Below are 119,527 nucleotides of genomic sequence, written 5' to 3'. Positions count from 1 at the left end.
CTGGAGCAGTGTTCCCATTGACTTGAGTCTCCAAAACACCAGATTTTGGAGCTGGTATACAACATCAGGACTCAACCAAACATATAGGGTGAAACTATTTTACCTTTGCTTCAATCATCTAAAAGTTTTTCACACCTAACCTAACAGCATTACTGTATGAATAAAATGCACAACACAAGCGATAAATTTTGCGTAAACTGTGCATTCAACACCAATTCTTTAGGCTTTCATTTTCGAGCCAGCGCTTGTTAAAACTCTGTTAATATTCCAATTTCTTCTTTTTCATAATTGGTTCACCAGCACTTTCTGAATAACTAAGACTAGACATCTGAATAGTTCCTTAGAAATAGCCTGTGAAGTGTGGACACATACCGGTAAAGCTTACGGATAGTTATGTTATACGAAATAGATGAATCAGAACACAAACCTACAATATTCATATAGAAGTATTCTGCCCTAATAAAAACCACCTTCATATGTATAGAAGTACTCTTAGAAAAAAATAACACATCAAAACATCAGACAGTTTGCTCAAAACATCAGACCTGTAATCTGTTTCTAGTTATGCTGCTCTGGTCTGGACTGGAGTAGCCTATGGAGTTTGTAATTCACTTCAGGTCGTGATCAGCTGTTGCTTGAAAAGCACGATTGTATAGCGCCACTTAAAGATCGCTTTCAACAGTGGATTTGATTACAAAATAAAGGATCAGGTTTCAGGATGTAGACCAGTGTTTCCCAAACTTTTTTTTAATAGCGCCCCCCTGGACAACGAACAGAGTATCAAACGCCCCCTTTGACAAAAAAAGTAAAATCAAAGTTATTTTCCATTCATCACAACTTAAAGTCCAACTCTAATGAGCCGGATGAGGTTGGTGCAATGTCATCAGCCTCTTGATGTCGCGTTCCAGTTTGGATAAGAACAATCTTAAGTCTCCCAGTCTAACTATGTCAAGACGGTTTCTTTTGTTATCCAGACGCGTTGTTAGTGAAAGCACGCTCCACCAAGTATGAGCTGGGAAAGGCAATGATAAAAACTTTGACCCGATTCCACACGTGAGCTCTAGGGTATTTCTCTTTGATTTGGTTCTGTAGCCAGAACGATTGATAATGATACGAGATATTGAACTTCGGTTTGAGTGCAAAATCGCTTTGCAATGTTATCAGTTCCTCCTCAAGAATTCCATGTTCGGAAATATCACAGAATGGGTCGACTATCCAGTCATGGATTTCTAACAGACATACATTCTGGAATCGAACTCCCATGCCTTTGTGTACTTCTTGAGGATGATTGCTGTACGTCTCTACATTAACATCAGAAATGCCTTTGTCACTCGTATCAAGTTGATGCAAGCTTGAGAATTGGAAAACTTCTCGTCTAGCTAAATCTCGTTGATACAACACGAGCTTATTTCGTTACCCTGAAGGGATAATTTTAATTCATTAAATTTGGAAAATATGCCTGACAAGTAGGCAATAACATTTCTCACAACCAGGACGTCATTTGCAAGGCCAGGGTCACAACTATTTAGAAATTCTACGATGGTTTCAAACAGGGAATAAAATCGTGCAAGGCAATTTCTCTTGGAAAGCCATCGTACTTCGGTGTGGAGTAGTAGCCTATATAGGCTACGCTCAAAAGCTTTATCATTCTCATTGCACAATCGTTTGAATAAGCGTGTATTCAGAGCGTGCGCTTTAGTTTTATTCACTGCTTTGATGACAGTCTTCAAAGATAAATTAAGACGAACGCTAGATCAAAATACTCTCGGATTGTAAGATCGAATTTGCGTAATCGCAGTGCTTCAAATTGTCATGCGTTACGTTGTGACCTCAACTAACTTGTATGGCACTGCGAAGCGACATTGCCAACATAATTGCCACAATATCTGCCACAGAGCTCTTATAGTCACCGTCTTCTTTTGTATGTCTTTGAAGCGAAACATGACAAAAAATGCTTTGCAATCCTCTTCTTGTAACTGCCCCGATTTACTCTCAGCGCCCCCCAATCGCCCACTTTATAGCCAGCGCCCCCTTCGTGGTCGCAAACGCCCCCAGGGGGGCGCTGGCGCCCACTTTGGGAACCACTGATGTAGACAGTGGGCACTCCAACGGTTACCTATTGCTTTCTGCTAGCGCCGTACTTTGTGGCCTAAGGAAATAAGCTCGAAAAAAAAACTTTTTCAGTGCAAAAATAAACATTCAATTAATCAAAGTGAGCATTGTTGGAATGGAAGAAAATTTTATAAGCTATTTACAGTATGTGTGTAAGTGAATTTTGTGTAAACTAATGTGCAATAGTTTCCTTCAAAATTCAAATTTTATGCAATGTTGATCGTCAAACAAGCACAAAAAGCACACTGGAACAAAAAACTTTTAGCAATCTCTCAGCACTACACCACAGAAATGTCGATTTTTATGTTAAATATGTAGGGACCCGTGATGAATATCCATTGTTTAAAACCTTGTGCAAAGTGTTTTTCTCCTATTTGCCTATAGGCTATTTGCGCTACTTAAAAAACTCACTTGTTGGCTCGTTGCGAACAAGGATAGTAACTGACAATTCGTTTTCCACCCAATAACACACCGTAGTTGGTAGGCTACCAGTAATTTTAGTCAATAGCGATTGATGGCTTTTTTCAATCGCTATTTTCAATCGCAATGGCTTTTTTCAATCGCTTTAACAAAGTCTCAGTTTTTGTTTTATGTATGCTTCGGCGTTTCGCATCCAAACAAAAATAAAATGACCATCCATCCATCCTTTCAATTTTCAAAATCCTTCACCTTTATGACGAAATCTTATCATTAGTTCACCCTTGTTGTAAACATATTGTTGAAATTTGTCGATTTTAAATTACGTAATTACTTGCCTTTTCTCTTAATCTGAAAGAGCTTTATATAACTAACCTCTGCAAAAACAAGTTTTACACATAATTCTCATTTTCAAATTCAAAACTCTATTCATTCTAAAAAATGCTAGTTCAAAAATTGGTGTTCTAAATTCTGCAATTCGAACTCACGAATAAAGAAATTCCTTATAACTCATTTTGTTACCTCGGTGTCATGTCATTGAAGCGTAGTTACGCCAGCAGCGGTTCTGCTATCATCAGGGGATAATCATTTAATTAAAACATAACTAAGAACCCCTGCCAGTAGGCTATGTCAAAAAGTTGCTTCCATCAAATTTTTACAATGTCTTCATGTTTAAAAATTTAAACAGCCAAACAACGAGATGCGATTCGTCATTAATCTCAACCTGTAGTGTAGGCCAGGGCTTCCCAAACTGGGGGTCGCGACCCTCCAAAGGGTCGCGAAAAGTATACCAATTTGCACAAGGTAGCCTATAGCCTACTACGTTACAGTGGCGTAGCCAAGGGGGGGGCTTTGGGGGTTACAACCCCCTCTTTTGGCACGCGTATGACGTCACGATGTTGAGAATAATGCTTTCAGTCTAAAAAAAAATTGCCTAATTTTAAACAAAATTGCATTAAAAGAGCGAGTTTTGCCAATACCAAACATCTCAGCCAGGAATTAGCAACAAGAAAACACAGAGACTAAGCTTTATTTCCGAAAAATGCCGAAGAAAACTTGATCTTATCCTTTTGCTATGCTACCGGACAGCATCATTTTACAGGAATATTCGTACTCACATTTTTGTTGAAAATGCTCTCAGAATGCACCAAATTCAAAGTAATTTTTCAAAATTTTCTGGGGGAGGCCCCCCAGTCCCCCCGCCTCTGGGTGGTCAAAACCCCCCCCCTTTCAAAATTCCTGGCTACGCTACTGACTACGTATTAATACTTCTGTGCAAGATGCTGTGACAGTTATTAACTTTATTAAGAGTCGCGCACTCAATAGGCTGCCTGTATTTTTGAAAATTTATAGGTGAAATGGAATCAGAGTTAAAAAATCTTTTACTGCGTCGTGAAGTGAGGTGGCTTTCAAAAGTCAAAGCTTTAAAATGGCTAGCCAATTAACGTTGAAAACCGAAATCGTGATTTTTCCAACAGAATAAAATTCAGTCTTGGTCCACCATTTTCGCAATGACATATAGCTTTTGAAATTATGCCAAATGTCAGATTTGCTTGAAAAACTGAACGAATTTAATTTGACCCTCCTAGGAGAAAACATCAATATTTTGCATTGAAATCTAAAATTTATGCGTTCATCAAAAAACTGAACATCTGGATACCAAAATTATTGATCTGAAATGTTCTCACTTCGCCTACCGCTCCAGCCTGAGCAACATTGAAACCACCTTGAGACCTGCATTAACAAACACTGATCCACGGCTGGACTTGCTTTGTGGCAGAAAGCAGACACACCCATCACACCGGATAAATGTGTTTGCTTTTGTTTCCAGTAGGCTGCCCATAGGCATCGTTGTGACGGTCAGAAATAAATAAAAAAAATAAAAACAAACTAAACTGAGTGCCGGTAAATTGTTTTTGGTTTTTGTTTGATCCAAGCTTTTCAATAAATATCACACATGCATATTTCGCACTGTTCGTCGTTTTAATGAAGGGGTCGCGAAATTTTTTAGGAGATTAAAAGGGGTCGTGAGCAAAGAAGTTTGGGAAGCCCTGGTGTAGGCTACACATAACGTTTCCCAACAATCAATAAGGTATATTGGATCAATTATCTGGAACAAATTCACAGCCTCTATTAGAAACAAAATCATGTCTCTAAAAAGCTTCAAAAAAATGAAAATCCTAATCTATCTCCAAGGTAGCTTTCTATCCAACGCATTTCAGGACTGCTCTCCATTCAGGATTCAGCGGCACTTTGTGAATGGAATAATTCCCCGGCAACAACAGTTGAACAATCGGAAAACTTCACTCTGTCAATCTCGGTAACCAGCCTTGTGTAAAGAACCTCTACAAGTATGCGCAACTACCAAGAATAACCAATCAAGGCTTTGTCAGTCCGAGGATAAAGATTTAAAACCAACCAAACAAACCATTCCAATACACACACTTAGAAACCCTAATTCTAAAAGTAATTTTGGTAGCCTAACAAGCCATCCATTATTTTTTTTCTTTTTGGCAGTAGCCTATGTTTATTTATTGTATTTATCAACACTAACAACACACCATTCAGTAATAGTATGATGACTTTCAAAGCATAGGTTAATAAAAATATACAGATCTACCGGCTTGTTGGTTCTTGTATTCTTTTGCAAAAATCTTTTTATCCAAGCATGACGAATCGCCATAACACGCCCGGAACTGACGTCACTACTCCATCAACCACTGCTTTCATTCGGCGATTGGCGGACCACCATACCATTGACGGAGCAAACAGCCAACCACATCATCTTTGGGTGTCCCATCTATTCCCCTCCCAACGGAATAACAGTCATCCGCACACTTGACGATCTGACGAAAAGTTGGGTCCAAGTCCTTCCTTTCGGCTGACCACAAACTTTCTGCTTCATACGAACGACGACGACGATATCATTGTTTAGTTTAAGATGCTGCATATCACTTGCGTGGCCTACATAAATTACCTTTTTAGGTGATATTTCAGTCACAAAGTTGTAGCCTATATATATAAAGGTAGGTTATATAAAAAAAAAATGGTGATTTTTGCTTTTTTGATGCATTTTTTTGTTTGCCTTTGAAAAGGACAACGGCCACATAGCAGGGTTGGAGGAATCACGTGGGCCTCGTGGGCCTGGGCCCACCTACTTTATTTTCTGGGTGGGCCTGGCCCACCCACTTTTGAAAGCCAATTTTCTTTGAAAAGGTAGCGAAAACGGCAAATTAGAGTTCCAAAAAAAGGCTCTTCACTCATTTGATACACACTAGTTTGATTACACAGGCCAACAAAAAATTTTGGGATAAAAGGTGAGAGTCATTTTAGAGTATTTCAGGGCCCCTGATTCCCAAATTGCACTTAGTTTTTTCGAATTTTCGAAACTACCAGGAATTGAATTTCGAACCAAGATTACGTTCTTCCGTAACAAGGATAAAATTTTAAGCAGCTACTTTATTGAAGAACACAACTTTGTATTATGTAATTATATAAATGGCCTTCGTACCTTGATGGGTGTTGCTCAGTATAGTAAGCCTACCACAATAAAGAATTGCGTTTGTTCATCGATGGCTTTGTTTTGCTTATTCGTCTAGTTTGTTAAGCAAAACAATGTAGCCTATGTATTCTGTTTGTACTTAGTAGCTTAGTTAGTAAGTCTGATATTGTTGAAGTCAACAAATATATTAAGGCAAAGCACTTGTTTATTCTACATCTTGTATCCTAAGGCTTGCTTCACGTCGTATTTTGATTGTTACTAGGCCAGTAAACGTTAAATAGCCGTTTGTTTGGGTTGTAATCAACGTGATTGGTTCCAAATAGCGTTTATACAATTGAGAAATGTGCCTGGGATTATTTTCAGTTTTGTCTATGTAATAAACGACACGACGTTAAATCTATAGGCTAGGGGCTCAAAATTGCAAAAAATGTTTTTGTGGTAGGCTATCTCAAAAACTAGAGCCAATTCGAAAAAACAAGTGCATTTTCGGAATCAGGGCCTCGAAATACCCTAAAATGACTCTCACATGACATGCCTTAAAAAAAAAGTTGTTTACCTGTGTTATCTTTGATAGCTCAATGATGAAATCTAATCTTCAAAGTTTTCTGTTGAGCTCACTGTTGATGGGCAGCACGTGTGGGTGTGGTTGCGTGTGATTGGTGGAGTAATCTATAAATCAATCTAATTGCTCTCTAATGTTAAAATAATGATATCATTACATATCATGCAATGCATGCACGATTGCATGTAGGCCTACTATATAATGCTGCAGATTACTTTTCCCAGGTTGGTATAATAACTGTGTATGTATTTTTGCCTTTTTATTTGTGTGTAAATCGCCATATTTTGTACAGCCCTATAGAGCAATTTTAACAATTTTGTAATTTGTTTGGCCAAATCGGTCCCAAAAACGGAAATTTTTCGCTGGTTGACACAAAAGGCAATCATGAAAACACAATGTATAAGCGATTGGAAGTATTAGGTATATGCAGCAATGTTATGGGGGGGTCTGAAGGGCGAAGCCCCCCAGAAGTTTGATTAACTTTGACTGCTACGCCTTTGGGCCCACCTACTTTTAAAATGGTTCCTCCATCCCTGCCACATAGTCAAATGTAAATCTCGTGATACCTTAACACAGGCCCGCAACCAGCAAATATTTTCGGGGGGGGGCATTTAATTTTTATCAAAGAACAAACATTAAAATGAAATATTGTGACATTTTTATGTTAATGTCCACGCCCATTGATAGAGTGTGTGGCACTACCATGCTACGGTTCAGTGGTCATAACTTATGTCAATCACGTTTTTGTTTAGTACAGCCATGGCCACCTAAAGATACGGCCTGATTTGTCACATTTTGCAGAAATTTCCAGGTTTATCTAACTTTGGGCAAACGTTTAAATAAATTTTTCTAAAAATTAGATTTTTACGCTTTCTTTATTCTTTTCCCCAGATGACACAATAGGTTTTAACATCCTCACATGTTGAAAAACAAAGAAAATTTGATTTTGTAGATTTTAGTCAGACTGTTAATTTTCAATAACAGTCTGATTTTGCGTTTTTCAACTTACTTTTTCTCATTTGCTACTGCTTCCTCAAGGCAACAAAAAAGTTTTTTGTCATTTGGAAACCGTAAAAAGTAAAAACATCTCAAAAAATATCAGTCAAGCACTAGCAGTAGCTGTAATCAAAATCTGCAAAATGTGACAAATCAGGCCGCATCTCCAGGTGGCCATGGTACAGCATTAAAGGAAACTAGCCTTTGTAACCTTTTCTCATTTAGCTATGATTACCCAAGGAAGAAAATTACAATATCACAGTAATGTGTTCAGTCGGTTACAAATAAAATACAACATCTGTAAGCTACGAACTGCATTGGCACGACTGGAGTCATAAATTAATCAATAACATATATTTACATCAACATAAACCATATCCCTGACACAAACAAACAGATACATATGAATAAACTCAACACGGTAATTACAAATTACAATCCTGAAACATTTTGTTGGCTCAGCAAGTTTTTATGTTTGTAGGCCCAAAGAAGTTGACATTGCAAATGCAAAATGACATTTTAATTTAGAGCATAATGTCTAACTTTCTATTTGATTTGGCAAGTTCGTTTAACACCAATTCCGCGCTTGGAATTTGAGTACGATGGATTTGCATGAGAGCTAGTCCAGAAAGCCTGTCCTGCCCCATAGTGCTTCTAAGGTAACTTTTCAAGCGTCGTAGACAGCTAAATGTTCTTTCTGCAGAAGTAATTGTGACTGGAAGTGTAGCCAAAATTATCAAGAGTTTGTAAATGTTTGGATAAAACTCCTTTTTGGGATTCTATTGCTGACACCGCATCAATCGCACTTGCTGGCCTTTCACTTTCAAGAATTCATTTAAAATCAGATTTATAAATGCTTTAAGCCCAACTGAGTAGCTTATTCACCACGCTATCGCAGCTGCTTTTGATCTCGAATCATTTAGTTGTTTTTAAACGCTTTTTATGGTGATGATGGATGCTGACATTATGTAGGCTATACGCTAACGAAACAGAGCCTCATTTATCGAACAAAATTGTTAGCATAGCTTCCAACCAGCGTAGCCTACTTTCGGTTTCGATAGTCTACACTCTACAGTACGTGCACGGACATTTTGCCGAAAGGACATTTTGACGAAAGACATTTTGCCGAAAGGACATTTTGCCGAAACTCATTTTGCCGACAGGACTAATTACCGAATTCTATAATTTCGCCAATTTGTCTAATCGGCATTTAGTCCTTTCGGCAATTAGTCTTTCGGCAAAATGAGTTTCGAAAAAATGTCTATTCGGCAAAATGTCCTTTCGGCAAAATGTCCTTTCGACAAAATGTCCGGGTACCCTACAGTATGGCTGTACGTGTACGACGTATAGTAGGGCCTACATTTCATACTGCATAAAACGCTTAAAATTTTTTCAAAAAATTTCGGGGGGGGCAAATGCCCTCAATGCCCCCCCCTGGTTGCGGGCTTGCCTTAACATAAGAAGGTGTTTGTTTCGGTAGATATTTGTCAGATCTTTCTTGAAGGACGTTTTAAAATTATTAAATTATTGTATAAACATATTACATTCACGGTAACCATCGGCGTAGCTAGTTGGAGGGCGTTCTAAAGTTTTATATCATTAGAATCAGAAAACAATTATCTTTCTAAAAATGTAAGAATTAAGCAGCTATCTTCTCTAAACCTAAATCTTAGGCAGTTGGCCCTACGGTGCAAGAAAGTCACTTCTGGTTGGCAGAGAAAAGAAAAAGGCGCCTTAGAGAAAAGAGACGCAAAAAAAGTGCCCCTTGGAAATAATCGGCACCATAAACTAAAATTTATTTTGTAAAATTTCAGATTGCACAATGCGAATGTAACCATTTCAGAGTTATATTAGACTTCCGGTGACACCACCGAGTATCGAACACGGGCCGGTTGAGTGAGGGAGCACTTCACTAACCGCTAAGCCAACCTATGCACAATGCGAATGTAACCGTTTTAGAGTTATATTAGACTTCCGGTGACACCACCAAGTATCGAACACGGGGCCGGTTGAGTGAGGGACCACTTTACCAACCGCTAAGCCAACCTATGCACAATGCGAATGTAACTTTTTTAAAGTTATATTAGACTTTCGATGACCCCACCGAGTATCGAACACGGGGCGGTTGAGTGAAAGACCACTTCACCAACTGCTTAGCCAACCTATGCACAATGCGAATGTAACCATTTCAGAGTTATATTAGACTTCCGGTGACACCACCGAGTATCGAACACGAGCCGGTTGAGTGAGGGACCACTTCACTAACCGCTAAGCCAATCTAAGCGCAATTCGAATGTAACCATTTTAGAGTTATATTGGACTTCCGGTGACACCACCGAGTATCCAACACGAGCCGGTTGAGTGAGGAACCACTTCACTAACCGCTAAGCCAACCAATGCACAATGCGAATGTAACCTTTTTAGAGTTATATTAGACTTCCGGTGACACCACCGAGTATCGAACACGGGCCGGTTGAGTGAGGGACCACTTCACTAACCGCTAAGCCAACCTATGCACAATGCGAATGTAACCATTTCAGAGTTATATTAGACTTCCGGTGACAGCACCGAGCATCGAACACGAGCCTGTTGATTGAGGGACCACTTCACTAACCGCTAAGCCAACCTATGCACAATGCGAATGTAACCTTTTTAGAGTTATATTAGACTTCCGGTGACAGCACCGAGTATCGAACACGAGCCGGTTGAGTGAGGAACCACTTCACTAACCGCTAAGCCAACCTATGCACAATGCGAATGTAGATATTTCAGAATTATATTAGACTTCCGGTGACACCACCGAGTATCGAACACAAGCCGGTTGAGTGAGGGACCACTTCACTAACCGCTAAGCCAACCTATGCACAATGCGAATGCAGCTATTTCAGAGATATATTAGACTTCCGGTGACAGCACCGAGTATCGAACACGAGCCGGTTGAGTGAGGGACCACTTCACTAACCGCTAAGCCAACCTATGCACAATGCGAATGTAACCTTTTCAGAGATATATTAGACTTCCGGTGACAGCACCGAGTATCGAACACGAGCCGGTTGAGTGAGGGACCACTTCACTAACCGCTAAGCCAATCTATGCACAATGCGAATGTAACCATTTCAGAGTTATATTAGACTTCCGGTGACACCACCGATTATCGAACACGGGCCGGTTGAGTGAGGGACCACTTCACTAACCGCTAAGCCAACCTATGCACAATGCGAATGTAAACTTTTTAGAGTTATATTAGACTTCCGGTGACAGTACCGAGTATCGAACACGAGCCGGTTGAGTGAGGGATGAAATCTAATCTTCAAACTTTTCTGTTGAGCTCACTGTTGATGGGCAGCACGTGTGGGTGTGGTTGCGTGTGATTGGTGGAGTAATCTATAAATCAATCTAATTGCTCTCTAATGGTAAGAAGTTCTTTTATTTTGCATCATCAGCACATGCGAAAAAACAAAACAATACAAGATTACAATGTGAGCTAGGTTGTTTGCTGATGACGATGGGAGTGACAGAAGGACCGAACTGGTCATCGAGTCTGCCACACCCGAGTGGTGTCATGGCTTATTTAAAATGGAACGGTGTCGAAGTTGAACGCAAATATTGATTGATTGATATATTGATTGATTGATTGATTGATAGATATATATTATATACAACATAAAAAAACAATACACATACGAAATTTAAAATAATGATATCATTACATATCATGCAATGCATGCACGATTGCATGTAGGCCTACTGTATAATGCTGCAAATTACTTTTCCCCGGTTGGTATAATAACTGTGTATGTATTTTTGCCTTTTTATTTGTGTGTAAATCGCCATATTTTGTACAGCCCTATAGAACAATTTTAACAATTTTGTAATTTGTTTGGCCAAATCGGTCCCAAAAACGGAAATTTTTCGCTGGTTGACACAAAAGGCAATCATGAAAACACAATGTATAAGCGATTGGAAGTATTAGGTATATGCAGCAATGTTATGGGGGGGTCTGAAGGGCGAAGCCCCCCAGAAGTTTGATTAACTTTGACTGCTACGCCTTTGGGCCCACCTACTTTTAAAATGGTTCCTCCATCCCTGCCACATAGTCAAATGTAAATCTCGTGATACCTTAACACAGGCCCGCAACCAGCAAATATTTTCGGGGGGGGCATTTAATTTTTATCAAAGAACAAACATTAAAATGAAATATTGTGACATTTTTATGTTAATGTCCACGCCCATTGATAGAGTGTGTGGCACTACCATGCTACGGTTCAGTGGTCATAACTTATGTCAATCACGTTTTTGTTTAGTACAGCCATGGCCACCTAAAGATACGGCCTGATTTGTCACATTTTGCAGAAATTTCCAGGTTTATCTAACTTTGGGCAAACGTTTAAATAAATTTTTCTAAAAATTAGATTTTTACGCTTTCTTTATTCTTTTCCCCAGATGACACAATAGGTTTTAACATCCTCACATGTTGAAAAACAAAGAAAATTTGATTTTGTAGATTTTAGTCAGACTGTTAATTTTCAATAACAGTCTGATTTTGCGTTTTTCAACTTACTTTTTCTCATTTGCTACTGCTTCCTCAAGGCAACAAAAAAGTTTTTTGTCATTTGGAAACCGTAAAAAGTAAAAACATCTCAAAAAATATCAGTCAAGCACTAGCAGTAGCTGTAATCAAAATCTGCAAAATGTGACAAATCAGGCCGCATCTCCAGGTGGCCATGGTACAGCATTAAAGGAAACTAGCCTTTGTAACCTTTTCTCATTTAGCTATGATTACCCAAGGAAGAAAATTACAATATCACAGTAATGTGTTCAGTCGGTTACAAATAAAATACAACATCTGTAAGCTACGAACTGCATTGGCACGACTGGAGTCATAAATTAATCAATAACATATATTTACATCAACATAAACCATATCCCTGACACAAACAAACAGATACATATGAATAAACTCAACACGGTAATTACAAATTACAATCCTGAAACATTTTGTTGGCTCAGCAAGTTTTTATGTTTGTAGGCCCAAAGAAGTTGACATTGCAAATGCAAAATGACATTTTAATTTAGAGCATAATGTCTAACTTTCTATTTGATTTGGCAAGTTCGTTTAACACCAATTCCGCGCTTGGAATTTGAGTACGATGGATTTGCATGAGAGCTAGTCCAGAAAGCCTGTCCTGCCCCATAGTGCTTCTAAGGTAACTTTTCAAGCGTCGTAGACAGCTAAATGTTCTTTCTGCAGAAGTAATTGTGACTGGAAGTGTAGCCAAAATTATCAAGAGTTTGTAAATGTTTGGATAAAACTCCTTTTTGGGATTCTATTGCTGACACCGCATCAATCGCACTTGCTGGCCTTTCACTTTCAAGAATTCATTTAAAATCAGATTTATAAATGCTTTAAGCCCAACTGAGTAGCTTATTCACCACGCTATCGCAGCTGCTTTTGATCTCGAATCATTTAGTTGTTTTTAAACGCTTTTTATGGTGATGATGGATGCTGACATTATGTAGGCTATACGCTAACGAAACAGAGCCTCATTTATCGAACAAAATTGTTAGCATAGCTTCCAACCAGCGTAGCCTACTTTCGGTTTCGATAGTCTACACTCTACAGTACGTGCACGGACATTTTGCCGAAAGGACATTTTGACGAAAGACATTTTGCCGAAAGGACATTTTGCCGAAACTCATTTTGCCGACAGGACTAATTACCGAATTCTATAATTTCGCCAATTTGTCTAATCGGCATTTAGTCCTTTCGGCAATTAGTCTTTCGGCAAAATGAGTTTCGAAAAAATGTCTATTCGGCAAAATGTCCTTTCGGCAAAATGTCCTTTCGACAAAATGTCCGGGTACCCTACAGTATGGCTGTACGTGTACGACGTATAGTAGGGCCTACATTTCATACTGCATAAAACGCTTAAAATTTTTTCAAAAAATTTCGGGGGGGGCAAATGCCCTCAATGCCCCCCCCTGGTTGCGGGCTTGCCTTAACATAAGAAGGTGTTTGTTTCGGTAGATATTTGTCAGATCTTTCTTGAAGGACGTTTTAAAATTATTAAATTATTGTATAAACATATTACATTCACGGTAACCATCGGCGTAGCTAGTTGGAGGGCGTTCTAAAGTTTTATATCATTAGAATCAGAAAACAATTATCTTTCTAAAAATGTAAGAATTAAGCAGCTATCTTCTCTAAACCTAAATCTTAGGCAGTTGGCCCTACGGTGCAAGAAAGTCACTTCTGGTTGGCAGAGAAAAGAAAAAGGCGCCTTAGAGAAAAGAGACGCAAAAAAAGTGCCCCTTGGAAATAATCGGCACCATAAACTAAAATTTATTTTGTAAAATTTCAGATTGCACAATGCGAATGTAACCATTTCAGAGTTATATTAGACTTCCGGTGACACCACCGAGTATCGAACACGGGCCGGTTGAGTGAGGGAGCACTTCACTAACCGCTAAGCCAACCTATGCACAATGCGAATGTAACCGTTTTAGAGTTATATTAGACTTCCGGTGACACCACCAAGTATCGAACACGGGGCCGGTTGAGTGAGGGAGCACTTTACCAACCGCTAAGCCAACCTATGCACAATGCGAATGTAACTTTTTTAAAGTTATATTAGACTTTCGATGACCCCACCGAGTATCGAACACGGGGCGGTTGAGTGAAAGACCACTTCACCAACTGCTTAGCCAACCTATGCACAATGCGAATGTAACCATTTCAGAGTTATATTAGACTTCCGGTGACACCACCGAGTATCGAACACGAGCCGGTTGAGTGAGGGACCACTTCACTAACCGCTAAGCCAATCTAAGCGCAATTCGAATGTAACCATTTTAGAGTTATATTGGACTTCCGGTGACACCACCGAGTATCCAACACGAGCCGGTTGAGTGAGGAACCACTTCACTAACCGCTAAGCCAACCAATGCACAATGCGAATGTAACCTTTTTAGAGTTATATTAGACTTCCGGTGACACCACCGAGTATCGAACACGGGCCGGTTGAGTGAGGGACCACTTCACTAACCGCTAAGCCAACCTATGCACAATGCGAATGTAACCATTTCAGAGTTATATTAGACTTCCGGTGACAGCACCGAGCATCGAACACGAGCCTGTTGATTGAGGGACCACTTCACTAACCGCTAAGCCAACCTATGCACAATGCGAATGTAACCTTTTTAGAGTTATATTAGACTTCCGGTGACAGCACCGAGTATCGAACACGAGCCGGTTGAGTGAGGAACCACTTCACTAACCGCTAAGCCAACCTATGCACAATGCGAATGTAGATATTTCAGAATTATATTAGACTTCCGGTGACACCACCGAGTATCGAACACAAGCCGGTTGAGTGAGGGACCACTTCACTAACCGCTAAGCCAACCTATGCACAATGCGAATGCAGCTATTTCAGAGATATATTAGACTTCCGGTGACAGCACCGAGTATCGAACACGAGCCGGTTGAGTGAGGGACCACTTCACTAACCGCTAAGCCAACCTATGCACAATGCGAATGTAACCTTTTCAGAGATATATTAGACTTCCGGTGACAGCACCGAGTATCGAACACGAGCCGGTTGAGTGAGGGACCACTTCACTAACCGCTAAGCCAATCTATGCACAATGCGAATGTAACCATTTCAGAGTTATATTAGACTTCCGGTGACACCACCGATTATCGAACACGGGCCGGTTGAGTGAGGGACCACTTCACTAACCGCTAAGCCAACCTATGCACAATGCGAATGTAAACTTTTTAGAGTTATATTAGACTTCCGGTGACAGTACCGAGTATCGAACACGAGCCGGTTGAGTGAGGGATGAAATCTAATCTTCAAACTTTTCTGTTGAGCTCACTGTTGATGGGCAGCACGTGTGGGTGTGGTTGCGTGTGATTGGTGGAGTAATCTATAAATCAATCTAATTGCTCTCTAATGGTAAGAAGTTCTTTTATTTTGCATCATCAGCACATGCGAAAAAACAAAACAATACAAGATTACAATGTGAGCTAGGTTGTTTGCTGATGACGATGGGAGTGACAGAAGGACCGAACTGGTCATCGAGTCTGCCACACCCGAGTGGTGTCATGGCTTATTTAAAATGGAACGGTGTCGAAGTTGAACGCAAATATTGATTGATTGATATATTGATTGATTGATTGATTGATAGATATATATTATATACAACATAAAAAAACAATACACATACGAAATTTAAAATAATGATATCATTACATATCATGCAATGCATGCACGATTGCATGTAGGCCTACTGTATAATGCTGCAAATTACTTTTCCCCGGTTGGTATAATAACTGTGTATGTATTTTTGCCTTTTTATTTGTGTGTAAATCGCCATATTTTGTACAGCCCTATAGAACAATTTTAACAATTTTGTAATTTGTTTGGCCAAATCGGTCCCAAAAACGGAAATTTTTCGCTGGTTGACACAAAAGGCAATCATGAAAACACAATGTATAAGCGATTGGAAGTATTAGGTATATGCAGCAATGTTATGGGGGGGTCTGAAGGGCGAAGCCCCCCAGAAGTTTGATTAACTTTGACTGCTACGCCTTTGGGCCCACCTACTTTTAAAATGGTTCCTCCATCCCTGCCACATAGTCAAATGTAAATCTCGTGATACCTTAACATAAGAAGGTGTTTGTTTCGGTAGATATTTGTCAGATCTTTCTTGAAGGACGTTTCAAAATTATTAAATTATTGTATAAACATATTACATTCACGGTAACCATCGGCGTAGCTAGTTGGAGGGCGTTCTAAAGTTTTATATCATTAGAATCAGAAAACAATTATCTTTCTAAAAATGTAAGAATTAAGCAGCTATCTTCTCTAAACCTAAATCTTAGGCAGTTGGCCCTACGGTGCAAGAAAGTCACTTCTGGTTGGCAGAGAAAAGAAAAAGGCGCCTTAGAGAAAAGAGACGCAAAAAAAGTGCCCCTTGGAAATAATCGGCACCATAAACTAAAATTTATTTTGTAAAATTTCAGATTGCACAATGCGAATGTAACCATTTCAGAGTTATATTAGACTTCCGGTGACACCACCGAGTATCGAACACGGGCCGGTTGAGTGAGGGAGCACTTCACTAACTGCTAAGTCAACCTATGCACAATGCGAATGTAACCTTTTTAGAGTTATATTGGACTTCCGGTGACAGCACCGAAAATCGAACACGGGCCGGTTGAGTGAGGGACCACTTCACTAACCGTTAAGCCAACCTATGCACAATGCGAATGTAACCATTTCAGAGTTATATTAGACTTCCGGTGACAGCACCGAGTATCGAACACGGGCCGGTTGAGTGAGGGACCACTTCACTAACCGCTAAGCCAATCTATGCACAATGCGAATGTAACCATTTCAGAGTTATATTAGACTTCCGGTGACACCACCGAGTATCGAACACGGGCCGGTTGAGTGAGGGACCACTCCTGTGATTCAGGCCTTCAATCAACGTAAAATGACTTGTTTAAAACCAGTTGTGAACAAACAAGCTTTCTTCAATTTTGAGACTCCTCAAAAGCATGTGAACTCATGTGAAACGATTTCCGCTAGGTAATCTAGCCGGCGTGGAGTAATCAGCATTTTTTACATGGATTCAACGTGTCCAGGCCTTGAATCAATGTGAAAAGGCTCATTGAATGTGAATAGCCAGTTTGAACAGACTTTTCTCGAAACTGCTTGTAAGCAGACCTGCTTTTCGCTGAGAAAACAGAATCATAAGGATGATTTATTGAAGCCAAACTATTTCTGAAATAGATAACAGAAGCTTCAGGGAATTCACCAAATCATACAAGCTGTATACGACCAATAACGCTGTTCCAACGTTAAGCAACAAAAAGTTGCGTCGTGCTTACCGTACTGAAAACGCGCCGCGTCGATCAGCGCTTGCGGGGGCAAAGTGGTTGATATAAGCATTGAAATGAAAGAGAAATAAATTGCCAGCGATAATGCTACGATACACATAGCAGCATACAAACTGGTATGGTAACCTAGTGGCAAGGGCGGACTGGAACTTCAAATTGGCCCTGCACTTAAAAGAAAAACCGGGCCAAATAATTTTATCGGCCAACATTGCGAAAGCAACGGCCCACAATTGTGATTAAGCGGCAAATTTTGGCCAATAAGCACCCATTTCAGTATTTTACTAATTGGATGTCATTTTACTCATTGGTGGCATCCAGTTTAGATTAGGTGCTCCGACACAACTGATAGGATTAAGTTTTTCTATGTGACTTTCAGGGTCTGAAAGACACATATGAACAATTTTACATATAATAATTAGTAGTATGTACATTTTATTTCTTTCAGGCTAATACTTTACTGCAAGTAAAATTTCATATTCTACTTTGAAAACAATACCTCCCTTCTGAGACTATGGGGTTCAAATGTTGTGTGCCTGGTTGCAAGGCTGGTTACTTCTCTACTATGAAAGTTGATACCACTAAAACAACATTATTTGGATTTACCAAAGATGCAGCATTACGAGAAAGTTGGGTTAAAGCTATTCCTCGTAAGGATTGGATTGTGTCAGATACACATAAAGTGTGTGCAAAACATTTTCACGAAGAGGATTTTATACAGGTTTCTTCAGATATTCGCAAGAATAGACGTCTTGCCAGAGACACGCAAGAGTTAAAGCGCTTACGCATAGAATCCACTGCTGTTCCAAAAGTATTTCCAGAATTGCCAGGATACCTTTCGAAACAATCTTCTTCAGCCCGTGCTACTTTTGCTAGTACTGCGTCAGCAAGGCGATATGTGGAAAATGAAAGAATCCAGCAGCAAAATCAGCGCTTGCTTCAGCAAGACGTTTTTGATAACTTTGCATCACTTACAGCCAAACTGAAAGATGCGCATCTTCATCTACCTTCTGGATTTGTAACTGTTTTTAAAGAAACCACAGTTGTCTTTCATTATGTAAAATATGCTGAGGATTTTGCAAGTGCCCCCCAGCTGCTTGGATCTGTTATAGTGACTGAGAGCTTGAAAGTTACTGCATTTGTTTCTTTGGCTGTATAGTGCCACCACATTTGTATAAGCATTTGCTGCATTCTCAATCATTGAAAACTACCTCTGAATTGGCGAATATTCTAGCTTTCTGCAAATCTATTATGGATGAACAAGATTCTAAAAATACCAGCAATCGTATAAATTTTGTCAGCATTGCTGTATCTGCATTACAAAACTATCTATCAGCGGAGACACTGCCTGACTGCGGAGATGATGGCCATTTAGATGCATCACTAATTCTGTTTATATGTGAACAGCTTAACCTGCTTCAGGTGGCCATGCCTGCTTCTAGTTGCAAAACAAGGACGCCGTTACTCCAGCAACTTAATAACTGTGTCTTACTTGTGGCAGCTGACGAGCACTTCTTTGTACAAGATATTAAAGAAGTTTTTTATTTTGCCTTCTATAAGACGACTTCAACAGCTCTCTGTTTCAAACACTGTGAATGGTGGACAAATTGATGTGCAGTACATAAAGCAACGCACTGCTTCCCTACGGAACGAAGAGCGAATTGTCACTTTGATGATAGATGAAGTTTATACAGCGCAAAGAATAGAGTACAGTAATGGAGCCTTTGTTGGACTTACTGAAGATGGGACTCCTGCAAAGACGGTTCTCACATTTATGGTGCAGTCAACATGTGGAAAATATAAGGATGTCATCTGCTTGATACCTGTCAACAAATTGGACACTAAGTTGCAGCGCTTCTGGTTCAACAAGATAATGGTGGCACTGCATGACATTTTGGTCGTGATAGCTATATCTGTTGACAATCATGTTTGTAATAGGTATGTAAATTAATTAGGCCTACTGTATATATATAATAGTTAATTATATAATAGGTACATTAGCTTTGTTGGTTGAACTACAATGCATGTGATAATATGTGATAAATAAAATAAATGAATTCTGTAGAGATAGTAAACACTATGTAGAAACACTCATGCAATGGCAATCTGACAAAGAGACCCAAATCACAGAAAAGCTTGAAAGCAATCAATTACATTTAGTTGCCGCTGACGTCAAAGCTCTTTATCCTAACGTCAAAAGATCATTAATTAAAGAGGCACTGAAATATGCTTTAGATCAACACACCACATATCCTCGAATTGCAATAGAAACACTCACAGATTTGACGTTGTATTGTCTTGACAATGTTATCACGCAAAACGGTGAGAGTTTCTATAAGCAACCAGAGGGTATAATAACAGGTGACAACCATTCTGTATCAATCGCCAACATTGCCATGCACTACGTCATCAAAACAGCTTCCAACACATTGAAACAAGCAGAAATATTCAAACGCTTTATAGATGACATAATGTGGATATCATTTGGCCAAAAGACCACAGAATTGATAAAACGCAGCTTAATTACAGCATTTCAAAATCACGACTTGGAACTTACTTTCAGAGAAATCAACACCTCCCAAACTGATAAAAATGTTGAGTTCCTAGATGTTAACCACCGCACTTGCAAAACGTCGAACTTTAAATTTGTGACCACCAACTACACCAAAGAAACAGCTATTGATCGCTTGTACCTCAATGGGAAATCACATCACCCCACATCTACATTCAAGGCAATCATACATGGAGAAGCATTACGACTCAGGAGATTGAATGAAACACAACACGACTACACTGCAGCACTTGAACATCTTAAAAACAAGGCTTTGAAATCAAATTTTCCCCAAAAACTTATCAAAGAAAAAATTCAACTTGCTGAAAAATGGACAGAACGGATACCTAAACCCACAGAAAAAAATGCAACCAAAGCCCACAGAGTAATCTGGCCTACATCTTTTCCTAATTTACTCAAGACCACCAACGCAGAGAAAAAACTACAGCCCAATCAAATGATGACATATAAAAAGCCAAGCACGCTGGGAAATTTACTCACAAAATACAAAAAAATTGCCCTGAATACAGTAACACCAACCAATGGCTACTCCAAACCATGCGGCAAATGTGCACTGTGTGGTAACCATGGAGCGCATAAGCCTATGGTAAAAGAATGCACCTCTATTAAATGTAAACTCAACAAAACATACAGTCTCAAACAAAAATTAACTTGCCAAAATTACGGGATATACATTGCAACGTGCACCATATGTCACGAACACTATGTAGGACAAACCATGACAAAATTTTCCACACGTTGGGCCACACATAGATCTATTTAAAACAGTTTTAATTACTTTGATAAATCCGGTGACAAAGCAGCATTATTGAAACATTATGCGAAACTCCACAATATTGAACTCAAAAAGAAACCAGCTCTGGCAGACTGCTTTGTCGTTACTTTCGCCGAACAACCCAGCAAACATTATTTAGACATCGCTGAAGATAAATGGTTACATACAATCAAAGCCACCATAAACATACAGAAACTGATTCGACCAACCACTTAAATCCCATGTCATCAGCAACCTCCGACCCCTGTGGTGTAGATTCTTCAACTATGCCCATTTAAACGTATTCTTTTTTGACGCTTTGTCTATGTAAGCTTATGGCAATGGACTGAAATTAAATTGCGTTTTTCTTTGTATTCGTCTTGTTGAACTGTTGTAATTTACTAGATGGATGCCCATTTACACTTATTCTTTATTGACGCTTTATCGATATAAACTTACGGCAATGGACTGAAACTAAATTGCGTTTTTCTTTGTATTCGCCTTCTTAAACTGTTGTAATTTACTAGACGGATGATCAGGTTAATGTATTTCTTGAATTTTGTATCAGAATATTGTTGGAAATCGTGGGAGAACACCAGTTAAGATTTAGGCTTGCAGGTTTTGATTTTAATATTATGTAACCATCTATTTAAAATATAATTTTTATGCGTGTTGATAACATCGGAGTTTGCTTTATTTGTTCGTTTTACGTATTTTTCAAATTTTCTTCTTTTTTTACATGTGCTAGCTGAAGATGCTATTACTATAGCGAAATCGATTCTTAACTTAATAAATTACACTAAGAGGTTAGATTGTTGTGCAAATGCCAGCATTTGATGAATGCAAATTAGCAGTACCATGTGAAGTAGACTAGACCAGTGGACAACATTAAAATATTATCAAATATCCTTTATGGTATGAACTTTTGAACGGGTAATTCCATCTTTGATTTAGATTTTTTTTTAAATTTGACATTAAATATGTGCCATAATTGTTTGATTTTTTGAACAAGGAAAAAAAATTAAGATTTCTATTGTATGGTTTTTGCGGATGCTAAATTGTTGCGGCAGTTTTATCTTTTCTACAACTTCCTCAATTGTTATGTACCGTATAGTAGCCTATAGTACCATTGTACCAATATAACCGTAATAGTTGTGCTTTGCTGCTATTCTATATTATTTGTTTGAACAATCTGTCATGGGTTGTATTAGACTGTCACAATTTACTAGTGCTGTTGATAAAGTACCGTTACTAAATGGAAAATGGTAGGAGGGTGCACATTTTAAAGATACATGTAATGTAACATCTAACCATCAATGGTTGGATGCATCCGTCGTCACATGGTGTATACCTTGACTGGTAAGAAACAGTGGTTGTGGAGCACTAATTGCAATTCATTTGTTTTAGGAAGATGTTCATGGACTTGTGTGGAGGCAAACTTTCACACAGTATTGTCCACCCAACAAAGTCGGAAGAACGCCTCTTTCTACTTTTTGATTTTACCCACAATTTCAAAAACATATTCAACAATTTTGTCAACAAAAATCGCATGCATATTCCTACTGCTGGTCATGAGAACATTCTTGGAGAAATCTGCACACCACTGTTTGATCACGTAAAAAGATTGTATTCTATAGAAGAGCACAAAACATTAAAGATTGCTCACACACTGAAAAAAGCATCTTTAAATCTAAGCAATCTTGCAAAGATGCGCCTGCCACACTGTCAAGTAACCGTAAAATTCGCAAATTGACTGGAAATGGTTCTGTTAGAAAAGAATCTTTGTAATGCCTTTTGTTGTTTTCTGTTTTATTTTTGTATGTTGGAAGAATTTTTGGTTGTAGCGCCTGTTTTGAAAGTTATAAGCTTTCGATTTCTTGCAGTAAGTTGTCTACTGCTGGTCTACTTATGCTGTTTATTGACAAGAGGTTCAACCTCTGATGTTTCTACATACTTTGCTTTGTCGTGTCTTACCCTTACCCAGTGGCTCCGAGAGGGGGGGGAAGTCGGGCCAGTTTCCCCCCTAGCAAAACATTGTAAAGGAAAAACGAGTAGTTTTTTGTTTTTGCACTTTTGAGGGGGGCCTATTTTTAGTACTAAAGTAAAAATGCACCAACTAAATAATCAACAAATTCTTAAATGAAGTGCGTAGTTCCAAGTATTTCTCAATCATTGTAAATGTCACTCTCGATGCTTCTCATCAAGAACAAATCATTTTCGTGTTAAGATAGGCGGTGTTGAACAGCTTCAAGACGTAAAATCTGAAGCTGAAATCATTTCTGTATCACTGAACGGTTTCGATTGTATTGATAGTTTCAACTTGAAAACTGGCGATGTTTTAGCTAAGCGGGAACTATTTTTGTTTGACAACTGAACCTTAACTTCAAAATCTGCGTTGGCCAGGCATAGGATGTTGTATCCAACATAAGTTATCTGGGAAAGTTAAAGGTATCAGTCCAAGCACGATTAAAGAAAGTAAATCCTGTGTATTTTTTGTTTATGGATCATCATCATCATCAGCCATTATCTCCGCCTGCAGCAGATTGCGCATCAACATGAGTTATTTGCTTCCAAGAGTGGCGATTTTGAGCCAGCTCGCCCAGTGTCGCCAAGTTGAGTCCGGTCCATGATTGGATGTTGTCTTGCCGTCGTTTTGGTTGTCTGCCACGTTTTCTTTTTCCTTCCACTTTTCCTTCTGTGCAAACTTTGCTGATTCCGAATTATGATCTTTTAGTGTGGCCGAACAGTTTTAAAACTTTTGATTTTATTAACTTATTGCTGCAATTGGATGTAACTTTGCCATAGTTAAAAGATTTTCTGTTTTCGTGTGGTCAAGTAGCCTTTTGTTGGTCATGCTTCTCATGATGTGATTTTGGATGGCAGTGAGTTTTTTCTTTATTAGAGTTTTTTGTTTATGGATGTTGTTGCTTAGGCTAAATCTAGTTGGAATTCACAATGTTGCCTACAGACAGCGTTGTTCAAATGTCTTATCATTTTTGGAGTAATTGATTTATCTGTAAGCTTGTGGCATCTTTAAAGTTATAGCCCAGTCAGAGGAAAAATTCTGAAAAATCTAAAGAAAGCTGTCCTATCATCTTGCAAAGAAAATTGACTTCGAGAATGTAATCAAGGCGTGGTGCAGTCAAACCCAATGCTTTGCATTACCCTTTTGCACTTGGAGCTCCAAAGACGTTTCTTAAATGCATCAAGTTGGAACCAACAAGAGCTTGATCGTAAGCTGAGTCAATGCTAAAGTAGCCTACAACTAGCAGTTATGAATTTGTGACTACTTTGCATTATGTGGATTACGGTCCTAATCAAGATTCACTGATGCATTTAATGGAATTAAAGGAAGTTGTAATCTAAGTAAGAGAAAGCTGAGAAGAGTAGGCTACTACTCGCAAGCTAAAGTTGCAGTGGCAATTATAAAATTAAAAGAAAATGACTTTGTTTTCCTGAGGACAGAACGCTTTTATAAGTCCACTTAACTAGCTGAATCATTCGAAGGAAATGTATTCTACCCTACATTGCAAAGAATTCGATAGTTGTTGAAATTGACAAATGTATCAACAAACTTAAACATATCGTCGATGAGTTTGAAGTTCCATGAAAATTTCATGGTAGCCTATGTCGTGAAGTTGCGGGCATGTGGGACAGATTTAAACCATTTGTAGGCTACAACAATGACATTTTTCAAGACATTTTGGATGAGTTGTTACTTTTGACGGAAAGCCACACAGCAAACTTCAGCTGCAAACCAGAACGAACCACCTCATAATCTCTACACAAGGAATCGTTGATTGCAACTTTCGAAAGGTTTTTCTAAATAGTTTTGTTATGATTTTTTTGTGTTACGGTAGCTACCTCCAACGGTTGTGCTTTGAGAACGTGGTTTTAGCAATTACTGAAATTTGGAAAGAATTGTTTGCGCTCCAGTAGGCCTATGACTCAAAACCGATTGAAAAGCCTAACTATACGAGCCTAACTATACTCGTAGCCTACATGTTGTGCATCAATTCAGACGTCGCAAAATTTTATCATTTGATGCTGTGATCCGTAACTTTGCATTGCAAAAAGTCCAGAAAGAGTTGAATTAAATCAGGGATGTCCAAAGTCCGGCCTACGGGCCAACTCCGGCCCACGAGACGTTTTTGTATGGCCCGCGCCTGTTGTTGTACAATGTGTTATTTTTGGCCTGCAGACACACAAAAATCAAATAAATTCAACTTGCAGTTTTCAGAAAAATTATTGTGGCTGTTGGCCCGCGAACACTTATTATCAAGTCTGGCTCGCGTGGAAAAAAGTTTGGACACTCCTGAATTAAATGCCTGATTGAATTATTTTCGTTGCCTGTCGGCCTATTGTGTGTTTACAAAGTTTCCTAGACAAAATAGTTTGCCTCAATGGCATTTTTGCTGCAAGTGTAATCCAGTGATTATATATTGATGATTTTTACATTGAACGAAGTTCTTTTCGTGCTGAGGAAAGTAGGCTAATTTCAGCTTAACACGAACATGCAATGCAATATTTGCTAAAAAATATTATGGGGCCCATTTTTCGTGTTGTTTCCCGACCAGTGCTGACTTCTCTCGGAGGTCCTGCCCTTACCCGGTATTTTTTGAACATTTTTTTGTCTAAATGTTCCCCGATAAACTTTAAAAAAAAGTCAGAAGATATCAGCTTCTTGCATGAACCGTTTTTACGTGGTAAAACATTTATCGCAAAAGGAGGGCCAGTATGCGCGCCGGGTGGGTATGTATTAACCTCCGACGAACCTTTTATGTTTTACCAATTTACAACGTCCAGGTTGCTATTATTATGCGTTTAATATACTTTTGTGTTGCTTTGTGAAGCACCATAGAGCTACCATAAATGCTGTGTTTTTCACTGTGTAGATCTGGTTGCAATACTGCATGACATCATTGACTTAGGATCTATGCTATGATATCCATTTGTTTAGTCACAGTTATTGTCCTGTACTATGCTTTGTGCTGGCATGATTTACCTATACCAGTATCAAGTTATTCATGCCTTTTGTTTTTGGTGTATAAAACGTCTTAGTTTTTGTTTACCATATTGTCACTTGTCAGGTTTGGTAGTTTATCAAGCATGAATCTTGCTTTGTTGGGTTTAATGTTGTTAAGAAACTGACCTTTTTACGATCTTCTTACGTTGATTTAACGTTTAGTGACATTGAATTGATGGGAAATATGACGATTAGCTGTTAGGTTTGTATAGCGTACACTTCTGAAACATAGATCAAGCTTTACTGCAAGCTATACATGGATTTCATTGCACATATGAAATTTTACGTTGAAATTACGAAAATAAACGTTTAATTAACGTTGATATAAGTCTAATTTGTATTCACCTGGTGACCATTATGCTCAAAACCAGGTGTAGAAGAAAGAATTGCTTTGGTTTTACTCAAATACTATTTTGACTAAGTAGGACTACCAATGACAGGGCAAAAAAAGCTTTCGCGTCCGCGTACTCTATTGGTCTGTGGGACCACTTCACTAACCGCTAAGCCAACCTATGCACAATGCGAATGTAACCGTTTTAGAGTTATATTAGACTTCCGGTGACACCACCGAGTATCGAACACGGGGCCGGTTGAGTGAGGGACCACTTTACCAACCGCTAAGCCAACCTATGCACAATGCGAATGTAACTTTTTTAAAGTTATATTAGACTTTCGGTGACACCACCGAGTATCGAACACGGGGCGGTTGAGTGAAAGACCACTTCACCAACTGCTTAGCCAACCTATGCACAATGCGAATGTAACCATTTCAGAGTTATATTAGACTTCCGGTGACACCACCGAGTATCGAACACGAGCCGGTTGAGTGAGGGACCACTTCACTAACCGCTAAGCGCAATTCGAATGTAACCATTTTAGAGTTATATTGGACTTCCGGTGACACCACCGAGTATCGAACACGAGCCGGTTGAGTGAGGAACCACTTCACTAACCGCTAAGCCAACCTATGCACAATGCGAATGTAACCATTTCAGAGTTATATTAGACTTCCGGTGACAGCACCGAGCATCGAACACGAGCCTGTTGATTGAGGGACCACTTCACTAACCGCTAAGCCAACCTATGCACAATGCGAATGTAACCTTTTTAGAGTTATATTAGACTTCCGGTGACAGCACCGAGTATCGAACACGGGCCGGTTGAGTGAGGGACCACTTCACTAACCGCTAAGCCAACCTATGCACAATGCGAATGTAACCATTTCAGAGTTATATTAGACTTCCGGTGACACCACCGAGCATCGAACACGAGCCTGTTGATTGAGGGACCACTTCACTAACCGCTAAGCCAACCTATGCACAATGCGAATGTAACCTTTTTAGAGTTATATTAGACTTCCGGTGACAGCACCGAGTATCGAACACGAGCCGGTTGAGTGAGGAACCACTTCACTAACCGCTAAGCCAACCTATGCACAATGCGAATGTAGATATTTCAGAATTATATTAGACTTCCGGTGACACCACCGAGTATCGAACACGAGCCGGTTGAGTGAGGGACCACTTCACTAACCGCTAAGCCAACCTATGCACAATGCGAATGTAACCATTTCAGAGTTATATTAGACTTCCGGTGACACCACCGAGTATCGAACACAAGCCGGTTGAGTGAGGGACCACTTCACTAACCGCTAAGCCAACCTATGCACAATGCGAATGCAGCTATTTCAGAGATATATTAGACTTCCGGTGACAGCACCGAGTATCGAACACGAGCCGGTTGAGTGAGGGACCACTTCACTAACCGCTAAGCCAACCTATGCACAATGCGAATGTAACCTTTTTAGAGTTATATTAGACTTCCGTCGACAGCACCGAGTATCGAACACGAGCCGGTTGAGTGAGGGAGCACTTCACTAACCGCTAAGTCAACCTATGCACAATGCGAATGTAACCTTTTCAGAGATATATTAGACTTCCGGTGACACCACCGAGTATCGAACACGGGCCTGTTGAGTGAGGGACCACTTCACTAACCGTTAAGCCAACCTATGCACAATGCGAATGTAACCTTTTCAGAGTTATATTAGACTTCCGGTGACAGCACCGAGTATCGAACACGAGCCGGTTGAGTGAGGGACCACTTCACTAATCGCTAAGCCAATCTATGCACAATGCGAATGTAACCATTTCAGAGTTATATTAGACTTCCGGTGACACCACCGATTACACTGTGCTGCGTTTAAAAATTTTTTCGCAAAGGTCAAAGATGTTTTAAGTGTTTCTGAATCAATTTTTTGCGCTGAACTCAAAAATGCAAACAGTTTTTTTCAATCAGGTCAAGTTTTTTTCAATCAGGTCAAGTTTGTTTTTTATCACATGTTTAATTATGCTAGCTTTGGTCATTATTGTGCACATAGAAACTAATTTCTGTGGTAGCTTAATTGGTCATGCATGTTGTCAATTTTCGCAAGATGGTATTTTTATTTGAATACAAGGTTTTGCAATGACAGCCATATTAAATACTACAAAAATATAATGACACAGTTGAAATAAAGGCACTTACAACTAACCAAGAAAGCTTCCTAACACATATTTTTGTTCAACGGCGATCAACCTCACAGTAGAAGTTAATATGTTACACTATAGACACGTAAACACTTAACATCACAAATGTGTTTTAAATGCGAAATACTTGCCAACATCAATGTGTGCAAGAAAAACGAAGTGTTCAAAATAGCTTAACACAGAAAGCGTTGTGCGGCACATGATGATATTCCGACGATAAATACAATAACAATATAAATACAAATGATTTATGCTGACAAAAAGTGTCGCTTCAAAGATTTTCTTCTATGTGTGGAATTGGGAAGATTTCTTTTTAAGCACCAACAGTAATCTGCAAGCATGTTTACGTCCCAGTATCCTTGGTACCTTTCTTTTATCTGGCGAAGGTCTTGGTAGAATCTCTCTCCCTATTCTTCGCTGTAGTCACCACAGTTGTCAGGAAAGTCCAAATGCGAACTCAGAAAGTGCATTTTCACAGACATCCGGGCTCCAAGGGATTGAAAGCTTTCAAGCAGCTCTTTAATCTGTGCTTCGTAATCAGGGCTTCTATGCTTTCTAATCAGGGCTTCTATACTTCTATTCTTGGGTGAGATTTAAATCTCGTGTTAGGTCATTCAGCTCAAGCTGTGTAAGAGGCTTCGGTTCGCTTGTACTTTGCTTTGCATCTCATGTGTCTTGTTCACTTGCTTCGCTCTCTGCAGATGAAGAACACTCCATTTCACTTATTTTTCCAGGTGGTTCTGGAACAGGAATACCAGGGCCATGTGATACTGGTTTCATGGCTGAAGGAACATCAGGGTACTTCACATGTTGTTTGTTCTTCCGGTTTATTCCTGAAATGAAACTGTTACTCTTCAATCAAACAATAAATGAAAATGCCTCCATACAGTACAAGCATCAGCGTACCTTGTAAGTTGGTCATGCAAAAATAACAATCAGTGACATGGTCTTTTCCTTCTCTCCATACCATAGCTAGGAATACCAGAAGGAAAGCTCTTTATTTTCTTTAGGCTCCATAATCTCAAGCTTTCAACGCATGCTCTACAACATATGTGCGGAGCAAATGCCTTGTCCTGATCGCCTAGTTTTACTCCAAAATACACATCATATGCTTTCTCAACAAACTGCATAATTTTTGCTTGGCGACTATGCAGGGTGACCTTACCACATATACAATTATACATGTATAATTGTATATACTGTATAACAGAACCTGTCTGGATCATTTTTGCACTTTCTCATTGTACTGTAAAAACAAAACTTATCATTATTACACAAACGTGTCAAATATACTGACGTGGTAAAGTATTGAGTGCACATAAGTTTTTACACAGCTAATTTCCAAATAAAATAACTATCATCTTAACTGCACACTAACGCAGCCTGTAAAAACCAGTTCAGATGTTTAACTTTTCAAGCATCAGGTGCATTCGTTATGTTCTTCTCATTGTGATGTCACTGAAGTTTCATCAAAACTAAATTCATTTGCTAAATCATTTTTATGACATCACAAATCTCAATCGCAAGCCGCTGAAAGCTGCAGTTGTCGAAAATTTCAAATGCAATTTGCCAAAAAACTAGACCTGATGGAAGAAAACGGATAACAGTTTTGGATTCAGCATCAAAAAGTACACTAAGAACCGTCAATACTTTAGTAACCTTAAAATTAACGCAGCACAGTGTTATCGAACACGGGCCGGTTGAGTGAGGGACCACTTCACTAACCGCTAAGCCAACCTATGCACAATGCGAATGTAAACTTTTTAGAGTTATATTAGACTTCCGGTGACAGTACCGAGTATCGAACACGAGCCGGTTGAGTGAGGGATGAAATCTAATCTTCAAACTTTTCTGTTGAGCTTACTGTTGATGGGCAGCACGTGTGGGTGTGGTTGCGTGTGATTGGTGGAGTAATCTATAAATCAATCTAATTGCTCTCTAATGTTAAAATAATGATATCATTACATATCATGCAATGCATTCACGATTGCATGTAGGCCTACTGTATAATGCTGCAGATTACTTTTCCCAGGTTGGTATAATAACTGTGTATGTATTTTTGCCTTTTTATTTGTGTGTAAATCGCCATATTTTGTACAGCCCTATAGAGCAATTTTAACAATTTTGTAATTTGTTTGGCCAAATCGGTCCCAAAAACGGAAATTTTTCGCTGGTTGACACAAAAGGCAATCATGAAAACACAATGTATAAGCGATTGGAAGTATTAGGTATATGCAGCAATGTTATGGGGGGGTCTGAAGGGCGAAGCCCCCCAGAAGTTTGATTAACTTTGACTGCTACGCCTTTGGGCCCACCTACTTTTAAAATGGTTCCTCCATCCCTGCCACATAGTCAAATGTAAATCTCGTGATACCTTAACATAAGAAGGTGTTTGTTTCGGTAGATATTTGTCAGATCTTTCTTGAAGGACGTTTCAAAATTATTAAATTATTGTATAAACATATTACATTCACGGTAACCATCGGCGTAGCTAGTTGGAGGGCGTTCTAAAGTTTTATATCATTAGAATCAGAAAACAATTATCTTTCTAAAAATGTAAGAATTAAGCAGCTATCTTCTCTAAACCTAAATCTTGGGCAGTTGGCCCTACGGTGCAAGAAAGTCACTTCTGGTTGGCAGAGAAAAGAAAAAGGCGCCTTAGAGAAAAGAGACGCAAAAAAAGTGCCCCTTGGAAATAATCGGCACCATAAACTAAAATTTATTTTGTAAAATTTCAGATTGCACAATGCGAATGTAACCATTTCAGAGTTATATTAGACTTCCGGTGACACCACCGAGTATCGAACACGGGCCGGTTGAGTGAGGGAGCACTTCACTAACCGCTAAGTCAACCTATGCACAATGCGAATATAACCTTTTTATAGTTATATTGGACTTCCGGTGACACCACCGAGTATCGAACACGAGCCGGTTGAGTGAGGGACCACTTCACTAACCGTTAAGCCAACCTATGCACAATGCGAATGTAACCATTTCAGAGTTATATTAGACTTCTGGTGACACCACCGATTATCGAACACGAGCCGGTTGAGTGAGGGACCACTTCACTAACCGCTAAACCAACCAATGCGCAATGCGAATGTAACCTTTTCAGAGTTATATTAGACTTCCGGTGACAGCACCGAGTATCGAACACGGGCCGGTTGAGTGAGGGACCACTTCACTAACCGCTAAGCCAATCTATGCACAATGCGAATGTAACCATTTCAGAGTTATATTAGACTTCTGGTGACACCACCGATTATCGAACACGAGCCGGTTGAGTGAGGGACCACTTCACTAACCGCTAAACCAACCAATGCGCAATGCGAATGTAACCTTTTCAGAGATATATTAGACTTCCGGTGACACCACTGAGTATCGAACACGGGCCGGTTGAGTGAGGGACCACTTCACTAACCGCTAAGTCAATTTATGCACAATGCGAATGTAACCGTTTTAGAGTTATATTAGACTTCCGGTGACACCACCGAGTATCGAACACGAGGCGGTTGAGTGAGGGACCACTTTACTAACCGCTAAACCAACCTATGCACAATGCAAATGTAACTTTTTTAGATTTATATTAGACTTCCGGTGACATCACCGAGTATCGAACACGAGCTGGTTGAGTGAGGGACCACTTCACTAACCGCTAAGCCAACCTATGTACAATGCGAATGTAACCTTTTTAGAGTTATATTAGACTTCCGGTGACACCACCGAGTATCGAACACGGGCGGTTGAGTGAGGGATCACTTCACTAACCGCTTAGCCAACCTATGCACAATGCGAATGTAACTATTTTAGTGTTATATTGGACTTCCGGTGACACCACCGAGTATCGAACAGGAGCCGGTTGAGTGAGGGACCACTTCACTAACCGCTAAGCTAACCTATGCACAAATGCCCATGATGAAATGAGAGACAAGTTGTCTTAAGCCTGGTTATAGCCTACTGGCATGGGAAGCACACAGGCTGTTCGAAACAAATTGTGTCGTCAAAATGAGATTCTTTACAGCAAAGTTACAATAGAGCGAAGTTTCTTTCGAAACGAAATCAAGAAAAATGGAATTGTTTGTCGAAATCCAACGCAATATTTCTAAATTTCTGCTTATTTTGAATAAGCCTGGTTCAATCAGGATGAGCAAAATGCAATTTATCTCTATCGTCATGATTTTAAATGCCCAGCTTTTTGTAGGCCTAGGTTTTTAGAAAACTGTTAAAAAGCTAGTAAAAATAAAATAAAATAAAAAACTTTAAAGCTTTTCGGCCACACTGAAAGAGCAAATTAGGCCTACGCAGTCAGTAAAACCTGCAGGGAAGGTAAAGCTAACGGAGAGATAAAAAGAGGCAGACCACTAAGGCGATAGCATGACAGCATCCAGGCGTGGACCGAACTCAATTTGACGACACTGGGCGAGAAAGCCAAAACCGTGACTCACGGAAACAATCCAAGTTGATACGCAATCTGCTTCAAGCGGAGATAGCGATTGTCGATTGAATATATAGAAAACTCAAGCAGAAGTTTCATTGATTGGTTCTGACTTTTGTAGGTTGTTAGAAAACTCAAGCAGATGAAATCTCATTGATTGGTTTTGACTTTTGTAGGTTGTTAGAGAACTCAAGCAGATGAAGATGAAGTCTCGTTGATTGGTTCGGCCCATCGAGGAAAATGATGAACTCCGAAAACAGCTCTGCCATAAGTGTTGATGGACAAATTGATGACAAACAATCCAATTAAATTCATCATCCATCCCGTTTTCACCTAATTACACACAATGTGTTTACTTTCCCAAAGAAGTTGTTTTCAATTGTCTGAGCACTTGAGTAGCCTATTATTTGGCTTGTTGGAGAACAGTCTATGGAATTTGTTAAGTTGTTAATCCTTTGCAATAATATCAACAACAAAATTGGCTATTTGAAATTTAAAAAAATTACATAATTATCGACCTACAATATAAAAGAGAACGATCGAAAGCAAGCGACTGTCTCTTTGGCACGACACACAATGATATGAAATAGATCAAAATTGGCTTTCTTGCTTTCCAGCTCACCCAGGCTACAGTAAATCTTCTAGCACATTGCATAAACTTAAATAGGCTACGATGAAAATGCCAATAGGCTACTTAAAATTATGTTTACCATTTGCCTCTGACTCAAAAGGGAAAAAAGTAAGAACTCCATCATATCCTGAATACCACCCTAATAAAGTTTATTATTATGATTGCGGTGGGATGGCGCAACGGATAAGGCGTTGGTTTTCCAATTATGCAAACCTGGTTCGACTCCCGGCTTCAGCTGGTTGTTGAAAACACCGCTCACCTCTACCCAGAGTGTAATAAATTGGGTGGGCGTAGTTGCTGAAGTAAAGGCGGCCGATAGAAAGGAACTGGCCACCCTACTCTCCTTAGTGCCGAAGGCTTAGTACAATGAGAACCCTATCTTCTCATACCCGACACTTGAGTCAAGTATGGGACTCCCTTTACATTATGATGTTACAATATGTAACCGAACATTTGGGGCTCCTATGTACATTAGTCTTACCATGTCTTTTACTGTGAAGAACTTTGTGGCGTAAGCGATTGTGTTTATAGGAGATGCCACGGGAAGCATAAAAGACTGGGTTGTGCTGAGAAACATGGGAAGGCAGAAGTAATATGGGTGAACCCGCATTCTCACCGACTGAAAAAGAAAGCAAGACAAATAAAATTAAGAATAACTTTCTGGCAAGATAGGCCTATTGCTCTGAGGCCCTTCTTCGTGAAATCATCCAGGCCATGCCACCATTTGTCAACCATAAAACCATAAAATATTAACCATCAAACCAACCATAAAACTAAGTCCTTTAGCAACAGTGAACAACAGAGGAGTAAGTAAAACTTGAATTACCAGTATGCTGCAAAGCTAATAGCCTACATTTGGTGTTTCAAGATACTTGCTTTTCGTGATATTTAAATGTAAGAACTGCATTAAAAACGAATGAATACTCCTTATAAACAAAGCAGTTGCGTTTTTGCTTGTTTTGATGTGATAATCTCAAATACACATTATTTTCTTTTTACCATTGGTAAGAGAATGTTAAAACCTTTCATATGATACTTAACTGGAAAAATTCCAAGAATACCCATTTTCGTTATAATCGGTCAACGTTGCGTCACGGATGAGTGATTACATAAATGCAGACTTAGAAAGGTGTGAAGTAACCACTCAACCGTGACGAAAGTCACTTGAAATTTGCATATGAAGCACTAGCATCAAGTTGATCAAGTTCCTACGTTAAAAACTACTTATGTGGTAATTACCAATTTTAAAAATTCTCTTCAATTTTTTTTTTAATTTTATGCTTGAGTGATCACATAAATTGACCATTTTCAAAGGGTCATAAAATAAAAAGTACTAACCCAATTTTTTCTCAAATTAGTTTTGTTTTGCTCAAAAAACTAAGCTCTATACAACAGTGTAAAATTTCATGAATATCTGTAACTATTGGTGAAAAATTCCAAAATTTCCGAATGATTTCACAAAGAATAATCCTTTGATTATTTTATAAGTTATTATAGACTACTGCGAGTTAAATTCCACAATTTGTATACCAAGTTACAAATTGAAGATAAATCTTGTGCGTTATTGTATTAATTTATCGTGAGAATATTTATTCTTTGTCACAATATACATTATAGGTGTCACAAATATTGTAAGTTAACCATTTGAAGCATCAGCAGTCAGCACTAAAGGCAAAATGATTTATGATTATCAATAAAAAATCAACCAGGTTTGGTAACTACAAAAATTTATTGGTAGAGCTTTCGCCGTCGTAAAGTCGGCTTCATCAGTGCTCTTATTCTAATACAATCAAAAGAGTACTGATGAAGCCGCCTTTACGGCGGCAAAAGCTCTACCAATAAATTTTTGTAGTTACCAAACCTGGTTGATTTTTTATTGATTATTAGGCTATACGTTTGGTTGAATCCTCTCACATGGATCCTACATTTATTTATGATTAGCAATTCCCATAACACCGAGAAGCCAGAACTGAGGTTAAGAGTCTGCAGAAACCTTTTATTACTATGATTTATGATTGACAGACTAAAATACAAATTACTGCATAGTCTGAATTTTAATCTTGTTTTTCCAAAGAGTAAGGAAGACTTTTTTTTGTTAAAATGATGGAAGTAAAATTTATATTTTTCTTACACTGAAAAACTAAATTTAATATCACACCTTCAAGCCCCAATTTTGAACACGCCAATGATTTGGAAATACCATTGCAAAATATTTTAGTCGCAGTCATTAAAAATAGGCATTGCCCATTTTAGAGACTTTCTGGACTTCTGGAATACCGGAAGTGCTATTCACACGACACTGCATACAATATGTCATCGTCATTTGTAACCAGACTTGGACAAATACTGTTAGATAACTCTAGTTGTCTAATTCGATAAATTAGAGCGAAATGTCGATAATTCTAATTCTAGTCTAATTCGGTAAAAACTTGTTTGCTCTAATTATAGTTTTTATCCAATCTCCAGTTTTGCTAAAATTTTAGTTTGTTTAGTTGTATTTTTTGACAAATGAAAGTTTACTGCGCTCTTATGAACGTAATACCAAGAAAATGCAATAAAACGATCAAGATCAAAGAGTCATTCCATCCCTTGAGCAACAAAGTCATGAAAAATTAGATTAATTCATCAATTCACTGACAATTTCATTTGTAACATTTTTTTTACCACTGACCAACTGTGCTATGACTGGCATCAAGAACGTTGAGATTGCCATTCCTGTAGTGGTCTCGGTAAGGAGAGAGGTTAGAGAACATATCATAATACAAACCACCCAGGATGGCAAGTTGGATAGAAACAAGACCTTCGATGCTATCAAAGTGGACAACCCTGATTCCTACAAGTAAAAATAAATAAATTATTAAAGTATTTAGTTGATTTAATTAATGGTCTTCTTATTTATTGAAAGCCCATTAAATCGTGACCCTTGAAGAAATTATTTGACTCTGCCTTATTTTTACTATAATTGCATGTAGGCTACTATGGCTGTGTCTGTGGCAGGACACTTGAAGGCATGCCTGAAGGTAGACACGAAGATTGGCTTCCTTGCCTTCCCGTCCACTTAATCTGAATCTTCAACCACCGGGTGTAAGCTTGGATACGACAAACAAAAAACAATAGGCTACTATGTGCTTAAACTTTTTGACATTTTGTAATCACCAGAGTTTTTTCTCAAATAGAGCAATTGTGGTAGCAAGGGTTAGCAGGTTAGGGTTAGGGTTTAGGGTTAGCAGGTGTCGGTTAGGGTTAGCAGGTGTCGGCAGCAGTGGCCTAGTGGTTAGCGCGTTGGGCTCGCAGTCGAGAGCCTGCATGTTCGACTCCAGCTACCCGCACTTGCTGTTGTTTCTCTAGGCAAGAAACTTTACGATAATTGCCTCTACCCAGTGATCGATTTCGAGTAATGGGTAGTACCAAATTTAAGTCATAAGTAGAGTAGACAGCCGGAAACAGACATTGCCGTCGGCTGCAGCGTGGGTCAGGTGTACGTCGGAAGGCGTATACCGATGCATAGCGCCCAAGTCCGCTTTCCCGCAATGCAGGATAAAGATAACAAACAAACAAACAAACAAGGCCGTTGTAGGGCATTTTTGCCATCAATGCTCGCAAAAGAAATATTTTATTTACTTCAACTTGTTTACTGTTTATGACACCATACCGTTGCTGCGACCGCCAGAAGAAGACCGCCTCCAGCAATGAAAATAACTTCCCATGGAAAACCATCTTGTAGCTCTTGGTATGTCAATAGCTTTCTCTGTGATGCTTGACGTCCATTTCCTGCTTAGAAAACGTTTGTTAATAAGAAAAAACTTGTTTTCAACCTTATTTACGGTAAAAGTAACAAAAATATGTTATTTTTTGGTGTTTACCATCGATGGATCTATTCATAAAAAGCCTCTCTGTATTTACTGGTAAAAAGTACTAAAACTATGGATTTCGCTAAATTTGACAAGAAAAGTGAAAGTTTTGGTTTCTATTTGACAGAGGTGGCCATCCGCTAGTTTGAAAGTAACGCGCCATAGCTTCCGCTACTCCGGCCAAAAGTAGCGCGTTCTCCCGCTGCTCCTACATGTCGCTTTTGTCTTGAACTGACACTGGAAAGCTCTATACAATTGCCACGTGCATTGTGAAGTTAAAATGACCTTAAAAACGGCAGTGTTTCCAGTAAAAATCTCTAAAAACGATTCAGATTTTTGAACTTTAATTTGGAAAGTAGCTGGTAGCAAAAGTACAACTGAAACAAATGCAGAAAAGGGTACTCTCGCTGGTGCTGTCGTTCCTCTAACAAAAATGTGATGCTGATCTCGTTATCGCTACCAAAAACGTAGCACGCAACTGCTCAGTGCAATTTGACTCATGAATTATTTAAAACCAATTATCGCAATCGTTAAAACTTACCGTAACCAAAAATCACTGGTTTGTTTTTGGGGATCACAAAAACTAAGAGCCCAGTCACCAAGGCGACTGTCCCGTCAGTGACGTAACCTTTACGAAACAATTGTCCCCACCCTGGCATGAACCCGGGGCTTCGGGTGAACCATAGGAAAGTGGTAGAAATGAAGAGGGTCAAAACCCAACATTGGCCCCAGCTGAAACAAATATAAGGTTTGAGGCTTTAATGTCTAACTTGCGGTCAACAAAAGTCCATAGTAAAGGGTCCGTGAAAAGTTTTAACTGAACACATTAATTCTTTTATCAGTTTTAATAAAAAGAGAGTTTCATTATAAACTGATCAAAGGCAAACGAAATCAAAGAACCCAGCAGAAACATGGCTGCGAAGGGTTCGATCTCTTACAAAGCACAGTCCGGACGAACTGTGACACTTTGCTGAAAATCGCCAGTCATGGAGACTTTTTATTGACGCCAATTGGCGTGCAACAAATTGTTACTGTTATTCATTGTAGTAGAATTGTAACAAAATTGAAGAGCTATGTTTAATGTCAATTGTGATATCATACTATTCATCTGAGCAGGGCAAAGGGAAGTTATTACCACCCACAGTTGGACTAATGGAGTCTTGGGTTAATGCTTCAAAACCGTCAAAACATGCAGAACTGATGACGCTTCAGGCACTACTAAAGTTGTCTCGACTGAAAAGATAATATCCCTTCAACAATCAATAAAAATCTCGAATGCCATTTTTTTTTTCATTTAAAGTTGAAGCAAGTAAACTTAACGGTCAAATTTCATCACATTCTATTCTTGAAACAAAACCGAATGTGACATAATTTATCTGCAATGGAAAACCAAGCTACATTCCTATGTTGACCAGCTCAACAGTAGAGTGATTTAGTCCTCAGCTACTTGGTTCGATTCTAGGTCTGGTCATAGCAAATCCTTTAAGAACGGCACCGATTGTGTTTTCTGTTGCATCATAACGTAAGGGGAACAAGTATAGGAATTAAAATGTGTTCTGGTAATTAATATGATCTAAATTGAAAACATAACAGTCGCTAAAAGCAGGCCGGTGTACGGTCGTTTGGTCGACAGACATTTGGTCGACAGGACGTTTGGTCGACAAGACATTTGGTCGACAGGACGTTAGTTCGACAGAACGATTCATTTTAGGGTTAGGGTTAGAGTTAGGGTTAGGTTAGGGTGAAGGTTAGTTAACTAACCTTAACCCTAAAATAAATCGTTCTGTCGACCTAACGTCCTGTCGACCAAACGTCCTGTCGACCAAATGACTGGGTACCAAGCAGGCCACCCTAGCAGCTGTAGTAGCGCCGCAGCAACCTAAACAAGAATATTATTTTTGCTACTTACTCCATTGGCCCCAGTTTGTCGTATTCAGTTTGTAACAGTTTTCTCACCAAGTCATCATCGATAGTGTCTTTGTTTTTACTTCTGCAAGGAATGTTTTGCTGAGAAGCTCTATTTTTTTTCGTTTTTTTGTGTTAGCTGTCCAGGCTTTAACCTGGTATTTGAAGACTTAGATTAAGTAAACGAAAAGGCAAGGAAGCCAATCTTCGTGTCCAGTAGGCTATGCATTTACGTGTCATGCCAAATACACAGCCACATGCTCTTTAGCGGTGTCGAACCGACGGCCTTTCGAAGGTCGAGCCGGGGCTCTTACCACTCGCCTAGACAGCGGACAGATTATGCTGATGATAGTCGTATACCCAGCTAAAAAATCATTCTTTTCTGAATTGATTCAACGCTTGCGTACAATTTAAGAAAGAGATAGTTTACAAGCTGAATACAGTCCATTTCACAGATTCCCGGTTAGGTTTATTAATTGTTATATACATTCAATCAATTGAACTGGTTGATTGATTGAATCTTTATCCTCGGACTGGGAAAGCTTCTTGCAGAGCTTAATCCTGACAGTTTCGCATACTTGTAGAGGCTTTGAATCACTGGCGAAGGCTCGGTTACCGAGATTGACAGAGTGGAGTTTTCAATCATTGTTGAAGTGTTGTTGCTGGAGAATTATCAAATCTTGATTTATAAAAGGTGAAGTATGTTAGTTTTGTAGCAATACGAGAAGTTTCAAGTATGTGAGTTTTCATTGTCTAGAAGAAGAGTCGGCCAAGAAGAAGAGTCTTGGAAGAAATTTCCTTTAAAAAAAACTGTGTGATAAATGGGCCCTTTATTTCCAAATTCCGTGGGCTGATTCACTTTGCTATTCCACCTCTAAACGACCGAAAGGCTATTACTTAAAAATACAAACAAACACAACCTAGTAGAGAATTGAATTCACAACCTTTGTGTGCAAGCCTAATGGTCCTGCTTTACCTTCTTAGCCAACTCATTGCACACGTTGCTTTAAAGCAGATGGGACATAGTTTGGTCACTGGCCATAACTGGAATGGAAATTTCTTCTTTTTTACATAAAGACAACCTAGTGATTGCATTCAGCTGGTTTTTGTTAATTTATTCAACTTACATCCTGCATAGCCTGCTCAGTTATTTCAATCATGGTATAATTTGCCACTGAAAACAAGACTTTACACAAAAACATGAGCCAGACGTCAGATTAAAATAAAGCGTTGATTGAATAGATTTTACAACGCGGTAAACCTCACTCTCAGTCATGAAAGTGAATCAGACTACTTTAATATCAAAGCTCAAACAACTTAACTGCGGCCATTCCCACACAACTACAGTCCGATCTAAAAATGAAGTCGCTTCGCTCACACAAACACACCACAAACAATGTGTCGGTGGGTAAAGCGCTGTTCGATAACAATGAGCAAAAAACAAGGATTGCATCGGGAATTATAAAATAATCAGCATCACACAATGCATAAGCAGGGGCGGATCTACTGGGTGGGCCTGATTGGTACAGGCCCACCCAGATTGACAGTGGGCCCACCCGAAATCAGATTCTTGAAAAATAAACATATTAATGTTTAACACTATAACAACCAAGTGGTACTGAATTGTCTGTGGCATCACTTCACAGCATTTGTAAGAGATATTCGGTAACACTAAGTTGTTGTATGATGGCCAACCGTGGCATTATTGGTGAAACCCACCAAGATATTTACTAGGAATTAAATTACGCTCTGAATCCGCCACTGTGCATAAGTAACCCTATTATTATTATATATTATTATTATATAACGACATTATTATTATTATTATATAACGACATTAGTATTCTTAAATTGTACGTTAGGCCTATATAAAAGTGTGTAGTATGTGCATGTGTAAGTAGGAGTAGCCTATGTGTAGTCCCACAAGCTTGAACGTTACTTCTATCAGGTTTGCTAATCAGTGGAATTCATGATAATAATTACTCTACTGTGGTTGGTTAGGTGAATTTACAGAAATCCAAAATGAAGCCAAATTATCCAAAGGCACGAAAATGCAGAAATGAGAAAAGATCCTGGTGCGCAATAAAAGAACCATGTGCCAAAGGAGATCTTCTCGCTTGCAGGGAATAACCTGAAATACATGATTGAGGCATTCACTTCAACCCGTTATTAAAGTTTAGACAAAATAAACGGTTGAAATATTAATTTTTAAAATGTTTTATTTTTTGTCTATCTTCTATATCCTTGGATCTTCTTCTTTGTATGTATGAGATATTTTTTTCTAAATCTCAGAGTTTTTAAATTTTGAACTTTGTTAAATGTCGATTTTCTAAAGTTTAAATTTTTCAAACATGTCTACGAAAGAAGACAATCTAAAAAAAGGTTTAAATAATTTTATAGGAAAACCTTGACAGTTTTATTCTCGTTTTTTATTGAACAAACTCCTGAATCTGGATTCTTCTTTTTACTAAAAAAAACAACTTATTGAATATCAAAAAGTTTCTTTTTTTGTGTGCTATATCTGTAAGATGGCGCATAAAATGTATTATCGTATCCATCGCAAACAGTTGCTCACAGCGCTTTACAAAGCAGACAGTTTCAGTGCATTTGTGTAGAAGCACATCGTATTGTTCAGTAGGTATAGATTTTCAGCAGTCTTGTAAAAAAGGAAAAGCTCGACTTATTATTATTTCCATCACTCTGCTCATGATTATGATCGTCATACTCACGTTTGTATGAGATCATTTGCAATTATATTGGGTGCGCTCCCAGATAGGGTAGAGACGCCCCCGATACTGCAAGCGTATGGAATGCACAAGTTTACGGCGGTTCGGAGACTTTTGATATCCTTTCCAAAAATAGAAAATACTGTAAAGTTGGTTTCTACTTAGGGCATCTGCATTTAACGTCACGACAATTGGAATCCAAGCTGTTGGAGTTCTATCAAATATTTAGCCTTTATAATGACCAAATATAGTCCTAGTGCTATAGATTGAAAGCTTAAAACTTCTTTAATACCGTAATAGTTGTTACAACTTAAATGTCTCACAATGCGATAGGCTTTGTATATCATTTAAAGAAGATTCAAAATTGTAAGTTGAAAGTTTTTCACCAAAGTAATGGTGATCACAATTCAACGTATTTCCTCCATTCATATGCTACAAGCAAATTTAGATAATTTACCGATAAGCAATCTTCATTATCATCTTTGTGAATAACAGACAAGCTTTCTTCATCGTGGGAAAGTTCGATTTTATCTTCATGTTTATCATATTTTAGTTTTTGTCGGTCACTTGGTCCATTTTCGTTTAAAGCGTGCAACTGCAATAAAACAGATTCGTAATTTACTTTAAAACATAATTTTTCATCATTATCGTGATTGAGTTGCAGTAGAAAGTTCCAGGGACAATCGAGGACGTTGAGTGCATAATTTGGGATCGGTACTTAGTGGCATACGCAGGGGGCCGTTGGGTCATAGGCTACTTCTTACAAAATTTATTTTAAATAAGTAAGCAGGCTGTAAGATATTGAAGTGTTCTTTCTTGTCAAAAAAATGTCACATTGAATCGAATGCTTTCCCCTTTCGTTATCAAATCAAATCTATTGCAGGTATAGCAAAGAGGTCCTAAAAAATAATAGGACCTTCATCAATCAGAGAGGAAAGAGCATGCTTTTCTAAAAAGTAGGAATTATTTCTAAGATAAAATAAATTGGAGGCAAACAAAACTAGGTTATAACAAAAAAACAGCTTTCAAGGTTTTAGGATAAAATTATTATTTGCCGTCTTCAAAAATTATTCACTCCGGGAACGATCTGTCCGGCTACGTCATTATGACTGCCGAGACGGATGAGTTTGTGAAAAGATCCACCCACTGGGCGGTTCGTAACATCACTTAACTGAAAATAAAGGAAAAAACAAAATTTGAAGTGTTTCCTTTTATTTATTTTTCCTGCTGATTGTGTTCATTGTATGAACCTGGAATGAGCTAGCTACCTGGAATGAGCTTTCAAGGAGGCATTCTCAGTCCGAGGATAAAGACGTTTTCAACCAATTGATAATTTTCATCAAAAACAGATATCGATTGTGCGTTTGTCAAATTTAAATCATTTTTACAATGAAACTATTTCAATCCACAACCTCATTGGATTCTTCTGTCTGTGATTTTTTGGATTTCGCTACAGCGATTTGTTCCCGTACTTGCTCCAGAAGGCTACCGGCAATGGGTAGCAGCATTGCTAAGACGGCAAGATTCGCGATAAACATCGACAAGAGATGCGCTGTCAGCATGAAGCCAATCAGCAATCTGAAAATGATAAAGTTGTAAGAGCAGATGTCTTGACGCTAATACATTCTGTCCCAACAGCTCGACTGGTTAAGCGCCTTACTTTACGAAAAAAAAAAAAATTACTTTACGAGCGAAGAAGCTGCATGATCAAGCGGAGCTGGTTCGATTCTCGCTAAAGATAGTGTGCGCTAAAGCAACGCATTTTAAGCACTGCTCTCCATTCAGAAGCACCTGGTAGATGGAATAATTCACAGACGACAATACTTCAACAACAATCGGAAACGTCACTCTGCCAAACTCGGTAACCGACCTGCATCAGTGATCAAAGCCTCAACAAGTATACGAAACTGCCAAGAATAAGCTCTGAAAGAACCTTTCTCGGTTCGAGGATAAAGACTCCCACACTCCATCAATCATTGCGATTAGCTCAGTTTTGCATGCATCATCTTTTTAAGTCACTCTATCGGTTTCAGATGTTGATCAGACACGGGATCCCGATGTAAACCTAACCTGATGCAGATCTGTGACAAATGAAGTGCCTGTTGGATGTGCACTATAAATGAAAAGGGTTCGTTTAGGGTTCTTTTAGGGTTCTTTTTTTGAGAAAAACCCTAGGCTTACGGTTCTTTTAACAAAAAAGGTTCTTTATTGCAAAAAGAACCCTTTGCTTGCCAAAAGAACTCTAAGCCTAGGGTTCTTTTTCGAAACTTGTTTCGAAAAGAACCCTGCAGAAAGGTTCTTTTCGAAAAGATTTTTTTTGGAACCTTTCTGTGAGAATCTTTTAACAACAGTCAACTATGCAGAAAAGTATAACTTATACAGCTTGCACTTGATTTTCTTTGCAAAACATGTGCCCATTTTGTAGAAAAAAGCTTAGTGGTGGGGGTGAGGAGCCCGGGGATGAAGGGTGAGATATCCCTTAGTCTAAATCAGTGTTTCTCAACCTTTTTTGGCACAACGCCCCCTTCATGAACTGGCAAAATTTTACCGCCCCCCAACAATAACGATTAATTACGAAAAGCGAATATAAAACAATAAATACTATTAATACGGTACTACAAAAAGTGCTCAATGCCAAGTAAAAAGCCAAGCAAAGCGAATTACATCAAATATAGGCTATTAAGCTATTAAAAGCTATTAAGCTAATTAAATATAGGCTATTAAAGGGTAGAATTATATTTCTATTAGAATATAAGGACCTTCTGATGATACCCCTGTTAGGGTGAAACAGGCTGTAAGGGTTTCAGTTGTACACTGCACACATGCAGGCACATACATCTTCAGACGCACACACACACACACACACACACACACACACACACACACACACACACACACACACACACACACACACACACACACACACACACACACACACACACACACACACACACACACACACACACACACACACATGATACTTTCCTGGTTGCAACTAACCTTTTTGGTTCCGTGCCAATTGTTAGAAGGATTTTCAGCGCTATTCGAGCATGCAGCTTGGTGGATTGAACAGCAAGGGCCAGCATTAAGCTTCCAAAGACCAGCCACAGTCCGGAGAAAAAAAATGTGTTTGTGATCTGATTAATGTCCAGAATTCCAGTGACTCCAAATAAAACTACGGGAATCATTCCTGAAAGTAATTTTACTTTACTGAGTTTATATGGTCAAACCAGGGATGGGTCAAACTTTATGAAGACCATGTAAAAACCAACCAAAGGCATTTTAGAGGCTACGCCTTTGTCCAAAAAGCGCAACAACGTTTACAAAGGAGAAGTTTAGAAGTGGCAACTCTTTTCAGATTAGAATGTTGTTGTAACTCGTGATAATGATAATAATTATTATCGTTATTATTATTATTAAATAAACCTGTAACTCCCATAGGTAATGAATCCGTCATCCAATAGGTCACCACTAAGAGAATGATGAAACCACAAGTTGATTGCTGTAAAGAATAATGAAAAAAACTGAATTTTTTTGCTCTTCACAATGTCAACAATACTTTGAAATTCTTATATCTCAAGTTTAAGTATATCACATTGATATGTCTTTTGTTTCTTCAGTAAGCTGGAAGCGGGACAGGTTAACTTTTAATAAACTGCATCTTGGTAACTTAACCCAGACAGCAAATCAGTTCCTTTTTACATTGGTTTAGCGTCTGCAGACGTTGAATCAATGTAAAAACGAATGATTTTCTGTCTGGGAATGGTTTTTCTTAGAAGTTTTGTCTCAAAATTGCTCAGTATACCATCATGTGGCCGACGCAATCCTATGATGATATCAATGCACATTGTCAACAATACTCAATGATTGCTTGTTGTGAAATCAAAAGAAGGAGAATAGCTACAAGAATAAGAAATGGTGGCTTTGGGCCACATGTTCTTCACAAAACCATGCTTTGACGAAACTAGTGAAAAAGATCGGAAAGTTTTAAGTTTTTTGTTGTTTTTAAAGAAACAACAAAAAACTTAAACCTGAACCCGCGTCGCCATTCTTGCGTAGACAGTAAGAATGCGGAGTAGAACAAAAATACTCGATTTTGACTAAGCCCAGACGAGTGCAAACTGTTTGATTCCGCTACTTTGCCATGATAGGCATCAAACTGACTACACATTGCAGCCATATTGAGATTAACCAAACGTTGTCGGACGTTGAAACGATGTAGAAATGGTAGTTTTTACTGGCTTACAAAACCTAGTATTTGAAGAGTTGTTTAATGAAGATAGTCAATAATACAAACCTATTTAACTAATCGTGCAGTCCAAAACACACTGTTACAAAGTTGCATGCAGCATACTTTGCAGTAGGTCATTTTGTTATAACAAATTGCATTTATTGAAATATAGAAAAATAATTTACTTTTCCTGGAAAGTAGATTGGCAGGAACAACAAGAGCAGTGGAGTGAACACCAAGATGAAGGTAGAAGTGCTTGGAATTAAAACAGTGCGTTTGGTCATTTTGCTTTTTAGCAGCTCAGTGTTTCTAATTTTGATATAGAACCAACTTATTCAGAATCTTTATCAAACAACAAATAAAACAAACCGTTAGCAAAGTTTCAAACCGAAGATGTTGATGACCATGGCTACCTATAGAGATACGGATTTGAGCCTGATTTGTCACATTTTGCAGAAGTTTCCAGATTTTGCCAACTTTGGGCAACTATTTAGGCTAAATGAACTTTTCTAAAAGTTATATTTTATCAGTTTTATATCGCCTTCTTTACTGTTTTCCCCAGATGACACAATAGGTTTTAACATCATCAGATGTTGATAAACAAAGACAATCTGATTTCAAAGATTTTAGTCAGACTGTCAATTTTTCAATAACAATCTGATTAAGCGTTTTTCAACTTACTTTTTCTCATTTGCTACTGCTTCCCCAAAGCAACAAAAAGCTTTTATATCATTAAGAGACAGCAAAAAGTAAAAAAAAAATCTCAGAAAGCTGTAATCAAAATCTGCAAAATGTGACAAATCAGGCCGCATCTCCAGGTGGCCATGTTGATAACAAATTTTATTTTACAATTGTGAATGTGTTTTCCAACTATTCATTCTGGATATGGAATGCATCGGGAACGCTAAGGTTGGAAAACATCCGATGACTGACGCAAACACGCGATGTACAGGACGATGACACGACTTTGTTTCTTGTCGCGACAACATTGTGACGTCATTGGATAGACTTCAAATACGTGTAGGCTACCAATACAGTCATCTTCTAACTTACAATCAATGGCAAGTTAATCTACAACTTATGTTGCTACTGACTATTCCTTGTTGGCATGAATCACCAGCCAATAAATTTCAAATTACATAAATTACATTAACATAATTTTCAAATTACAAATTACAATAAATTTCAAATTACATATATTCGTGCGAACGCTGTTGCACTTCCAAACAAAACGAGCTCTCTAATTTTTGCGCACTGTAAACTGCCTTGCTTGAAAGCACATTTTAACCGGTTTCCAGTACAAAAAAAATTGAAAGTTTTTTTTTCAGCGGCTTTCAACTTTGAAAGTAAACTCTACTTTTGTCGGTGACATGCCCGAATCTGACAATCAGCCTGCACTTATGTCATTGTTGGTTTCGTCAACTTGACTAAATGACTAACAGCTAATTATCGCAGCGGTTTGAAAACGAACTCCGACCTATAATTTTTACTACAAACAAGAGAATGATTGTGTGTTTGCATGTTTGCAATGCGTTAATCTGCAATTAAGATAGTTCTATACTCAGTTGCTCAACTTCAGGGGTGAGAAGATAAGATTCGCTTCACAATAAGCCTTTGGCACTAACGAAAGTAGGGTGGCCAGTTTCTTTCTCTCGGCAGCCTTTCCTTCAGCACGTATACCCACCCAAGTTGCTGTTATATGTTTTGGGTTAATCTGCAATAAGTACGTTAGATTACGTTAAACATCTTAAAAAAAATGCATTATTTTAATGGTAGCCTAATTATTATCTAAAGCAAAACAGTCGACTGTGTTGTCGACATGCTATTGATATGTTGTCAAGACAATTTTCATGGGAAATAAAACTTAAATTTAAGAGACATTACTTTTTTATTAAACATTTTGTTATTTTTCGAGTTGCGTAAGTATTGCAAAAGTAGAGGTAAGGTTAAGATTGCATTTGGTAACTTTAGAGTACTTCACGTACCAGTTCCAGTGGTATATTGTTACTCTAGAGCAGATATAAGTATTCTGTGGTGATAAAACCATTTACAAATCGTGTGGATATCTTTTATCTCTTGCTGATGCTGCGTTTACACCTTATATGTAACCAGGGCCGTTGAGAGAATACTTTGGGCCGGTACCAATGAGATACTTGGGTTCTAAACGAAGACATTTATAAGAAAAGCGCACTGCATTCAAATAATACGCTGTGGTTTCTTCAAGTTGCCGTGGGCTTTGGAAAGGTTCTAGGCCTCTAAAATTATCCTGGTCTGGGTCCAAAAGTACCTTCTGGACCCTTTCAATGTTACTGTGTACCACTAGCTGGCATTATTAGTAGGATCTGTTTCATTTCTCTCTACAAGGGGTTCAAAAAAGTGTCCAATTAGACAAACTGGTATAAACTGTAAAGTTAATTTATGGAAGCCGCTATTCTATTCTTCATTATTTAGAAAAGTACTGTGCACCAGTTTGGTGCCGCCGTGCTTTCTGCCACAGCATCGACACTGCCATCACTGGCCCTTTTGATTCTGAATCCGAACCACCTTCTCCGCCCTCATCTCTCTACCTTCCAATAAGCACCCCTGCCGATTAAACCGAAGACATTTACGACCTGTTTTAGCCTGATGCTGCGAGTTCGCTGCGGTAATAGCGGATTGTACTAGCTTTCGGAACACAGTTCCCTAGTCATGTGCTATGACGAATGATGTTGAAGTCAGTGAGTCGTTGTTTTATGCGGCTGTATTGTTTGGCTTGAGGCTGCTGTTGGTTTGGTTGGTTTTGAATCTTTATCCGCGGACTGACAAAGCCTTGATTGGTTATCTCTTGTAGCTTCACACACTTGTAGAGGCTCTTGACACAGGGCCGGTTACCGAGATTGCCAGGGTGAAGTTTTCCAATTGTTGAAATTTTGTTGCCGTGAAATTATTCCATTCACTAGGTGCCGCTAAATGAAGAGCAGTCCTGAAATGCGTTGCTCAAACGCACACCCCGAGAGTCGAACTTGCGCCGCGTGATCTTGAGCCGGGCGCGTAACCACTGAGCTAACGAGGCGGATATGAGTGTTGATTTTGTTGAGTGCTAAACAGACAGAAGAAACAGACACTCAACAAACAGCAGCCTCAAGCCAAACAAACAAAAGAGCCGCAAAGAGACAGCGACTCACTTACTTCAACTAAGCGAGTAAGCAACCCTCATGCTGCTAAAAGCAAAACTCAATCCATTGCAAAACCGGCGGCAACTTTACAAAAGGTACCATTAAAAAATCCCCTTTGAGCAACAAAAAAAAAAGGCGTATAATAGCGAAATTAACTCATCGGTTTGCCACTGCCTGATTTGGCGTAGAGGGTTAGGGCGGTGGTAGGCCTAGTCATTGCATTGACGTGGGTTTGATTCCCACCGCTGCTATGCTCTTTTTTCTTCCGTAATTACCAAACAAAGTTCGAAGGGGATTTTTTAATGGTACCTTTTGAAAACTTGCAAACCGGCGACGTTCTGTTGTGTCAGCCTCTCTATGTTTGCTTAAAGATACTGACAAACTAAACATTTCTTTCTCTTCTTGTAGGCTACTGTAAATGAGGTGCAGCTTATCATCAGCGATTGCATAATCGTCAACCTACCTAACGGAGCGGAAAGTCTGCGTGTCTTGGATGATGAAACCAAACTGGCTGCTCTCTAGCAGCCTTCCAGTGTAGTCCGGGGACAATATCATTTTAGAATGGTAAAACTATGCACCCACGTCCCACAGCCCAAGAAGCTCGAACAAGAACAACAAATGAAAAACTTGTTATTTTGTGAGCACACGACTTGGAAAGTGTGCCGATAAATGCAATGCACAAGCATCGTAGCAATCATGCAATACTGTAGGGTTAGACCAGTGGTGTCCAAACTGCGTCCGCGGTCCAGGTTTTATTGGCCCACGGCAAATTTGAAAATGGCCCGCACAAGAGCCTTGAGCTCAATTCTGTTGCGCTTCTCAATTTCAACTATAGGTGGAGCCAGCTATGGAACAGTGCTTTGTAACTGTTACCTCTACAAAACAAAATTAGGCAAAGAAAATTTTTAGTGCGAGTCACCAGAAATGGCAGCACCCAAGAAACTAAATGTATCAACTCATGATTGCAGCAGTGTTGAAGATTTTATGATATTCAAAGCCATTAGGCTGCAACGTGAAACATTAAAATTTATCAAATAAGCTGCTGTTGTGCAACATCATCAAGTTATCTAAAGATAGCATTAGCCTACTAGATGTAGCGTTTATTGTTTTTACAGAATAATTGTTCTAAATTTATCAACAGCAATATTTTGATTAGTTATTTCTGTAGTATCCAGGCTTACACCCAGGGGCGTTGACAGGGGGGTCTAGGTGGTACTTTTGGACCCGGGCCCGGAATATTTAAGGGGCCCGGATTTAAAAAATTCTCCGCGACTTCAAACATTATCAAGATCTTAATATAATCAGATCTAAAGGAAGTGCCATCAGAGGTTAAAACAGCCGTCAGATGGAAAAGTACCGGGCCCCTTTCTGGGTACCGGCCCACTTCAGCTTTCTAGTGGTAAAATAGGCACCTGCCACCAAACAGTAAAATAAGAATTTAGTCTAGTATAGTGATTTCCCTAACCACGAATATTACTCGAAGCACGAATTTCAAAATAAACAGGCTAATATTTGTTCAAACTCAAAAACTGAAATGGCACAAGTAAGAAGATTACTATCCCTATTTCTGCACTAAAAATTAGACCAAAACTGCTTTTCAGATTGCAGCAATCAGCAAATGTTTGACCTAGGCCCAAACTCCTTTCTCAAATCAAATTGAAAACTTTTTGACAGTCTGCAGTGCTGTAAATTCTCTTCTGGTGAGCTTAGAATGACCAGTGAAACATCAATGAAATCGGGAAGTAAGACTCTAGCGCCATGTGACAAATAAAAGTTCAAAAAAGCAACCGAAAGATAGAGATAGTAAGTTTTGCGGTTCAAGAAATTTTAAGATTGCGCAAGATTTGTTAAATGACGATGCTTAAACGACATCAATAAAAGTTTGTACACAACCTTTATATTCATAACTTTGTCGATAAAGGGGGCCCGAAAATAAATTGGTACCGGGCCCGAGAAATCCTGTCAACGGCCCTGCTTACACTTGTTTGATTTGTTGACAATAGATCATTTTAGAAATTGCGATAATTCGTACTGTTCCTGTAAATAGGCTATTAGTCGAGGCTTTGTCGAGAATCTTTCGATCTAATCTGAGCTTTCTGTTTTAAACTTCTTAAAGCTTTAATTTAGCAGTTGGTCTGTCAATACTGGGGGATTCTACAATCAAGTGAATGATCGAGGAATGCCCGGAAATCTGACCCTGATGAAACGTATTTGATAGAAAAAACTTATCATGCGAAAAAAGACTTAACATCGTCCACCGCCTCCGAAAGCAATAGATTGGCAATACGTACTTCAATCTTCGTTTCTCGGCCGCTGAAACAAGGTATTTATTGAGACAATTAGTGCGATTGAACGTTTGATATCACATGCACGTTGAACTTTCAACAGAAACGTTATGGGTTCCATGTATGTTGCAGCTTGCAGAAACCTATCTTGCTGGGTCGTCGTCAGACCACTCGGCATGACCATGTCGTCAGACCATGACCATGAGCAATGAGCATAGCCATGTCGTCAAACCATGCGACAACTCAGGAAATACATTTCAGCTACTGCCAAGTCAGCAAATGAGATTTTTTAGCTCATGTCGGATTTGCTTGGTCATTGCTTCTAAACTGAATTTGCTGACTTGTTACATTTCAAGTTTCGGCATGCTCAGTTATTACTTTCTAAATTTCATCATCACTAACTTCAGCCACTTCTTCAAATATTGCTAGCTCAGTTGTCACTTGCCCAGTTGTCGCTTGCTGCTCAGTTCATAACTGCTGACTTGTAGGAGACTCATCTTGCTGTGAATCAGGTCTGTAAGTGGCTTATCAGCCAAATAAATGGTTTGTCGAGATATAAAAGAGTGAACAACTGATCAATTTATCGCATTGACCAATATTATACGAAAGAGAATAACACGTTTTTAGGGGTGAAAATATGTTTGAAGCTTTGTCATTTGCTGGTAAATGTGATCGCATTTTCTAAAAGCCAAGTAGCCTACAAGATCAGTGTGAAACTCACTAATTTATTATAAGATTTCGCGTTAGTTTGTTGCATACAAAGTTTAATTGGAGTGAGGACTACACTCCAAACACACTCGATCAACTAACTCTTTAATTTTGATAGCATATTATGAAATTTAATCAGATTGCTATAAACTCGTCGTCTTGTGAGCCTCTGGGGCCGAGGTCTATCTTTTTTCCACCCCAGATTCACGATGCTCCCGGACTAAACTGGAAGGCTACTGGAGAGCAGCCACTTTTTTACATCATCTAAGTCAGTGTAGTAACACCATATTGCTCTGCATCAGCACAGTGTGCTGAGCGCATATTCAAAGTAAATACAACTGCCATAAGGTGTTGCGACCAGGGAATGGAAGATAGATTTTGGGATGGAAGATGGAAAATGTCAAGGAGTGAAAAATCTTGATGATGGGATGGAAGACAATCTTCCATCATCAACTTTCTAACGCTTTATCAAGACATGCAAAATATTACGTTGCTTGCTGAAATAATTCGAACGGTACGTTCAAACAATAATTCAAACCGTACGTAATTCTTAGGAAAATATTGCTGTTAAATTTTTAGCTTCAATTAATTTAGCCTATGGTTTTTAGGTTTATTTGTGGCATATTCAACGAGATCACAAAATGTGAAGATGAAATGGAAGAGATTTCTGAGATGGAATGGAAGATTTCTAAGATGGAATGGAAGAAAATCTCAGGATGGAAAAAACGTCTTCCATTTCATTCCCTGGTTGCGACCGTGCCATATGTTAAACTGAATGTCCTGCTTTGCTATCATACACGTTATAACGCCGCGTTTTGTCGCTTCTTTCTTTTTCTGGACCTCTGCTATGTTTGGCACATAGGTACTGTTTTTCGTTGTGATGATCAGAAATAAAAACAAACTGAAACTGAGCCATTATTTTTCATGATCATGACTTCGTTTGTTCTTTGCCGAAGTGAAAGCGTATAGAATTTGGCAGAAGTGTTGAAAAGAAAACACATTAAACTCTTAGGCTACATTAAATTAAAACCAAAATGTAAGAACAAATTATACCGGTGTAACCTACCTGTATCGACATTTAGTTTTCATTCCCTGAGCTGTCGAAACAAGCGAATTTTACTGCATCGTAAACCAATTCTACTCGGCAGCAGTGGCCGAGTGGTTAGCGTGTTGGGCTCGCAGTCGAGAGCCTGCATGTTCGACTCCAGCCACCCGCACTTACTGTTGTTTCTCTGGGCAAGAAACTTTACGATGATTGCCTCTACCCAGTGATCGATTTCGAGTAATGGGTAGTACCAAATTTAAGTCATTAGTAGAGTAGACAACCGGAAACAGACATTGCAGTCGGCTGCAGCGGGGGTCAGGTGTACGTCGAAACAGTAGCGTAACCAGGAATTTTGAAAGGGGGGGTTTTGACCACTCAGCGGCGGGGGATCTGGGGGGCCTCCCCCACAAAATTTTGAAAAATTACTTTGAATTTGGTGCATTCTGAGAGCATTTTCAACAAAAATGTGGGTACAAATATTCCTGTAAAATGGTGCTGTCTGGCAGCATAGCAAAAGGATAAGATCTTTTTTTTAATCGGCATTTTTTGGAAATAAAGCTAAGTCTCTGTGTTTTCTTGTTGCTAATTCCTGGCTGAGATGTTTGAATGTTTGGTATTGGCAAAACTCGCTCTTTTAATGCAATTTTGTTTAAAACTAGGCAATTTTTTAATAGACTGAAAGCATCATTCTCAATATCGTGACGTCACACGCGTGCCAAAGGGGGGGGTTGTAACCCCCAAAACCCCCCCTTGGCTACGCCACTGCGTCGGAAGGCGTACACCGATGCATAGCGCTCAAGTCCGCTTTTCCGCAATGCAGGATAAAGATATGAAAAACAAACAATTTCCAGATGTCATATCAATGTGCAAGGGACGGATATCTAAATGTCGCACTCGGTTGCAGACGTCGGGTAAGGGAACGTTCAAATATTACGTAACGCTTTTTTTCCGAATTTTTGACCCCCCGCCCTCCCCCATGTAACGCTTTTTCACTACGAATTCAGCACAAAAAACTACCATTCCGTACTCGAAAGCGTTACGTAACGTTTTGCTTGAACCCCCTCCCCCCCCGATGTGACGCTAACGTAACGCTTTGCATAAACCCCCCCCCTCCCCCTCGAAGGCGTTACGTAATATTTGAACGTTCCCTAAAGGAAAGCGTTTTCACTGCGCTGGGTCTATTACCCCACTAAGGGTGAGAAGGCTAGGAAATTGCATTTAATCAACGGCTTTAGACGTTGAAGCAATGTTACCAGGGATTTGCCAGTTGAGGTTGGAAGAAACCCTGACAACAAACCAGCCGTTTGTAATATTAAGCAATCCATGCAAAAAAACGGCTGGTTCACCGTCTGAGAATCGGCTATCCTAATATACACATCAACTTTGCGATTACAAACGTTGTAGTTACGTATTGTGCCGACGAGAAATGAGAGGAGTTTTCTATTCGTCTGTCATATGACGCATTCGCTGCAAACGATTTTCCATTTATTTGTTTGAATTTATACTCGCAAACCACAATCAATCCTGGCCGGTAAATCAGTCTTGTAACATTGATTCAACGTTTGCAGACGTAGAATCAATGTCAAAAGAACACTTTACTGACAGATAGGTTGCTGGTCCTCCCGAATACATAAATTAGAGTTAGTAAGCGAATTGAAAGACCAACGGCAGTAAAACAACCACACTTTAAAATTCCATGTTCTTTCGCATTTGTTTCCAAACGAAAACAGAAAGGAATTTTTAACATTAGAGACGGTCATATTTAGAGACGGTCATATTAACGTTCACTGCGATCAAAAGTAAACAATTGGACATATTTAACTTTCTAAGTCAAAATCGCATTAGATTTGTCCAAATATAGAATAGGTCGACACTGGACCTGACCACTGGCACAAGTAGAAGTTTGTGCCAGCGAGCATAAACTTCTACTGATGACATAAAATACAAAAGGAGAGAAACATTTTTTACTACATTCAATTTTCCAGTAGGTTGGTTTCTCTTTTCAAAATAAAAAAGTGAGTTAAGATTTCCCTTTCAGCCACCCCCCTCCATGAACCCAATAATATGCTTCTTTTAATCTGAACGTTTTCCTACATGAATTGATAAGTCCACTTAAAATCCTAGTTACAAGTGTCTCAGTTTCCAGCACATCTAGACGCACTGTTGCACACAACAATAACCGCACAAGCAGCGTGCAAGGCTCAAACGTGTACTAATATCGTCGCTAGATGGAGCTCTTGCTTTTTTAAAGCTGCAAAAATATTTTTTACTTCAAATAAAATCAATAACAGCGGCTAGCCTAGATCGATTCCAGATGTCGTTGTAGAATCTTCCCAAAGGATGGGGTGACTCACTTCATCACAGCCGGGATAGTAAACAAGTAGAAAAGAATGCAAAGCCTCCTTACAACAGACCTGCACAACGGTCAACGGGTGACATGCGACTGGCGAGATGATTCAATTACATTTCACAAATAATTATTGACTTATTGATTCGATTTTAAAGAAGTACGGATTAACTTTTAAATGCAACAACGAGATAGTGCTGCTCCTTCGGCGGTTACTTGTAGGACGATTCGTTTCATGTTTTTCTATTCAAATGATGTATCTATCTGTATTTTTTAGTAACATTATAACAACGTTAAATATGGTAGCTTGCGTTCTTCTGGTGACTATAGGCTACAAGGTTACCTCGTGATGTTAAGGATGATGCCTCGCTTTTATTACCGACGTTTCGACCTATATAAAGTCAGTCGTGCTGACGGACGAAACGTCGGTAATAAAAGCGAGGCATCATCCGTAACATCAGGAGGTAACCTAGTAGACTATAGTCACCAGAAGAACGCAAGTTACCATATTTAACAAATGCCTGGTGAACAGTTTCACTCCGTCTTTATTATAACAACGTTTATATGCGGTTTGCGAAATATAGTTTTCCTTGTAGCGGTCATTGTACCATTTTAAGTTGTGCTGGCCTTACAACAACAACAGTGTCTCGGCTGTATATTATTTCAAATAAAAAAGCTTTCAATTTTTTTTTTCAAAATTGGTTCAATTAAGTAATTGGAAGGATATTCACCAGATACCTCCCCCAAAGCACGAAATGTTAAAGAGCAAGCGCGATCCAAAGCCTTTCTGTCGAACAATTAGGAATCGTTATCCCGTGTACGCCTTGTCGACATCAACGGACACAAAACTAACGTAATAAAGCAAAAAATAAACTCAAGCGCTCATGCACCGCTCCAGAGATGGCGCTTCACGTTGTGACATAACAAAGCGAATCATCCCACACTGTCGTGGAGAGGTTCCCCTGACAACCGATCCACACATTAAAGCGAAGGATGCGATGGATCTTGAAGAGAGATTTCGCGATTTGCACCATCTGGGTGTAAGTCGCGCAGAGATGTTTTACGTTGATACAACATCACTTTGAGGTTGAACCAATTAAACAACACATTGTCGATAAAAATATTTTGACGCTCATATAAACTACGTGCACTAAACATATCGTAGATCATCGTTTCAACACGTCACACGATGAAGACACCAAAAAGCAACCAAACGAGTTCATTGTGACGTAACAAATATTGCGACGAAATTATCTAATTCGCTTTGATATATACAAAAGCGACCGTCACGTCACAGAACAACATAGCAATCATCATTTTACGTTTGTTCAACGCTGACGGCGTTGGCAGCGTTTCCAAGCGGAATTTTGATGATGCAAGTCTTCCATATTACTTCATAGTGACGCTTGAATGACGTAATCAAAAGCCAATGACGCATCAGCGATGTTTCTCATGATAATGCGATCTGTCTACAAAATCAGTCTACACAGGTTCAACATGACGTCGTTCGCTTCTGACGCAATCGACGTGACGTCAACGATACGTCATAGCAATAAAAAAGGCTAATTTTTTGATGAAGCTTTGAAATCAGACAAACACTTTCGCCTGGGCGTCCGCTCCGGCGCTCGCGAGGTAGCCAGCGCTGGGATGGAACGCCACTGAATAAATCGACTCATCAAACTTTTTGCGATGTGCGGTCAGCTCTTGGATGCAGGTTTTGGTGTCGAGATTCCACAGACGGATCGAGCAGTCGTGACCTAGAATCGAGAATTATGTCAGGAGTAGTTGGACGCCTGGAAAGTGGGCATGTCATTATGAGATCAACATAAATGCTTATGACGCAACACTGAAGCAGACAAGAACGTAACAATGGAATGTCATGCAGGGTTGATCGGTTTAGGCCGGGGCGGTTTAAACCGCCCGGTTAAAACCTGGTTTAAACCGGACAGTTTTGACCACCTATTACTGGTCAAAACCTCTTTAGTGTATGAATCAAGTTGCTTTTCAATTGAATTAAAAATATTACCCTCCATGTTTAGTAATGATGTTCAACTATATTTTGTTTTGATCAACAATAACCTAAATGCTGCATTTGAAACAAAAAATATTCAATTTCTCTGTTTATTTTTCATAGTTCAATCAGTTGGTTATTTTAATTATTAAGAAAATTCAAATTCTAAAAATAAGTTTCTGATGAACCAAAAAATGCTTGGTAGAACGATGAACAATTTGCACAGCCAACTGAAGTACAAGAATTTATTCCAACAATTTTTCTTTTATGAAAAACATTTGCCATCAATTTTGCCATAAAATTTGCGCAACATTTGCCCTCCCGTTGCGTAGCACATAAGACGTAGCACGACATGTAATTAAGGTAGTAGTCTTAACGCTGTTTGATGTCTTGCTTTTGGCGGCGCTGAAACAAGAGAAAAATCCAAGATAGATATAATCTTTCGTACGAAGTTTAAGAGTATGAAAAAGAAGGCAAAGAGGGTTGTTGCAAGAGCTATGAAGAATGGTGCTGAGGAGGAACTTAATAAAATGGGGGAAAGCCAAAACAAAGTATTCAGACTCATAAAGCAAATGAAAAAGGATGGGAAAGATATTGTAGGGGGAAGATGTATAAGGAGTGGAGATGGGAAGTTGCATTTCAGCCCGGAAAGCAGAGGAGAAGTGTGGAAGGAACATATGGAAAATGTTATGAATAAGGAGAATGTATGGGATCATATGACAGAGGTTGATCTGGTGGAGGGTCCAGTGGGAAAGGTTACTCGTGATGAAGTGGTGGAGGCAATGGGGCAAATGAAACTGCATAAAGCAGCCGGTCCATCAGAAGTGAGCGTAGAGATGATAAAAGCAAGTGGAGAGTTGGGAATTGAAGTAATGCTACAACATAGCCAAAGGGTATTAGATGGAGAGGGAATGCCGGAGGAGTGGAAGCATAGTACTGTTGTTCCACTGTTCAAGAGAAAAGGCGATGTGAGAAGTTGCAGTGCATATAGAGGTGTAAAACTACTAGAGCATGGAATGAAAATTGTGGAGCGAATACTAGAAAAGAGGTTGAGAACATTGGTGAAATTAAATGATATGCAGTTTGGACTTATGCCAGGAAAAGGTACAGTGGATGCTCTGTTTATACTGAGAAGAATGCAGGAGGAATACCGAGAGAAGCAGAGAAAACTATATAGGCTATGTGTTTCGTCGACTTAGAAAAGGCATTTGACAGAGTACCAAGGAAAGTGATGGAGTGGGCAATGAGGAAAAGAGGTATACCGGAGGTATTAGTGAGAGCTGTGATGTCTATGTATGAGGATGCAAGAACAAAAGTGAGAGTAGGATCAAATTATTCAAACGAGTTTTTTGTGAAGGTTGGTGTACACCAAGGATCAGTTTTGTCACCTCTGATATTTGCTATTGTGGTTGACGTTGTAACTGAAGGAGTGAGGGAGGGCTTATTGAGTGAAATTTTGTATGCAGACGACCTGGTCTTGACAAGTAATAGTATGGAGGGACTGGAGAGAAAGTTTGAGAAATGGAAAGAAGCATTTGGATTTGGAATTAGATTTGGATTTGGAACAAAAAATATTCAATTTCTCTGTTTATTTTTAATATTTCAATCAGTTGGTTATTTTAATTATTGAGAAAATTCAAATTCTAAAAATAAGTTTCTGATGAACCAAAAAATGCTTGGTAGAACGATGAACCATTTGCACAGCTAACTGAAGTACAAGAATTTATTCCAACAATTTTTTTTTAAGAAAAACATTTGCCAGCAATTTTGCAATAAAATTTGCGCAACATTTGCCCTCCCGTTGCGTAGCACATAAGACGTAGCACGACATGTAATTAAGGTAATAGTCTTAACGCTGTTTCATGTCTTGTTTTTGGCGGCGCTGAAACAAGAGAAAAGCCAGCTATTTCGAGGCCTGCATATCAAACTGGTCACAACTCACAACTGCTTTTATATTTTCTAAATAGCCCATAGTCCAGGTAGCCGACCATTCACTACATAAAAATATTATTCTGGGTTTTGACCGGTTTAAACCTAGTTTTCATCGGTTAAAACCAGGTTTAAACCGCTTAGTGGTCAAAACCAGTTTTGACCACTTAGAGATCAACCCTGAATGCACGACGACAGTCACTTACTTCCAGAGAGCAGATACAATCCATTCGGATCCACGGCCAGACATGTGACCGAGTCGAGGTGGGCAACCATGGTGTGGACCAGCTTGCCTGCGACAAACATTACCAGTTATCACGGTTGGTTATTTTACATCGATTCAACGTCAGATGTTGAACCAATTTGCCAATTAGATCTATGAAATGCTAAAGTTGTTATGAGGCATAAGTTTCCTTGATGTAACTTCTATTCAAAAAGTGACAAAAAGCAAACACGTAAATAACGTCGTAGCAACGTAAACAAGAGGTCGACTGTGGTACGCGGAAGACAACTGCTTCGGTTTGCTATGCTTTGCCAGTAGCAAATATTTCAATAATAACTTTTCACTTAATGTTTAATTAAAATCGCTAAAAAGATGATTATTTTACGTAGAAACAACGTGAATGCTCACCTGCCGCATTATCAAAGAATTTGATGTGGCCATCATCATGAGCGGACATGGTGATGGGCATTGTGGGATGGGTTACCACGCAGTTGATACGGCCTGGAAACATGAACGCTCAGATGGTGATGTAATAATCCAGACAGAAAATAAGTCGTTTTTTGCATTGATTCTGTAGACGATGAATCAATTTAAAAAACGACTGATCTGCTGTCCGGGAAAGATTACCGCGGACTTGCACAAGAAGATTTCGAATTTTGTCAGAGCAAAACAAATCAGTAGGTTTCAAAGAAACTGAATTATTCATAAAACGTTGCATCTACAACAAAAACTTTATTATCAGGCACCGCATATACAAAGGAGAAACCACAAATCTACATCAGCAATTTATTGTTGTGGCAAGCAGAAAGTATAATAAAGGAATTATATAATCACATTTCCGGCCCAAGTTCTTTTCGCAATATGTGCATACTGTAGTTGTTGGGTGCAGCCTGAGAAGTGTAAGCCTTTGTCCACCAAACAAATGAAGAGGGCAGAAAGTTTTGCCGAAAACGTTCGAAATTATGTATCTATTTCATTTCTGTATTAATTTTGAATTATGCAATTCAATGTTATTAAGTTGTTATCGATTGTCTGTCTATGGTTTTTAAAAAGTACCTCTCTACCAAAGCTATACTAAACAAAGAAATGATCGCCAATCACAACTACTATAGGGAGCTTCAAGGGACATCCCAAGGTATTTGGATATAATTAAGAAAAACTTCCAGCTGTCATTGCTGAAATATGATCACAACAATAGCAGGCCTTCTAGAGACTGATCGTCGATTCCGTTGAAACAGATTCTGATGGTTAACAAACCCAATAAAATATATAATAATTGCTCTGGAGCGGTGTCGAACCCACGTCCTTTCGATCCTCGCGCAGACGTTCTCACCACTCGGCTACGCAGCCGACGTGGTATTCAAACACAAACAACAGACTCACCTCCATCCCCTTCAGTGAGGGTAGTTGCCACCTTGCCTGTCTCCAAGTCGTACAGTTCGACCCTTCCATCGCTCGTGGACACCACCACCTGGTTGCTGTCACAACGAACGAACTCACCGCACGTGGGCGCATGTTCACCTGGTAACAAACACACAAGTTCATCGTTACAAGCGAACAAAGCCAGAGCCGGAGGGTTCGATTCCACAATCAGGTATTTCTTTATCACGAGATTCTAGTAAGCCAAGAAGTGTTCATATGTGAGAAAGTGCCATACACTGCGGAATGACCTTCCTTGGGTGAACAGCATTCCAAGGTGGGGGGATTATCTTAGGATCCCCAAAGAAGCAAAAGAAAACGATATACATGAAATTTAACATGTTTAATTGTTTATGTATGAGAAAAATACTGGCATGCCAAGATTAACCGATTACTTATTGTCTACTGACAATGCATCGACGAACCCTTCTATGTCCAAACGTACTTGAAACCAAGTTCCAATGCACAATGTGAACACTGAACACTCGCTGAATACTATACAGCAAGAACAAAGCTTTATTTACATCATGATCCGTTGCAAGCAAGCAATCGTCATCATACCATGACGTTTGACCAAGCCCTTACCTTCTATCAGTATGGCCTGCAGTAAGGGATCAGGTGAAGTAGGATTCCAAAGACGCACGGACATGTCCGATGAGGTAGAGAGAAGTTGTCGTCGCGCCCCCGAGTAGGACAACGACCACACCGCGTCTGTATGCCCGATCAAGGTCTCCCCGGTCAACGATGAATCTGTTGATACAAATAAATACAATAACACAACCGGTACCAAACGATGCCAAGTAAAGCGAATTAAATCAAATATAGTTATTACTTTCTAAAACCTCCACAACCTGTTTCACCCTAAAAGGGGATCATCAGAAGGCCCTTATTCAAATAAAACAAGAATAAGATTCTATTTGAATAAAGGCCGTCTGATGATCCTCCCTTTAAGGTGAAACAGGTTGTAGACTAGAGATTTTAGAAAGTAATTATTATATTCAATGTTCATACGAATAAATAATGATCTGCAAATGGGGACGACATGTTTCGACCTTAAGGTCTCCTCAGTGCAGTAAACGCACACTAACAAATATATAAATCAAAGATAAAACGATATATCATATGATAATACAAAATATATCATGGATTTTAATTTTCCGTCAATAACGTTTCGAGAACACGAAAGGGAAAAAAGTAGCCGCATACTGATAAAATAAAACAAATTAATAAATATGAGGCAAGAAAATTATGAAACAATAGAAGCTATCTTTAAATGGACAGGCTTTGTGAAAAAGCCGCATCAACTCTGTCACGAATAGCCACCCACCGTATGCGTCGTAAGCATCTCTCTCAACACTGGGTATTCCCCAGCATCTGATGGTGGCATCCAGACCTCCACTGAAGCATGTGGAGCCTTCAGTGTCTATGGCCAGGCACAGTGCAGGCCCCCTGCAATAAGATAGCAACCGATTACAACAACTGGAGCCACTGAACTGTGTAAACTTGTTCAGGGATAAACAATACGAACTTTTTCGGCTAAACAGCAATTATCCCAGGCTAAGTATCTAAACAAAATATTTCATACATATCGGTATGCGGCGTAAATTGTAGGCAACTCTTTATTGGTCTTAAAAAATTAATGTACATTGCAGTGAAATCTCATATATAGTTTCACGGTAGAATCAAGCATGCTCGTCGTCGTCGTCTGAGCTTCTGGGGCCGAGGGTCTATCCTTTTACCACCCCAGTCATGTCATGAGCAACACGGTAGCCACCCAAGTCCTTGTAATGTCTGTCACGATCAGAGTTAAGCGGAAAGCGTGAAGATCATAAATATTTGATGAGGACACAGCAGTGGCACAATACTTGACAGCGCAAATGGATACAAACCTGCCTTGTCACAAACCACTTCCACATTCAAGAAAACCAATACAACGTTTGATATTATTGTACTATTATTGTTCATAGGCCATTCAACCGATACCAACACGCATCATGGAAACACACATTCTGCAATAGTGGCAACCAGCTACATGACCAGGTAGTAAGATCTTGAAGATCGACAACATGTTGGCTCCACAACCAAAGTACACGGCTGTGTCTTAGGACACCGAATGACGTAGTTAGTTCACGGTTTTACGTCTTTTGTTCCACGTACTGCGAGGGTTGGACGTCAGCAAGTTTCAATCCGGCTTGATGGCGGCTTTCCACTTACTTCCACTTTGAACATTGGCGGAGGTCGCTCCCCACGTTATCGCACCACTTTTTCTTTGGTCGTTCAATTGGACTACGCCTTTCTACTTCCAGCAGCTGAACGTTCTTAGGCCATGAGTCCTCTTCCATTCGTTGCAGGTGGCCGTACCAATAGAATCTCCACCATCATACGACCACTTCTACATGGTGGATGCCAAGCCTTCTTCTCATTTCTTCACTTGATACTCCATCCACCAGTCGCTTTGAGCATATTCACCTCGCCATAGCGTTGTCATTATGGCTCAAACGCTGATGTCCTCCGCAGTGACTGGCCACATTTCATTGGCATAAAGCATTACGCTTGATGCAAACGAAGATTGCTTCTTTAGTCGTTCACTTAGTGTAAATTTTCAACCATGAGAAACAATGCAGACTTCATGAAAAACTAGAATAAGAGATGATGTACTTACACGTGTCCCCTGAAGCAGTATATGGGCTCAACATCGAGAGATTGCGTCTTTTTGCTCGGAAGAGGTTTGTTAAGGTTCCACAACTTCATGGTGTGATCCTCGGATGCGGTGATGAGTGCGGAGTCATTTGGGAGGAACTTGACTGCTCTGACTCCATCAAAATGGCTACGCAGGGTGTACTTGGGACTCCACGTCTTACGGAAGGCTTCTTTGTTGCCGCTTATCTAGGGAGTGGAAAAGAACAGCCAGATAGTAAGCATTTTTCCTTGCACTTACCAGATATTAAACAATGGCGAAGTCTTAAGGTGAATTTTGCTGTGCAGATACGTTCACGAGTAAATTAAGCTCTTCCTGTGGAGCTTTTGGGCAAAAGTATTCAAAAAGAATTGATTTTTATCGAGAAAGCAAAATTGAAGATTGAATAAATGCGTCACCGTAAGAAAATCACTCATATGCACTGGAAGGGGCGTTAGGAGGAGTGGCCAAGCAGCAGGGATATCAACCATTGCTGGTGGTGTTGAAAAAGTCAACGTGCGCCTAGGACGTCCATCAATGACTATGACGACACAGTTGGGAACGGCATTACAGCTGGCATGGTGGAACATTAAGCTGTGGGTGGCAGCAAGATCGGTAATCGAATCACAGAAGGCAACAACGCAGTTGACTCTATTGCTTTGCGGAGCTCTCAGAAAACGCACAATACAATAAACTACAGTAAAAGAGAAAAGGCGCAACAAGGTTGGGGAGACGTTTGCAAATATACAATGAGACGCTGAAACTATTGAAATTAAATAAAATTACATGAAAAACATGTGATCTTTGTTTTTTACGATAACGACATTATGATGAAATCGTAAATGAAACGAGAATAAGGGGGAGTTGGAAATTGAATGAGGCTGTTCACCAGGCATTTAGTTAAACAACATAAGTACTAGGGTGGCCAAAAAAAATGGAAATTTTTTATTTTTGTTTGCACACCCTCTCATTTGAGGAGGATTCATGAAAAAATGACACTGTAAAAATTTGAAGTGAATCCGACAAGAGGAAGTGCTCTCCCACCGACCTCTAAATTTGCTTTCTTTGGCATAATTCATCAAAATTCCTTGAATATGTGACGTAATTCTTTTTTGACTTATCTACATTGCAGTTGCAGCATTTTTGTGTTAACCATTGTTTTACTCTGAATTTATGATATAATAAGTGTTTCCACATGCAGAAAAACAGAAATAATGCACAAAATAGATCACATTAACAAGCGTTTGGAATGAAATTACATGCACTGAACTTTAGCGAAAACCGTATAAAAGTACGTTCACCAGTCACAATCGCAACGCTTCAGGTGACAACACATTGCCCAGAAAAAGCAAAAGAAATGTTTGTAAAGAGTCAAGCCATTGATTTTATTTAATGGAGCTGTTGGCATGTTGGCGTTTACTTGCACTTGTTGGAAGCAGCTTTCTGTGGTGCTCGATCACCTGATAGAGGAGCTGGCGCTGTTGTTCATTTTCCGTAAGGACTTCATTGAAGTCAGCAGCTAATTTGACTGCCCAGTGCCCGCTCTGCACAATCATTGACGACTTTGAGATCATGGCATGCAAGAACTAGCAGCCTTCGATTAAATGCCTGCTGCATGACAGTGATAGCTCCAGTGTGGATTCCCGTATTGCTTGATGCCGTGTCAAAACAAAGTGCAGCTAAGTGCTCTGCTACAACTCGTGTATGAATTCCACTACTTTTTGGCCCATTAGTGATCCCGTTCCAACAGGCAGCTTCGGAATGCCAAGCAGTATCTCAACATGCATAACAGAAACTACAATGGCCAAAGATTTGCACTTTGTGCCATTGGCATTAGTCAAATATTTACCATGAAAATGAACAACAAGTGGAACTGTAACTGTTGGTTTAAATTTTTGCAGCACTGCAGCTGCCAGGCTTTCACATGAGGTGTTTCGAGCATTCATGACAGAGGAATGTGACATTGTCAATTCATTTATATCAATTCCAGCTGCAGCAAGAGCAGGAGTGACGATCATCATTGCTTGACGACTTGATGTTATAGTTCTGTTCAGTGCTGCATTAAACAGTGGATTATCGATAATGCAGCGTTTTGGTAATGGCTGCTCCTACTGGGTTTTGTTTTGGTGTTATTTGGATTTACGGTGTAAACAGTGGGTCACTGGAAGAATCTTCATCATATGCTAATCATTTTCAGATGAGAAAGCAGCAGCACTTGATGGTACTGGATCAATGCGATTTCCGTTGCGTCTCTGTTCATCATCTTTGCGCTTTCTATACTTTGCAGCAGCTTGCCGATGCATTGGGTCCTCTGTTGTCATCAGTATCTGTCATGCACCACCTTGGTCTATCAAAAACTGGCAATCTTCTGGTATTGTTATGCGGCATTCCCAGTTAGCATGTGCAATATCAAATAATGCACTTAAGCTCTGGGTGAAGTCAGCTTCTGAGGTCAGCTGGGAAGCTGAATTTCGCCTCCCTTTGTGCTTTGATTCTCTTATATGCTCTTGACGGATGCGTTTTAGTTTGGTAACAACGTGAGTCTTTGCAGTGGTAGCGATATTAGCTTTCACTCACAAGAACTGTACTGCAAGCAAGTGGCAGTGTAACCTTATTGATCTTCATCTCGTAGAACCACACCCCATACAGGCAGCTGACATAGCCCCTCAAGGGAGTCAACACTAGAGAGTGGGTGTCCATTTGTTGACTCTCTTGAGGGCCATGTCAGCTGCCTGTATGGGGTGTGGTTCTTCGCCGTCTACTACGAGATGAAGGTCAATAAGATTACACTGTCACTTGCATGCAGTACAATTGCAGATGAAGTAATATTAACTACTACCATCTATGCCACTTTTTGGTTTGCAGCACCTTCATCAATATCTGCCCCTACAAATGACCTAGCAATGTTACAGCTCACAGAGGATTAGAAAGAGGTTGACAATGCAATTTCTCAAGTGGCAAAAAAAAGTTGAGGTTGCGCTTGTGGTACATCAGTGAGGATCTTGCTGCACTGCCTTTATTCAGTGATAATAACACAGATGATGAAAAGAAGGCAATCGTTAATGCTCTTAAGAAAGACCCATTTCCCGAAGATGTTCGTCGTGTTGCCCCAAACAAAATTGTCAAGTTTTAACGTCTCTCTTTGGCACAGTTTGTAACATAGCGTTCACTTAACCTTTTCGAGTCACTGCTTCTGTTGACACATGGCGTGATCGTGATGATTATAAAGAAGCATGCAAAGTTTGGCGTCATCTCAAAGCCGTCAATGATTGTGCAGAGCGGGCAGTCAAATTAGCTACTGACTTCAATGAAGTCCATACAAAAAATGAACAACAGCGCCAGCTCCTCTATCAAGTGGTCAAGCACCACAGAAAGCTGCTTCCAACAAGTGCAATAAAGTCAACCAATGGCTTGACTCTTTACAAACATTTCTCTTGCAATTTCTGGGCAATGTGTTGTCACATGAAGTGTTGCGATCGTGACTGGTGAACGTACTTTTATGCGGTTTTAGCTAAAGTTTAGTGCATTTTATTTCATACCAAACGCTTGTTAATGTGATCTATTTTGTGTATTATTTCTGTTTTTCTGCATGTGGAAACACTTATTGTATATATCATAAATTCAGAGTAAAACAATGGTTTACACAAAAATGCTGCAACTGCAATGTAAATAAGTCAAAAAAGAATTACGTCACATATTCAAGGAATTTTGACGAATTATGCCAAAGAAAGCAAACTTTGAGGTCGGTGGGAGAGCACTTCCTCTTGTCGGATTCACTTCAAATTTTCACAGTGTCATTTTTTCATGAATCCTCCTCAAATGAGAGGGTGTGCAAACAAAAATAAAAAATTTCCATTTTTTTTGGCCACCCTAATAAGTACAACTGGTGCAAATTAAGCTAAATTATTACGAGATCTATAAAGTGACAATCTGCGTTTATTCCGACGAAGTCTGATTGACGAAACGTCGGAAGCAAATTGTCACTTTATACATTTTGTCAATGTGATAGTTTCTCTTAATTTGTAGGCTACCAGTAGAACACATCATGTTATTTAATTAGAATAAAGAGTAATTTGCTGAAAAGCAGTATATTGCTTGCATCGGTATGCAGAAGGTTATTATGTGACACATCTTGTAGTTACCTCAAACGCTAAGGGGTCTGCTTCGTTGGCTACGGTAAGTCCGGCAAGAGCTCCAAGTCCTAGTGCTGACTCAATGGCTTCGTTCCCCATATGGGTCCCTCCCACAGTGAAGGGAAGGGCATCTGCAAGATAGACAAATCAAAAGATCGAATTAATAGCGATGGTTTTTTCGTTTTAACGCCACAAATGACGTTAGCGCCTGAGTTTGGCAAGGAGGAACCAACTGTAACAATCGATAATTTTTCGGTGAACTGTATGACCATTGACCAATCAATACAATGATAGTCTCTGCAAGGACCAACTGGGTAAACTAAGCTGCTTTGACATCATTATGCGCTGAAGCTTGTAAGCACATGTCTTCAACAAACAGAGTGGTATATAAAAACAAACATTATTGTTGCAAAAAGTAGCTCACCTTCTTGGGGTAGGTGGATATTCACTTCTTCTTCAGCTTTCGGTATCTCGCTCCCACGCAAAGTGTCCAACATGCTCTGCAAGCCTTTCTTGTCCGGGCCTGCAGCATTATCACAATAAAGGTGATCAACCTGGTGAAATGCTTTCACGCAACATCTGAACCAAGCGGGGTTTCTGTTGCACTTTTGTCCAAGTGATGCCATATTAAGACCATTGAATATAATATTTTATTAATGCACAAGCTGTAGCACCGCAGACAGTGAACACAAGGTTCACAAAAGCGAAGGCGATTTAAATTAGGGCTGTGGTGCTAGAGTCGGCCAGCTATAAACGTAGGAGTCAAAGTATATTTTTCGATCGACTTCACAATTTTGGTTCAAATTCAAACATCAATGTTGTTTGATAAAGATGCACCAATCACCATCAATATGGCGGCGGCACCGTATTGCAGCCCATTGAAACAAATCCTAAGTGAATCTATTTCATCAAACAACTGCGATTGAAAGATTTGGTTTCGGTCGACTCCACGACCGGATGGCGTAGAGAAATGTCATCTAACAAAGTAGCCATTCGTTGGCGTCTAACACAGGCAACACAAAAACAAAAGACGTTGAATCGTAGAGATAGAATACAAGCGAGTCAAAAAATATAGAGCCCAAAATTTAGACACTAAATTCATGTTCTGTAAACGTTTCGTAAACTATACTGTTTTCATCTTCAGTCTACTACGAGCTTCCTTACGTTTGAGTCCTTTTCGCTTCGTCTGTCGCTTCTCCAACCTGAACTGCTCCTTCATTGCGTTCAACTTGTTCTGGTCAACCGACCAATCGGTCAGCTTCGAGTCATCTGCGAATAGTATGATGAAACAATGATCTTTGTGTAAATGATTTGACTGCTTATGAACGAGGTAAGGTTATACCACGTCGGCGATTCCATTGGTATTGTGGAAGTTTATAACGTTTTTTACCCTAAGAAATCGAATTATGCGTATGGCCTTCATTCCTTTTTACCAAAGTTGTATTTTTTTTTATTCTTTTTTCAGTTAATATTGGCTTCTGTCGTATTTACAACAACCATGGTATTGAGTTTGCGGTGAAAGTGAATAAGCGGCGAAGCTTCGTGATCGCGCAAACCAATGCTCCAAAGGTTGCCGGTTCAATAGAGAATTTCAGTTGGACAATTCCCTAAAATTATTAGAAATCGAGTAAATATCTCAGGTGTAAACTATTGAAACAAACCTATTTCTTGGACTTCAGGATTCAAAAATGCGAATTCAGCAAGCGCCATTTCAGTATCGTTCAAGTCGTCCACAGCAGCAAAGCCGTCCTAGAACACACAACAAAATAAAACTATGGCCTTAAAACATAAGGGTCAGGTTACTGCGCGGTGCAATAGAAAGCAAAATTACTGAGCTGAAAATAAAACACCAGCGTTATCTTAAGATATATCTGTACGGAAGAAAAATACCATCTCAATGAAAGTTGTACATCGGACAAAATCTACAATAATAAACAGAACGAGAATACGTAAGAAGCGAATGACTCAAATACTGGATGAATTGCAGAGAAAAGCAAAGCTTGCTTCACCAGTTTTAGAGCATGCGTTCATCGCCAACTACGGCGTCATCCGTTTAAATTTGTCGTTTGGTTTCCTCCACCCGATTGCACCTCCAAAACTGGGAAGATAATAAGTTACGGTATCTGGAAAAGATTCAAGATGTGGAGAAGCGTGGCTCAATCACCTTATCGGCTCTTGACATCCTCTGTTGGTCACCCGAGTCGACAGCATCCTCATGGATGGCTTCATCATCATCATCTTCTCCACTCTGGAGGAAGTTGAACTCCTTAAAGACATCGTTTTCTGTGGGTTCCCCCTTACCCCGAGATAAGAATTCCGTGGACCTGAACAACCCGTTATAGATGAGCACGGCACCTTGGTCGGTAAAGTTGTTTTTAAATTTGCGTTAACAATCCAACGCAAGCCAACACTACGAAGTTTGTGAGCACCAAGGTGGTTGAACTCGGAGCCATTTTCTTGTTAAGACATCAGCTCGCCCATTTATAACCGCCTACTTGAAGCAAGCAAAGTAGCCATAAAATTACCACACAAAATAAAAGATTCTATAACCAGCAATCAGATCCAAAGTGCAATGAACACTTCGTCATTCAGCAGCTACGCAATGGTTTCAAGTGGACTCACATGAAACAAGTAGCATAAGCCAAAACCAGCACTAACAGTTAACTTAATTATTAACCATTGCAGCACAAACTAACACAGATACGTGTTATCATTGTGCTGTCCAAGTTCCACTGATTACATAAATCTAACGTCTTGCGGAGTGGAATCAATGTAACGCAACGTATCAATACAAATTCCTTAGATCGCAATAAAAACAGACCTCACAAACCCGATTGTCTGCCACGCAAATCCTCTCCACGTATGGCAAGTTCAATTTTCAAGATCGGTGGTTACAAAAGGTTATGATGAATACGTTACTCGGGAGCTACATGCGGCTATGCTGGCAAACGTAGCAGACAAATACCAGAACAATGAGACACCAAACTTTGCTAGCAAGCACTCAATTAAAACGAACATTTTACGCGGTGCTACTGACCTACTGTACCAAAATATGTTTCTAACTCAAATCTAATTTATGTTGACATTTAGAAGCCAGAAAGGGCCGCACTCAGCATGTTATCCTCAACAACTTCGAACTTGTAGCGGTAGAACATCAATAAGCGTAGGCGTAACATCAATAAAAGTATAATGTTGCACTTTATAACTGAAAAAAGAGAAATAATTACAAAACAAGAGTCTAACAAATCATCGTCAGCCATCACACCTTGATCCATAAACCGCAATTAAAACAGCAGTGAGATGGTAAATGTAACATGCGCAAGATAATCATAGGCTGGTCTTGCTCGCAGCAAGTGCTGTTGTTTTGTGAAGATGGCGGTTACCCGGCTAGCATAATTCGTTCTTTGAACATTGATTCAAAGATAGCAAATCGACGGTTAGTGACATCATACAAACTACAAACCGTCCATTTTCACATTAATTCAACGTTTTCAGACGTCTTTAAATCCATGTAAAAATTGAATAAAGCTCGGATGTGGTGAGTTAAATTATTTGTTGATTTTGGTTGAAATATGGACTTGGTCTGGTGCAATGGACAAGAATAATAAGGTAACCAACAAGTCAGCTTGTCAGCATCTAACCTACAGATCGATGACTGGCTGGCTTCAATCTTTCACGTCTGCAGAGTGCAGACGTTGGATCAATGTAACACACAACTAGTTTGCTTACTGGGACAAAATAAAGCCTTCCATTAAAATACAAGACCATCACATGCTAGCTGCAGTGCCCCTCAACCCTGTACCACCAGACCAAATATAGCAAGTTAATGCAAACTTAGAAACACCCACTTATGCTCCTCTTGCTCTGTTACTCCTCCATTGATGACTTTATTATCGTTGTCGGTTGCTTTGTTGAGGTCATAGTTGTTACCAAGCAACGCCCTGACGCGTTGTGACCTGACATCCAGAATGGTGTCGCTATAGCCAACTTCCTGAAGGTACCTGGGTGGCAAATGGAAGATCAGTACACAGGTTAAATGACGGTTGAAGAATGTAAAGTTTCATTTGCATACAGAAAAGCTGCCTCAAAACAGAAACAGTTCTTTAAAAAATCGTCTTCTATTTGATGGAAATTATGATCACGGCAACAAATTGCAGATAGTGAAAGACAATGAATGACAACGCAGCAGCTACAAACATGTCAATTTCCTAGGTAAATTTACTGTAATAAACAATTACTGCACATTCCCAAAATTTTGTCTACATACATTCCTAAAATTATTGTGAAATACAAGTCATGCTGCTCGATAGACACATGTAGAACATGTGGCTATGATGAGCTGCGCAACTCACTGTCGGAGAAGTTGGCGACCGTGTCTCCAGGACATGTTTGCATTGGCCGGAGGAAGATCGCTGTTCTTTGACTCATCTGTCAACGCACGACAAGTTTGTTAAAGATTGTTACTATGACTGAAACAGCTCGTCGTGCTTAATTATTGTACTTCAAGCATCTGAGTGATACGCAAACAATAGCAACAAACACGAGATTATGAATAAACAATAAACATAGGTTCCATTATGAGTTCAAATGAGACATGCAAATGTGATAAATAATCTCAACACATCTTTGCAGTAGGTTTTCATTGGATTCAATTATGTAATTGGTATCACATTGGAAATAAAAACCTCGTTAAAGAATGAACTTGAAAGTTTTGAGCATGGTTGGCTGCATCAAGGAAATACCGAAGGCAATAGAAACCAATGTCGGAGAGAAGTATTTAAAGCAACATCAGAATGGCTTCTAGCTCAGCCAGCAAATCAGCCCTTGTGAACATTGATTCAAGGTCTGACAAGGACTGACTTGCTGTCTGAAAATTTATCACTCACCGTTTGAATCTAGGGGCTTTGGTTCGACGTTTAAGTCAGTTCCGAACTTTAACTTGTGAACTTTAGCTCTGTAACAAGCAGTTGGTAGGTTTATTAATAGAGAACAACATACCCATTGAAGCCACTGTTTCTAGTCACCGAAAGAAACTACCTGGCCTTTTACCTCTCAAGAGTCGTTGAAAATCTTAACGGCTGGCAAGAGACGTTTGTGAATAGACTTTTAGACAAATTGAAATGTCAAGCGTCCCAGAATTAACAACTGTACCTTTCTTGCTTCAGTGCAAATTCAAGCATCTTGATTCTACGAATTAAGTCTCGTTTCAAATTCTCTTGGCCTTTTCGTTCTCCTTGTAGGAAAGCGATGCGTGCCTGCAAAGAAAATATCACGTATTTATGATCGTTTCATCAGTCTACAATATATGAATGCATGCTCGTACTTTGTTGAGGCAGACCGGATAGTGACTGCGACAGTAATTGAAACAATTTGTTTGATAGCACATTTCCACGAAACGCTCATCTCATCTCTAAATAAAAGGTCCAATGAATTGACTAAAAATATGATATTCTGCAAACTAGGATGAGTCACTTTCAATATCCATACAGCGGCTTACTGTCGGAGTGGTTATGTCAATGAATTCATTCAAATTTCAGTGGGGTACCTGGATCAGGCCATGCAATATGATCACATTTCCGAGAGTAAAATGACTTCAAAATAAACCCAAATCAAAACGTAAACCTTAAAGATGCCATGCAGCACAATGTGTAATAAACATTAATCTAGGCATTGCATTAATCAGATTTGCACTCAAATGAGTGCTCCACAAAACCATTAGCATGGCCAACCAAAATTCTGGAATAGTCTATAATAGATGATATTGGTTTAAACAAGCCATTGCAGATTTTTATTTGTGTTTATACTTTTTTGTATTGGTTTTTTAAATTTTTAGATGATAATTTTACTTTTCAAACTGTAAACTACTTGGACATGTGTGGTCAGTTGTGACATTCTAACTGCATGGACAATGACATGCTTTCCACGACTAGTAGTTATGTACTGAAGTCTAAATATACGTTGCATTGGAGGTTTACAAGACATAAATACTTTTTCAGCCAATTTATTAGACAAAATAAATTTCAAATACTACTCAATAAATGCATGCCTACTAGCATGGAACGGCCCTGGCTAATCAAGTAGGACCCAACCTCAAAACGCTGCCACATCATATGAAGCTGAATTTATGACTGTTATGAAATGAGTAGCCTAGTCTATTCACTTCATCATCATCATCAGTCGTTATCTCCGCCTGCAGCAGATTGCGCATCAACATGGCTTAGTTGCTTCCAAGAGTGGCGATTTTGAGCCAATTCGCCCAGTGTCATCAAGTTGAGTCCGGTCCATGATTGAATGTTGTCTTGCCATCGTTTTGGTTGTCTGCCACGTTTTCTTTTTCCTTGTGTGCAAACTTTGCTGATTCCGAGTTGTGATCTTTTAGTGTGGCCGAACAGTTTTAAAACTTTTGATTTTATTATTGCTGCAATTGGATGTAGTTTTGTCATACTTAGAAGCTCTTCTATTTTCGTGTTCACTTCACATATTCACTTCACACATTGCAATAAAACAAGGTATGCAAAATGATAAATTCAAAATAGAAAGCACGAGTTCAAAGTTATATAATGATAGTGCAACAAAGCTTTTGAAAAGAATGGAAAAAAAGATTTAATTTGATTGCCAAAAACTTCATTCGTACTTGTAGTTCAGCTCGTTCGACATCCCACTGTGCTCTTTCCATTTCAAAACGTGACCATTCGTGTTGTATGAAGTGCAGAATGCCTGGCATGGAATAGATCACCTTGTTCTCACCCTGTCAACAAAGCATACAGCAATTCAGTATCTTTGTTATCAACTTATCAATAAAGCCATTCTCCTATTACACCTTCATGACAAGAATAGGGTGCTACAACACTCAATTTTTGTTTCATGAATTACATTAATCTTGTTTTGTATACAATAACAATAATCGTGTTTTTATTTGCGCCCATTACAATAACTTGCAGTACACTGCAATCAAAGATGCAATACAACAGACGACAGGAAGCAGCGAAGTGACATATCGTCTCTAATAAGCTGAACTAACGTAACTCCAAAAATGCAGTTTTGAGAAAATTGAATTTTAAAGTTCACGCTGTGTTTGCTGTGCATTCATTTACGATAGTTCATCGTTCTGTATCATCAAAACTAAAGTAGATAGAGTTACGATGCTTTAACAAAATAAACTGTAGTCTATAAAGATACCAAATCAATCAAAAACGCAATTTTGAAAAATTTGGACTTACGATAGTTCAGCTTGTTAGAGACGATATAGTCTTCGAGTCAGCTGTTCCCTTTATTTTGGCTTATATAGCTTAAGAACATTTAGGCCAGTGATGTTACTTAGTTGTTTGTGGTAAAAAAAAAACTCTCTACCAGAACTCTAGGCCTATGGTATCACTTAATTACACTGGTCAACAAAAAAAGAATTTTTTTTTCTTGCATGGGCTTTGAGAACTGATTTAGGGTAACTTTGGGGTGCTGAATCTGAATCGGACTTTAGATTTATCCTATCACGTCAGGTTTGTGAGATATGATAACAGCAAATTGCTACTTTTGTCAAAAGTGGAAGATTTGGCATTGCGTTTACTACCAACATATGCAGTGCAATAACGAAAGGTTAGTGTTAGACAGGCCAAAACAGCTTAAACAAGGTTTCTGAACAAGCATTCCCATAGGCCTGTTTAAATCTTTGTGGTTTCATGCAAAACATTGACGGGGGTGGGGGTTAGTTATACTTTTAGCCTCCCTTTTAGCTTGTTACTACTGCATGGTTAATAATGTTGCCTAGAAAACAAATTTGTATCAAAAATATAGTTGGTGGGTGTATTTCAGCTACTTATGTACTACATGGCCTGGATATCTGGATATAGCACAATGTGTATGTGCAATAGACGCAACGTCAAATCTTCCACTTTTGACAAAAGTAACAATTTTCTGTTATTATATCTCACAAACCTGACGTGATAGGATAAATCTGAGGTCAGATTCGGATTCAGCACCCCAAAATCACCCTAAATCCATTGAAAAACTCCATGCAAGAAAAGTTGTGTTGACCAGTGTTATCATTGTCACCCAAAAAGCAAGTTTCGTGTTCTGATGTTTGCACAAAAACATATATAAGGTTTACAAAAACACAATTAGGTGAAATAAATACCACTTACCCTGTCATCACTAGGGTTGTTATTTTGGAGGTCCATTCTGTCCATAGCGCAAAAGTGATTATGAAAATTCCAATGCTAACACAATCTGGTTCATGCACTACTAAGCATTAACAAGTGCAAACACTTAAACTGTTACAAAATAAATAAAAACAAAAATTAAGAAACGTTGAAAGCACAGCAATCAGGGTTGAGAAAAACCCGGGTTTTTTTAAAAAAGCCCAACCCGCCCGGGTTTTTCTAAAAAAACCCGGGGTTTTTTGTTTTTTTTTAAAAAAGATGCAAAAAAGGTAGATTCATGCTTATTTTACCTCAAAACTACTTTTTACAAATGAAGTGCCTTTCACTCACAGTACATGCTTGCATAACTCAATAAAATAATGCACTAGGGCTGTTGTTGCTTGAATGTTGCATCATCCATTAATTTTAAGATCAAGTTGGGTGTTGCCTCATCCACTGATTTCTATACCAAGTTGATGCTACCGTGGTAGAATCACATTATTGCATCGTTTGCTTTAGATTTGAAGGCAAGGAGCATTTATGCCATCATGTTTAAATATTTTTTATCATTTATATTATACGAGTAATGGATGAGCAATTGAGCGATTGCTGGCCATTTAGGCAAATGCTCTGAAACAGACACGCGTTAGAATCCAGAATCTGTCATTGGTAAATAGCCTCCTAAATTGCATTTCACTTCATATATACAGACTACAGTAGAGTAGTACTTTCACCAGTTTAACTATAAGGTCTTCTTGCATAAATGAGTTTTAGTATAGTATACACAAAGTGGCATTACTTGATTTTTGTGTACCGTACAATATCCACAGCGTTTTCAATTTATTCTTGGAAATTTACTTCACAATCACATCCTTAAGTCCTAATTTAAAGTTTGTTTTAAGTGCCTTGTAGTGTTTTTGTTCATTTTTTTAATTTTCTAATAAAAACTGGACAAATATGATGCTCTGGGTTTTTTTATGGGGTTTTTTGGGTTTTTTTAAGTGGGCTTTTTTAAAAAAACCCACCTGGGTTTTTTTGGGTCGGGTAAAATACCGACAACCCTGACAGCAATAATTATGTTAATGAATAACAGACAGAATTCTTTAAAGCATCTTCATTGTATGAGCCTCTGGGGTGGAGGGTTATCATTTTACCACCTCTGATTCACGAAATGGTCCGTTTAGAGAAATGCCAATTCAGAGACACCTTTTTTCGGAGAAAAGTGATTTAGTGATTTCTTGAAAATGCAGCGGCTGCTTCTGTTTATTTAGACTTAGAGCAGTGGTTCTTAACCAGGGCCAGGGTTCGATCAAACCCTTGGGGTTTGACGAAGCTGTTTCAGGGGTTCGCGCTAACGTTCTCTGAAACATTAACACATGGCCTACTGAATGGTATATCAGCGAATATTTTTGGAAAATATTGTCCAGCCGAAACTTGATTGCGGCTTACATGATGGTAAATAAATATCTGTGTGTTTGACGCATGATGTAATGATGCCATCTGCATGTAACACAAAATGCAAAAAAAAACGTAACATTGTAAAAACAATCGGTACGGTAAGAAAAACATCACTTTCTCAAAACATGAATTTCCTCACATTTGCTTTTTACATGGAACGACAGGAGCAGAGCTCTTATTTTTGAGGAAATTTTCTTAGTCCAAGGAAATTTAGTTCTATTTTCAATTTTTTTTCAACAACAGCAGAGATAAACAGTTCATATTTGGATGACATTATCGAGCTGCAAGAAAGCGAGATGCGAAAAAGAAACTTCAACACAAGAAGTCTTGAAACGTTATGATGCCAACAAACGGAAAGTTATCTTACTATTACAAAGGTTGCCCTTGAAATTCTCATGCCATTCATAACTACTTGTTTATGCAAGCATGCGTTTTCTATGCTGGTGGATGTCAAAGCAAAAAAAAGAAACTGGCTTGCATGCAAAAATGTCATGAGAATTGCTGTTTCCGAGACAAGGCCTCAAATCTCACTATTGGTCACAGAAAAACAACAACAGAGGTCTCATTGATACAGTAATGTACTACAATTAAATGTGGTAGATTTTAGTTTTTGTGATTCAGAGAAAATTTGGGGTACAACAAAAGCTTGCAGAATAGCGCAAGGGTTCGACAGGTTAGAAAAGGTTAAGAACCACTGACTTAGAGGATCTGCACTTTGCAGGGATCATTTGGGTACGTTATTGTTTCAGTGAGGTAGATGTAAATTAGCTGATATGTTGCACGTATAGGCTATAACAAAGGTGGGCAAACTTTTTATCTCGAGGGCCGCATTCAGAATCTGAATTTGTTTGAGGGTCGCGGTATGTATTAAGATTATAATCCCAAAACATTAAGTCCAAAATAGTCAAACCACAAGCTTTTATTTGTTTTTATAGTGACGAAAGAAACGGAGATTTTATATACAGTACACGTGTTACATAAAAGATATAAAAAATGTTTGTCTCAATTATTTATGTGAATATTATACAACCTCCACATCAAGATAACACTTTGCCAGACGCATTTGAGCGAATTAAACAGAATACATCTGTGAGCGAATTAACATAATCAGAAAAACTGTCGCAATCGTCGCTTTTCTCTCTACCAACACCAAAAGTCTTGGCCTTGATCCAAGACTAAAACGAAAAAGGAAGTTTTATGATGCGACAGGCTGAAGTCAGAAATTTCGATTGTGACGTAATCGGCTGTTTAGCAATGGCTGCTTTAACACTAATACAGTAATAAACATACATTCATGCAAGATCACAATGTGGCTGGGGAAACAAACTACTGTACTACAGTACAATGCGACAAAAAGACTACAATTTATCTTTATCAAGATGAAATAAGTATATAAAGAAAAGGTTTAATTAAGTCTTTGTAGAAATCAAAATTTTCAAGCGATTTTAGGATTATTTTTTCTATATAATTGCTTCAGGCTTTCGCGGGCCACACCATTGTTATTGCCCACCTCTGGGCTATAACAATACCTAGCAGGAATTATTTTGTAGGTTAGGCCTACACAATTAACCAAACCTAAAATTGATAATGTCACAGTGGTGGATAGTGCTAGTAATGTTGAGGGGGATGTGATTTCGTACATCTGACAAAGTAAAGCAGTTGCTTACAAGGTTGTTTACTATAAAAAAGTTCACTAACCTAAAGTGAGTAAGGTTAATGTATTATGTTTAAAGCAGTGTTTCCCAACCCTTTTTTGAGCCATTACCCAAATAAACGTAACAATTATAGCATATATATTACCCTTAATATTTTACTTCGTAAAAGAACTCAACCATTATACTAATAGTTATATATATATTATATATATACCGTTTTATTCATTACTTTTCAGAAAGTTTTTAGAAACAATCACTGCAAAAAAATAAATATCGTTTTTACTTTAGTGTGTTTTACCCCAATTCCGCAGGAAAACCGCAGACTGGCAATCGTGGTAACTTGCCCAGTGTAAAAAATAGCCTAAAAATACAAAATGCATTGCGACGTCACAAACAAAAGCCTTTGCAGCCTTTTGTATGAGCTGCCACTGGTGGCAACCATTGTTTGTAACTGCAGCTCGCACTTCAGGTGAAAAAGTTTTTGCAGTGATTGCTCGTAATGGAGAACAACGATTATTTTTCAGCATGATAGTGGTGCCGCGTTACCCCCTAAAATATTGCATATTACTCCCCGGGGGTAATTTACCCCAGGTTGGAAATCAATGGTTTAAAGAGAGCAATTGCAGGATTTGCCAATGTGTCAACCATGGTAATGATTCATGCGTAACAATTTTGGATATGCAATTTTGAATCACATCTTTGCATGCACGTCTTAAACAACTACAGTTTCACCACCTTTTCCTGGTTGGTTACTGTATTTTATTTCCACAATATCGTTTTTCTGCATTGCAATAAAAAAATAAACTGAATTAAAATTTATTTTTGAACTCTTAAATTAAAATGTTTGCTCATATAAAACTGGCATGCGTCCTAAATCACAGTCTTTATCGAAACTTTTCAAATTTGTAAGCAGAAACACTGCACTGCAAAAAATTTACGTTTTAATGAGGACTGGAGAGGCTATAATTTGTGGATTAGCCTTTATTATAAGCTAATTCCTTTGAATAAACAGATGCAGCTAAGAGATTTTAAAAATCTCAGAAAAGTGCTATCTTCCGAATAGTAGCAGACTGCCAGATCCAAGATGTTTTCGGACTACACTGAAAGGTTGCTTGAGAGCAGCCAGACATAGGTTTCATCATCCATGATGCACAGACCATCCACTATGTTAGGTGGCTTGAAGATGGTACACTCATTAATGATGTGGTTTGTTTCTCAGCACCACATTCACATAAAAAAGAGGCCATTCCCCATTGGTGCATGATTGAGTGGAAAAGTCTGACGCCCTTACTAAGATGGTTGAGTATCAGGTCGATGGGGCAGGTGTTTGAATCAGGGATGAACGAATGGAGTCTGGTGGTACTTGTATCAATAATGATAAAGCATTATTGATACAGCAGTACTTACTAGTACTTAACAGTACATTAATCAACTCAAATAATTTTATTTTTAAAATATTACAAATATTCAAGGTTTTACAGACATGATTTTTTTAACAGACAAAATTTTTCTTAAAAATTTAAATAAGATATGTTCTGATAGTTTGTCAGTAGTATATATCTTGCTTTTGCACGTACAATTAAAAAAATTAATCAAATTTAGCCTATAAATGCCTTTAGTTAACTTAAATATAACTTAAAAATTAGAGATGTACCGATATATCGGTATCGGCATCGGTGATATCGGCCATTTTTTGAGTATCGGTATCGGCATCGGCAAAATTTGGCCGATACTGTGGCCGATACTAAACATGTAAAAAAAGGCGTTTGCTGCGGATTTTTGCAGAAGCAAAGATATTACATAGATTTTTTAAAGTAGTAACTAACACCACATTGATATAGAAAAATAACAACCTGTTCAAATTTTTGATACCTCACACTCCCATGACTTCATGTGCGTACCTCTTGGCATTGTTTGCTTACAGTGATTCCTTCACTCAAACAAAACGTTTTGTTTCAGCAGTTTTGCGTTGTTCGATTCTTAAGTTGTGAAGGAGACTCAATTTCTCCAATATTTATCATGCTTTTCTATGTGTTTCTTTTTATTTCTCAGCAGAGGATAAAACCAGGCCAAGACTACCCAGGTAGCAAAAATGTATACTTTTGCATCGTTTTTACGTTGCTAAACGTTTAAAAAACCATGTAACTTGGTTGTTTTTAGTAAGCTGGTTTTATCAGTTTGTGATTTAATATCCACATTTCGTTGTAATAAACTCACCAAGCTTAAACAATGTCATGGCAGAGTAAGTAGGCTTAAAATGATAGCAATGGGACTACCAATCCTCACTAAACTAATCAATAAATGGTCTTGTTGCGCCTAAGATGACAACCTCATTGTGAAGAAAGGAGCGTTCTTCCCGGCTATCAGCACAAGGCTGAGCACTCACTAGTACAGCGAGCTGTTGCGATTCGCTAACCATAACGGTGTAGCTTCCACGCTAGCCATTTAGACCATTAAATCAACTATATGTTTCTCGGCAGCCGTTTTGTAGCAAGAATTGACATCGACAAGAATTGAAATGGCTAGTGTACGCCCGGACAGCAGAATAACTAAGTGTTATGATTTAATTTAGGGTGCTTTAAACAGAACATTTTTGCACGTAAAGCATTAAATTACCACTTTGGGCCCATAATTTGCTTGCAAAGCACTCGCTTACCTTTCTGGGCCCTTTTGCTAGATTATGGGCCCCCAGGACTAAAGAATAACAACTTTAATGCTTGAAATCAGTCGTTTAGAATGGTTTTAGCCAAACATTTTTGCGCGTAAACTATAAAACCAAAATTTTGGGCCCTCCCAACAAACACAGGCTTGGGCCGTCAAGGGTACGCCGTACCCTCCGTACCCCCTCTCATAGGCCTTGGTCATTTTAGGCGCAACAAGACCATTTTGATTAGTTTAGTGAGGATTCGTAGTTTCATTGCTTTCATTTTGAGCATACTTATTCTGCCATGACATTGTTTAAGCTTGGTGAGTTTATTACAACGAAAGGTGGAAATTTAATCAGAAACTGATAGAAACAGCTTACTAAAAACAACCAAGTTACACGGGTTTTTTAAACGTTTAGCAACGTAAAAACGATGCAAAAGTATACATTTTTGCTACCTGGGTAGTCTTGGCCTGGTAAAAGCTTTTCAACCGAACGACAAGCGCCATTAGGTTGCACATTACTTGTCGAATAGTTTTTGTACGACTACACAAATCACTTGGTTTACATTTTACATCTTATTATCAATTATGATAGCCTATTTGGAGAGTTTGCGCAAACACTTTATTAATTTTTCAGAAACCCCAATTATGATGTAATGTTTCTTCCCTTATACCCCAGTCCTCAATTATGGTGGCCTTTCATTACTAAAACCTACTATTATGACACAACAATGCAGTTGAGATTGGATTCTTGAATCTTTAATAAGTTATGCCAATTGAAAGCTTTTTTCAATAGTTTTATGCAAATAAGGTAAAACTTAGCATTTGATATGATTCCTTGCAAATACCAAAATTGCTTCTTTTTGTAACACCAAAGTATCGGCCAAAATATCGGTATCAGTATCGGTATCGGCCTAAAAAAGGGATATCGATATCGGGATCGGCCAAAATATTGGTATCGGTACATCTCTATTAAAAATGGATGCAACCTAGTTCGTACCCTGAACAGTTCGGACCCTCAGTTCGTACCCTAAAAAGATCGAAAGAAAAAATTAAAAAAAGCGGAAGTAGCTGATCGCAGTTTCGGCAAACATTTTAAAATTTTCCCCCTGAAAAGATCGAGAGAAAGATAGCACAAAGCCGAAGTCGCTGATCGCGGTTTCCGCTAACCTTAACCAGCATAGGCTAATCTATGCTCTAACCCTAACCCTCGCTGATCGCAGTTTCCGCAAACATTTTCCGTAGATTCCGCTGACCACAGTTTCCGCTAACCTTTACCCTAACTCTAACCATAGATTAATCTATGCTCTAACCCTAACCCTCGCTGATCGCAGTTTCCGAAAACATTTTTCCGCAGTTTCCGCTAACTTTTACCCTAACCCTAACTATAGAGCAATCTATGCTCTAACCCTCGCTGATCGCAGTTTCCGCAAACATTTTTCCGCAGTTTCCGCTAACCTTTACCCGAACTATAAAGCAATCTATGCTCTAACCCTAACCCTCGCTGATCGCAGTTTCCGCAAACATTTTTCAGCAGTTTTGCTAATTGCAGTTTCGGCTAACCCTAACTCTAATCATCGAGTAATCTATGCTCTGCTCTAAACCTTGCTGATCGCACTTTCCGCAAATATTTTTCCGCAGTTCCGCGGTTTCCGCTAACCCTAACCTTCGAGTTTGTTTGCGGAAACTCCGATCAGCGACTTCAGCTTTTTTTCTCTCGATCTTTTCAGGGTACGAACTGAGGGTCCGAACTGTTCAGGGTACGAACTAGGTTGCACCCATTAAAAATATATATACCATAGCTTATATTCAAACGGGTGATAGGCTTGAGGGAAGAGTAACTTAGTTTTCCGTCAAAACCCTGACTAGGTTTTGCCAAAGGTGAGCTGATACAATCTGCAGACTTTACTCGGAATAGCACATAAATGAACGAGCGCCACAGTGCTACGCATCTAAATATCCTGACGCAGCAGTGTGCGCGCCTATTTGACCGGCGCCTAACTGTCTGCGCCTAAAAGACGTGGACCCAAAAGTTATACAATGCAACGCAACAACTGCTTTATCAAGATTGTAATCCGGTATTGCGGGACCATCTAACGACACTAAATTGTTTCAACTGCTTGCAGCTCAGTAAATTGTTTCAACTGCATACCAGCCGCTGGAAATTAGCACTTTAGATTAACACTTTGTCAAAATAAACATAGGGAATTACAAACAAGACTTACAGCTGGAATGCCGGATAGTGGATATATTCCAAAAATATATACACAATAGCAAATGTTCCTGCGCAATGCAAGTGCAACAGTGGTGATTATGACGCGCTGACCTAATTCTGCGTCACTCTTTGATGTACATACTTTCGGCAGTTAATCCACGATCATTCTATTGCGAAATTAAATAATTGACTAGAAGAAACAGTCGGCCAAACTTGGCCGACTGAGGAGGTAGCACCGGCGGTCATTTAAGCACTATTTAGCAGCCATGGCGTGATGGCCGCCGGCTGCTCAAAGGCTTTCACGCGCATAAACATCAAATAACAACCAACGAAAGAACTGAAAACAGTGAAACAAACTGACATACAACAATTCAACCACAAACATAGTTTTTTGAACTGATGTTTTTGCAACAAATTCTGCGATTAGCTTTTCTTTGTCAAGACGATCGACTTTTGCTTTGTGAACGTTAAGCACACACACGTGGTTTAGCCTGATTTGGGTCATTGTTGACCTCAAATACGTCTTGATCCGTCTGAGTGTGCAGAACGAACGTTCGGCCTCGCAAGACGTGCAAGGTAAAGTGAAGTACGGGACAATCGGATGAGGATTGCCACATTTGGAAACACGATTGATAAGGTGTCGTTTTCACAAAGTTTAACGACATTGTTGCGTTCTTCCAATGACAACACTGTACGATTATTATTAATGGACCCTAAACCTCAGGCGTTGTTGTAGCATGCTGCGCAGGAAACGAACTACATTAGTGTGAATTTAAAACAGATATATTTTGAATAATAAAATTAAAATAAAAAAAAAGTTGAAATACTATACTAATAAGAGCAAGGGGTGTGCTGCACTCTCCTACTATACGCCCATGCCCAGTGGGCATTGCCCACCAAGGTCGATCAACATAGCAACTCTCTTTTTGTCTTGTTTTTTTATAACTTAGGCTATCGAAATTGTTAAAAAAATGGCAGTGGCTATTTGACCGGCTCCGGTCTTTGAATCTGAAACACTATTTGACCGGTCATGACGTCACTACATAAGCACTTTTTTCTTTTTCTCTTTCAAAGCAAAAGAGGATAAGCGCCTTAAGTTTTAAATTTAACACGTTTTTTTCAACTGAATCCGTGGCGCATACGTAACGTCTCGGGCTGCCATTCTAGAGGGAATGAGTTCGATTCTATCCGGAAGCGTTCTTTTTTTTCTTTTTTTTTTAACTAATTTTTGAAAGTGGAAAGTTGTCTTGAAGGGTTGGTTGAGATGATGATTTGAAACTTGACTGATTGTTGTGCGACAATGAGAATGGATTTAATTTTTAACTTCGGACTTCAGCGAAACGTAATCTTACAGCCTATTAGAAGGTGTGATTTTTTCAGAGAATTTGTGCTAAAAAATGAAAAGAATTTGTTAAAAATAAAGACTAGAAAAAACTTTTTTAATTTGTTTTGAAACTTTTTTATTCACTTGTTGATTCATTCATATCAGTTTGTATCCTTTTGTAGTTAAAAAAAAAAAAAAAAAAAGAACGCTTGCGGATAGTATCGAACTCATTCCCTCTAAAATGGCAGCCCGAGACGTTACGTATGCGCCACGGACTCAGTTGAAGAAAACGTGTTGAATTTAAAACTTAAGGCGCTTATCGTCTTTTGCTTTGAAAGAGAAAAAGAAAAAAGTGCTTATGTAGTGACGTCATGACCGGTCAAATAGTGTTTCAGATTCAAAGACCGGAGCCGGTCAAATAGCCACTGCCTAAAAAAATTCACTAGCCTTTTTTACTCTCTCTTTTTCTAAATTTAAAAAAATGCTATAAAAATGTTGCGACTGTGCCATATTTTAAACTGATTGTTCTGCTTTGGTATCATGCATGTTATAACGTCCGCGTTTTGTGGCTTCTACCTTTTTCTAGACCTCTGCTATGTTTGGCATATATTGTTTTTTTTCGTTGTGATGGTCAGAAATAAACAGCAAACTGAACTGAAACACTTTTTCCACGTTTAAAAAAGACTAGGCCTAGCAAGTAAAATGAACAAGGCATTGTATGATTGTGGATTAAGATATAGTGGTTGATGTACCCCTAAGTAACATAACAACATAATGAGCACCACAATAATAACTTAAATAACAGGTAGAAGATCACAAATTGATTTATTGGCATGAGGCAGATAAACCAAACCTAAGCTACAAACTGAGTAGTAGACTTTGTAACAGCCACTCGCATTAAATTTTTCTTTTCATTACATGACAATTCAAAAGGAGTTGATCCAGGATGATTTTGGAGACGCTTTTATAAGCCTCTGATTTGTATCAAGCTAGAACCATCTTGACTCTCGATTCTCATTTCCGTCCGAAAAATCGATTGATCTATCTTCTAATGTATTTGAGCAGAGGGTGGCGCTATTCTATTTACTTTGTCAACATCATCGAGTATCCACAGTTTTTTTTCATATTTTGCTATTTCAATCAACTTCACATAAAGCTGCTCAAGACAATGCCGTTCTGAAATTCATCTCAGTATCAGATTATGTTTTTCTGAAGGAGAGTTGCAATTATTATCATTTTACAATGGTATGCTTTTTTGTTTTGTTTAGACTTAAAATGAAATTAAGTTGTTTTTTAAAAAAGCAGACAGTCTTTCCGATAACGTTCGAATTTGATATGTTGTTTATATTTTGTTTGTTTTATGTAAATTTTTTGATTTATTTAACTCTATCCTATCAAGTTATGTTCAATACTCTGTCTACGCCTATACGATATTCAAAAATTATCTCTCTACCAAAGTTGCAATTGTTAAGTTGAAAACTTTGTCATATCAGCATTCTTCTTTGATGTTGAAATTTAAGTTTTATGCCATGATGCTACGTTTATCCAGTGACGTAGCCAGATTAATTTTACAGGAGGGGCAAAAAAAGGAGGGCAACGTTTTTGTGACGTCATAAGTAAAAGCGATATAAATTTCTTTAAAATTGATGTTTGCTTTAAATTTTAATTTAATTTTATTTATTTTATTTTTCGCCATTAACGCTTCCGGGACGAAAAAGATACTACTAACTACAATAGTCGATATAAGCCTACCAGCACGTTAATAAACGGGAAAAGGTGGCAAAACCTTGAAAGATTTTCAACGTGCCTGAAAAGTAAATGATGTAGCCTGGTAAGTTATATGTCTGTAGTTAGCACGGCCACAAAATCACCCAAAAAACAAATGAAAACAGAAAAGAAAACAACTGAACTGTGATCACAAAAAATAAACCAAGATCGAATTAAACTGAGTTTCAGACAGTTTTCATTTCATTTTTGGCATAAATCTGGCAATTCTTTCTCATAAATTCTGTTCCCAATTTGAAAAAATTATATTGAATTGAAAAAAGAAGGACTTTTTCACTATCTTTTTTGCTAAAAAATTACCTTTGCATTAATGGTAAAACACTCCAGGCCAAGTTGCGTTGGTAAAGACTGATAAAGTATAATTGCGAGTGGAAAATTTTGAACCAATTGAAATTTATTTTGCTGAAGATTTTCGAATGGCAACACCAGTCCAGCTAATTCAACTCACTCAAGTGACTCAATGAGATGAAAATATTGCAATTTGGAAACATTTTGAGTTCGACTTTTTGTGGATTTGTTTTCATATAAAAATGTTTTTTAGAAAAATATATTTGAGCTGCTAATTGGGCCAAAATTAATTGCTGCACGAATGGATCCTCCACCGGCTAAGAAGCTGCGCCCGTATGTCACAAAATGGGAACGAAAACGAGCTGCAGAAAACTCCATAAACAACTGTTCAGAAGAATCCAGCGAAATTAATGATGACGTCAAATCTCTTTTTATTACTGATGAAACAGTTTTAGAATATCAAGATAAATTTCATCGGAATGCCCTTCCAAGGTAAATTGCTTAGAAAAATGGCAGTGGCTATTTGACCGGCTCCGGTCTTTGAATCTGAAACACTATTTGACCGGTCATGACGTCACTACATAAGCACTTTTTTCTTTTTCTCTTTCAAAGCAAAAGACTATAAGCGCCTTAAGTTTTAAATTCAACACGTTTTCTTCAACTGAATCCGTGGCGCATACGTAACGTCTCGGGCTGCCATTCTAGAGGGAATGAGTTCAATTCTATCCGGAAGCGTTCTTTATTTTTTTTTAACTAAATTTTTGAAAGTGGAAAGTTGTCTTGAAGGGTTGGTTGAGATGATGATTTGAAACTTGACTGATTGTTGTGCGACAATGAGACTGGATTTAATTTTTAACTTCGGACTTCAGCGAAACGTAATCTTACAGCCTATTAGAAGGTGTGATTTTTTCAGAGAATTTGTGCTAAGAAATGAAAGGAATTTGTTAAAAATAAAGACTAGAAAAAACTTTTTTAATTCGTTTTGAAACTTTTTTATTCACTTGTTGATTCATTCATATCAGTTTGTATCCTTTTGTAGTTAAAAAAAAAAAAAAAAAAAGAACGCTTCCGGATAGTATCGAACTCATTCCCTCAAGAAAGGCAGCCCGAGACGTTACGTATGCGCCACGGACTCAGTTGAAGAAACCGTGTTGAATTTAAAACTTAACGCGCTTATCGTCTTTTGCTTTGAAAGAAAAAAGTGCTATGTAGTGACGTCATGACCGGTCAAATAGTGTTTCAGATTCAAAGACCGGAGCCGGTCAAATAGCCACTGCCTAGAAAAATCGAAGAACTCGCAGTATATATATAATATATCATTCCTACTTTGTGTAGCCTACATGTACTGTACCATACTTTTTACATTGCCACTGCGATAATAAATGCTTTTGTTATTTTGGTGTAATGATTTATTACCAGTTTGATATTCATATTTTGCATCAATGTAATTTTTATATAACTATTTTTTGTAGGTCTGGTTTGTTGTAAAAGTTTTGCTTAACTTTGTTGATTGATTGAATCTTTATCCTCCAACTGGGAAGGCTTCTTGCAGAGCTTAATCCTGGCAGTTTCGCATACTTGTAGAGGCTTTGAATCATTGACGCAGGCCCGGTCACCGAGATTGACAGAGTGAAGTTTCCAATTGTTGAAGTCTTGTTGCCGGGAAATTATTCTATCCATTAGATGCCACTGAATGGAGAGCTGTCCTTAACATTTGTTGCTCAAGCGCACACCCCGAGAGTCGAACCAGCGCCGCTTGATCTTGAAGCTTGTTCGTTCCAGAAGTCATGCGCTTACCAACTGAGCTATCGGGGCAAACTGCTAACTTTCAAGGTTTTAAAAGTACTGTTTCCTTATTATTTTGGTAACCATGTACTCACAACATATATAGTAATTTTATTGTGTTATGTTGTTGTCATGTGCCACCACAAAAATTAAATATTTTTAGAAAAGTTTGGAAAAGTATGAAAATATCTAAAGAATGTGTATGGTCCATCAAATGGTGTGACAAATTTAGTCATTTGCTGGCTGCTACATGTGGAAACCATGTCAAATTATTTGATGTTATGAAATATGATGACATACGGTAAGAATCTTATTTTCTTTTTTGACTTTTCTTTTTTTTATTGAAACGTACAGCAGTGTAAAATTACTGGTTACCCATTCATTAATGCATCATAAGCTGTAAACAGGTATATACTTTTGCTTTATCCTGGATTGCCAAACATGATTCCGAACCCTATTTTAGTTGAAATCAACATATCATGGCCTTAACAGAATTTGATGTTATTTCATGTTTCAATTGCATTGTTTCATGTGACTTGGATTATTTGTCTTTTTAGAATTGTCCACACAATTAATCATCAAAACAAAGTCCGACAATGTGATTGGTCGCGCTCTAGTAGACAATTACTCACCTGCACATTTGATGGATATTTACAAGTTTTTGATTTCTTAAATAATGGAAAAGTCACTGACAAGTAAGTGCACTGCAGTTGCAGTTACAAGCAACATAAACACATAGTGAGTACAAAAATTGAGTACACATAGTTTCTGTTTTATTTAACATGTTAACTTGCATAAATTTCACCATTTCAAACTGTGTAACCAATTGTGTTTGCAAAACTTTGAATAATCTTTTTAATACTAGTACTGTAATAAAAAAGCAGTGGGATGGTGTACGAGTTAAGGTGTTGGTTGTCCATTTGTCCAATAATGCAAACTTAGTTCGACTCCTGGCTTAAGCTGGTTGTGGAAAAACCGCACTTCTACCTAGAGAGCATGACAAATTGGGTGGGCGTAATTGCTGAAACAAAGGCAGCTGACCGAAAGAAACTGGCCACCCTACAGCCGTTAGTACCAAAGGCTTCATATAATAAGAACCTTATCCGCTCATTTCCGACACTTGAACTCAAATATTAGACCACCTTTACCTTTTATTGCAATTGATAAGTTTTTCAGGGCATATAACAAAATTTAAACTTTCCATTCATCTTTCAAAACTTGCTGATTTTGCACTATTTTTGTTTATTGGTGCTGCATCACATGTGTATTAATGACAGTTGCCAGTCTCAGTAAGAATTAATAATAATACATTGCACATAATTATCAGGTTAAAGACAACTTCACAATCATCTGCTGTCAAATGGTGGAAGGATGATGATAACTTGGTTCTAGTTGGTGGGGACAATTCATTCCTATCATCCTACGACATACGGACTGGGAAGGTGGTTAGCTGTGGGATTGTTCAACAACACTACAAAAATTGTCATTTGCTGTGCCTGTGCAAAGACTAACCGAATGAGGCGGTCAATCATTGATGACTTACAATAAGTTGTATCTTACTTCTACTGAACATAGATTTTATTGGGGAGCATTTACTTTGGTATGGTAATGAATGTGGAGCATCACATTCAACATAACACTTATAATTCTATAGTTGCACGAGCCTGTAGCCCAGCACCACTGATTTCGTTGCGGGCACCAATAGGTTATTTTAGGAAGATTTATTATATGCTTTTAATGCTGTAGCTGACTAAAACTTATTCCACAATTTTTCAGGAGGTTGCCTCTTACAAATTCAAATGCGGAAAAATTTTGTCATTTGACTTTTTTGCCGGCGGAACTTGTTTCATGGCCAGTGGGGACCTTGTCAACAAACAATCGGCCGAACACAACCTGATTGTGTGGGACACCAGGGCTGGAGCGAAATTGTCATCACAGATTTATCATGTGCGTTCAACTGGCAACATTAAAATTGTGTATCTTAAGATCTCATAAAACAAGAGCTCTTCGAGTTCGGGCTATGAGAATACACGCAACCGGTACCGCAAGGCCGACGATGCGTTACGAACTTAAAGTCTAATGGGTCTTTAGTTTCAATAGGGTATGTGTGAGCTCGAGGAGAAATTAAATGTTTTCTGGCCTTCTTGTCTTGTGGTTTCCAGCGCCCGGAAGCAATGACACTATTTAAACAAGTAATTTGGTGCCACCGGGAACAGATGTCTCAAGCTACTTCACTGTAGTGTATTAAATCAATTTTTCAACCACCAGGCAAGCGATAGAAATAGCTGCAGCTTAGCAACACCCTGATTTATAGTGCAGCACAATGAACACATCCATTGCCTAATGGTTGTGGAATTAATTTGGTGGTTTTGCAACTGACAGGAACGCTACACTTGTCCGTGTATCCGAACCCATCCTGGTGGCAGTACTGTCCTCGCGCAAACCACTGGCAACTACATAGCAAGATTCAGCACTCAGAAGCCGTACCGGTTGGATAAGTTCATACGATATCAAAACCACACAGTGAGTAACTTGTTATTCTATTGCACAAGAGAAACGAATCATAGTTTAGTAAAAGTTATCACTGACGAATCTGACTCCACACAGCAGCAACATCGCTGCACTGCAATGAACCGTGCAACTGCTTTGCTCATATTGCCGTTCGATATGTGCAGAAAACTTTCAGCATACTTATTAATAGCACCAGAACAAAATGGCTTTTTGATATGCGAAAGTTGTCAATGTCCCGGAGAATAAGTTTTGTGAACAAATCTCCATCCACATCACGATGATGAGTAAACTTAAGGATTACGTCATCAAGTAGCAAACTACTATTCTCATAGGACGGGCGGGATAAATCAAAATGTAAAACAATTGATTGGAAATGACGAGACATTAACATTCCCTTACCATGGTTGGTGTGCTTTGCATTTGTTATCCTGGCAAATAACCAACGGCCACGTATGTGCAGGTGAACGAATATCCGGTGTCTTTCGACATGAGCAGGGATGGACAGTTCGTCATGTCAGGGAGTTCAAACGGGGCGCTGGTGTGTTACAAAAACAACAATGGAAATTATATGCGGACTGTCCCGCTGTCGACGACGAAGGATTGTGACGCATGCATTGCCGTACAATGCCACCCCGTGATGCCGAGCATGGTGGCGATCGGTGACTGGGGAGGAAAATTACACATTCTAAATTAGAGCCTTGCCCTGGATGACCCAGGGATGGGTAACGTTCATGCCGCCTCGGCGCTCCTACCAAAGTTACCATCAAGTCGTGTGGTGCAGTTTTTATCCAGAAACTCAGATTTATTTTTCTGTTTGGTCATTTTGTTGGTCGGTTGGCGCAACTTCTTGCTTCCCATGGATAGCATTCCACTGCAACATATCGTTATTTGTTAATGCTCTGTCTGTCTTGTCAATGCGCTGAGAGAAGGTGTAGCGCTACATAAAACATAGCCTACATTATTATTGTGACATTTCTGGCATTTTGCCATAATGAATTTCTTCACGGCGCTTATCTGGTGCATTGATGTTGAAACCCGCTCGGGGCGCGCTTGTTGCTGTCACAGTTTACGTACTGACGATTTTACTACAGTGATGTAAGGACCAACATTTGATGTTGATATGAAATGATTTTTATCACTTATGAACTTGCAATAAAAGATTTTACGTTCAAGAAATTAAGCAGTTTTGAAGATGTTTCATAACGTTTTGTTTTTGAAATTAACTAAACCGATTGCATAATCGCTTAGCCTTGAGCATATTAGTGAAAACAGTATAGTACCTCTTCCTCAGCTACTGGGCTACTCTGCACACTTGGATTTTGAGATGGTTGGGTGGAGGGGTTTTGTTGCTCCCGGCTACGACCTTTTATTAATCCCAAGATTTTCACGTGATTGGCAGGGAGATACCCAGGTGTTTTCCCATCCATAGTACCGAGAAGCCATCCTCTGATGTTAGGTTGGACGTCTGAAAATATCAGCCATGTTCCAAATAATTTGCGATCATTGCTTGGGCATACGGCCTTGAATAGTTGCCGCCTCACAAGTCGACATGTTATAGATTCAAATACATATCTTATGGCAATATTGCTCTCTTTAAGGAAACAAAAGTTTTTCATAAATTTAACTGCCAGTACTAGCCTACACTTAAGTGGTGCACCCACCAGTTTCAAGCCGGACTTGTCGAAGCAGCCTAATTCTGGCCTATTTTAATGACATTCTGTGCATCTTCAATTCCATGTCAATTGTTAGCTTGATTACCTTTTGGAGCAAGAACAACCTTGTCTCCTGCCCGGAAAGACAACTCTTCATCGCCGGCTCCTTGGAAGTCAAACTCAGCTTTGGCTATCACGTGATCACCGTCTCCACTCATCCATGACGATGTACGATGTCTGATTGGCCAATAACAGTTTAAATACGAAAGGTTGCCTTCAGCTTTCTAAAGGCATTTGTTTCAAACATACATTGTAGCGCAGGTTGTGATTGATGTGAGTTTTGCAACAAACCAATGAACAGAAACCAGACCCACAAAAAAATCTATTGAAAGCTAAAAACTTTTTCCTACATATCATTCTCTCTACCACCACAAACGTCATTATGACGTGCCGGTCACTTACTTCTGTTCGTCAGAGTTAGAGCCACGCAACAACCTCCATATGAGGTACGGCCCACCGATCACCACGGTCACAAACAACATAATGGGCCAAGAGTTCTTCCCCTTAGGTGAACTTGGTTTCTGAATATAAGAAATGACAAATTTTGAAAAATTGTTGAACAGAGATTGCTCAAGCCTATGCAGGAAAGAACGTCACTTCACGTAGATGGTTCAGTTTTCGTTATTTCTGGTTATTGAGGCAAAAATAATACTTGCCGTAACATGGTAGGAACCTAATAATATGTAGAAGCGACAAAACGTGAACAATTATGATGTACACGCTTGAAAACGTTCTATTTCACTGAACATTATGACTGAAAGTACCGTATTAATTATCACCATTGTCATGTGCAGCGCCCAGGAACATAGTTTCCACTGTGGATGTGGCGCTATAAATGTTGTTATTATTACTACACAATTTAGCACAGTTGCAACGCCTGAAGAGAATTCGTAGTGTTACTCGTATGCAGTGACGTTCGGTGGCTTAAACCATTGGGAAAGCAACTTGGAAATATGCTGCAGCAAGGCACGAAGGGCGTAACCGTCGGGCGAAGCCCGAAGGCGTGTTGCCGAAGGCAACACTTCCAGCGGGGGGTCTGGGGGGCCTACTCCAGAAAATTTTGAAAAACTCTTCCAATTTGGTGCGCTCTGAGAGCATTTCCAAAACAAAATCTTCGGACTTTCCCAGTCCGAGGATAAAGATTTAATCAATCAATCAAACTGGGACTAGTCTAGAATGTTGGCTGCGTTTTTAGACTGAGCACAAAAACTTATTGTCAATGTCATCTGTAAGCATTTAAGACATGCATTGGACTGGTGCACTAGTAAAGAGCAAATAATTAGCCTATAAATTAAGCAAGTCCATTCTTGAAGAACACAAGTAAATTTGCTCTGAACTTGTGATGTCAGTCTATTGACCCAAAAGAATTTAAAAAACACTTGTGCTGTTTCAGTAGCCTACTGGTTGGTTAATGTACCCTTTGGAATTGCATGTTTTATTGTAGAATCTATGTTTTTTTTGGTAAGAGAACCAGCTTTATTTTCAGCGTACTCAGTAGCCTATAGTTACAAGCGCGCAAATCACTCATGCGTAGAGGTTATATTCCTTTCGTCTGAAACTAAAAGCAGCCGCTATGAGATACGCATGACGTCACTGGGAAAGCACAACTAACCATACCATAACCATAACACATCTGATTGGCTAAGCAGCTGGTGACGTTTTGCAAAACGATTGAGGATTGGATAAAACGAAGGCGTTTTTTGACATTTTTGAACCTGGGAAAGCAACTTTGAAAGTTGATTTCCCTGGAGCTTCAGTGATGGTTTCTGACAAAAGCGTTTGCGTTAATTGGCATTTATAGGCAAGACATGCGGTTTGGTGAGGACTTAGACTACTCACAAGCATCACGAGTAATTCTAGTCACGAACACAGTAATTTTCAAGTTAAAATAGACTTGATAAAAATAATAAGAAGTTAAACCTAGAATTCAGTCATTATATTTTGCATAGTTTTCGCTCAGGTAAGCACTGCTTTCCTTGCTTTCCCTCACCGATCGTCACTGCTCGTATGGTGATTAAATAGGAGAGATACATTACAAGTCGTGAACAATTCTAGCTTTCGAACAATCTAAAATTCATATACCAAAGTGGTAGAGTGACAATCGGGGTTCTGTATATGAATATGCAAAATTACAATTCGTGATTGTTCACGGCACGCCTTCAAATCCTTGGTTATAATAAATAAACAAGCAACTCACCGGGGAGTCCCCACCAGGAGTGACTGACGAGTCCCAAGCCTCGTCACAAGTTCGTAGGTTGAGCATAGAAAGCGCGCGTCGATACAGGAAACGAATGAACCTGCACAACGACATAAAGCGTTTGATCAATAAGAATCAAGTTTAGAGACAGAAATACAAGAGTTCAACGTGAAATACATTGAGATAAGGTCTTTTATTTACTTACACCGCATAGCAAACACATAATCAACTCAGCAAAGTGAGAGTGGTTGTCAAGGAGTTTTGGCGGCACTGATTGGTTGTTTGATTTTGAATGTTTATCCTCAGACTGACAAAGCCTGGATAGGTTATTCCTGGTAATTTTGTAGACTGTAGACGTGTAGAGGCTTTTGACGCAGGACCGGTTGACGAGATTGACAGAGTAAAAGTTCCCGATTGTTAAAGTCTTGTTACCAGAGAATTATTCCATCCATTAGTTGCCGCTGAATGGAGAGCAGTCCTTAGAATGCGTAGCTCAAGCGCACATCCCGAGAGTCGAACCAGAATAGCTTGATCTTAAAGTTTCTTCGTTCACGAAGTCAAAATATAGTTCGGCACACACCTGAATATGGTGATTGAAGAAAGAATGTCAGCAAAGGTTGTTTTCACCCTCGATAGGTGGTCTGCGACGTCAAGCACTGCACGAAAGGAGCTATATACTGCCCCCAGTGTTGATTCCAGCATGGTTGAAACCTGCAAGCAATTTAACATGCTACAGTGTTCTTTTAATCTGGTGACATATCACCCTCTTCCAATCTGCCTTGAGCCAGCATGGAAGCAGTACGGCTCATAAAATCACATGTAACCTTGTCAAGTAACCCATGCTGATGCGCAATCTGCTGCAAGCGGAGATAGCGAACGATTAATTATATAGCATTCTTTTATGCGGTTACACATTATACAAGTGGAACCAATTATTATCAACACAATGGTGGTTCAACAGACAATAATGATAATTTATTTAACATCAGTTGGGTGCAAAATAGCGTTTGATAACTGACAAGCGGTGAAGAATTATAAAAGTTAGAAGTGTAGTTATGATTATAAAACGAACGATTCAATCAACCCAAAAAGCTATGTCACACGTTTTCCGTTGACGTGAAATTCGTTAAAAGATAGACAATCTCTCACACAAGGAATCCGAGGTTGTGAAACTAACAATGCTAAGCCACCGCTTTTAACGGGTCTGCTACTATTCGGCGAGTCCGATTCGGAGAGTTCCCTACTCGGAGACAGCCTTTTTGGAGAGTTCCCAATTCGGAGATTTTTTGAAATTTTTTTAAAAAATTATTATTACTATTTTTAAAAATTAATTATTTAAAAATTATAGGCTAAACTGCCACTTAGTTTTTAACTTCATCTTTTATGGCAAACGCTATTTGGCAAGTGTCTTTTTTTAGTTGACACGTTTTCGCTGAGACTTTATCTCATTCACCTCTATTGTTAATCATAAAAAATGTTGTTTTGATGTAAAACACATATTTTGAAAGATCCCAGACAACAAAATTCGTCATTTTTACATTGATTCGAACGTCTGCAGACGTTGAATCAATGTAAAAATTACGGCCTTTGCCGTCTGGGAAGGGACTCAAAGGTAAGCACTGGATAAAACGCAAGAATGCAAAAGAAACGATATTGTGGAATAATATACAAAATTCTCTACTGTAAATAAACAGAAGGCGTCGTTGGATTTAAAATTTTGTAATAGTTGAGGATTCCAATATATTCTAAGTTTGCATGCAGAAGGCGACGCAGGATACATGTCAATTTTATCTGAGCAAACATTAATAGTTCAAAAATAAATTTAATTCGCTTTTTAGTTTTAAAATCTCAATGGTTAGGACTAAACCCCACTCATCTAAAGCTTCGGTAATTTCAACTATAAAAGAAACGATATTGTGGAATATCCTAGTATGCGTATCCTAGTCAGCTGAAGTTCTCTTTTCTACACGATTTCAACGTTTAGCGACGTTAAAGCGATGTAGAAACGGCAATTTCTGCTGGTTGGGATAACTAGGCTACGGTATTTCAACGTTTAGCGACGTTAAAACGATAGGCCACACATTTGGTTATCTGTTACTACAATGTAAAAATGAACTGTTAGGCTAACTGGGTTCTTGGAACAACTTTTTACTGGTCGGGATAACAAGGCTACGGTACCCGATAATTTCCTTTCAATCCAAGCTGTAGGCCACACATTTGTTGATCCAAACTACCGGTAATCATTTTACCTATTCAAAAGTACTAACTTATAGACATAAACATGATTTTTTTTTGTAACATCTTCTTTTTTTTATTTTTCCTTCATATCTTAAATTTTACTGAAGGTGTTGCGGCCGTGCCAAATTTCTTTCAACTCAATCACTTACTTCGGTCACAAGCACGTTTTAACGTTCGCGTTTTGTCGCTTCCACCTTTTTCTCGACCTTTGCTATGTTGACGTGTATTGTTTTTGATATGATGGTCACAAATAAAAACAACTCAACTGAATTGACATGACGAATTTTCATTTAATTGTTCAAACATTTTATTTCTATTTTCTCTGCACGATTTCAACGTTTAGCGACGTTGAAGCGATGTAAAAACTGCAATGATAAATAGGCTACAATACCCGATAATTTTCTATTTTTTTCTGCACGATTTCAACGTTTAGCGACGTTAAAACGATGTAAAAACGGCAATGATAATTAGGCTACGGCACCCGATAATTTTCAAAAAAAAATTCAAAAAATCTCCGAATAGGGAACTCTCCGAAAAAGGCTGTCTCCGAATAGGGAACTCTCCGAATCGGACTCGCCGAAACGGGCCATTCCGGCTTCTAACTGTGGCAAACAGTAATCTGGTAAAAACATTCCAATAAGAATTAAGAAACCTATTTCCATCCGAGGTCTTCCAACCATTATCTTACCGAGGTGAAGGCACGAACAATGCTCTCTACCGACTGGAAGGCTTGTCTGGTGCTCTCCTCAGCTTGGCTTGTGAACCCATTGTTAGCGTTGCCATAACCTCTATAAGAGCTCCCATACATTCCTCCACCCCCATACATTGAGCTTCCTCCATACATCCCACCATAGCCACCTGAAATGCAACAAATTGAAAAATTATTGCATGACTACGTCAAATGGAACGTTTGAGATGTCAGATTGAGAATTGTTGTTTCAATAAAAATTGAATCTTAAAAGCTGGTTGGACAATCGCCAGCGCTGTCCACTGTCCAGTCGATTCCTTTTTCGTGTTTGGCATTTTTACAAACTGAACTATAACATAAGAACTCACCCATGCCATATCCACCATAACTACCATACCCAGTTCCATAACCCATGCCAGTCCCGTATGTCGGCCTGTATGCAGGTGAAGATATTCTCTAAAAAAGCAAAACGATTTTACCCAATAAGTAAAAGTAACAAATACATTTGCAATATAGGAGCTGTGGCCGCGCCATATATTAAACTAATTGTCCTGCTTTAGTATCATGCACGTTATAACGTCCTCGTTTTGTCGTCTCGTTTTTTCGTCCTTGTTTTATAGCGTCCGTGCTTTGTCGCTTCTTCCTTTTTCTAGATCTCTGCTATGTTTGGCATACAATGTTTTTCGTTGTGATGGTCAGACAAACTGAAACAAACGATTACAGACTGACAGCTCGAACAGTGGTGTAGGACTGTAGGCTTTTTACTTCAACAATGCAGTGACAGCAACTGCCGTACGGTTCAACCGCCTTTCTGATGGATACAGAAACTAGGTATGCCACAGTCGAAAAGAAATGCTACGTGTCCCCTGGGCGATAAAAAAATGCTACAAATTTCTTACTGGCCTGCCTCATTTTGACGTCATAACTGACCATAACCCTTTACTTTCGATTTTAAACCACAAGCGTTTAGACGAAATTGAAAATCCCTGGGAAACTAAAAATGGTCTCTGTGGCCCAGCATAGCCACTCTGCATATTCTGATACTACACCTGTGGATGCTTAAACGAATCTCACCTGCTGGGACGGACGGGAGGGGACAGGTGGAGCCGTCCGGGGTTCCCCTGATTCTGATGATGACCTCAAATTTCCATAATTATTCCCACCAGATGGAACTTGACTGCGATTTATTTCCCATGGTTTTGATGGCGCACCATTACTAGTCATCACAATTGCCCTTATGATGTCATAGAAAAGTAAACTAACAAGTAAATAAATAACTCCAGAATTGACCTATAACAATAATAGTAAATAAATACAGTAATTCAACGCCTGAAACCAATCAACAAAAAGCAATGCTCAAAACTAAACAGTAAAATTAAAACCAGGCTTCAAACTCGAGTAAAGAGGTTGTTTTCACGTCACTCAAAGTTGAACTGCAAGAAATTAAATCTTTCAAATGAAATTCAAGTTCGGTAATTTTTAACAAAAAACAGTGGGAGTGACAAAAATTATATGTACAAAATTTAATGAAAAATATTAGTGTTTTTATATTTACAGCAAATGGCAGATTTTATACGAATGGCAAATGACAGAGAAGTTTGGAAGACAATGACCGCCAACGTCTGTATCAGATCAGGCACATAATCATCATCATATTTTCAAACTCCGTAGTTTGCTAAAGACAAACTGAAAACGTCGGAAAATAACTGAACTTGAAATTAAAAACTTATAAAAAAAATATATTCTCAAAACTTGCTAATTCAGTGTGAAGATAAACTCAAATATTAATAAATTGAAATGTCAACGTGAGTTCATAGCTTGGCATACCACAAACATAAAACTGGATAGCAGATTACAAGCAAAGTTTTTATAACAATCTTAGAAGGGTTTGAAGCACACAACGAACAACATCTCATCCCCTTACATGTGGTCAAGAAACAAACTTGGCAAAAAGGTCAATATTTAGAAAAATCACAGAAAGCAGAAAGTTGTAATAGCTACCAGCAGCTACATGGGGTATTGGGGTAAGTCGACTGTAGTAATTAAGTGTTTACTATATTACTACAGTTCAATGATTCAAAACTCCTGCAAGTATATGGAACTGCTGATGTTAGAAGCAGGTTATTTTACAAAGAAATATCAAAAATTAAAAACATTATTAACTGCCCACTCAAAATATTGCACAGTATGTACATAATGACATATACACCATCGGAAAAGTGCAGAACATGCTGCACAATAGTTTACTTTGTTTTACATTCAACACCAGATTATCTCTTTTGGTGAAACAAATACACTCTTTTCATGTATTTAACCGGTGTATGTGACTCATAACAAATTATTGGAAATGTGTTAGGATGTAGAACTCTTATATGATAAAACAAACTTTACTTCATTTTTCTCTGCCGTGAAAAAGTTTATATTCATAATGTGTCAATATTAAATGGATTAGCTGCATTAGACAGTGCATTGCTTCATGATTGTTAGGGTTACATGTACATGATGTACTTGACACAAATTTAATTGTTTTGTGCTTATAACAAAAAAACTTCACTTCAAACAGTGTTAGGAAGACAACAAAAGCACAAGAAACAGTTTGCTGAAACTCATAATAACAGCAAAAAAATTACAACAATTACAATTTACAACACACTGGTGAGTCACTGCAAACGTTTAATTAAACTGATTTTGAGACTAATAGCACATGATCATTGATCAATTGATTCTTGCTATCTCTTATAGATCCATTGCAATCTTTCTAAAAGCTCGCATCAGAAGAACATGCAAAGCATGTGGTTTGCTTTCAGCCATCAGTCCAAACACATCAGATGTGAGAAACCAATCAACTTGAACCAACAACCAGCACATTAACTTGATTACTAACAAGTGGTAACAGCTTTACGGGATCCAAGTTTTCTTCAAAACGTCTCTTTTGACTAATCAGCTAAAATTTAAAAATAATGCAGTGCATGCAGATACAACAGATGATGTAGCTGCACAATTTTTCTTATCGATTTTACCTTGCTATGGTATATAAATAAAAAATGTAAAGTATATTATATGCGTGCAGTTCTATGTATTTCGTGATACAAGCACAAATCCATAAATCAACAAAGTGCTACCATACAGTTTTGTGAACACAAATGAACATTTCAAAAGCTTGTGTAATGTGTCTCCATGGTAAGATGAAGTACATTAATTAGAACAAGATTTTACTTCATCTAAAAATGAAGAAAAGTTATGAACTGTTGTCCCACCCAGTACTACATGAACACCAGCATTTGAAGCATTGAATGATGCAACACAAGCTACTTCTTCATAAGTGGTCCCTCCTATAATAAACACAATAACTTCGCTGACTCTATCCTTCATAATGGATGAACCTGCATAAGGAAAATCTGCTTCACGAAGTTTTCCTTTCAATAGATCTTCCAGTGTCTCTTTCAGTTTAGGAATATGCTGAGTATAAATGTTCTCAACACCGTTCAAACCTTTAAAGAACCTTTTTGTTATTGAAATTGCACCAGGAAAGTCTCCGGGTGGTCTAGTATGACCTCCTAATCTTCCATACTTAATTAATGATGAAATCAATTGCTTATCACTATTTGTAGGGAGTGCATTAACAAGTGCTGCAGCTGAATTATTAGAGTGACTTTCATACCTAAGAGCATACAAAGCAACAAGCCGAAGAGCATCAATGTCACTTGTGGTTTGTTGGCGAAGTAATTCTTTCACTCGTTGTAATGCATTTGAATGGTCATCTTGGCAAGATACATCTTGTTCACACTCTGAAATTTCAAGCAAATTTTTTGATGCAACAATTCTTGATAATTCACCTACAACCGTCACATGCTTGGCAACTGTTCCAGACATCTTTTTGAACTGAGGATAATTTTCAACAAATGCTTTCATGTCTTGAATTGAATCAACCTTCTGCTGGCTTTTTGTTTTGACTTGAAATTCATCCATTAGTTCTTTGATCTTAGTCCCAATTTCCCCAAAGTTTTTGTACAAATTTTCTTTGTAAAATTGATCATGAGCAGGTGACATGACAACTTCATGCAAGTCAGCAGCAATTTCTGGAACTTTCGACAAATCTACACGACTGTTTTTTATACCCAAAAGCTCATGGGTCATTGCTTGATACGTCCACTGATTAAGTACAGGTGTGATTGGATCACCACGACGATCAATTATAAGTAAAAGAGGAGTTGAATCAGATCGCCGAAAATCAAACAACGAAGCTTCCCGAGATATAAGTGACTTAACTTTGTTTGCCAACTGAACACACATTTCTGAATTACCTTGATACCGAATCATGGGACACTTCTTCAAGGATAACAAGACTGAAGTTAATCCTAGACACGATCGAGTCAAGTAGTCTGGCTTCCACATCAATTGTCTTGAGCAGTTTGGGATATTTAGCGTAAAATGATGAACATCAATTGGATAGAAATCTGCAAAAAACTCTTGAATATCAACAACAGATTCACTCTCATCACTTTCAGCCAACAGCTTCACATCCGCCTTACTCACAGCATGGCTAAAGTATAAATAATATTTTCCATATCTTGGCTTTTTCAACTCTTGACAAAGTAGTTGGATGTTCTCATCGGTTGGTCGAACAAATACTATCACTTTTAAGTGCCTCATCTCATCTTTGTGAGTGGAATTAATACTTTCAAACAAATATACTTCCTTTTGAGAGATTTCTGACTTTGCATAAACCATGCTTATGATTCCTGTAGTCTCTTGGTCCATCAGCAGCACCTTCATTCCTGATCCACTGTCTTTGATCATTTTTGATACATAATTTTTCACAGCAAACACTAAATCCATATTGTACTGTCGGCGAGATTGCAACTCTATTGATTGATAATAATATGATTCTACACTAATCCAAATTACATCTCTAAAAAATTTGACATATTTACGTAACTTAATCACTCATAAGTTTATAGTTAGGCTTACAACAAAGCCTACAAAACTAGCTAAACTATAATGCAATATTTTTTATCATCAGTCACAAGAAGTACGGTAGCCCTGTCAAGGCATTTTCCATGCTAGCCTACAAGGTGGATATTATAGCCAAACAGCAAGCATGCACAAATTCCCAAGCTTTGTGTATACTAGTCAATCATCGTCCAAACCATAGCAATCTGCATGCACAGGCCTTGCCAACATGCAAACTTGAGGCCTAACTGAAGGCCGACATAATTTTTATTTTAACCTCTAAGCTAAAATTACTTTATATCCTTTTGAAATGATAGTTTTGATAACAAAATTGCCAAAGTGTGATCACTGAATCTGAATTCTGAAACCACTGCAACACCCGACCCAAGTTCAAATCTTAGTTTAGGACTTTAGGTTAATAAATGACAAACCTTTGCATTTTTCTAATACCAGTGTTGCCAGATGCTTTTTGGTTTTCTAGCACAAGTGCTAAAATCTAATCCATTATAATAATTTGTATGGTTATAACGTGGTTATAACGTCACAAACAGGGCCGTAGCCAGACCGCAGAGCAAGGGGGGGCCAAATTTTTGTTAGAAGGGGGGCCGAAAAAATTTAAATGATTTTGGAATTTTAACCTCTTAAATACCGGTATCCACAAAAAATGCAATATATCAGATTGTTTGTTTGTTTATCTTTATCCTGCATTGCGGGAAAGCGGACCTGAGCGCTATGCATCGGTGTACGCCTTCCGACATACACCTGACCCACGCTGCAACGCTGCAGCAATGTCTGTTTCCGGTTGTCTACTCTACTTATGACTTAAATTTGGTACTACCCATTACTCGAAATCGATCACTGGGTAGGGCAATTATCGTAAAGTTTCTTGCCTAGAGAAACAACAGCAAGTGCGGGTGGCTGGAGTTGAACATGCAGGCTCTCGACTGCGAGCCCAACGCGCTAACCACTCGGCCACGGCTGCCGACTTAGTGTTAAGACCAACACTGGTCTCTTATTTTATCCGTTACCGGTAGTTAAATCACGGCAACCATATTACAATGACCAACACAACACAGCAATTGTTGACTTGTATAAATAGCGGTACTTGTTATGAGCAAAAGCTTTAACTGGCTCGAAGAAGCTGTGCCGAGGATTTTCAATTTTTTTTATTTTTTTATTTTGATATATATGATTACATTCCGCCTATACACCCGTGAGCTAGTCTATTGCAATTGCAGATGTTTGGATGCAAACCGTCTCACAAACAAGTCTAAATCGATAGATTTCAATACAGAATGTTCAAAGGCCATAAGCACCAAGTTTGCCTGTCTTGGTTGTAACATGCTCCGTCTAGTGCAGAGGTGACGAACCCGCGGGTCCGCATGCGCATGCGGCCCGTCAAAGAATTTTGTGCGGCCCTCAAAACTATTTCACAATCGCTCATGCATTAAAGACAAAAGACATCTCAAAGCTGTTTTATGCCTTCACTGGTAGCCTACACCTTTCCTTTGCTATTTTCTTGCCGCTCACGCTCTCAAATGGTCATCTGCTTTCGGCAGCACGTAGCTACCTATGCGAACAATACTTTTCTAAAATGCACTTTACAAAAAGTCGTTACAGGTCGAGGCTGACAGATGAAAATCTTAGTATGCCGTTGGGAGTTACCACATCACCTATTCGACCTAATATTGAACGCTTAGTCAAGCAAAAAAACTTTCCAAAAATTCCACTAAGCAAAAAAATTCAATGCTTTAACTCTTTCGCGCCCAGCATCATTTTAAAATGATTTGCAGCTTAATTCGAAACGCCCAGCATCATTTTAAAATGATTTGAGTTTTAACGTAAAACGCCCAGCATCATTTTAAAATGATGCTGTTTGATGCGTGATATAAAACTTTGTCTTTGTAGCAGAATATCTATAAATTTACTGGTCCCTTGTAAAATGCTGATTTTATTGATATTCTTGTGTTTTTTAAAAAGATTTTGCTCAAATTTAACAAAGTGTGGTTACTTTAGCCAACAGTTAAAAGAAAAGTATGTACTAAAGGAACAAGGCATGTTTGATTTTTCCTTGACACTTCATATCATTAGGAAGTCCACTGAAAAAAAAATCTTTTTAGGTTCTACAGAAAAGGTGAAGTATTTTTTTTGTAAGGTGCTTCATTTTCACAAAATTTTTAACAAAAAAAAAGTTAAAAAAGAACACATTTTGAAAATACTGCATCTTCAAATATGTTGTATTAGGAAAGTAGGTTCTAACATTTATAGTCAGAACTTGAAATTATCTTTCCAATGAGATATTTCACGTCAAAATACACAATCGGTGTCACGCGTGTCAACTCGTTAAAGTTAGAGAAAAAATAGCAAAAATGCCTGGGTTTTGCGGTCAAACTGTGCAAAATCGCTGGGCGCGAAAGAGTTAACGTTAGTTTTTAATATTTTATGCTTCAATGCTGCATTAGGCCTACATAGCTTCAGCTGTTTGATTCGGATGGGCTTTTGTTTGTTGTTTGATAAAGAAATTCCATTAACTGATTTGTTGTTTCGGAGCATAATGGTCGAAACATTTAGTCAACTTGAGCAAAAAGGATAGAGCCAAAAAAAGAGGAAATCATCCTCATATGAAAGCAAGCACTTCAAAAATTAAACTGTCTTCGTTATCAGTGCAAATAGGCTACTGTTGCTCTATCCTTTTTGCTCAAATTGATTTGTTTTTATTTTTCACAGTTGTATGTTTCGATTCTGCGTAAGATAATTTCAACTGTGTGGGTTTTATTACTTTCATCTGCCGTTTGTTACTTTTCATGAATAATATCTTAAGTCGCTTAGGGAGAAGATTTTATAGTAGGTTACGATTAAAAAGTTGTGTGGCCCGATAACTCATGTGTAATTGACAAAGTGGCCCGCGACCGCAAAAAGGTTCGTCAGCCCTAGTGGGAGCGTCAACCCTTGTTAACGCTGAGAATCCACACTCACAAACAGCAGTGCTAGATCCAAATGTAGCAATATCTGCTGCAAGGTTGAACCATGGACTTCTAAACAGGGATATCTAAAGAAGGGGATACGAAGGCTTTTATTACGTCTGACAATAGAAGGGCTTTTGTTTATCGTAAATAATCTCTGTTTATTGTAAAATGACAATTGGCACCGATAGTAGTTTAATAAATCTTGTTATGATAACTTGCATTGCGCTATTAGAATCAGGCCTGGATATCCACAGCATGCTCATGGTTGCTTTGTTAATTCAACTACCCATATAGGCTACTTGCTTTACATCTAGCCTACTGCAAAGGCTTTGTTAAAAAAACAGCTTAGGCCTACTGGTAACTTTTTAACTGTCTTTGTAAACAAGTATTCTTTAAATATGCTCTACATAACATTTGCTAACTGTCTTCTGTAGCTCATTGTACCAGTTGAACTACAAAACTTTCTGCAATTCCAAAAAGAACCGCATTTTAACGTGCTACAAACTACCGCCCTGGTAGTGTCATGAGAATAAGGCAATCGCTGCGAGCCTTCATATCCCCTTCTCTAGATATCCCTGCTTCTAAATAGTAGTATCTGGACTGGAAACGCAGTGACCAACATGTGGCCAAACAGTTGGTACAACAGTGGGACAACAGTGGGCCAACAGCCAAGTAACTAACCCTGTTGGCCCACTGTTGGTCAACTGTTGTACCAACTGTTTGGCCACATGTTGGTCACTGCGTTTCCAGTCCAGACACTACTATTTAGAAGTCCATGGTTGAACACTTCACAGATCAGAAAACTAGAAACAAAATTTATTTACACTGATTGGATTGAAGAGAAAAAATAAACACTGCTTAAAAGATTAGTTTACAGTATATTTTGTATGCGTTGTCTTCAAAAACCACTTGCTTTACCACTGCACATTTTGCGATTTATCACTGCACAAATTTGGTTTATCACTGCACAAATTGGTTATCACTGACCCTTAGAATTAGGTATGGTACCGAGAATAGCGACAGCTGATATCAAATATCCTAATTTGTACCGGTTTGTAGGCCTGCTGGATAACCATTCCCTCATTATTAGGTTATCAGTCTTTCCCAAAACATTTTCATTTTGCACAGTTTCTGACAATTTTTCTACCAACCTAACACGTGTTGGCCTTGGTTGAATTGAACATGTTGAGGTTGCCAAAGGAAGGGAGGGGAGAAATTGTTTAATCATCTTAGCTGTTAACTAAACAAAACAGTTGTAGTTAATGGGGCCTAGGTTAGAGCTCTGCAACGGGAAAGATGGGCAAAATCATTATAATTGTAGCTGTTGCTCGAAAATGTTGGGATTTCGCCAGGGGGGGCGAGGCCCCCCCTGGCTCTCGGCTGGCTACGGGCCTGGACTCACAAAGGTAGGTTAAAATCACACAAAAACTATATTTGTAACTACTACATAATTTTGGCTATTAATAGATCGGCCCCTAGTCAATGAATCTGGACGTTGGTATGGTGTGTGTGTATAAACATCGCCATGGTCGTAAGCCAAGGGTCTCAAACTTAATTGCTCTGAGTGCCAAATGAATAGGCCTACTTGTGAATTAACCAGAGAGCCGCAATACCTTTTTGCATTGCAGAAAGTTATGCCTGTGAGAAGTAAAATGGAGCGGAAAACGTGATGTGGAAGTAATTAAAAGCCAACCATTGGCTCGGAGACGGCACATAATGTAGCCTACCGGTACTCAGTTGGCAGTTGCGCCTCTCTAGGTTTACGGCTGGTTTGATAATTGTCTGCTTTGTAAAGCGCTGAAGAGCAACGGATTCTGCGATGGATACAGCGCTATATAAAAACAAGCATTATTATAATTATAATGATGATGATTCTCATGTCGCTTTGACTGTTCCACTATATCGTTTTTGTCAGTCTTGCAACACCTGATGTAGGCTACTGCGTTTTGAAATGTCTTTGCCAGTGGTAGGATTTTGTAAGATTCTATAGGCTACATTTAAATTGCGTTGTTCTGCATTGATTTTCCAATGTTGCGCGTATGTTAGGCTACCACACGCGAGCTCGTTACATTCCAGCTGAAATAGGCTGGTAGCTTTCGATGCCATTCACTTAAGTTCAGTGGCTTCTTCTAGATCAGTGATTTTCAACGGCGGTCCGTTGAGCTACATGCGACGGCGGCCTTCTGCCATTCTTCTTGTACCCCTCATCGATGAAGCAAAAAAATTATTTGTGTTAGAAGAACTGCTCAAAATGAGGAGAATACATCGTAATTATTCCATAACTTAGTTACGTGGCCAACTTGCAATTGCAAGCGGGTTTATTGTGGGATGAGCTAGTGTAGCGATCCATTATTTCATCGTATAAGTTTTCCTGCCTTTTACTAAAGTTTCTGTAATTTTCCATGCAACTGCTCCCAAAGAAAATAGAAAAAAGGGCGCACACAATAAAATGGTTTGTTCGTCCTTTGACGAGAGCTCGATCACATCAAACCAGCTCAATTAGACAAAGAGCTCTATCAAATTGGAACCAAGGGTACCAAGTTTAGTTCAAATTTAAGGAGTTAAAAACGTTAACACAATTGTAACAGACATAGTATGAAATAGGTATGTTTAGTGTTTATGATAATAATGTGGTGTTGTGTTTGTGATATCGTGTCGCGAAGTGATTCTGCGTGGTTCCACCGCCTTCCGCAAAAGAATGTCTGAGTTTGTGCCGTATAAGAAGAGTCCACCGCCTTCCGCATTGGAATGTCTGAGTTTGTGCTGTGTTGAAGAGTCCACCTCGTTGAAACATTAATTGTTTTGTAAGCGCCGTTGAAAACCGTAGCAGGCATTCATTGTTTGTCTGGCTTTTTCTGTTGAAAAGCAGACCATGCCGATTGAGTTGATGCAAATGCAGCAGCAGCCTTGTCTCCTTTTTGTTTACTAGAGATCATCGCAGTTGGAGATCATTGAGGTCGTCGTAGCATTTAATTGTTGGCATTTGGCTTTTTGTATTCCTTGAGAGGCGCTAGAGAGTCGAGTGCAGGTGGCTCTGGAGCATTTTTAGCTTAAGCCAAACTTCAACATCTAAGAGAAAATTCTTATTTTCCATTTCATTCATGGCGCAACAAAAGAGATAGATGTTTCGTGAATTTCGTGCAAGTCTTGTAGAAGCACATTTGGACTCGCCAAGACTGTGCTCAGATGCAACAGATATGAGTGTCTTTCCATGTTAGGGAAGAATTGCAATCTTAATGGCCCTTAACAGATTGCGAAAAGTGGATAATCTTACGTCTGGGATGTGCAATACCACTGCATTTTACACCAAAAAAATATTGCTGCTAAGTGATTGGGATGTCTAATCACAGTAATGTGATAGAAATCATAACATTAACAGTACTAAGTTAGAATTCTTTCAAATGCGCAAGTTTAAGCAGTTTCCGGAACATATTGATACCGATGTTGCCGATTGGTACTCTGGAGTACCAAAAAGTAAAAAATTGGCACTATTTTGGTTGCATTGGTACCCTAAAAAATGATTTGGTACTCTGCATAACATTTGGTACTATTTGGTACCATTTTTAATTTTTGGTTTTTATCATTCGTATTGTACTTTTTTTCAATATCGGAAAAGTTTGACAACCTGACAATGACAGTGTCATTTCTTCAAATTTGTTTTGCTGTATGGTGTATGGCAAAAGTTAAAGCAACCAAATGCTATCATAAAAATCGTAGGCATTTGAAACATGGGAAGTTGAATTCACTTGGTCGTGCAGCCCACCTGAATCTAGCCTGGTAAATAACAAAGAGAAAAAATATTTCAGCTCCTGTAAAGTTCGTAACCTTCCTGTCAACCACATTGATTTAACTTGGCTCGATACGATAAGAGCGAATTGCACAGAAAAAGTTAAATTTTGTCTGAAAGTAAAAAAACTCGATGGAAAGAATTATGGTCATAATTTTGTTCTGCGCTAATGAAGTAGATAAAAATTTGTTATTTTTAAAGGTGAAAAAAATTTGGTACTCTGTTTATCAATTTGGTAGGCTACTCATTTAGAAAAAAATTGGTACCCATTCATTAAGTGTGGTTGGCAACACTGATAATACTGATTGCTGACTATGGAGACGTGCGCATGTTCACTGCCGTTGAGTGATTATTAGTGCTAAATGTTCACAGTCAAGAAAGAAATGTTGGGTGTCAGTGTCGCCTGGGCGATAAAAAAATGCTACAAATTTCTTGCAGGCCTGCCTCATTTTGACGTCATAACTGATCATAACCCTTTACTTTCGATTTTGAACCACAAGCGTTTAGATGAAATCGAGAATCCACGGTTACAGCACATGAGGATGGAGGTTATAATGTTCTGCCTTTACTCACTAGTACCCCTTGCTTGCTTACAGTTTCTTTTTAATAATTGTAAAATCCGTTTACATGTGCGAAGTAACATAAATACACAACGGTTCATGCAATATCAATATGAGAATATAAATGAAAAGGACTCATGAATACTACAATCCTCCCCAAGTTGTAGATTTGGATTAAGGGGTATGCTTTTTATATAACGAGTACGATAAATTATAGTTGTCACAAATTTTCAGTCTGATGATAACAAAACGTTGCTTACTCGAATTACAGTTTTACACAGAACAAGAATTAATCAAACATACTTGTCATCAATCTATACAAAGGTCATTTGTGACTGGTTTGAAGAATGAAGAGTTTCTTGTGACCACATGAGATCCTTTTTTTGCAGTGATCATCGAACCATTTATGTTGGTCACTTTGTAAGGACGCAATCCATAAGGGAGTGATAGTTTACTTTCTCTTTTAACTTTCAACAAAACCAAGTCACCAATTGAAATATCACAATGTTTAGCATGTGTACGTTTGTCTGCATATTTTTTCATTTTACATTTTGCACGAGTTTCTTTCTCTCTCAACGATTGGTCATTTACAGTAGTGAGAGCTTGAGGAATAGTAATATTAGCTTTCCTCCCAAACAAGAGTTCTGCGGGACTCGTTCTGGTCGTGCAGTGTGGCGTAGCTCGATAATTTCTCAAAAAGTTATTCAAGTCAGATTGCCATGAATTGTGTTGAACATTTGAAATGCGAACAGATTTGTTAAGTGTTTTCATGAAGCGTTCAGCTTCGCTGTTGCTTTTCGGCCACAACGGAGTTATCTTTCGATGTTTGAAACCTAAACGTTGGGCAAATTGCTTAAAATCGTAACTATTGAATGGCGGGCCATTATCTGATTTAAGCACAAGTGGAATTCCAAACATTGAGAAAATTTTGTCAACTACCGGTATCACAGATGAAGCTTTGGTAGAATTGACAATTTCTACAACAGGAAATCGCGAGTACTCATCGACAATTACTAGCAAGTATTTACCAGTGTTATACGGTCCAGAAAAATCAATACACAGTTCAGTCCATGGTGCGTTAGGCAATGGTGACATTTTTAATGGTTCAACAGTGTTTTTAACGGTTGCAGCTTGGCAATAAATGCAATTTTTAACAGCGTTTTCAACAGTTTTGTCAATGCCAGGAAACCAAACTTTTTCTCGAATCAAAGCTTTTGTTTTCACGATGCCTTGATGTCCTTGGTGTGCAAGAGTTACGGCTTGTTTTTCTAACACTCGCGGCATAATGATTTTGTTCTGTTTGAGAATCAAATCAGAGTTTGTTAATGTCAGCTCGTTCCTGATAGGAATGTATGGCTTGATGTCTTGATCTGGATTCTTCATGGCAGATTTCCATGCGTTGCTTTTGATGATGTTGATGATTTTCTGCATTGTGTCGTCACCTTTGACAGCATTTGTGACATCATCAATTGTCATTGCTAGCGGAATTGCTGATTGAGAAATAAAGTTCACATATTGTTCAGTCGCATCACACAATTGAGTGCAATGTGTGCTTCCCACGGGATGTCGAGACATGTAGTCAGCAGGGTTGTCTTTTCCTGGTTTATACGTCACAACGAAATTGTAGGGTTGCAATCTTAAATTCCAACGCTCAATTCTTGCTGGAGGCTTGGATGATGCATTTCTGAATATGAGTTCTAATGGCTTGTGATCTGTAATCAAATTGAAGGGTTTTTGCATGCCATATAGATACAGATGAAAATGTTCACAGCCCCAAGCAATTGCTAGTGCTTCTCTCTCAGTTTGAGAATATCTTTGTTCGACAGGGGTGAGAACTTTACTTGCATATGCAACAATCCGGGCAGGTTCATTAACATTGCTACGTTGAGTGAGAATGGCTCCAAGTCCTACGGGACTGGCATCTACGATAAGCTCTGTTTCTTTGTTCAGGTCAAAGTATGTTAAGACTTCATTCCCTGTCAGGCTGTCTTTGAGAGCTTGTATTGCGTCATCATGCACAGCGGTCCATTTCCACTCTGTGTTCTGATGTGTTAACTCTCGCAACGGTTGAGTGATTGTTGAAAAGTTTCTGATTGTTTTTGCACAATAGTTTGCTAATCCCAGTAGACTTCGCACTTCACCGACTGATTTTGGCGTTGCAGCATTCTTTATAGCATTTATTTTTGTGTCTTGTGCAGAAATGCCTTTGTCAGAGAATGTGTATCCATAAAATTCCAATTTTGTTTTGTTAAATTCACATTTTCTTTTGTTCAGAGTGAGATTCTTTTCTCGCAATCGTTGCAATAAAGCATCAAGATTCTTGTTGTGGTCTGCTTCAGTCTTTCCATAGACAATGATGTCATTGCTAATGTTGAGTGTACCGGGTAAGCCATCGAGTGCTTGCTGAATGGTTTTTTGAAAAAGTTCGGCTGCTGAACTCACACCAAAGTTTAAACGTTTGTAGCGATATAACCCATTATGAGTTGAGAATGTTGTTATGTATCTGCTGTCATCATCCAACTCAATTTGGTGATATCCTTTGTTCAGATCTAGCTTTGAAAACATTTTGGCCCCATTTAGTGCATGAATAAGGTCATCCACAGTTGGGCAGATGTGTCTTTCACGATGTATAGCCTTGTTTGGCATTCTCATGTCCACACAGATTCTTACTTCTTCTGAGTTGTTTGGTTTTGGTGGTGTGACAATGGGAGATACCCACGGTGTTGGACCATTGACTTTTTCAATTATATCATGGTCTTCCAAGTATTTCAGTTCTGTGTTGACTTTTTTCCGAATGTGAAATGGTATTCGCCTGTGTGGGATGGCTGTAGGTATCACTGATTTGTCAATGTGGAGTTTGGCTTTGAAGTCTTTGAGTTTGCCTATGCCTTGAAAACGGTCAGCATACTTGTTAATGATGCTAGAATTTGTACCAGTGACAGTTTGATTGATTATGTGTAACAGGTTTAGATTAACAGCACTGTTGTAGCTCAACAAACAGCCATGTGTTCCTTCCACTACATAAAATGTGGCATAAGTTGATTTATTTTTTGTCTTTATGTCAGCATGACATTTGCCAAGTAGTTTCATTGGCTTGCAAGAACCATATGTAAAAATTTTAACATTGGTTTTGAAAAGTTTGCATTGTATTTTGTTGAAGTTTTCTTCATCAATGAGATTAGCTGATGATCCAGAATCAAGCAAAAATTTGATGTTTTTTCCATTGATATTTAGATTTGCAGTAGGATTCTTTTCTGAATTTATTCTACATAGGCCTACATAAGCAATTTCTTCATTAGAATCTGATGTGTCACTACTGCTTTGCTGTTCAGATGTAGCTCTAACATTTCTTTGATATTGTTTTTGTTTAGTTAAACAGCATTTTTTAAAATGATTTAGTTTTCCACAATTTCTGCAAGTCTTTCCAAATGCAGGGCATGACCGCCTTCCCTTAGCATGAGGATAACTGCCACTGCAAAAATAGCACTTGCTGATGCTTGTTGACTGTCTGAGTTGTGTTGGCCTAGTAGGTTTTGGCTTGAATGAATGCTGTTTATTTGTTGAGAGTTTGTGCATTTTGTTGATCGATTGTGATTGACTGTGAGCCTGTTGTTCTAGATGTTCTGTTTGCTGTCGTGAAGTTTCAAGGGTTTTTCCTATTTCAAGCAAATTTGTTAGATTCAGCTTTTTTGCTTCTAGAGCTCTGGTACGCAGTTTTTTGTCAGAAGTTTTGCTGATGATTTGCCTTTTAATTTCTTTGTCAATTTCGCCACCAAAATCACAAGTTTGAGCCTTTTTTCTAAGTCGGGCGTAAAACTGATTGATGGTTCATCTGGCAGTTGTGCCATTTCACGAAATTGCAGCACTTCATAGTCAATGTTTATCTGAGGCTTGAAGTAGTTACTGATGGCTTGTTTGGCAGCCTCATAATCATTTTCATTACCAGTGTTAGGCAAAGTTATAAAAATGTCGAACAGCCATTCTCCTGCATAGTGCAGTAGAGATGCTCGTTTGATTTTATCTTCTTTAATTTTATTGACAATAAAGAAGTTTTCTAAGCGACAAACCCACTTGTTCCACCGTTGTCCAGTTGATGAAGGATCACCCTCTTCAAAAGATGGAAATGCTTGCGAAAGACCAGTCATCTTGCTGTCTTACGTTGATGTGTTTACGTGGTTTCTGAAACTCTACTGGTCGCCAGTTATAATGTTCTGCCTTTACTCACTAGTACCCCTTGCTTGCTTACAGTTTCTTTTTAATAATTGTGAAATCCGTTTACATGTGCGAAGTAACATAAATACACAACGGTTCATGCAATATCAATATGAGAATATAAATGAAAAGGACTCATGAATACTACAGAGGTCATGGAATATCACTTCACTGTTCACTGGCAAAAAGGTGCATCGAATCAAGCCGCTGACGCCCTGTCCCGTAGCCCGGTGTCGGGACCCTATACCAGATGATGAAATAGCAGAAAACGGTATCCAATCTATGCACAGGTTTGCAGAACTCAACGGTTGCGTGGATTTAAATTTAAGGCTTGTCAATCTCAAGGAAGGCGCATTAAACGATCAATGTTATCGCCAACCAGTGGCGTAGCCAAGGGGGTGGGGGGGGGGGGTTGGGGGTTACAACCCCCCCCCCCCTTTGGCACGCGTGTGACGTCACGATATTGAGAATGATGCTTTCAGTCAAAAAAAAATTGCCTAATTTTAAACAAAATTGCATTAAAAGAGAGAGTTGTGCCAATACCAAACATTCAAACATCTCAGCCAGGAATTAGCAACAAGAAAACATAGAGACTTAGCTTTACTTCCGAAAAATGCCGAAGAAAACATGACCTTATCCTTTTGCTATGCCACCGGACAGCATCATTTTACAGGAATATTCATACCCACATTTTTGTTGAAAATGCTCTCAGAATGCACTAAATTCAAAGTAATTTTTCAAAATTTTCTGGGGAAGCCCCCCAGACCCCCCACCGCTGGGTTGTCAAAACCCCCCCTTCCAAAATTCCTGGCTACGCTACTGTCGCCAACTAAAGAAGATTATCGTCGATGGATTTCCCAATTATAAATCTCGATTGTCTAATACGTTAAAACCATTTCGGAAGATACGACATGAATTATCAGTTGACAATGACTTTATTGTGTATGGTGGTCGATTATTCATTACTAAAAAACTTAAAAGTGAGATACTTGCTAATTTACACGAATCTCACCAAGGCGTTACCCGTACCATGGAACGCGCTCGTTTGGCCGTTTATTGGCCCGGCATAGACCATGACATTGAAACCGTAATTTTATCGTGTCAAAAATGTCAAGATAACCTCCCCTCGTTGTGCAAAGAGCCAATGGTGTTGAGAAATCAACCCATTCGCCCTTTTCAGGAACTAGCGATTGACTTAGCTGAATTTAATGGACAACACTATCTAATTATGGTAGATTGTTTGACAGACTGGCAGTCAATTTATTTCATGAGGCAGAGCACTACGTCTATTGTGATCATCAAAGCTTTACATGATTATTTTACTCGCACTGCAATACCAGATGTTATTTGGTCTGACAACGGACCCCAATTCAAGTCTGATAAATTCACCAAATTTCTTCATGAATGGGGCGTGCGGCATCATACTTCTACCCTGACTTCTACTACAACCTATCCGCAATCTAATGGGAAAGTTGAAGCAACCGTAAAAAGCATGAAAAAGTTAATACGTCGTTCATGGACGCATCGCTACCTCGACGAAGATCAACTAGCAAAAGCTTTGATGCAGTATCGAAATACGCCATGCAGGAAGGACGGATTTGCCTGCTCGACAACGTGGACTTGCCTGCTCGACCACGCAGACAGGTTAAGGGGCCGAATCGACTTATTGAGGATCCGAGTTGGCCTTAAGCTGCCTGGTGGAATGTATTAATGTTGGTGTTATATTTTGTAGTGTCACTGAACCTAAGGGGGAGATGTTGTAGTATTTGCAATAATATGCTGGAAGCACTGCTTGCTGCAATCAGCGCGAGAAATGTCCGATTCTCCCGAAGCTACATTCTTGCGCTGACTGCAACGTGTTTATGTTAAGTTTAATCAGTTCGACTTAAGCACCGGTAGAGAGCACACGTGTAGTTCTTTTTCCTCAGTTTTCACAAATAAAAGGTATCAAACACAGCCCATGAATTTTTGCTTTTTGCTTAACTTTTTTCAGTAAGGAATCAGCTTTGACGAGATTATAAAGTTTCTTACACGGACTATGATTGAAGTTGTACACAGCAACCATTGGGATGCTAGAAACATACTCAACTAAAAGCTGTGGGCTTATAACCTAGTCTCTTTTCTTGCGCCATTGTAGCCGTAGGCCTATCATAAAAAATGTGCGGTCTACATTTGCATTAGCCATAGCTTATTGCAGACAAAGAAGTGCGAGTTTTTAAACAGTTCGGTTCACTAAAAAACTCTAGTCCACGCTTCTGCAATGTTTAAAATATTCTGTCCATTTGCCATCATTATAGGAAAAGCGAATGTTGCCTTTGCACAACGAACAGCTTAGTATTAATTATATCAATGCCAACATTAGATGAAAAATGGAAGCCGAATGCTTGATCACCAAAAGACAGTTCTACTGATTTCAGGATAACGAGTTACCAATGAAACGTCCTCCTAAAACAAAAGTAGCCTACACGTTCTGGCCAACAAACGTAGCCTATCCCAGACAGTAAATAAGTCGTTTTTACATAGATTCAACGTCTGCAGACGTTGAATCGATGTAAAAAGACGACTGAATTGCTGTTTGGGATGTTCATCAGCAATCATTAGGCCTAGTAAATCATTCTGAAATAAGATCAATAGTAAAGTTTGTTTTTTCTGCTTGCTCTTGCCACTACGTAACTATACATGGAATTGTTTTGGCATGTGGTGACACTTCCATTTCCATATATTTCAGTTTCGTTTATTGGATTGTTGATTACATCAACGTCTGCGACAATACAAGCCGACAAACAATACAAACAAAAAGTTTTGGAAATTTTGAGATAATTTTATGAATTCAAAAAATCATTAAAACTAATTTCTAATTTATTTTAGGGTGCTTTTTGCTGTTTCAGTTTTGAAAGTCGGAAATTTGGGCAAGATAAAATTCCCCACAGTTGCCATTTTGCAGCGAAATTCGAAAAACTAACTTTTATAATTGTTACTGTTGTCGAAATAAGGCTGGAATTTTGGCGTTCAAGAGAGTTAGTAGTTAGGTATTTCGTGTTGTGACTCTTACAATGATGAGTAATGCAGTGAGCTTTTGCTATCTGTTGATCAACGATGGGAATCTGAAATAGGAAACGTTTTGACTTTTTAACAAATGTTTTTGTAATTTATATTTCTTTAGGTTGCATTGCATTCGAATTAGTTCAAAGAAATCAAAGAAATTCAATCTATTATATTCATAGATTTGCATTTTTTTTTCAAAACAGCACGATCGTTATTTATTTCACAGGTGTATATGCAAACGGTACCCGATCATTTGGTCGACAGACATTTGGTCGACAGGACGTTTGGTCGACAGACATTTGGTTGACAAGACATTTGGTTGACAAGACATTTGGTCGACAGGACATTTGGTCGACAGACATTTGGTCGACAGGACGTTAGGTCGACAGGGCATTTGGTCGACAGAACGATACATTTTAGGGTTAGGGTTAACTATAACTAACCCTAACCCTAACCCAAATGTCCAGTCGACCAAATGTCTTGTCGACCAAATGTCTGTCGACCAAACGACCGGCTACGTATGCAAACGACCTGTTTAGTCTGATGATGCAGGTTTGCTGCAGTAGTAACGGTCTGTCACGATTTGTCGTGTGCAATGACTAGAGAACTGTGTTCCAGAAGCTAGTGACAAACCGTTACTGCCACAGTGAACTCGCATCTTTAGGCTAAAACAGGAGGTTTGTATCTGCACTTGTGCAACAATCAATCTTAGTTTCATAATCCATAAAACCCAATGATACGACTTCATTTTTAAGCCCTTGAAAATATCAAGATGCAAGTCATGGTAAAGTCAATAACCAAAAGAGATTTTGACCGACTTCTGATGCCAGATTGTTTTAGATAAAAACAGTAGGCCCAGGGGTGGCTTAAATAAGACTTTTGTGCTCTCCTCAATGTAAACAGCATTAACCCACCCCTTAATCACATATGCGCACCATACGTCCATACAGTCGAGACGTCTTGGTTTTATGCGTCTTCCCTTTTTTCAATGTCTCTAATTATCTTTCTCGAACAGCTTAACTCCATCAAATCCGAAAATTTTATTTGGCTGTCTCATAACGCAATTTCACTAAACGAAAGTTTTTTATCAAAAAATTGCATGGCGAAGTTGAAGTTACATCTTGTTCTGTAGTGTCTGTGGTGTTGTTGCTTCTGGGTTTGGAAAGCATTTTGAAGAAATCTATATCATCAACAACATCTACAAGAAACAATTTATTTATTTATACAACGATAAAATATGAATAAGAAACATAAACCATAAAATACTATGCAATAATTGT

At 38.8% G+C, this 119,527-nt stretch overlaps 5 protein-coding genes and 1 pseudogene across 5 annotated transcripts; 1 reads left to right on the top strand and 5 right to left on the bottom strand.

Moving 5' to 3' along the window:
* Positions 1–28,952: 28,952 nt before the first annotated feature.
* LOC145784064 (uncharacterized) lies at positions 28,953–29,696 on the bottom strand (annotated as a pseudogene).
* Positions 29,697–32,907: 3,211 nt separating this feature from the next.
* LOC145784730 (Na(+)/citrate cotransporter-like) lies at positions 32,908–46,462 on the bottom strand. Its single transcript, XM_082596584.1, has 13 exons — positions 46,341–46,462; positions 45,351–45,426; positions 44,925–45,114; positions 43,337–43,502; positions 42,382–42,519; positions 41,928–42,046; positions 41,210–41,329; positions 39,203–39,283; positions 37,835–38,025; positions 37,095–37,213; positions 36,114–36,275; positions 33,924–34,061; positions 32,908–33,144 (listed from the first exon to the last, which is right to left on the bottom strand). The coding sequence occupies exons 1-13, from the start codon at positions 46,437–46,439 to the stop codon at positions 33,001–33,003; spliced, it is 1,743 nt and encodes a 580-aa protein (XP_082452710.1). The 5' UTR covers positions 46,440–46,462; the 3' UTR covers positions 32,908–33,000.
* An 8,017-nt stretch (positions 46,463–54,479) lies between these two features.
* Positions 54,480–76,356, bottom strand: LOC145783904 (striatin-3-like). Its single transcript, XM_082595665.1, has 18 exons — positions 76,226–76,356; positions 74,722–74,835; positions 73,239–73,342; positions 72,974–73,041; positions 72,440–72,515; positions 71,936–72,088; positions 70,252–70,411; positions 69,749–69,836; positions 69,252–69,356; positions 68,512–68,610; positions 68,097–68,218; positions 63,940–64,163; positions 62,605–62,726; positions 61,863–62,027; positions 61,242–61,379; positions 60,267–60,359; positions 59,842–59,928; positions 54,480–57,452 (listed from the first exon to the last, which is right to left on the bottom strand). The coding sequence occupies exons 1-18, from the start codon at positions 76,268–76,270 to the stop codon at positions 57,283–57,285; spliced, it is 2,133 nt and encodes a 710-aa protein (XP_082451791.1). The 5' UTR covers positions 76,271–76,356; the 3' UTR covers positions 54,480–57,282.
* An 11,414-nt stretch (positions 76,357–87,770) lies between these two features.
* Positions 87,771–93,059, top strand: LOC145784233 (WD repeat-containing protein 25-like). The gene is made up of 7 exons (XM_082596016.1): positions 87,771–88,085; positions 89,542–89,679; positions 89,936–90,073; positions 90,706–90,820; positions 91,155–91,325; positions 91,761–91,901; positions 92,350–93,059. Exons 1-7 carry the CDS (start codon positions 87,895–87,897, stop codon positions 92,581–92,583), a joined length of 1,128 nt encoding a protein of 375 aa, XP_082452142.1. The 5' UTR covers positions 87,771–87,894; the 3' UTR covers positions 92,584–93,059.
* Positions 92,623–100,010, bottom strand: LOC145784232 (peroxisomal membrane protein PEX13-like). Its single transcript, XM_082596015.1, has 9 exons — positions 99,799–100,010; positions 99,093–99,180; positions 98,725–98,894; positions 96,379–96,509; positions 95,799–95,898; positions 94,004–94,122; positions 93,648–93,778; positions 93,170–93,354; positions 92,623–92,760 (listed from the first exon to the last, which is right to left on the bottom strand). The coding sequence occupies exons 1-9, from the start codon at positions 99,946–99,948 to the stop codon at positions 92,692–92,694; spliced, it is 1,143 nt and encodes a 380-aa protein (XP_082452141.1). The 5' UTR covers positions 99,949–100,010; the 3' UTR covers positions 92,623–92,691.
* A 1,553-nt stretch (positions 100,011–101,563) lies between these two features.
* LOC145784231 (vacuolar protein sorting-associated protein 45-like) lies at positions 101,564–103,563 on the bottom strand. Its single transcript, XM_082596014.1, has one exon. The coding sequence runs from the start codon at positions 103,561–103,563 to the stop codon at positions 101,920–101,922; it is 1,644 nt and encodes a 547-aa protein (XP_082452140.1). The 3' UTR covers positions 101,564–101,919.
* Positions 103,564–119,527: the final 15,964 nt, after the last annotated feature.

The sequence above is a fragment of the Aplidium turbinatum genome, chromosome 15, assembly GCF_918807975.1.
Source record: "Aplidium turbinatum chromosome 15, kaAplTurb1.1, whole genome shotgun sequence".
Taxonomy (NCBI): domain Eukaryota; kingdom Metazoa; phylum Chordata; class Ascidiacea; order Aplousobranchia; family Polyclinidae; genus Aplidium; species Aplidium turbinatum.
Note: the sequence above shows the minus strand (reverse complement) of the source record. Positions and strands in the feature narration are given on the sequence as shown.

What these genes read in the sequence shown, in the direction of transcription:
- LOC145784232 (XM_082596015.1), bottom strand. Translation starts at nt 99,948, where the DNA reads ATGACTAGTAATGGTGCGCCATCAAAACCATGGGAAATAAATCGCAGT. An exon ending in CCTCCCGTCCGTCCCAGCAG is followed by an intron (nt 99,181 to 99,798) that starts GTGAGATTCGTT and finishes TTGCTTTTTTAG; the next exon opens with AGAATATCTTCACCTGCATA. An exon ending in GGTTGTTCTTGCTCCAAAAG is followed by an intron (nt 93,355 to 93,647) that starts GTAATCAAGCTA and finishes TGATATTTTCAG; the next exon opens with ACGTCCAACCTAACATCAGA.
- LOC145784233 (XM_082596016.1), top strand. Translation starts at nt 87,895, where the DNA reads ATGGATCCTCCACCGGCTAAGAAGCTGCGCCCGTATGTCACAAAATGG. An exon ending in ATGAAATATGATGACATACG is followed by an intron (nt 89,680 to 89,935) that starts GTAAGAATCTTA and finishes TTGTCTTTTTAG; the next exon opens with AATTGTCCACACAATTAATC. An exon ending in TGTCATCACAGATTTATCAT is followed by an intron (nt 91,326 to 91,760) that starts GTGCGTTCAACT and finishes TGCAACTGACAG; the next exon opens with GAACGCTACACTTGTCCGTG.
- LOC145783904 (XM_082595665.1), bottom strand. Translation starts at nt 76,270, where the DNA reads ATGGACAGAATGGACCTCCAAAATAACAACCCTAGTGATGACAGG. An exon ending in TACTGCTTCAGGGGACACGT is followed by an intron (nt 62,727 to 63,939) that starts GTAAGTACATCA and finishes ATCTTATTGCAG; the next exon opens with GGGGCCTGCACTGTGCCTGG. An exon ending in ATTCTTTGATAATGCGGCAG is followed by an intron (nt 59,929 to 60,266) that starts GTGAGCATTCAC and finishes TGTTTGTCGCAG; the next exon opens with GCAAGCTGGTCCACACCATG.
- LOC145784730 (XM_082596584.1), bottom strand. Translation starts at nt 46,439, where the DNA reads ATGACCAAACGCACTGTTTTAATTCCAAGCACTTCTACCTTCATCTTG. An exon ending in ATTGGCACGGAACCAAAAAG is followed by an intron (nt 43,503 to 44,924) that starts GTTAGTTGCAAC and finishes TATCATTTTCAG; the next exon opens with ATTGCTGATTGGCTTCATGC. An exon ending in ATAATGAAGATTGCTTATCG is followed by an intron (nt 42,047 to 42,381) that starts GTAAATTATCTA and finishes ATTTTTGGAAAG; the next exon opens with GATATCAAAAGTCTCCGAAC.
- LOC145784231 (XM_082596014.1), bottom strand. Translation starts at nt 103,563, where the DNA reads ATGGATTTAGTGTTTGCTGTGAAAAATTATGTATCAAAAATGATCAAA.